This window comes from Panthera tigris, chromosome A2 (genome assembly GCF_018350195.1).
Source record: "Panthera tigris isolate Pti1 chromosome A2, P.tigris_Pti1_mat1.1, whole genome shotgun sequence".
Taxonomy (NCBI): domain Eukaryota; kingdom Metazoa; phylum Chordata; class Mammalia; order Carnivora; family Felidae; genus Panthera; species Panthera tigris.
The window spans coordinates 12,882,135-12,986,204 of NC_056661.1; the positions used below are offsets into that span (position 1 = coordinate 12,882,135).

The 104,070-nt window shown below is 57.8% G+C and overlaps 10 protein-coding genes across 18 annotated transcripts; 5 read left to right on the forward strand and 5 right to left on the reverse strand.

The window, feature by feature from the left end:
• Positions 1-1,373: 1,373 nt before the first annotated feature.
• On the reverse strand, positions 1,374-11,370 carry NR2F6 (nuclear receptor subfamily 2 group F member 6). Its single transcript, XM_042978519.1, has 4 exons — positions 10,824-11,370; positions 7,079-7,173; positions 3,484-4,071; positions 1,374-2,122 (listed from the first exon to the last, which is right to left on the reverse strand). The coding sequence occupies exons 1-4, from the start codon at positions 11,108-11,110 to the stop codon at positions 1,848-1,850; spliced, it is 1,245 nt and encodes a 414-aa protein (XP_042834453.1). The 5' UTR covers positions 11,111-11,370; the 3' UTR covers positions 1,374-1,847.
• A 3,806-nt stretch (positions 11,371-15,176) lies between these two features.
• Positions 15,177-24,851, reverse strand: USHBP1 (USH1 protein network component harmonin binding protein 1). Its single transcript, XM_007088341.3, has 12 exons — positions 24,176-24,851; positions 23,936-24,084; positions 23,282-23,720; positions 19,862-19,987; positions 19,554-19,690; positions 19,247-19,387; positions 18,819-18,992; positions 17,872-18,121; positions 17,104-17,325; positions 16,037-16,143; positions 15,714-15,836; positions 15,177-15,436 (listed from the first exon to the last, which is right to left on the reverse strand). The coding sequence occupies exons 1-12, from the start codon at positions 24,227-24,229 to the stop codon at positions 15,247-15,249; spliced, it is 2,112 nt and encodes a 703-aa protein (XP_007088403.2). The 5' UTR covers positions 24,230-24,851; the 3' UTR covers positions 15,177-15,246.
• A 2,308-nt stretch (positions 24,852-27,159) lies between these two features.
• Positions 27,160-35,028, forward strand: BABAM1 (BRISC and BRCA1 A complex member 1). Its single transcript, XM_015540437.2, has 10 exons — positions 27,160-27,257; positions 27,539-27,582; positions 28,830-29,180; positions 29,911-29,969; positions 30,648-30,768; positions 30,852-30,930; positions 32,126-32,150; positions 33,383-33,512; positions 33,701-33,787; positions 34,527-35,028. The coding sequence occupies exons 3-10, from the start codon at positions 28,881-28,883 to the stop codon at positions 34,728-34,730; spliced, it is 1,005 nt and encodes a 334-aa protein (XP_015395923.1). The 5' UTR covers positions 27,160-27,257; positions 27,539-27,582; positions 28,830-28,880; the 3' UTR covers positions 34,731-35,028.
• A 1,366-nt stretch (positions 35,029-36,394) lies between these two features.
• Positions 36,395-40,415, forward strand: ANKLE1 (ankyrin repeat and LEM domain containing 1). Its single transcript, XM_042978520.1, is given in 9 exon segments — positions 36,395-36,456; positions 36,529-36,681; positions 37,131-37,236; positions 37,336-37,484; positions 37,742-38,481; positions 38,643-38,820; positions 39,563-39,702; positions 39,784-39,957; positions 40,215-40,415. Coding segments are annotated over 9 exon segments (1,890 nt in total). The 3' UTR covers positions 40,403-40,415.
• A 2,567-nt stretch (positions 40,416-42,982) lies between these two features.
• Positions 42,983-49,595, reverse strand: ABHD8 (abhydrolase domain containing 8). Of its 3 annotated transcripts, none has more exons than XM_042978524.1 (6): positions 49,288-49,595; positions 48,510-48,582; positions 47,320-48,067; positions 45,289-45,459; positions 44,930-45,146; positions 42,983-43,674 (listed from the first exon to the last, which is right to left on the reverse strand). In XM_042978524.1, exons 3-6 carry the CDS (start codon positions 48,057-48,059, stop codon positions 43,504-43,506), a joined length of 1,299 nt encoding a protein of 432 aa, XP_042834458.1. In that variant the 5' UTR covers positions 48,060-48,067; positions 48,510-48,582; positions 49,288-49,595; the 3' UTR covers positions 42,983-43,503. The 3 variants fall into 3 exon arrangements, with proteins under 3 accessions (XP_042834458.1, XP_042834457.1, XP_042834456.1); XM_042978523.1 differs by having other exon boundaries at positions 48,510-48,664; XM_042978522.1 differs by lacking the exon at positions 48,510-48,582 and having other exon boundaries at positions 49,288-49,594.
• A 77-nt stretch (positions 49,596-49,672) lies between these two features.
• MRPL34 (mitochondrial ribosomal protein L34) lies at positions 49,673-52,437 on the forward strand. 2 transcript variants are annotated; one of them, XM_042978529.1, is made up of 3 exons: positions 49,673-49,860; positions 50,837-51,463; positions 51,702-52,437. In XM_042978529.1, exons 2-3 carry the CDS (start codon positions 51,417-51,419, stop codon positions 51,913-51,915), a joined length of 261 nt encoding a protein of 86 aa, XP_042834463.1. In that variant the 5' UTR covers positions 49,673-49,860; positions 50,837-51,416; the 3' UTR covers positions 51,916-52,437. The 2 variants fall into 2 exon arrangements, with proteins under 2 accessions (XP_042834463.1, XP_007088410.1); XM_007088348.3 differs by lacking the exon at positions 49,673-49,860 and having other exon boundaries at positions 50,651-51,463.
• Positions 52,438-53,432: 995 nt separating this feature from the next.
• On the forward strand, positions 53,433-61,207 carry DDA1 (DET1 and DDB1 associated 1). 4 transcript variants are annotated; one of them, XM_042978526.1, is made up of 5 exons: positions 53,433-53,589; positions 58,101-58,177; positions 58,430-58,481; positions 59,307-59,368; positions 60,523-61,207. In XM_042978526.1, exons 1-5 carry the CDS (start codon positions 53,448-53,450, stop codon positions 60,631-60,633), a joined length of 444 nt encoding a protein of 147 aa, XP_042834460.1. In that variant the 5' UTR covers positions 53,433-53,447; the 3' UTR covers positions 60,634-61,207. The 4 variants fall into 4 exon arrangements, with proteins under 4 accessions (XP_042834460.1, XP_042834462.1, XP_042834459.1 ...); XM_042978528.1 differs by having other exon boundaries at positions 53,509-53,589; positions 58,097-58,177; XM_042978525.1 differs by lacking the exon at positions 53,433-53,589 and adding an exon at positions 53,843-54,164.
• Positions 61,208-63,216: 2,009 nt separating this feature from the next.
• On the reverse strand, positions 63,217-73,532 carry ANO8 (anoctamin 8). Its single transcript, XM_042978521.1, has 18 exons — positions 73,232-73,532; positions 72,353-72,463; positions 72,106-72,238; positions 71,787-71,925; positions 71,610-71,706; positions 70,849-70,965; positions 70,617-70,744; positions 70,361-70,522; positions 69,876-70,028; positions 69,619-69,745; positions 69,444-69,499; positions 69,272-69,346; positions 67,650-68,459; positions 67,201-67,392; positions 66,932-67,063; positions 66,714-66,824; positions 64,813-65,479; positions 63,217-63,941 (listed from the first exon to the last, which is right to left on the reverse strand). The coding sequence occupies exons 1-18, from the start codon at positions 73,335-73,337 to the stop codon at positions 63,562-63,564; spliced, it is 3,696 nt and encodes a 1,231-aa protein (XP_042834455.1). The 5' UTR covers positions 73,338-73,532; the 3' UTR covers positions 63,217-63,561.
• Positions 73,533-75,322: 1,790 nt separating this feature from the next.
• GTPBP3 (GTP binding protein 3, mitochondrial) lies at positions 75,323-78,824 on the forward strand. Of its 2 annotated transcripts, XM_042978531.1 has the most exons (9): positions 75,323-75,375; positions 75,797-76,050; positions 76,158-76,244; positions 76,343-76,545; positions 76,714-76,786; positions 76,874-77,017; positions 77,212-77,377; positions 77,606-77,884; positions 78,087-78,824. In XM_042978531.1, the coding sequence occupies exons 1-9, from the start codon at positions 75,323-75,325 to the stop codon at positions 78,310-78,312; spliced, it is 1,485 nt and encodes a 494-aa protein (XP_042834465.1). In that variant the 3' UTR covers positions 78,313-78,824. The 2 variants fall into 2 exon arrangements, with proteins under 2 accessions (XP_042834465.1, XP_042834464.1); XM_042978530.1 differs by having other exon boundaries at positions 76,714-77,017.
• Positions 78,825-83,945: 5,121 nt separating this feature from the next.
• LOC102963675 (plasmalemma vesicle associated protein) lies at positions 83,946-95,897 on the reverse strand. 2 transcript variants are annotated; one of them, XM_042978533.1, is made up of 6 exons: positions 95,400-95,897; positions 90,637-90,733; positions 89,809-90,509; positions 88,508-88,565; positions 88,292-88,370; positions 83,946-84,748 (listed from the first exon to the last, which is right to left on the reverse strand). In XM_042978533.1, the coding sequence occupies exons 1-6, from the start codon at positions 95,763-95,765 to the stop codon at positions 84,742-84,744; spliced, it is 1,308 nt and encodes a 435-aa protein (XP_042834467.1). In that variant the 5' UTR covers positions 95,766-95,897; the 3' UTR covers positions 83,946-84,741. The 2 variants fall into 2 exon arrangements, with proteins under 2 accessions (XP_042834467.1, XP_042834466.1); XM_042978532.1 differs by having other exon boundaries at positions 89,809-90,521; positions 95,400-95,895.
• Positions 95,898-104,070: the final 8,173 nt, after the last annotated feature.

The following is a 104,070-nucleotide window of genomic DNA, read 5'->3' on the forward strand; positions in this document are numbered from 1 at the left end:
TTCTGCAGTCAGGCCGAGACAGACATCCAGGTCTCTGGCCCAGGGACTGGAGAGCAGGACGGACAGAATGGTCCTGCTCAGTTCTCAGATGTCCTGTGAATCTAACAGAGCATCGCTGTCCAGCCCAACGGGAGTGACATTCGCTTACCTGCAGGACATCATGGGAGATGCTGACTCGGGGCCGAAACAGCCCACCCTCTGATGGGAGCCCAGTATCCTCTCCATCCCGTACCTACTTTAGTCCCGTCGGAGGGCAGAGCATACCCACGAGACCCTCCTTTATTCCACAGCAGACGGATTCAAGTTCCCAGACCTCCAACAATATGGACGTGAAGGAGACTGGGTGCTAATGGGGAGCATTTTGGAGGAGGTTTAAGGGCTGAGCACAGGCCCAGCCTGTGGGGCAAGACCAGAGTTCTTCCCCGTTTTCACAGGGGCATCTTTGTCTTCCCGACAAGACCTCAGCAGGGCCAAGAGTGCCACCCTCCTGCCTCCGCCATCTAGGCCCTAACTACCCACCCCTCGAGCCACAGTCCCGCCAGTCAATCCCACAGGCACCTTTGCCACCAGGGCCGGGCCACAAACTTCTGAGACCAGGACGGCAAGGTCCATGGTGCCTTGCCTCTCCCCACATCGACCTAAGTCCACGTTTCAGTTTGTCCTTAGCCGTCCCACCTTCCAAATGCCAATCTCTGAAAGTTTTTTAGTTACATGTGAGAAGAAACCAAACTCAGACTGACTCAGGCCCCAAAGAGTAAATCTCGGCTCGTGGAACGGATGCGCCGAAAGGTTTCAGGAATGGCTTGATCCAGGGGCTTCAAAGGCATCCTGGGAAGTTGGTCTTCCTCTTTTGGCTCTGCTTTCAGTTACAGCTTCCAAATCCCGCCATCAAGTCTCAGTGGCCGGTTCTGGGCCCCGTGCCCTCCCTGAACCAACTGCTGTGGCTAGGGGTGGTGGAGGGCACTGTCTAGGCTGAGATCAGGTGGCAGAACCACCCCGAATGTTTCTCCGGAGGACACCAGGGCTCAGACACCATGATTAAAGGCTGACCAAAGGTTAACAGTAAGGTGTTTGGTCCAGGGCCTGTGTGAATCTATGAGGCTTACCTGTGTAGGCCAGGGCCTGAATCTGAACCCGAGTCATCTGCAGTATTTAGTACTCAGCTCCTACGGACACACTAGCTGACCACGGGGGTCCCCTCCCCGCCCCCGGCTTGTTTCCCACAAAACCGTACAAAAAAACAAACAGACAAACAGCAAGTAGGACTGTCGTTAGGCTGTGGGTGTTCCAGGAGGCTGGGAGCAGGTGGCCATGGTAGGCCGCCCCCCATTCTCCCCTCCCCTCGGGAAGATAGATGATGGAGGCCGTGCAGTTAGGAAATAGCTTTATTATTGGCCTTGATTCATTCATCATGTAGTGTCCAACGTGGATTACGTGTCCAGAGGGTCTGCCTGATAGATACTACCCCTGCCCGGCTGCGGCCGCCCAGCTAGTCCGGCCACCAGGCCTTTGTCCATCACACCAGGGAAGCCAACCCCCACCGTCCCAAAAGTTCGTGCTTGGGGCGCTGAGCTACAGGCTGTCCCAGGAGGGGAGCCCTCAGTCCCTCCCCTTCTTATTTTGGCCAGGAGTTCTGAGGAGGCCGGGGCTGGCGCCTGGACAAGCACTCTCTTTTTGGTTTCATGATCATTTAAAAAACAGAGAAGACAAACATTTCACAGTCTTTAAAAAATAGGAGTCTGAGAAGAGAAGCCAGGGTCCTCCGCTGGGGGGCCCCGCCCGAGGCCGAAGCATCCGTATCCCTTGAGGTCTGCAGACCCAGCCACAGCGCACCGGGCCCCGTGAAGTCACTGGCCTGAGCCATAAGGCCAGTTGAAGGTACTTCCTGACAGCAGCATGTCTCGGATCAGCGTCTCGATGGGCGTCTTGCCCACCAGGCGCATGAAAAACAACTGGGAGATGAGGGAGGCGGGGACAGCACGCAGGGCGGGGAGCCGCAGCAGCAGACGCCCAAAACGCTGCGGCTGGGACGGGTACTGGGCCCGCACGTACTCGGTGAGGGCCACCTGCGCCTTCTCCTGCAGGCTTTCCACGTGTGCTGGGTCCGAGAGGCCGCAGGCATCTGGGGAGACATGGGCAAGGTCAGTTGGGCGGGAAGTGGCAGGAAAACGCAAGGCTCCAGGGGGTGACTGGGGGGTACCACTCAGGGCTCGGGGTGTGGAGGGAGGGGGGCACCCAGGAGGTGGGAAACGGAGGCCTGAGGCACAAATAGGATATCTCAGGCAGTGTCAGTCCTCAAGAGACTGAGGTGGCCTCAACTGGGGACAATAACACAGGAGGGTGGGCAGTGATGTATCAAGAAGGGATAGAGAAGCTCAGACAGGCCTTTGGCAGGGTGACAAGTTCTAATCGGGCTCAAGGGGAAGAGAAGCTGGGGAGGGGAGTTGGGAAAGAAGGCAAAGCCCAGAGGGAATATTCGGACAGGGGGGCCTGGGGTGTCAGTGAATGTGACAGCATCTAAATTGGAGCCCTGAGAAGGATGGGGCAGAAAAGGAATATTCTGGGGGAAAGAGGGGCAAAGCCATATTTATCAAATAAAAGCCACCTCTCAGAATGGTCTGGGTCTGGTTCTTGCATTCCTGACCCCATGAAGACACCTAGTGGGATCCGGAACCTTCCAGAGAGCAGAGCCAGCTATGCCACCAGTCTTTGGACTAAGGTAGGACTTTACTAAGCCAGTTAACTAATGACTAGGAAGGTATTGGAACAGCCCCGCCCCAGCCCCGCCCACAGCGGGAGGGACTCCAAAACCAGCCCCTGCCTAATCCCAAAGCAATCCCAGACGACCGGGCTGCCAGGAGGCCGCCTCGGGGGCAGTTTGGGAGCCCTGGGTCGGAAGTCTGGGGGCCCAGGAATCGAGGAGTGGAAAGCTCAGGGGAAGCCAGAACCAGTTGTCAGGGTATCCCTGCCAGGCAGCCCTCCACAGCTGCGCAGTAAGAGGGAAGAACAAGGTCAGGAGTTGGGGCAGAAGACGGTCAGGAGTTGGGGAGGACAAAGATCAGGGACTTAGGGCCAGAACCAGATGTCGGGGACCTGCCTCCCGCATCCCCCCCACCTCTCATTCTGCCCTCAGCACGAAAAGCACCTTGATGAGGGGGTGGAAGGTGGGAGTCTCAGGGAGCCTGGGAATCAGGGAGAGAGGCTGTGGGGACTTGAGTCACGGGTCCAGGCCCAGCTCTGGGTTCTTAGGGAGACCTGGGATCAGGGGGGTGGGGGCATCAGGGGGCCACCCTGCCTGCATCAATCACCTCCTCCACTGTCCCCCATCAAAGCTCAGGCATGTGCAGGGCGCCAGGTCCGGCAGCCCGAGGGTCAGGGAGTGGAGGGCTATGGGGGCCGGGGTCAGGGTCCGGGTCGCCCCCCACCCTCCCGCGGCCTCGGAGACCGCCTGCTCGAGCCGGAGCGCATCGGAGCGCGTCTCACCGGGCGTGAAGAGCGCGATGGCCTTGAGGCAGCCGTACTCGGCCGAGTCGACCTGCAGGCGGCCCAGCTTGTCCACCTGCTCCTGGAAGGCGCGCACCTGGTCCATGAAGGCCACGGCGCGCTCGGCGGCCATGGGCGCGGCGTGCAGACCGGCGGCGGCCAGCAGCGGCGCCGTGTGCAGGGGCAGCGCAGCCTGCGCCGCGTTCAGCACGAAGAGCTCGCTCCAGCTGAGGCGCAGCAGCGCCACCTGGTCGGCCACGGGCAGCTCGGGGAAGAAGGGCGCGTGGCGCGCCCACTCCACGGTGCTGAAGAGCAGCCGCGCCGCCAGCTCGCACACGTTGTCGATGCCCAGCACGGCGCCCGCCGCGCCGCCCCCGGCGCCGAACGCGCCCGCCGCGCCCGCGCCGAAGCGCCCGGCCGCCGCGGGGTAGGGCTCGGCGCGCAGCAGCTGCGCGATCAGCTCCGACACCGGCTGTCCGGGGAAAAGGTCTCCGCCCGCCGCCGCCGCCAGCGCCGAGCCCGGGGGGCTGCCGGAGGAGGCGGCCACGGCGCCGGGCAGGGAGTGCGGGATGCGGCCGCGCTGCACGGCTGCGGGGATTGAATGCAGATGGGAAGGAGGGAAGGGAAGGGGGCAGGAGCAGAGGGAGGAGAGATAGGTGCCCCCAAGCCGCCGCCGCCGCCGCCGCCGCAGGGAACCGGGAGGGGAGGGGGGAGGGGGATCCGGGAGGTGGAATGGCGACAAAGGGTACGGGAAAGGGATTGAGGGACATTGAGAGGCCAGAGAGGGAAGAGGGAGGTGGCAGGAAGAGGGAGGAGAGGGAGGGAAGGAACAAGAGGGAAAGTGGGTATCCAGAGTCATGGGGGGGGGGGGGGGGAGGCGGGGAGGAAAAGAGGGGGAAAGATAAAGTCATCAGAGGGTCACTCAACCCCTCCCCTCAAAGGCTCCCCACACCCAGGCTCTCCCTGGACCTCCAACCCCACCCCATGGGTGCACAGTTTATTGGGAGACCAGGGACCCCCGGTCCCGGGTCCTGCAGGCCCCACCCTGCTCTGCCCTGTGCCCTCAGCCTAAGCCCCGGTCCAGCCACCGCTCCCACCCCCACTTCTTGCAGAGGAGCATGGGGCGGGGGTTGGGATGGGACCATTAGATAAAGACTAATTCATGCCTGGCCCCCTCCCTCTGGACGGTGTGAGCTCCACTCAGCAGCCATGGAGGCTTGATCCATCCATCATGTCCCCATCTGTCAATCATGGGAGTCTGGAACTGATAATGGGGCCAGAGAGGGGTCACCTTCACACTACCCAGGGCTCCTGGCCAGCCTATCCTTAAGCAAGTGATCTCTCCTATGGAGACGGGATCTTTTCTCTAGCTCCCAACCCCACCCCCACCCCCAGGTCATAGCTCCCTAGGGCAGGTCTCCTTGGTCTGCAGTGACCCCAGGAGTGGAGTCCTACCCTACATAGTAGGTGCTCAATAAATATTAAATTACTATCTTGCCCATTAAGAGGGGAGAATCCACTGCTGGCTTCAGTCAGTGTCCCCAAGATTCAGGTAGATGGGAAGAAGGAAACTGAGGCACAAAGAGGAGGCAGGGTGGCCGCATGCTCACCTCACCTGTGCCAGGACGGGTGGGACGGAGGGGCAGACTGAGCTGAGGGCCAGACAGAAACTAGGTAATGATCTTTTAATGAGCTGGCATGCCCTGTCTCCTCTCCATGAACTCCTGGTCAACCAGCCATGGAATGAGTGGGAAATAGAATGTGGGTGGGAGCCAGGGGCTAGTAGAGCGGAGCTGGGAAGTGAGGGCTTAGGCTGGAGGTTCCACGTGATTTCTAAGTCTCAGGATCCACTATCATAAGGGTGTAGCTGGATAAGGCCAGAGAGTGAATCCCAGCTCAACATCCTGGCCCCCAGGGAGTGACCTGTTCCTTCCCTCTTTGCTCGCTCAGTTCTAAACCCTACCTCCAGCATTCATCCATCACCCAGCCTTGTTCCTACCTCAGAGCCTTTGCACTTACTGTTCCTACTTCCTGAGAACCCCTTCCCCAGCCCTTCCTCTTCATTCAGCCCACACTGCATGGGTTGGAGTCTCAACCCAACTCTACTGCTCTGACCCTAGCGAACAGCCTCACTTCTCTGCTCTCTGTGCTCAGTTTCCCCATCTGTGCGATGCAGGTGGTAATACCGGCGATGACACCAATCACTAAATTAATGAGAATCTACCTAACTTGCTTAGAACAGCACTAGGCATATAGTAAGGGCTAAACGGGTAGTAATTCAAGCCAAAAAACGTTTATTAAGTACCCTCTGTGTTCTAGGCCCTGGGAATATGTCAGAAAACAAGACAGACAGAAGTCCCTGCCCTCAAAGAGTAGATATGTATTCTGGTGGGAGAGCAGCAAATAAATTACAGAGCAAGGCAGATGGTGCAAAATAAAGGGGGCCGGTGAAGAGTAATCAGGAGGGCTTCTCTGAGGAGGTGTCCTTTAAGCAAATCTTAAAAGCAGTGAGGAAGCCATGCAGGCATCTAGGGTGCTCCAGGCAGAAGGCACAGCCTGTGCAAAGGCCCTGAGATAGGACTGTGCTTGGGGCATGAGCTGGGATTATGATTACTTCCCACTCCTGAGACTTTGGAGATCTGAGGTGTATCAGCAGTTTAGGTCAAATGAACAAGTGGAGGCAAAATCCAGGTTGTGGGGGTGGTGCAAACCGTCTCCAAATTTAGCAGGACCAAAGAGAGTAATCAGTTTTAAGGGAAAGACTGAGCAGCCATTGCCAGCTTCTTGCACAGAGGCCAGCAGAGAAGAAACCAACTTTAGAGCAGGAGAGATTCAAGATGCAGGGGAGAACTGCCAAACTAGCCCATGAGAGTCCGGGGCCAAGACAGGAAGCCCAGCATGGGATTCTGGTCCAATGAGCCAGATTTAGCTCCCAAGCCCACCAGGCTCCGTGTGGAAGTCTCTGGATTCCAACTGAATTCTAAGAGTGCTTGGTCCAGGTCTGGACCCAGCTGCCCGGCACGTGTCCACTCAAGTCCCCAGGGCAGAAACAAGGGGCTGAGCCTCCCTCTGGCTCCCAGTGCCCGGGGTCAGGCGGAAGGGTAAGCTGCCCTTTGCCTTAATCGGCGAGTTCCTGCCTTGGGCAAACACAAAGCCAGGAGTGGAGGATGGAGGAAAGCAATCAAAACAAAACAAAACAAAACAAAACAAAACAAAACAAACAACACATCCTTATTCGGAATGCGTTGGCCACCTAGGGGGCAAAGGAGCCACCAAGGTGTCAGGACCAAGGAATGTGACTCCGAGGCCAGGAGGCCTGGAGAAGAGGAGCTGGGGAGCAGAACAGTCCTAACATGGGCCTGAATCAGGGTGTCCCTCGCGTCCCCAGTTCCGCCGCGGCCGCCAGGTGACCACGGATAATCGGATTCCTCCAGCCCCGGGGCCAGACTGAGGCCCACGGGATCTTGGGATCGGTGGTAACAAGGTTAACAGGCGCCAGACCCCACCCTCCATGGCTCCCAGGCCCCCGAGAGAGGGAAGAGAGGGGAGGGCTGCTGGTTCACCCTCTGCCTGTCCCACACCAGCGGGTACTCACCCTCCTTCCTCATGCCCACCCGGAAGCACTTCTTCAGGCGACAGTACTGGCACTGGTTCCGGTGATGCTGGTCAATCTGGCAGTCACGGTTAGACCTACAGGCACGCGGGAGGGTCGCCGTGACACCCACATCCTGCTCCCTGAGCCACCCCGTAAGCCACCGTTGAGGGCTACGCCCCAGAAATACCAGTGCCCCCCTACCCCAGGCTGCACAGGTATCCCCAAAGGGGCACAGGGGCTAAGCCTGCAAAGGGGAGAAGGGCAGCTGGGAGCAGGTGGTGACGAATGGAGTCTGTGGCAAAGGAGAATGGCCCACTGGGGAGGGTGTGTTGGCACGGGGTTGTGAAGGCTGCCCAGAAGTTAGTTCCCCAGAACGGAGAGGCGACTCCAGGCAGAGAGTGCCCAAGAGCAAAAGGTTGGAAATGTAAAAATACCAAAGCCCAGTTTCATAGTACCTGCTCATTGCTTGGCCCAAGGGGTGGGGTCTTTGTCCCAAAGGCAATGTCAGAACGGCAAAGGTACGCGGACAGGGAGCCGGGCTTTGTGAGTTAACTAAGAGACTAGGGGCCAGGCCAGGGCCGATCCTGGTATGGGCACAGTAGGGCCCCGGTATTATCACCCTGCACAAGACCACCATCAATGAATAAATGAATGAGTGAACGAACGAACGAACGAATGAACTCCTCTCTTCCCTTGAAGACCCCACACCTCCTCTGGGAAGACCTTCCAACTGCCAGCTGAGCCTGAGAAGCTTCTTCTGGGTGGCCCTCAGGGATAACTGCCGGTTCCAGGGAGGGAAAGGTGGCCCCGCCTTGCCAGACCATGAGCTCCCCATCCAGGGTCAGTCCCAAGCAGGAAGGTTCAGGCCCTTGTCTTTCAAATTGCCCCAGCACTTCCTCGAACCCTTGGCCCCCAGCCCCTGCGTTCCTTCTGTGTCTCTCTATCCCGGACTCAGGGCTCTCCAAGGCCCAGACGTGGGGCAGACACCCCTAGCGTCCCATCTGGGCACCAAGAGGATACCCAGCGACAGTCACAGAGTGAAACAAACGTTCAATCGAGTTGAAAAGCAAACACATCTCAGCTAAAGACACGCAGCCCCAACCATGGGGCGGCAACTTCTCCGCCGAACCTCAGTTGCCTCAGCTGGAAATGGGAGGCCCGATGCCCACTCCACGTGGGATGCACTGTGTCTGGGGGAATCTGGGGGGCCTTTGGGGAGGGCATCAGGACCCAAGCTCACGCTGGGGCGCTTCAATGGCAGGCTCAGGAGAGCTGAGGCCCTGGGGGTCTCCAAGGACCCAGATCCCAAAGCACCAGCTTCTAAGCCAGGGCCTCTGTCTGCTGCCTGGCCTGAGCCCCCAGGAAGAGGCCCTGGTAGGGTGGAGGGAGCTCAGGCAGAACCAGAACAAAGCCCAGCAGGCAGGCAGTGGGAGGGTCCTGGGCAGCCGGGTGGAAACAGCTAGGCCTAGGGCAGGCAGGCAGGGGCCCAGCTCAGGGCCCCTGACCTCAGGGGAGGTCCTGAAGCTTCTGCCTCAACTTCCCCAGCTGTGGGGTTGGGACAGACCTCCTGTCCCTCCTGACGGGGCAACGGTAAGTTCCACCTGTTATCCCCCCTAAAGAGCACAGGCTCTGCCCAACCCCATGACCCTGCTCAGCCTCCTCCCTGGGCTTCTGGCCTTTGGTCCGATTTGATCACTGCCCTCCCTTGCCCACATACCCTCCTTGGTTCCCTGTCACCCTCAGTCCAGCACTTGAGATCCACACAGCTCTAACTTCTCCCATGCCTGGGTGGTTTCCACCTACGATGCTGCTCCCCTAACCTGCCACTGAGTGTGCGTCTGGGCCATGCTCTCTGCAGGAGTGCCCTTCACCTCCTCTACCTGCCAAGCCCCTCCTGCTTCAAGGTTCACCTTCCACGGGCCTCCTCCAGGCAGCCCTCCCTGAACCTCGGGCAGAGCCCCTCGCTCCGGCCTGGGACTTCAGACCCGTCCCCTCCCTCTGGCCCAGCCCAGACTCCACAGGCAGAGAGCGTCTGTGTCTCACTGTGTCTCCTCCAGGCTGGAAGAGAGCTGGGATTGGAGCTGGGGTCGCTTTGGGGGACTGGCATCAAATCACCCAGGCGAGGCCCTGAGGGAACCTTGCTGAATCTATCCGAGGCTCAGAGAGGAGCAGTGACTTCACCCCAAACAACTCCTCCCTCCCCTGTCTTGGTGCTCCCCGCTCCCACCCTCAGAGAGCCCCTGGGACCCTAAAACCACCTAAGCTCCTCCCTTGCCCTCCCCAAAGACCCGGCCAGAGATCAGGCAGTTATTCCAGCAACAAGAATGAGGCCAAAGTCTGGTGGCCCAGTTAGCACTGGAGGAGGGAGTAAGCCAGCTCTCTCTCTCTCTCTCTCTCTCTCTCTCACACACACACACACACACACACACACACACACACACACACACACACAGAGCTACCCCAGACAAGGCCCTGACCGCAGACCTGGGGCCAAACTCCAGCCTCTGGGACCTGGGGCCCCGCCCTTTGGCCTCACCAACAAGCCCTCCATCGGCTGCCCTCTCCCCGGGGACACCCTGACCGGGACTCAGCTCCTACCCTCTTCCCAACCCCAGTTCCCCTTGCTAAGCCCCACATGGGGCAGGGTCTCTCCCCTGCCAGTGCACTTCCCTGCCAGGGCAGTGCCGGGACCTCTGTGGGCCTCAGTTTTGCACATCTGGAAAATGGGACTCTCCATACTGGCTCGGCAGAGCCTATGCATGTTCATGCTGGGAAGCAGAGTAGGAGCCTGTCAATGGAGCAAAAAGGCATTCATGGAAGAGCGATAGGAAGAGGGCCCTGGGCTAGACACCCAACCTCAGCACCAACCAGAGAAACTAGCAAGGCCACACCCTGTCAGCGGGGACTCCAACCCAGGACAGCCCAGGGCTCCTTCTTGGAAACATTCACCCCCACCCTGTCAGAGACGACTGAAGTTTCAGGGATTTTCCAGCAGCCCCAGGTCTGCACCCACTCCTGGTGGGGGAAGGGTTGGAGCAGCCGAGGTGTGGTCAGATCCCGCCGCCCTCCCAGCCCTGCAGCGGCGGTTTCCGGTGACCCAAGGCCCAGGGTGAGCGCAGGGTGGGGGGAGTCCCCCCCGGATGGACAAGCCCATCTCTCCCCACAGCAGGGCTCCTCATGCGAAAGAGGCCGCCCTGTGCCACCCCGGCCTCGCTCCCGCCGCCGCCGCCGCCGCCTCGGTGGCCAGGGCGACTTTGGAAGTGATATTTGACCCCAAGGGCGCGCCGTATCGATCCGCGCGGCCGCAGACAATGGCCCCTGGACGCTGCGAGCTCCACAGTCCAAGTTCCACGTTCGATTCCCGAGGGGTCCCCTGCGCACCGAGATCCCCAAGAGAAGGGATGCCCTGGGGTTAGGGCCCCACCCCTGACAGCACCCCCAACCCCTCCCCGCGCGGAGATCACCCCTCTCCGGAGAAAAGGGAGGGAGGGAGAAGGAGCAATGAACTGAGGCGGAAGCCGCAAGGGACCACCTGACGGGGGGGACCTGCATCGATACAGCGCCGACTGTATACACAATCCCAGGAATGGAATGGAGGTGGGGAGAGGGGGCTGTGCCCCTATCTCAGAGGGGGAGAGGAGGCCCAGGGAAGGTCAGCGCCAGGCCCAAGGTGACCGAGCAGGTCAGAGGCCCGGCTCAAGCCGGGGCCGGGTGCACAGCGGCGGTGCGCTGATAGGGGGCTCACCGGCAGGTGTAGCTGAGGTTGCGGCGGATGCTCCGCTTGAAGAAGCTCTTGCAGCCCTCGCAGGTGAAGACGCCGTAGTGCTTGCCGCTCGACTTGTCCCCGCACACCACGCAGTCCACCTGCAGCCCTGGCCGCTCTTCGTCGCCCGGCTCAGCGTCGCTGGCGGCGCCGGGAGGTGAGGCCGAGTCTTCCTCGGCCGCGCGCGGGTAGCCGCCCGCCTTATCCACGCCGTTCGTGTCGCCGCCGCCGCTGCCGGGGCCGCCCCAGCCGCCGGTCACCATGGCCATAGCCCCAGGGCAGCGGGGCCGGGGCGCCCCCTCCGTGCTCCTCCCTCCGGGCACCCCTCTCGGCCCGGGGGGACCCTACCCGGCACGCATCCGGGCCCGGCGCGCGGGGGGCACCGGCTGCACCCCCCAAAAAAGTTTTGCACCAACTTCCTGCGGCCGGTCCGCGCGCCCAGGCAGAACTGGTCGGGCCGGTTCCAGGCCAACTTTCCCACGCGTGCGCGGGGCCGGGCCTGGGGCCGAGGGGGGGCGCACTAGAGGCGCGAGCCGGGGGCCCCGGGGACTCGCGCCCCGCCGCCCTGGGGCCCCGGCGGGGGCGCGCGGGCCATGGCCCGGCCCAGGCTGCGCAGGGGGCGCCCTCTGGCCTGGCCGCCGCTTGGCTGGGGGCTGCGGCCAACTTAGCGGCCCGCCATCTGAGCGCGGGAGGCCGGGGGGAAAGTTTGGCCGCAAGTTACGCGGCCGCCCGCTGCGCGGGGGAGGGGCGGCAGGCGCGCGCCGGGGCCGGTCGCCGCGCCCCCTGGCCTCCCCGAGTCCCCAGGCGGCCGCTCGGGGCCTGCAAGGCTGCGGTCCGGCGCTTCCCGAGCTGCCGCCCCCTCTGCGGCCGCGCCTGCCCGGCCTGGGCCTGCGCCTGGGCCCGAGCCTCGCTCTCGCCGCCGCCGCCGACCCCGCGCGCCGGCCTCGCGCTGCGGCCGGTTTGACACACAACGTTCCATTCGCGGGGCGGGCGGGGGGCGGGGGCGGGGGCAGGGGCGCGCGCCGCGGGCTGGGGGCGGGCGCTCGTTGCCCCGGCGACGGCCACCCTTATAAGGGCATGGGTGGCCTCGCTCGGCGCCCGGCGCCCGGGCAGGCGGGAGGGGCGAGGGCGGAGCACGGGGCCGCTCGGCCTGACCCTCCCCCCCCTCCTTCTCCCCCTACCCCCGCCCTCGCCCGACTCCAGCCTTAACCCCTGCCGGGCCGCGGCAGGAGCCTGGGCCGCCGCTGCCCTCTGCCCTTCCGCAGCCTCGCCAAGATGTCTCTCCAAAGCCCTCCCCTCCACCTCCGGCCTTGGACGATGCGTCGCTCAACCGCCCTCGAGGAGCCCCTCAGAACCTTACCCCTCCATTCCCCGCAGAAGCAATAATGGGGGGCCAATTGCACCCGGGGGGCACGCCCCTGCGCAGCACACACACACACACACACACACACACACACACACACACACCCTGGGGCATTTCTTTGCACAGTTGCTTGATGGATTGTGTTTGCTTCCTCTTCCAGAAAGTCGCCGCGTCCGACCCCCACCCCACCCTTTCTCAGCTTGAGCTAACACCTGGTGCTGGGAATCTCCAGGGCCAAGGGATGTTGTGGTCTGCGGCCTGCGGGGACGCGAGGTCAGGGGCCCCCTCCAGAATTTTAGGCCTCTGGGGGCAGGGCACCCACCCGCCCAGCTAGGCGGGAGGCAGGAGGCAGCAGGAATGCCCACCATCCCTACTGCGGCCTGCCCCTTTTCCTCTTTAATTTCCTTTTCTGTGCTTCACATAAAGGGCTTGGCCAGGCCACCGGCTGGACTGCAGATGTCTCTTCCAGGCTCCCTGGAGCCTCTCAGTTGCGGCTGGCTTACAGACTCCCCCCACCCATCCCTGGCTTCCTCTCCCCACCCCACCGCCCCCCCCCGACCCGTTGGGCCTACCAACATTTATTAAGCACCCTTTCTTTGTCGTGCCCCCACCCCAACTCCTGCGCAGGCAGCCCTGGGCTGGGGAAGCCTGAGCCTCTAGCTCTGGGCCTGTTAACATTTAACCAGCTGGAAAAGCCCTTCCTACGGTGACCTTTCACCTTGGAGTCCCGCAGGTCCAGTTGTAGGCCTTATCTTCTGCCCTGCCCTGGGCCCTGGGCCCTGGGCCCAGAGCTAGACACCAGGGCACGTGGCTGGGCCTCTGAGGGCTGCGGGGCAGGAGAACTGCCCTCTGCCCTCTCCCCTCCCCTCGCTGGAAAGGGCCATGGGAAAGGGTATCCCCTTCTCCAGATTACATCTGAGGGGACACCTTGGGTGGGGGGTTGGGGAGAGCTTGGACATCATGCAACATTTAAGAGGATACCAAGGTTCTGTAAAAGCCAGGCACCACACACCCAGCCCCGGGCCTCTGGACCTCCCAGGGAGAATCTGGCTGGGTGCGAGCTAGAGGAGGTTTTAGCAAGTACAGGAAGCAAGAAGGACTGGAGTTAGACATGAGCAAGGACTTTCCGTGGGACCGACTGGAGTGGAATTCTCTGCCCTTGTAAGCCCCTGCTGGAGGAGAGGGTCTGGATGGTTGGAGCGGACCATTTGTTTCTGGGCTGCCTGGGAATGTGGAGATGCTGGCTGGTTTTTTGGGGTGAGGGCAGGGGTCCTAGGTCCCCGCTCTGGGCTTTCCAGGATTCCTAGTTGGAGGGGTTACGTCTCGGAAGGGAGAGAAGGTCCCGGGAAGGGACTCAGAAGAGGGGCTGGAGAGGGCAGGGGGCAGGGACCTGGGGTTTGAGGGACAAGAGTCCGGGGGAGGTGAGGCTCAGAAGTGGCCGTCTGGGACCGTTTTGGAGACTAGGGAAATATCCGCTGCAGATCCTAGAACCTCCCGTTGGTCCAACCCCTTGGCGGCCGCCTGGGCCCTCCCTAGTAGCGCCAGGGCCCCTGAACCCCTGGGGCCCTCCTGGGGGTGGGTCGAAGTCCGGCCCCGCCCCCTTGACCCCTGCCCGCGGCCCCGCGGTGACATTTGACCTTGCGGCGGCTGCGGACCGCGGACAAAGAGGCCAGGGCCCATCTGCCGAGGGGGCACCCGTGGGAACGGCCAGACCCGGCTCCCGGCGGCCTGAGAACCAGCCCCAGACCCCTCCAACAGCGCGAACTCATTCCCCACCCTTCAACAGGTGACCTTGCCTCCCTTTGCACCCTCCCCCTACCGCGGGCAAACTGGTGGGACTGGGGGGCTTGAAGTCACTCTTGCATTCTTGGCCACAGACAAAAGGGGATAAGGTCGGCTCCTCTGACCCTCCTCAGGACCTTGCCCTCCTCAGTTTCCCTGCTTTCTTCAAACCTGGGTGTCCTTCAGAGAGACTGCACGGTCCGAAGGTCACCAGCCCCAGTGATCCCTGAGGAGTTGTGCGTCAGGAAGTCCGGGTTGAGTCCAGGCCCCTGACGGGCCTGAAGTCGGTCCCGGGCCCACCTTGCCCTCCCTTGGGAAAGGCAGTCACCATACACACCTGCACAGGTGTGGGCTGGGAATCACCACCACCAGGCTGGGGATGAAAACCTTTCCAATCCGCGGCTTGGGTTTCAGCCTTTACCCAGGAGGGGAATAGCTGGCCAGTAATCTGGCTGGCGGGTCTCACCTCAGCCCCCTCTCCAGGAGGTGTGGCCTATGCAAACGACATGCTGATTAGCTGCCTGCCATTAACCTGACACTAACAGCTCCCATCGCCGGCAGGTGAAAGCTGGCATTTAGCCAGGCCAGGGGCCTTCCAGTCCCTGAAGGGCGAGATGTGCCTCCCTGCCCACCCTTGTGTGCCCTCTCTTAGTTAGTCCTTGTCCCTGAGTGACCACTTACAGGTTTTTTTGCCTTTGCTGTGCCCCCAACCCCAAAGCCCTTTATCTTACTGAGCTCCGTATTCTTTGAATACAAGTTCCAAAGCCCTCTGATTCCTCCTCCACCTTTGGGAGCGATTACTCTCCCAGCAAATTTTCTACACCCTGAACCGATAGGCCCTCAGTCTTCCTTCAGAGATGTGGGCATTTTCCTCTTGGGAGCATCTGCCAGGCCAAACCCAGCATCTCCCCGTGAACCCCTCCCAGGGCTTCTGGAGGCAGCTGAGGGTTGGCATTTCAGTTCTGGCAATGCAGCCTCACTGACCCCTGAATCCTTGAGCCAGCCCTAGGTTTGTCATGACCTCTGGCATGATCCCGCTGACATATCACATTCACATGCCACGGGGTGCCAGGCCAAAGATCTGGAGCCCTTCCCAAATGCCCAGCCACCCCTCCATCAGGTTCCAGACGCCCAAGTGTCCCATCTCACCCAACAGGTCCCGACATTCAAGGTCACACATGATACAGTATCACTCCAGGACAGTTTATGATGTGGCCTGCCCTAATTGTCTGCTACACCCAGACACAGCCAGAATGGGGCCTACAGAAAGGTCTCTCCCAGCCGGGGAGGTGGACGAGACGGTCTGGGCCTCCCCAGCGCCCTTACGGTGGCTTCTAGCATTTCCAGTTCCTCTGCCTGTCGAACCTCCATTAGTGCCACCTGCTGTTCCAGCTTCCTCCGTTGCTCTTCCTGCTTCCGGTGGGCACCTCGGAAGGCCAGGACCAGGGCACTGGAGGGGATGAGTAGGCTGAGCCAGGAAACAGCCCCCCCTCCCACCAAATCAGGAGCTATGTGCTCCCAGCACCAGACGGGAGCTCTCCGAGCCTGAGTTTTCCTGGGGTCCCGTTCAGAAAGGGGCCGGCAAACACTGGGTGTCGGGGGAGGCACGGGATGGATTGGACCTGCCACCTACCTTACAGGGGAAGGCTGCAGGCCAGAGAGAGCCAGGGACACTTCTGAGGTCACGGGGCGGGGAGTGGGGGGGAGTACAGGGAAGGGAGACCCACCTGTGAGCCTTGCATAAATCGTTGTTCAGCTCGGCACTCTGAGCACGTCTGGCTCGCCCCTTCTGAGCCACCTGTTCCAGTTCCTCCCGCAGAGACTGCAGCTGCTCCCGCAGGCTCAGGGCCCTGGTGCAGGGGTGAGGAGAGAGGAGCTCATGGCCACAGCCAATCCAGTCTTCCTTCCCTCCACCTACCCACCTGTATTCCCAGGTGAACACACCTGTACGCAGATGGATGGCCGGCCCTCTGCGGCACACAGTGCCCCCGGGGATTCTCACATAGACCCGCCCAACCCATCCGTCCCAGCCCGGGACCGAGACACACACCGGTGAAGTGACGCTGCTAGTTCCTGGGCTAGAATCTCCGGGCCCTGCGCTTTGCCCACCTGGCCTCCATCAATGCCCCTGCTGCCACCAAGAACAGCCGGAGGGCCCTGTGGGAGGCAGAAGGGAGGAAAGTGGCATTGGCTCAGGTGGAGCGTGTGTTCAGCCCAAGCCGGACGTTGAAGTCACCCAGGCTGTGGCAGCCACAGCCCCTGCCCTCACGAAGCCCCCAGTCTGATGAGAAACCCTAATGAGGACAAAACGACTCCCTAACGGGGAATCTCATCTGGAGGCAGGTGATATCTGAGCACAGACCTGCAAGAGATCATGGGCTTAATTAGACAAAGAGGGAGATGACCAGTGTTCCTGGCGGGGGCACAGCACCTACAAAGGCTTGGAGGTAGCAGGGGTGATCCAAAGGAGGGTTCTATAAGCTGCTGAAGGCTTTAAGCAGAGGACAGACATGATTAGATAGGAAGGGGCAAAAGGGAAGTCCTCAGGGTGGAAGCTAGAGCCAAAAATTTAAGAAGACACGAAGCGCGGGCTGGGGCTGTTGGAGGGGCGATGCCGCCAGAGTATGAATAACCCTGGGGGTGGGAAGCAGGAGGTACAGGTTTGAGTGGAAGACGCTAAACGCCTTGGGGCTGATTGGGCTCCAGACCTTCAGAGAAAACAAAACAAAAACCCAAAGTACAGGTAGGAACTTTGACGTGCATTTTTTTCAATGTTTATTTATTTTTAAGAGAGAGATGGAGCGTGAGCAGACAGGGAAGCAGCAGAGAGAGGGGGAGACACAGAATCGGAAGCGGGCTCCAGGTCCTGAGCTGTCAGCACAGAGCCCGATGTAGGGCTTGAACCCATGCACCGTGAGATCATGACCTGAGCTGAAGTTGGACGCTTAACCGACTGAGCCAGCCAGGCTCCCCTAAACTTTGACATGCGCTCTAACCTTTCAACACATTTCTTGGTGCAGAAATGCAAGCCAAGGCTCAGAGGAGTCTGGGATTGACCAGGGCCACATAGCCAGCAGTATATGGCTATCCCCACCAGGTCCAGGAAGGGCCACTCACCTGAGACGACTCCTCTTCGTCTCCACTGCTCCCGCCTCCACTGCTGTCCCCACCACTACTGTTGGCCCCACCGGTCCGGAGCTGTGCCTGTTCCCACCGCAGCTGCTCTAGCAGGAGCACATGGGCTGGGCCCTGGGCCCGGAGGGCAGCCTCCTTCAGCTCCAGACCCCGCTTCTCCCGCCTCATCAACTGTAGCCGCAGCATCAGTTCTGCCAGAGTCTCCTGAGAGAACAAGAAGTGGGCAGAGAATTTGGGCCTCTGGGATCTGGGGAAACTGAAGGCCCAGGAGGCACCCAGTGAGGACTGGTCAGGCAAGAACTCAAACCCTCACCATGATCTTGTATGGTGGGAACTATCATCTCCTAAAAACGACAGCTATAGAAATCGTCGTTCAGAGAGCACAAATATCTTAGACGAGGTCAAGTGGCATCTCAGGGAGGGTCTGGAGTTTCTCCAACTCTAGAACCTCAGATCTTTCATGCCAGGGTATAAACCTCAGACTATGTCCCCCTGCCACCATCTCCCTTCCATAGGAAGGAAATTTGGGAAAGCTACATTCAGAATCTTCTGAGAAACTGAATTCCAGAAGACAAAGTCCTATTCATCCCTCAAAATCCCAGGCTCCGATTCCCTTCCCTCCAGGAAGTCTGCCCCCAGCCAGGTAGAACTCTCCTTTGCTACTTGGTCCCCCAATCCTCCCTCTAAGCCTCAGCAAAGGGCTTTGTCCCACCAGAAAAGACCGACACGGTGCCCGCTGCCCATGTGTACCCGTGTGGCCGCCAGGTCCCGCTGGATCTGCATCTTCTCCAACCGGGGTAGGACTGGGCCAGGCTGGGTCCCCAGAATGGCCTGCACCATGGCCTCCGCATGGGGCACGGTGGGCATGGGTGCCAAGGTTGGGCCAGGCTCTGGGGGAATCTTCACCAGAGCACGGCGCTCCTGGAGACGCTGGACATAGCCCCAGAGCTGGGTAGCCAGCTCCTGTGGTGTGGGCCGATCCACACTGCTGCCCTCGGGGCTACAGGAAACCGAAGAGGGGTCTAATGTCAACACGTGTGGCCATAGTTGTGCTAACTTCATGCCAACCCTGGTGGGCTTTGCCTTCTTCCGTCTTACGGACCGTGATGGGTTCTATGCCGTCTGTGGTGAGTGCTGTTATACCAACATGACGGACACCATAATATAAACCCCAATGGGCACCATTATTCATCAAGACAATGTAGTGAACACCATCGTGTCAATGATTACTGTTGCTCATGCCATCGTAGTGGAAGCCACCACACCAACTCAAGAGGCCCTATCACTTATGCCAACATGATGGATGCCATCACGCCAACACAATGGGTACCATTGCTCAGCTGGCCGACTCTATTTGGCAACGTCATGCTAAGCCCCACGCGTACCAGCATCAAGCCAACCCCATTAAACACCATCATGCCAGTTCTAATCAGTAGGCACCGTCATCCATCATCAAGCCATCCCTGGTGGGTCCCATACCAATCCCAGCGGCTGTCAACCACCCATGCCAACTTTCTTGAGTAGCCACCAGCCAGCTCTACCCGGGCCTCAGGCCAACCAACCACAGAGAGCCCCTACACCAACTTTGCTGGGCACGGCCAGGCCAAACCCCAACACGAAGCCAGCTGTGGGAGGCCCATTCTCTAATAAGAACCCCACTCACTGGCCCTCCCAGTTCTCAAGGTTCCCAGGGGTACCTTGGCTGTGGATTCCGTGGTGTCCCTCCATCCATGGCAGCCTCCTCGTGTGCCAGCAGCCTCTGAGCCTCCTTCTCAGCCACCTCCAGGTCCCTCATAGGGGCTTCCTCTCTTGCTCCCGAATCTGCCTCCCGGAGAGTGAGCAGGACTCCATACGCCTCCTCACAGTGCTCACTGTGAGACACTGATTCTGAGTGCTCTGGGACACCTGGCTCCATCTTGCGTGGGTGACGTCCCCACTCGCTCCTGGATCCTTCACTTCGTCCCCCAGCCCCCGCCCCTGGGAGCATGTAAACTCCTTCAGCACCCTTGGACTAAGTGGGAAAGTGCTTTCCTGCAAGGGCCCTGACTCCCTCTGGGATGGGGGTTCCTCCTGAGCGTGCCCATTCCCTTCCACACCAGTGATACCATGGGTGGGATGCACTGACCTGTACTGCAAGGCCAGACGCAGTGCTGTGGCTTCAGCCTCCCGCTGGCCCAGCTGCATGCTGAGGCCTTCACACCGGCCCTTGTACCCCTGCAGTACGGCTGTTAGCAGATGGTTGAAACACTTGAGCTTCTCGATGCTCCTGCCTCCGAAGTTAGGGAAGGGGGGACATGAGAGGCCCCGCAGGGCAGCCAGGACCCAACTGACTGCCATCCTCCTCCCCACTCCATTCCAGCTCCAGACTGGGGCTTATAGACCAGCTGGGAAGGAAGCGGTGCCCTTACGAGCTCAGCACGGGTGGCCCTTACCCCTGGAGCCGTTCCATCTGGCTTTCCATGATGCGCACCTCGGGGGCGAGGGGTTGAGTGCGGAGAGGCCCAAACATCTGAGTGCTGGAATCACTCCGGAGGCGCCGGAGCAGGGGGTGAGCCAGGGAGAAGGGGTCCTGCCAGAAAGAGGTTACTTGATTCACCCGGATTGTCATTGAGAGCCCAGAATCACGGATTTAGGCCTTTTGCAAGCCCAGAAGCTACTGGATTGCATGACCAGGATTTCAGTCTCACTGCTCCAAATCCCACAGATCTCAAGATTGTGCTTTTGAGCTTCCCACACTCACCTGAGTCCCCCAGGGCTCTTCATCTACCCCAGAACTGCTGGAGCCACTGCCCGAGCCACCTGCTTGGCCACGGGAGGGAAGTGGAAAGGGCTCCAGCTTCATCAGGGAATCCTGGAGCTCCTGGACCTGGGGGTGGGTGGGAAAGGAGTAGGTTAGGCCTGGAGACTCCAACCTCCCAGCAGCCCCCCCCCCTTTTTTTAAGCTTATTTATTTTGTGAGAGAGAGAGCGAGCACATTCGTGCATGGGAGAGTCAGAAAGAGAGGAAGAGAGACAGAGAATTCTAAGCAGGCACTGCACTGCCAACACAGAGCCCAACGTGGGGTTCAATCTCACCAACCACGAGGTCATGACCTGAGCCAAAGTCAAGAGTTGGGCGCTTAACGGACTGACCCCCTGTGGCCCAGCCCTCCTTAAGAAGTGTTCCTGGGACAGGTGCCTGGGCGGCTCAGTCGGTTAACCATCCAACCTCAGCTCAGGTCACGATCTCACGGCTGGTGAGTTCAACCCCCATGTCGGGCTCTGAGCCATCAGTACAGAGCCTGGAGCCTGCTTCAGATTCTGTGTTTCCTTCTCTCTCTGCCCCTCCTTCGCTTACATGTCCCCGTGCGTGCGCTCTCTTTCAAAAATAAATAAACATTAAAAAAAAAGAAGAGAAAAGAATTAAGGATAGAACTATCACACGATTAGCTATTCCACTTCTGGGTATTTGTGTGAAGAAAATGAAAAAAGTAACTGGAAAAGATATCTGTGCCCCTATGTTCACTGCAGCCCAGGCGATCATTAGCAGATGAATGGCTAAAGAGCTGGTGTATAAACAGTGGAATAGTATTTGGCCTTAAAAAACAAGGAGGGGTGTCTGGCTGACTCAGTCGGTGGAGCCTGTGACTCTTGGTCTCAGGGTGGTGAGTTTGAGCTCCACGTTGGGTAAAGATATTATGTAAAAATAATATATTTTTTTAAAAAATATACATTTTTTAATGTTGATTTTTGAGAGAGAGAGAGAGAGTCGGGAAGGGGCAGGGAGAGAGAGAGAGACACACACACAGAATCCGAAGCAGGCTCCAGGCTCTGAGCTGTCAGCACAGAGCCGGATGCAGGGCTCGAACCCGTGAACTATGAGACCATGACCTGAGCCGAAGTCGGATGCTTAACCCACTGAGCCACCCAGGTGCCCCTCCTTTTTAAAAAAAAATTTTTTTTAATGTTTATTTATTTTTGAGACAGAGAGAAACAGAGCATGAGCATGGCAGGGGCAGAGAGGGAGACACAGAATCCGAGGCAGGCTCCAGGCTCTGAGCTGTCAGCACAAAGCCCGACGTGGGGCTCGAACTCACAGACCGCGAGATCATGACCCGAGCCGAAGTCGGCTACTTAACCGACTGAGCCACCCAGGCGCCCCATCCCCCCTCCCCTTTTTTTAAGAGAGCAAACAAACAGGGAAGAGGGGCAGAGGGAGGGAGAGAGAAAGTCTTAAGCAGGCTCCATGCTGAGCATGATCCCAAGACCCCAGGATCATGACCTGAGCTGAAATCAAGAATGGGACGCTCAACTGACTGAGCTACCCAGGTGGCCCTAAAAATAAAATCTTAAGAAGAAGAAGAAGAAGAAGAAGAAGAAGAAGAAGAAGAAGAAGAAGAAGAAGAAGAAAATCTTGCTATTTGCAACAACATGGATGGACCTTGAGGGCATTATGCTAAGTGAAATAAGTCAGACAGAGAAAGGCAAATACTTTATGACCTCACTTCTATGTGAAATCGCAAACAAAAGAAGACGGAACATCAAACTCACTGATCCAGAGATCAGAGGGGTGGCTGCCAGAGGTGGTGGGGGTGGGGAGAGGAATGTGGAGGGGGGATTTTCTTTCCCAGCCAGGAAGTGGGCCCCACCCCTCAGGCTCGGCTCTGGCAGTCCCACATCTTGCCACCGGGTCCTGCCCGCGTTGAGGACCTGTTTCCCACGATCTCTTTCAGCCACATGGCTTTAGATTGCATCCACATGCTAAAGAGGCCCAGATGTGTTTCTCCTACCCTGACATCTCCCCCGAGCCCCGGACTCAGACACAGAACTGTCTCTTTGATGGCCCCACATGGGTGGCTCATGGGTGCCTGGTGCTGGTTAGGACCCAAACAGCTTCTGGTCCCCCTCCCACCACACCTGCCCCTCCTGCAGCATCCCCATTTCTCCAGCCCCGCGGGCTCCCAAACCAGGACTTGTCCTCAACCCTTCTCTAGCTTTCAGACCCAAACCTGCCAGCAACACCTTCCACACCACCCAGTATCTGCCCACTTCGGGCCGCCTCCACAATTTCCACCATCTGGTGTCTGGACCAGTGCCTCCTGGATCTCCAGGAGTCCGCCCTCGCCCCTCCCACAGGCTGTTCCCCCCGTGGCCGCCAGAGGGCGCCTGTGAACGCACCATCAGGTCCCGCCCCTTTTTGCTCAGAAAAATCCTCCAGGATCCCCGCGGGCTCAGAGAGCAAAAGCTCAACTCCCAGCGTCCCCAAGACCCTGTAAATCTGCCCCCATCACCAGCCTGCCCTCCCCTTGGCCTCTTCACAGTTCCTTTTTTTTTTTTTTTTTTAATTTTTTTAATGTTTTATTTATTTTTGAGACCGAGAGAGACAGAGCATGAGCGGGGGAGGGGCAGAGAGAGAGGGAGACCCAGAATCCCAAGCAGGCTCCGGGCTCTGAGCTGTCAGCACAAGGGCCCCACGCGGGGCTCAAACCCACCTATGGTGAGATCATGACCTGAGCTGAAGTCGGACGCCCAACCCACTGAGCCACCCAGGTGCCCCTCCTCACATTTCCTTGAATCACACTCCTGCCCCAGGGAGGGGGTTCCTGCTCTGCCTGGCATGCTCTTTCCCCAGATCCTTGCATGGCTCCTCCCTTACCTCCTCATTCAAGTGTCACCTGATCAGGGGGTATCTCTGACCACCTGAACTAAGAAGGCAAGGGAGTTTTATTTACTCAGGGCCCAGCAGTCAATGCTCTACAAAAGTTTTTCTTTTTTTCTTTTTTTAAGTTTATTTCGTTTTATTTTAATTCTTAATTTTAAAAAAGCGGGGCTCGAACTCACCGGCACCCCTAAATGGGTATTTATTTTTGAGAGGGAGCATGCGTGCGCACGAGCGGGGGAGGTGCAGAGAGAGAGAGAGAGAGAGAGAGACAGAGGATCCGAAGCAGGTTCTGTGCCGACAGCCCAGAACCTGGTGCGGGGCTCGAACTCATGAACCTGTGAGATCATGACCTGAGCTGAAGTTGGTCACTTAACCGACTGAACCACCCAGAAGACCCTCCATAAAAGTTTTGCTAAGGAGCTAATGATTGAACGTTGCCTATGCCAGGCGCACCCCCCACCCCCCCACCCCCCACCCCCCTTAGACAGAGAGCTCTGGGAGGCAGAGCTCCCCCACTCACCTCCCTCTGCAACATCTCCTTTTCAGCCTGGATGGCCTGCACGGAGGCCTGCACGCGAATCAGCTCCTCTGCTCGGCTGCCCAGGGCCAATCGCAGCCAGGCATTCCTCTCTGCCAGGCGGGCTGCCTCCCTCTGGCAAGCCCCTGCCCCCTCCTCCTCCAGGCAGGGCTTTGGTCCTGCCTCACTTCTGTCCTCTGCCTCCACAGGCCCAGGACAGCTTGGGGGCTGGCAGTGCCAGGCCGCAGCAGCAGCCTCCAGCGAGCTCAGGGCATGCTGGAGAATCTGAAACACATCAGAGGCTCCAGGCCTGGGGGGGACCAGCTCCCCGGGCCGTGGGGCTACATCTGTGGCCTGGTGGCCTTCCTCTGCAGGCCCATGGGGTCCCTTGAGAGATGGGGCCGGTCCTCTGTTAGAGTTCTCTTCAGCCTCTTTGGCGGGCCTGTGGTCAGGTGAGACAAGGAAGATTCTGGAAATGGGGCCATCTGGGGTGGCTAACTCACGGGGGCTGTATTATCCAGGGCCTCGCAAGTTGGGCTGATGAGGACAATGGGAAGCTATGGCATGTGTGTGAGCAAGGGAGGAACACAGGCAGACCTAGGGGTAGGGAAATTGTACCAGAGCTAGAGTGGGGAGCACAGACCAAGTGGGCCTTACCTGCCCCCCAAGCCCTGACCCCTGGCTTCTGCCTCTGGCCCCAGCAGCTCTGGCTTGCAGCTCTCCTGAGATGGCACAGGCCCCGGCTCAGAACTCCCGCCGGCTGCCTCGGCCTCCTCTGAACTCTCTGCCACAGGATCCAGCTCCCCCTGAAAATGACCCACGGGACCAAGCTCTGAAGCCAGGCAGGGCTATGAGTGGCCCCAAAGAACCGGGTGTGGCAGGGAGGGGAACACTTACAGGTGGAGCGTGCCTCCCTCGCCGGCTTCGGGGTCGTGCGGCCCGGGAACTCATTGCTGTCCAGAAGTCAGTCCTCTGGATCTAACTTCTTCCTCTCCCCCTGAAACCACCGCCTGATCTCAGCTCTTGTCCTGGCTGTCCTGGGTAGCCTTAATTTCTTCCTCTGTGAAATGGGCATTGATTTCCTCCCTTTGGAAGGGATCTTGGGTTATCAATGTTGATTTGGTGCATTTGAATGCCTCCCTTGACAGGCAGCTCACTATCTCAAAAAATTGTTCTGACCTCCTCTTCTCCTCTGCCTCCTTTATCTTTCACTCCCTCTGTGCTCCCCAGTCTGGGCCTGGCTTAACAACTTCAAGAGTCACTTCTCCTCCCCAGGGCTCTTTTGAGCCAGAGGCCCCAATCTTGGGATTGGGTCCCCTCAGCCTGCTCAAATTCTAGTCCTCTGTGCCTCTGGAAGCCCCTTGGTCAGCAGGCCAAATCCCTGGACATTCTTGGGGTAGCTCTGACCACTGCCTGCTGAGACCTGGGCTGGCCAAGGCTGGCTCGGGAGGGGCCAGGAAACAGGAAGCCCCCTCCCCTGGTCATGTGACTTGTTATTGTGCTGTTTCCTCCTCAAGGGCATCAGCTTCCTCCAGTCCCATCAGCTGGGGACACTTGTCCGGCTCCTGAGGTGTCAGTTACTCCTCACCTCAGCCTCTGATCTCGAGTCTCCTCCACCTCTGAGCCTCAGTTTTCTTATCTGTAAAATGTGTGTGGGGAGGGGGGGGGCAGTAATTATAGCATTTTTCTACAATGCCGTGGAAATTTTAACAAGCAATTTGCACATGGTCAAGCATCATCCAGGAACTGAATTGTAATATTTCCACTTGTTCCCTACCTCCCTGGCCTTCCCATCTCTGCTTTCTCTGCCAGCTGCCGTTTCTCCTGTGTAAATGTTGGATTCCTCAGAGCCCGGATAGTCCCTACAGCCTGTCCATTTTCCCTGCATCCGTCTCTAAAGGCCCTCCTCATCTCCATCCATAATAAGAGCCCAAGCCTCTCCCCTCCTACCTGGATGCCAGCCCAGCTCCCTCCCTGGACTCTCCAGCCACCCCTCCACTCCCTTCCCTACCCAGGTCCCAGAGACAGAGACCTCATTGTTCACCTCCTCTGCTCACACACCATCCATGACTCCCCATTGCCCTTGGGAAATATTTCAAGCTCTTCTACCTGGCTTTCGAGGCCCTTAACAATTATGCCTGCTGCCTGCACCCTTGTATACTCCATGCTTTAGCCACGATGACCCCCCTCTCCTCTGTAAACAGTTGAACGTTCACAATCCTTATACCCCAGGACCTTTGGTTATGCTGTAATCTCTGCCTGAAACACCCTTCCTTGGGGGCACCCAGGCACATTGAAATCTGTGCTCTTAGCCTCTGCTCCAGCCATATTAACCTGTTTAAAGGCTCTGCCACTCCAAAGTTCTTGCAAGCCTCCGGATCTTTGCGAAGGTGCTTCCTTCTTTCCGGAATGCCTTTCATTCTCTTGTTTTTCTGGCAAGTTCTCCATTCTTGAAGACTCAGCTTACATAGCTCCTCCTGGATGTCAATCCCCGGAGCCTGGCTTATGAGGGCAGGTTTAACTGACCCTTTTACACACACACACACACACACACACACACACACACACACACAAAGAAACTGATACTCGTGTTTTTTTTTTTTTTTTTAAGTTTGTTTATTTTCAGAAAGAGAGTGCAAGCGGGGGAGGAGCAGAGAGAGAGGGAGAGAGAGAGAGAGAGAGAGAGAGAGAGAGAGAATCCCAAGCAGGCTCTGCACTGGCAGTGAGGAGTTCCACGCCGGGCTCAAAGAACTCACAAACCATGAGATCATGATCTGAGCTGAAATCAAGAGTCTGACGCTTAGGAAAAAAAAAAAAAGTCTGACCCCTAACCAACTGACCCACCCAGGTGCTCCTCAAAGCGTGTTTTTCCTTTTAATTTTTTAATGTTTTATTTATTTTTGAGAGAGAGAGTGAAACACACTTGAAAGAGCACAAGTGGGTGAGGGGCCGAGAGAGACAGACAGACAGAATATGAAGCAGGCTCCAAGCTCTGAGCTGTCAGCACAGAGCCCAACACGGGGCTGGAACCCACAAACTGAGATATGACCTGAGCCGAAGTTGGACGCTTAACGGACTAAGCCACCCAGGCACCCCCCCCCTTCAAAGTGGGTTTTAAATTGTTTGGGGGTGGGGTGCCTGGGTGGCTCAGCTGGTTAAGCATCCAACTTGATTTCGGCTCAGGCCATGATCTTACGGTTCATGAGATGGAGCCCCACTTTCAGCTCTGCTCTGACACTGCAGAGACTCCTTGGGATTCTCCCTCTCTCTCTCTCTCTCTCCCTCTCTCTCTCTCTCTCTCTCAAAATAAATGAATAAACATCTTAAAAAGTACAAAGAAAAGCAAATGACAATCTTTTTTAAAAAAATGGTTATGGGGGTAAGAGGAGGAGTGCGCATGAAGAAGAAAGGGTGGTTTGAAATAGTTTGGGCTCAAAGGTCTGCAGAATAAGGAACAGAATTAAGTAACTGGGAAGGGCCTGGCGCCTGGGCCACGCCCACCTCGGTCCGCAAAAACCCGCCCCTCATTGAGGGCTAGGTCAGCTCCACAAATCACCAATCAGCCCCACCTCGTCTTCTAAATCCCGCCCAAGTCACCTGTGTTCAGTTTATCACATTGCGAGTGGCCTTCTCCCTCCTTGTGAGCCGACTCTATTGAAAGCCCCACTTCACTAGGCCTTGTTCCAGCCTATCAGGGTAGAAGCGCTGACCAGTGTACCTGATTCGGCCAGAAACATAAAAGCTCTGGTTATTCTTTCTTTAACCAATCACATTCCAAACCCCACCCCCTAGCACAGCCCCAGCCTATCAGCTTTCAAGGCTCACCAGCCTTCCCCTGTTCGGTCGTCCGCTCGCCTGACGGCTTGCTGGACTACATTTCCCAGGAGGCGTCGCGCCCGCGCCGCACTACTTCCGGGCTGCGAAAGATGGCGGCTTCCTAGTGAGCGCTCGACTGAGTTGGAGGGAGGCTCCGGCTACGGTGAGAAGCGGTTGGGTGCTTGCGGTCCAGTCCCTAGAGGTCCAGCCCCTAGCCTTTCCTGAAGCTTCCGCCTTCAGCTCTGGTTTCTCCTGCAGTTTTCTGGTTTCTCCTCCGTCTGTCTTGCTGAAGCTAAAGCATTGTTTTCCTTGGAGATTGTGGGGGTTGCAAGGCGCACAGAGACCACGGGGACATCAGCCCACACCCATGCCCAGACAGGGAAACTGTTGGTGTCCATCCTCAGGGACCTTTAACACCTAGATTCTTGCCCTTCCTTTGTGCAGACACCCTCTAGACAGCCCACTGTCCCCTGGAGACGAACCCAGAGGTAATTATTATTACTATTTAATTATTTTTCTTTTTTTTTCTTTTTTCTTTTTTTTTTTTTTAAGGGGGCACCTGGGTGGCTCAGTCGGTTAAGCCTCCCACTCTTGATTTCGGCTTAGGTCATGATCTCTTGGTTCATGAGATCAGGCCCTACGACCGGCTCCGTGCTGAATGTGGAGTCCACTTGTGATTCTCTGTCTCCCCGTCTCTTTCCCTCTCTCTCTCAAAATAGATAAATAAACCTTTTTTTAAAAAAGATTTTAGTTTTAAGTAATCGCTCCATCCAGCGTGGGTCCCCAACCCACAACCCCAAGATCAAGAGTGCACGCTCTACCCACTGAGCCAGCCAGGCCCACCCCAGCTAATTATTCTCTTCACCTTAAAATGAAAACTGTCAGTTATTTTACCAGCAAAAAGAGGTTTGGGAGTAGCAGAGAATTGCAATGCAGAATACAGGAGCTATAGTAAAACCTTAGGCAAGCCCAGAACAAAGGAGAGGAGTGCTCTTTTATAGAGGAAAGGGGAATTGGGGGGGGCTGTTAAAACCCCAAAATCCATTAGAGTACACTGGGAATTTGCAGTTTAGTGGCTTTTCACTGGCTAAGTTATGACAGTCTGTCATTGGCTGGGCTGTTGGCCAGGCACGGAGAAAATCTTTCATTTTCTTGCAGGATTAGTAAAATACAGTCTTCCTGTTGGGAATGCGAGGTCTCTCTCTTGCGGTTGGGGTCTACGTTTGTAGTAGTGCGTGAGAGCGCCCCCTTTTGGCTTCTGCACTCCATTTTAAATGAAGTTTCCTGTATTCAGTTTCCCACAGGCATAGCTAGACCCAGGTGGGCAGAGATACAGCTGCCATTCTCTGGGTGAGCAGCACTTCAGGAGGGCTGCTTGGAGGCAAAAGAGACTCCTGGAAGCTCTTGACTTCTACCCTCCTAGCTCTGCAACTCTAACGAATCCCTCTTCCCTAATGGCACTATTGGAAGTCCCAGAGATGCCCCTCACTGACCTGTGTTGGGTCATGTCGCATCTCTGAGCCATTCGTGGTGGCCAGCATTGTTCATTGGCCAAGGAGAGGGGCGGGGTTATCTCTGCAGAAAAAATGGGAGATCGTTACCTGAAGTCAGAGTGGATGCCCGGCACCCATTCCACAGATGAGGAAACTGAGGCCAGAGAGGAGTGAGTTTTACAGTCATTAGGCAGTTCGTGCCGCGTCCTGCCCAGTAACCAAATGTTTTTAAAACCCCTAAGGGGAGGAACCTGGCTTCCCCCAACCCTACTCCATCCAGCCACTCAGGGGCCATGGAGGTGGCAGAGCCGAGCAGCCCCACGGAGGAAGAGGAGGAAGAGGAGGAGGAAGAGGAAGAGGAAGAGTCAGCCGAGCCCAGGCCCCGCACACGCTCCAATCCTGAGGGGGCTGAGGACCGGGCACTGGGGGCCCAGGCCAGCGTGGGCAGCCGCAGCGAGGGTGAGGGTGAGGCAGCCAGTGCTGACGATGGGACTCCCAATCCTCCCGGAGCTGGCCCCAAGCCCTGGCAGGTGCCCCCGACAGCCCCCGAAGTCCAGGTGCGGACGCCAAGGGTCAACTGTCCAGAGAAGGTGGTAAGTGTGGGGCTTGGCCTGTGGCTACGAGGTGTTAGGGAACCTTAGGTTTAACGTTCTTGCCTTTCGAGAGTCACTCTGCAAACAGTCACTCCGTAGGCGTTTTCTAGAGCTGCGACAACAAATTACCACAGGCTGGATGACTTAGCACAACAGAAATCTATCCTCTCACTATTCTGGAGGCCAGGAGTCTGGTATCAAGGTATGGGTAGGGCCATACTCCCTCTGGAGGCTGTAGGGAAAGATCCTTCTTTGCCTCTTCCGGTCCTTGGGGGCTCCACACGTTCCTTGGCTTGTGGCCACATCCCTCCAATCTCTGTCTTTCACACAGCCTTCCTGTCTGTGTTGGAGTCTTCTTTCTCTTATAAGGACACTTATTGAATCAGGATCTTTATCTTATCTCAAGACCTTTGTCTTCGTTCCATCAGCAAACACCCTAATTTCAAAACAAGTCACATTCTTATAGGGCATGTCTTTGTGGGGGATGGGACTCAATTCAACCTGCTATACCAGACATTCGCTGGCTCATTGATGCCCTCATAAACCCGGACTCCTAGGCTAGTTTCCCCCGAACTGCTATCTTCCAAAGTAGATTGCTTGGCTGAGAACTGAGAAGGCGGGTCCATCATACCACCTTTTCAGACAGAGCTGCTTAGAGAGGGCCCGTGCCGTGCGGGCCGGGGTTAATGTCCAGGCACAGTGCCGTCACCTCCCTCCAACCTTCTTGCAGATCATCTGCCTGGACCTGTCAGAGGAAATGTCGCTGTCAAAGCTGGAGTCCTTCAATGGGTGAGAGGAGCATTTGGGGGCTTGAATACGCAGCCGCGGCTTGGGGCTGAGCCCAGAAAACTCAGGGCTTCCTCTCTGAGACCCACACAGCTTGGACTGGCTTGGGGCTCGGCGCCATCAGAGTAGCAATGACACCTGATAACAATAGAGCACAGCCCGTCAGGGCTCTGTTTCAAGCATGTGAGAGCTGTCATGTGCCTCCCACATCACAGCAATGACTCAGAAACTCTGAGAAGTAAAGTGACTTGCTCAAGACCTCACAGCGAAAAGGCAGAGCCAGGATTCAGACCCAGGCCTAGCTGACCCCGAAGCCCGTGGCTTGAGCAACTGAGTCTCTGTGGGGCTGGGTGGCAGGGCCTGGATGGGGTCTAAGGAGTCCTGGGGGATATTGAGGACAAGCCTGCCTTCCCCTCACTGCTCTCCCTAAACATCTGTGGCCGAGTGAAAGTCTGGGGGAGACCTCATGCGGATCCATTGTGAGACCCAGGCTGGCCAGAGGAAGCCATTTGGAGAGGGCAGAAGCTGGAGAGGGGCGCCTGGGCTCTGCCTCCTCCCCGCGGCAATACCTGGGCCTCCAGTGCTTAATCGTGGAGTTAGCAGACGGTTCCCTAGGATTGGCAGGTGAGGATACACCCTCCAGGCCAGGAGGCCTTGCCTTAACTCTCTCTGCCTCCCCAGCTCCAAAACCAATGCCCTCAACGTCTCCCAGAAGATGATTGAGATGTTTGTGCGGACAAAACACAAGATCGACAAGAGTCACGAATTCGCACTGGTGGTGGTGAATGATGACATCGCCTGGGTGAGGCTGGGGCAGGGATCGGGGCGCCTAGGGGCTCCCCGGGGGTGTGGAAGTGCCTCGCTGAGGCTTGTGCTTCCCCGCAGCTGTCCGGCCTGACCTCTGATCCCCGCGAACTCTGCAGTTGCCTCTATGACCTAGAGACGGCTTCCTGCTCCACCTTTGGTATCCTTCCAGGCAGGGTGCCCTGTGGCGGGGGCTGGGCTGTTCTGTTGTCTTGGAACCCGCAGAAGTCCAGCTCAGGTCCAGACCCCAGTTCTGTCACTACAAACTTGGGCAAGTAACCTTGAACCTCAGTGTTTTCATCCCTCTGTAAAACCTTCTTCCCCCTAGGGTTGCCGTTAAGGTAACGTGTGTGTATTTTTGAGAGAGAGAGCACACGCGAGCAGGAGACTAGCAGAGGGAGAGAGGGAGACCCAGGATCCGAAGCAGCCTCCAGGCTCTGAGCTGTCAGCACAGAGCCCGACGCGGGGCTCGAACTCATGAACCGCGCAATCAAGATCTGAGCCGAAGTCAGACGCTCAACCGACGGAGCCACCAGGCTCCCCTGCTGTTAAAGTCATAATACAGGAAAGAAGAAAAAGGAAAAAAAAGCTGATTTAGACTCTAGATGTCAAAACCACACTCGTGGTGTGGAGTATTCTGTGCAGGACCAAGTATACAGTTGGTGCTCAATAAATGGCAATACGTGACTGAAAAGTCACAATCACCGTTATAACTCCCCCAACCTGGGCACATTTTATGTTAATTTGAACACAAAAGGCTCACATGCAGCCCAAAACTTAGATAGAAAATAAGTTAGAAAACAATGCTGTGGGGCGCCTGGGTGGCTCAGTCGGTTAAGCGTCCGACTTCGGCTCAGGCCATGATCTCGCGGTTCGTGAGTTCGAGCCCCGCGTCGGGCTCTGTGCTGACAGCTCAGAGTCTGGAGCCTGCTTCGGATTCTGTGTCTTCCTCTCTCTCTGCCCTTCCCCTGCTCACGCTCTCTGTCTCTCTGTCTTTCAATAATAAATAAATAAATGTTAAAAAAAAAAAACAAAACAATGCTGAGTGTTAGGAGGTAGGGAATGGGGACACCCCACCCATGGCTCTCATTGTGAGGACAGCTGCCCTGGCTGGGAGGGAAAGAGGAACTTTGAGTCACCCAGGGTTTTCAGGGCATCCAGTGCTGGCTTTCTGTTTTGTGATCTATGCTGAGGGAAAACAGGCTCAGACAGGGCAAGTGACTGGGCCAGGGTCACACAGCATGTCTCCTGCACAGTGGTACCCAGCAAGTGTGAAGGTGCTTAGGCTCTCCTGTCACCAGGATGATGCTCTGCCCATGCTCTGCCACCAGCCTTCTCCTTAGCATCCCTGCCAGATCTGGAAGGTCTCTTCAGCCTCATGTAAGTACTGCCTTCCCCTCATCTCGCCTTCCATTTTAGTCTGCGACGGCCCTGAGGTCCCCCATACCGTTGTTTTAATCCAGGGGGCAGCAAAGTGTCCGTAAAGGGCCAGACAGGAAACATTTCCGGCTTTGCAGGCCATGTGGTCTCTGTCACAGTGACTTTGATTCTGCTGGAGTAATCTGAGACCGGTCACAAACCATACCTATCCCAAGTAGCTGTGGCTGTGTACCAAAAAAACTTTACTGATGAACACTGGACTTTGAATTTCATGTCATTTCCACGTGTCGCAAAATGTTCTACTTTTGAATTTTCCCCCCAGCCCTTTAAAAACGTAAAAACCAAGTTTAGCTTATGGGCCCTAGTAGTCCAAACCCCTGTTTTCCCCAGCCCCCTAAAATGGGTATGGACCTTGTTTTGCGTCTTCCATCGTGATTAACCTGGTACAACTGTCTCAGCAAATTTTGCCGGTGAAGCCGTCCTGTAAATACTCAGTGGAAGTCATGCTGGATCAAAGGGGTGTGTATTTTTAACCTGCTAGGCTCTGCCAGAGAACCTTCCCGGGAAACCAGCCCTGTGTACCTCCCCCGGCACCGGGGTTGTTCGCGCTGCTGAAGGTTCTGTCTGATGGTGGCAAGGGGTCACCTGTTGCTTTCGCTGTGCTTTTCTTTGAGCCTTTTTTTTCATTCATTTGTAAGCCAGTCAGTGTTCCTGCAGTGATTTGTCTATTGGTCCCCTTTGCCTGTCTTCCTAAGGAGGTGTCAGCTTTTTTCTTATTAATGATCAGATTTGCTTTTCACATATTAAAGACATCAGCCCTCTGTCTGCCTAATGCCCTCCGCCTAACGTGAGATCCAGCTGTGGCCGATGGGGGACCTTGGTGCTAACTTAGCAGATAAGATTGGGTCCCCGCCTTAGAGTCTTCTGGCTTGGTGGGACAGGTGCACCTGAGGTCAGCGATGCGGGGGGGATGTTCAGGATCGTGAGGGTGGTCAGAGCAGGCTCCAGCTTTGGGGTCAGCGAAGTCTCCCTGATAGAGCAGGAGAGGTCAGGCAGAAGGGTGAGGCTGGGGAGGCAGAAGGAACAGCATGTGGGAAGGCTCAGAGGCAGCAGTGAACTTGGGAAGGGTCATGTGGGGCTTTGCATGCCCATTGAAGGCCTGGGCTCTCTGAGGGTGACAAGAAGGGCGGATCCCCAGTGTTCTGACCTGTGCCCCACCCTCCATTATGCAGCCAGCAGAAGACTGAGCTGCCAGTCACGGAGAACGTGCAGACAATTCCGCCCCCGTACGTGGTCCGCACCATTCTTGTCTATAGCCGTCCGCCCTGCCAGCCCCAGTTCTCCCTGACGGAGCCCATGAAGGTGAGTGAGGCCCGGGAGAAGGAGGGATATATGCAGCCAGCAGAGTGGTGGCTAGACCTGAGGAGGGACTTCCTGGTCACGAGAGCTGGGTGCCTCTAGGCAGGTTCCCAGAGTCCAGGACAGAAGCTGGGGAACTGTCATAGGGGCATGGGGTGACTCGAGCCCTGAAGGCTGCTGTTCTGCTGCAGAAAATGTTCCAGTGCCCGTATTTCTTCTTCGATGTTGTTTACATCCACAATGGCACCGACGAGAAAGAGGAGGAAATGAGCTGGAAGGTGAGAGGCCGTTGTGCGTGTGGGTGGCAGGTGGGTGTAGATGGGGTGTCTCAGAACCCACCTGCCCTGGGCCTAGGGAATCCCACGTCCATTTTGCAGCCCTGGAGCCCTGGCCCTGCTGGGTGTGGTCATTTAGTCATCCCACAACCATTTCTGCCTGGCTGCCGTGAGCTAGCGGGGGCCGTTGCGATGGTGGCCCCTTGAGCACGTAGGGTCCTGCCCACCTCATCCTTAGCTTCTCCTGCTTCTCTCTTTCTGCCTTTGCTCTCACAGGGCCCTGTGCTTGGAGCACCCTTCCCTCCCTGCCTTCCCAGGCCCTGCTGGTCCTTTATATCCCAGCCCTGACCTAGCTGTAGGACCTTGAATAGGCTATTGCCCTCTGAGCCTCAGTTTACCCAACTGTGAACAGGCGGAGTTGAGACTGGCTCCTACTGCTGCCTCGGCACCCAAACCAAAAGTCTCTGTTCGTCAGGGATGATTAGCGTGGGGGCTGGCGGTAGTCTGCATCCACCTGTGCTTCTCCAGACTAGGGGCTCCAGGCCTGAGACCTCCCGGAGTCCCTGACACGGGGTGGGTGGCAGGGAACATTTGCTGACTGCGGGAATGCCTTCTTTCTGGCAAACTCCTCTTCAGCCTTCAGAACCTATCTCTGATGCCCCCTCCTCAGGGAAGCCCTCCAGGGGCAGAGAGGGTCCGTCAGGGGAACCTCTGCGTCAACAGCCCCTCTCTGGCCCCACAGGACATGTTCGCCTTCATGGGCAGCCTGGATACCAAGGGGACCAGCTACAAGTATGAGGTGGCGCTGGCTGGGCCGGCCCTTGAGCTGCACAACTGTATGGCTAAGCTGCTGGCTCACCCACTGCAGCGGCCCTGCCAGAGTCACGCCTCCTACAGCCTGCTGGAGGAGGACGACGAAGCCACTGAGGTTGAAGCCACTGTCTGAACCATCCCCGTGCCTCTCGGCCTTCCTGTGCAGCGAAACCCTTGGCTTGGAGAATGGTTCTCAAACCAGGCTCCATGGCACCCTGATGGGGAGGGTTCCAGGAGGCCCCCGGGGCACCTGGGGGCCCTGGCAAGAAACTCAAGATTCCAGGAAGCATCCCAGGGACCCTGGGCACCCATTCCCGGTGTTTTCCAGCCCACATCCTGTCGCCAGTTTGTGAACTGTAATTTGTGTTCTTCTTTGTGTGTTTTGATCATCAAAGTAAAAATCTGAGAATCCCTAACCCAGCTCCACAACAGTTACCTTGTGTTCTGGGGTCTTTTTTGGTTGCAAGTGACAGAAAACCTACCCACTGAACAGAAGGGAGTGGCCAGGTTCTTGTAGACGAAAAGCGAAGTGCAGCTTCAGGCCAGGCTGCATTCAGTTGTTGAGACAGTAATGCCACTGGGGTGGGCCGAACTGTCTTGCGTGATTGGCGTTCAGTGTGCCCTGCTCTTCTCCCGAACCATGGAAAGGGATGTGATGGCTGTGACTGTTCCCCAAACTACAGCCCAGGTGAAGCAAGGGCTCCCAACACCTCCATGTGACTGGTCTTGCCTGGGTTAGGTAACCTTACAGTTGGGCCAGTCGTGGGCCAGAGTTGTGAGATGCTCCGGTTGGCCATGCCTCTGTTCTGCCACGGGATTACTGCTCTTTCAAGAAATAATACGGGTTTTTTTCCAGAGAAAGGGAGACCAGAGACACACAACAGGTCTACGATTCAATTATCTTCCTGGATAATGAGCGGCTGTGAATGAGAGACGGAGCATGAGTGGGGGAGGGGCAGAAAGCGAGGGAGACACAATCCAGAGCAGGGCTCCAGGCTCTGAGCAGTCAGTGCAGAGCCCAAGGGGCTCGAACTCATTGACCAGGAGATCATGACCGGAGCTGAAGTCCCCCGATTAACGGAGTGAGCCACCCAGGTGCCCCTAGCAGCTAGATTCTTATATTAAAAAGAAAAAAAAACAAAAAAACCAACTTTTCTTCCGTATGAGCATTTATTGGGCACCTATGTACCAGATCCCTGTGGTGAAACCCGTTCAATTTCACACCAGCCTGGAAGGGATTATTCTCCCATTTTGCAGATGGGAAAATGAAGGCCCTCAGCGGCCGGCACTCCAAAGTAACGGAGTCCTGTTTCCCCAGGAGTGAAAACGGGCGACACGGAGATGGAGGTGGGAGCTGTTAATTGAAACCTTACGTGGTATCTGGGTCGTGTCCGTCGGTGGAGCCCGCCTGGGCAAAACGTTCCAGGAGACATAGTGGCATGTGGGCACCTCTGGGCCCGGGACGCAGCTCCACCTCCTCCGTCAGGGTGCGTTCGCATTTCCCCGCTTTTGAGAGGAGATAATGACACCCTCGGTGGCCTCCACCCGCCCGGGTCCTTATCGGCGGCCCCAGACCCTGCCTGAGCGCCACTCGGTGTCGCGGGCCCCCGGAGGCACTAGAAGTCCCGAACCCTGATGTGGACGCGGGTGCGCCTTAGCTCCGCTCCGCTGGGGACACTACGCTCCGGAGGCATCCGGAGACCGGAGGCGAGGGGTGGAGCGGCGCGTGCGCACAAGGGAGCCGCGGGAAGTTCGAAATTGACGGGCAGGGCGGCAGGGCCCGGGGGCATCCCGGGCATGGCCGCGGCGGCCGGCCTGGCGCGGCGGCTGCGGGCAGCGCTGCGGGAGGAGGAGCCGCGGTGAGGGCGAGGGCTGGGCGGGCCGGGGGGTGGGGCGAGGGTCGTGGTCCACTCTGACCTCCCCGTCCGTAGGGCCGTGGAAGAACTGCTGCGCCGCGGCGCGGACCCCAACCTGGTGCTCGCGGATGGCGTGGCAGCCATGCACCTGGCGGCCAGAGCCCGGCACTCGCGCGGTCTGCGCTGCCTGGAGGCCCTACTGCACCGGGGCGGGGATGCTAACGCTCGGTGAGGCGGGGCCCGTACCCGGGGCGGAGTGATCCGCGCAGGGGAGGGATTTCCCGAATCCAAGGGCGAGAACTGGGAGTCCTGGAGAGGGCATCTCACAGCCCGAGGGCGGAGACTCGGGGCCCAAGGGTGGGGCTTGGGGACTTGGGGGCGGGTTCCTAAAGATCCAAGGGCGGGGGCTACGGTGCCAGATTGAGGGTGGGATGGGAGGTTGCGCTCGGGCCAAGTAGGGATCAAAGATTCGGATCTGGCGGTAGGAGCTCTAGGGTCAGAGAGCAGAGGTTTGAGTCTGGCCGAGGGTGCAGGGTCTAGGATCCAAGAGTGGTGTCTCAGGCTGGGGGGTGGGGTGGGGGGCGGTGGAGATAGGGGGCCGAGAGCCCAGTCTCCGGGGTCCGGAGGCGGAGCTCTCATTCCCTCTTCCGCTGACCTCTCCTCCGCTCCTGCCCCAGATCGGTCGAGGCGCTCACGCCGCTGCACGTGGCTGCCGCCTGGGGCTGTCGCCGCGGCCTGGAGCTGCTGCTGGGCCATGGAGCGGACCCGACGCTGCGCGACCAGGTGGGAGCCCAGCGCCCACAGTGGCGGAGCGGACCCGGAGGGAGCGAGGAAGGGAGGGAAAAGGGCCTCGGGTGCCCCCTGCTGATCAAGCCGCCGCAGGACGGACTCGGGCCGCTGGACCTGGCGGAGCAGCAGGGGCACCAGGATTGCGCACACGTCCTTCGGAAACTCCAGACTCGGACGAAGACATTGACCCGGACCCGGGCAGAGAGCCAGGAGCCTGAGCCTGAGCCCGAGCCTGGCGGTGGGTGGCGCCTGCGCGTCCTCGGGGCTTAATCTCTGATCTAGTTTTGCGTGTCTCTCTGATGACCGCTCTCTGGTTCTGTCTCACACGCGGTGCGGCCGGTAAACTGTCTGCCTCCGATTCTTTCCCTCCTCCCTGCGACTCTTTCTGTCTGATCCAACCCCCATCTCTGGCTCTGGCTCTCTTCACCCTTCCTCTCTGACCCTCCCTCTCATCCCCTACTTCAGGCCCAAACCCCTGGAGAAAGGGGCTGGACGCCAGCCCCTCTGGACTTCCCAATGCGACGCTGGGCTTCATAGCACTGGGCAGAAGTGATGGCAGGGACATAGGCCTGGAAGCGGGCCCCAGACTCCCCCGCCACCTGGCCCGCCCTGAGATTGCTGACAAGGATAGCAGCTTGGAGTACCCCCCAGGACAGTGGGACTGCAGCTCAGATGCCTCCTTTGTCACTGCGATCGAAGCTTCTGGAACTGAAGACCCAGCCCCGCACACCTCCTCCTGGGCTAGGTCATCTCCCCAGACCAAGCAGAGACTCATGCCTACTATTCGACCTTCCCAGAGGACGCCAAGGTCCCCAGGTACCCCACAGCTGGTACATCGAGCTGCTGCGGCAGACAGGGAGGCAGAACTAAATACCTGTCTGCAGGCCCTGACTCTGACTTCGCCAGATGCCTCCCCCTCCCCCCTAGCCCTCCCCGATGGGAGCCCTGCGCAGAGCCCCCCTCGGGAGCCACTGCCTGGACTTCCCCATGTTCACTTCCTAAAAGACGAAGAGTTGTCCCTCGACAGTGATGTGGCTGCCTTCTGGCTGACAGAGGATGAGGCGAGCTCCACAGGTGGCAGGGACCCTGTCCCCTCTCGCTGGTGCCCTCCAGTCCCTGCCATGACAGACCTGGAGATACTTCGAGGGCTCCGAGCACTTGGCAAGAACCCTGGCCCCATCACACCCTTCACTCGGACGTACCACCTCCGACAGCTGGAAGAAGCCCGTGCTGCTCCTGGTTAGTCTGTTCTGGGCATCCAGAGTCCAAGGAACTTCCAGGGATCCCTGGAGACCCCTGGCTCTCGGTCCTCCCTCCTTTATTCTTTATGTCTGGGAACAACCCCTTCATTTGTCTGCCTTGACTCAGTTTCCCACACACACACACCCTGCCTGCCCCAGGCTCAGACTTTTCAGGGCACAGCCCAGAGCTGGCCGAAGCCCTGCGGACAGGCTGTATCCCAGATGCCCAGGCAGATGAGGATGTGCTTGCCCAGCAGTTTGAGCGGCCGGACCCCAAGAGAAGGTGGAGGGAGGGGGTCGTGAAGTCCAGCTTCACGTATCTACTGCTGGACCCCAGGTACTTGGGGCAGGGATAGAAAATTCTGGGGTTGGTCTGCTTTGTATCCTTTTCTTTTTAAGTGTATTTATTCTGAGAGAGAGAGAGAGAGAGAGAGAGAGAGCAAGTGCACGTAGAGTAGGGGGAGAGAGAGAGGGAGAGAGAGGATCCCAAGCAGGCTCCACACTGTCAGCACAGAGTCTGACGTGGGACTGGAACCCACGAACCGTGAGATCATGACCTGAGCCAAAATCAAGAGCCAGACGCTCAACCAACTGAGCCACCCAGGCGCCCCTTTGCTTTGTATCTTTAATATTTATTTGTTTATTTTGAGAGAGAGAGAAAGAGAGAGTACATGTGCACGTGCAAGTTGGGGAGGGGCAGAGCGAGAGGGAGAGAGAAAATTCCAAACTGGCTCTGCGCTGTCAGTGCAGAGTCCGATGTAGGGCTCGATCTCACAAACCGTGAGATCACGACCTGAGCCGAAATCAAAGAGCTGGGTGCTTCACCCGCTGAGCCACCCAGGCGCCCCTGCTTTGTATGTTTAAAAGGGGCACTAGCCCTGTCTGGTCATCAGCTCCTTTATCTATAAAAGGTTGGTTAGACCCCGTTCAAGCTGCTGAGTGTCCTCGGAGAGCATCCACTGCTCTCTGCCCTGGAAGGGGCTCACTGGACTCGGATTCGAGTTGCTTTGCGAACTTAGAAACTGTTTCTGGGGCAACTGTCATCACTTCTTCCTCTCTGAGTGACCCCTTTCATCCAGGGAGACTCAGGACCTGCCAGCCCGAGCCTTCTCACTGACCCCAGCTGAACGCCTTCGGACTTTTGTCCATGCCATCTTCTATGTGGGGAAAGGGACACGGGCCCGGCCAGATGTCCACCTCTGGGAGGCCCTCAGCCACCGTCGACAGCCAGGAAAGCAGGTGTGAGGATATAGATCAGGGTCATGGCAGGGGCAGCTGGGTCTTGGGGAGGTTAAGGAAGGAGGGAATTGGAGGACAGTCCCTGACCCCACCCTGGCCCACTAGGCCTGCCCCAAAGTGCGCCAGATCTTGGACATCTGGGCCAGTGGTCGTGGTGTTGTCTCCCTGCATTGCTTCCAACATGTGGTTGCTGTGGAGGCTTATACTCGAGAGGCGTGTCTTGTGGATGCTCTAGGTACGTGCCTGACTTGTGAGGTGGGGGGAGTCATATGAGGGGCACTTGATCTACGGATTCCCTCACCCCTTTCCTCTCAGAGCTGTTCATTCATTCAGCCAATGAGCAATTATTGAGCACCAACTGTGTACCTTCATGTGCACATATTTTGCTCTTTTGGTTTGTCCCTGCTTAAGGGTAATATGCAGTGGGCTCACCGTCACTTCTGCCAGGGGGTTCCAAGGATGCCCCTGTGACCTCACCCCTAATCTCTCCAGGCATCCAGACACTGACCAACCAGAGACAAGGACACTGCTATGGAGTGGTGGCCAGCTGGCCACCCACCCGGCGACGCCGCTTGGGGGTGCATCTGCTGCACCGCGCCCTCCTTGTCTTCTTGGCCGAGGGTGAGCGAGAGCTGCGGCCCCAGGACATCCAGGCCCGTGGCGGAGTACTGGGGACTTGACCGTCCAGCCTAGGTAGAGATCGGGGTGTTTGAATGTTTCAGCTGCCCCATGCTGACATCAGCCCCCCATCTCCAGAAGGCAGCCCGGAGGGTGGGGGCAGGCAGCATGGCATATCCCCCCCTCAAGCTGAGGGAGGACTTTGTTACAGATGGACCTGCTGGAGAGGTAGTGAGCTTCCTGTCATGGGAGGAGGACAAATAGGGAAGCAGAAGTTCTTTGGAATGCTCTAGTGCTTCAGAACATGCTAACGCTTTGGCAGTTTGGTCCCGTCTGTACAGTCCGCTTTTATCTCCCAGACGCAGGGGACTCACGTGTGGGATGGACAGGGGGACTCTGCCGAAGTCAAGAGCCAGATTTCTCTGCTTCCCAGCTATGGGACCCCGGGCCAGGAATTTGTCGCTCTGAGGCTCAGTTTCCTTACTTTGTACAGTGGGGACAGTGAGGAGTGCTACCTCAGAGGGTCATTGTGGAGATGGGAGTAAACGAAGCCATGCAGTGCGATGTGTGGTTCAGAGCCCGGCACTGAGCCAGAGGCAGCCCGTCTGCCCTGGTGGAAAATCTCTTGGGGAAGGGAGGTGCCATGATGCTCTCCAGGGGCCGGCTGTGTGTGGTGATATGTGGGCAGAGCTGGGGAGGTCGACAGGGTGTGGGTGAGCGACCAGCCCTCCCCAGGATAGCTGTGCAACTCGGGCCTCCGGACATTGTTTCTCTGCCACTGTTTCCTCCACCATAAAATGGAATAAATAACCGCCACTTCCTGGCGATGCTATACCACATCAGACTTCACATATGCTTAGAGCTTTAGTAAATGCCAAGCTGTCATCCTGGTGAGGTGTTGGCGGGATCATTTTAGTTTCCAGAAGTAGCTTCTTCAAGCTTTCAGTGTATTTAGATTTGGGAGGATCCGCCGTCTCATTGGGTTGATTCCCCTGCCCATCATCGTGGCTCGGCGAACCAGGTCCTGAAGGGGGCGGGAGGTAACCTGCGCTGAGGTTCCCACCCGCCTCGATTCCTGCGGGCTGAGCCCCTGGCTACTCGTGGGGTGTGGCTGGTGTGGTAATTAGGGGCCAGGCCTCTGGAGTGGGTCGGGCTCTACCATTTTGTGTGTGAGTGGGGGGACTCAACCATTTTAACCGAACCAAAGAAACTTCTCTAAGCTTCTCGTTCCTCACGTGTAAGACCCGGAGGGCTCCCAGACCCGTCTCTTGGTAAAGTGATAGCAATGAAAAGTGTGCCATATGCCCAGGAATTCACCAAGAAGTCACTGGGAAAGAATCCAGAGACCCCACCCCCACCCCCCAAAAAGACCCCAAAGAGATGGGCTTTGTCTAACAGGGTTTCCCAAGGTGGACCCTAGTGTCATTTGAGGCCAAATTATTCTTTGCAGTAGGGGCCGTCCTGTGCATTGTAGGATGTCAGGACAGCATCCCTGGGCTCCACCCACTTCCTCCCATCCCCAGTTGTGGCAATAAAACATGTCTCCAGAATTTGCTAGGGGGGAACACTGTCTCAACCAGAACCCCACGCTAAACTAAAGATGGGCTCACAAACCAGTGGGGAAAGGACCAAAGATGCAGTAACTAAAGGGACAATGCTCTCCCCTCACCGTCCACACAAGCCTCGAGACACATTAGAAAATACAGAAAAGGGGCGCCTGGGTGGCTCAGTCCCTTGAGCAATCACTTTGGCTCAGGTCATGATCTCAGGGTTTGTGGGTTTGAGCCCCACGTGGGGCTCTCAGCTGTCAGCACAGAGCCCACTTCGGATCCTCTCTCTCCCTCCCCCTCCGCTCCTCCCCCCTTCAAGTGTGCGCAGATGTGCCTTGGCTCTTTCTTAAAAATAGACATTAAAAAAGAAGAAGAATATAGAGGAGTGGGCGCTTGGATGGCTCAGTTAAGCATCTGACTCCGGATTTCAGCTCAGATCACGCAGAGCCTGCTTGGGATTCTCTCGCTCTCTCCTTTCTCTGCCCCCCCCCCCCCCCCCCCACCGCTCCTGCTCTCTCTCTCAAAATAAGTAAATAAACTAAAAAGAAAAAAGTAAGAAAATATAGAAGAAATCCTTCTGCCCAAAATGAAAACAGACAGATTCATTGGCTCCAACATAAAAATTCTTCACGACAAAAGTGGCCTCAAACCAAGCTGGAAGATAAAGTGGATGGAGAGTAAAAGGTACCAAGTTGCCCTGTAGCGTGGGATAAAAGGGACTGAACGAACATGGTGTCAGGCACTTGGCACAGAGCTTTGTATACAGGTGGCACTCAATTATGGCTACTGCAACCCACGCAACAGCTACTGATCCTCACCTTAACCGCTGTATGAACCTCAGTTGGACGGCCTCCTGCCTTCCAAGGACGGGGAGCTCACCGCCTGTCTCTGCTCTGGGAATACTGCCCAAGAAGCCCCTGCATTCTGAGGAGGGAGGGAGAACTCGGGAAGTAAGCCTGGACAGCCAACGCCCTTCCTTCTCTGCAGTTCAGCTCTGAGTGGGTGGGACCCTCATCAGCCCAGCCTGCAAGATGGGGAAACTCAGGCTCAGGACGACCCTGCCCTGCGGTCACCCAGCACAGGTCCGGACACTCAGATTGTCGCTTCTTTTTATTGAGTTACAAGTTGAGATGTGCAGGTTCAGTGGCGCCAGCCCCCCCATCCCTCCCCTCTCCCTTGGGCAACAACAGCTCCCAGCGCCAAGAAATGGGGGGTGGGGGGGGGGGTCTCGGGCAATGAGGCGGGGCCCCGAGGGTCCCAGGATCAAGCACGGCTGACACGGAAGACAGAAGGGGGGTGGGGGGGCCTGCCTCGGCCGTGGCGTTGAGGGGCAGGGACTTCTGTACAAGGTCATCCTCCACGGGGGTTCTGGCTGCGGCCCCAAACACCGATGGGTCCGGCAGGATGGAAGCGGAGAGCGGTGTATCCACTTGGCTCCGGAGAATGCCGAGCCCCACCCAGCCAGCCTGGGGGCGTCTCCCTGCCCTGACTCCGCCCCCCGGCGCGAACAGCCCGCCCAGGTGGTCCGCGCGGCGGACGTGGGGCTGCTCCTGGCTTCCTCCTGCTGCTCCGCGGCTTACCAAGCGATGCCCGATGCCCGGCCGGCCCAGCGGCTACTTCTTCTCTTCTGGGGGCGCGGGCAGGGGCTCGGGCAGGGCCTTGGGCGAGGGCTCGGGCTCCCAGAGCAGGAATTCATGGAGGAGTGTGTTGACCGTCTCCGGACACTCCAGCATCACCATGTGGCTGCCTTCATCAATGAGCTTCAGGAAGGCCAGCAGCAGGATCTGCGGGGAGGGGCACAGGCTCAGGGTGGCCAACGTAGAATGGTGCCTCGTGGGGCACCCAAGCCCACCCGCACGCCACGCCTGCAGCGTTAGGAAGTCCCTCCTATGCTCTACCCTTCATCCCTCTACTTCCATCCAAGCTGGACGCAGAGAATTGCCTGCCGCCCCAGTGGAGCTCGACTCAGTATTCATTCAACATTTATTAGGTGCCTACGATACGTCCAGAGCAGGCTTTCTCAACCCCAGCACTACTGACATTTAGGGCCAGATCATTCTCCGTGGTGGGGGCTGTGTCCCATGCCCTGTGGGATGTTGAGCATCGTCCCTGGCCTTGACCCACTAGATGCCAGTTAGCAGTGTCTCACTCCCCTCAGTCCACAGTGTGACAACTTTAAAAAGCCTCCAGACACTGCCTCATGTCCGTAGGGAGCAAATTCACTGCTGGGTGATAATCCCTGAGACAGACAGAAAGGCAAGGTCTCTCATGCCGGGAATCTTAACCTTGGCATTCCTGACACTTGTTAGGGGATCATTCTTTACCGTGAAGCCATTCTGTTCATCAAAGGATGTTGAGCAGCATCCCTGGCACCCACCCACCGGATGGCAAAAGCCCCTCCTCCCCATTCATGGCAACCAGAAAAGTCTGCGGGCATTTCAGGGGCATCCGGGTGGCTCAGTCGGTTGGCCGTCCGACTTTGGCTCAGGCCATGATCTCAGGTGGGTTCGAGCCCCGTGTCGGGCTCTGTGCTGATGGCTGGGAGCCCGGAGCCTGCTTCGGATTCTGTGTCTCCCTCTCTCTCTCTCTGCCCCTCCCCGGCTTGTGCTCTGTCTCTCTCTCAAAAGTAAATAAACATTAAAAAAAAAAAAAAAAAAGGCCGCAGACATTTCTGAGGTCCCCCGGGGGCCAGAATCCTTGCTGGCTCAGAACTGCTGGTCCAGAGCTATTCCAAGTGCTGGGGATCCCACAACACTTTCCTGGTAGTCTCTGACCTAAAGATCCTCCGGCCCACCCTCTCCCAGAATTCTGCATTGCGTCCCTGGTCACTTACACAAACCCCAGCGGTAAAGAGCACCTTTGATGTGCAACGGGGAAAGCACATAACCTAATACCTGTCCAGGGCAGCCCCACGTTCTGGATTCCTCCCTTAATCTTAGCTCTCAGTCTCCTGGGGCTGGAGCACAAGGCAGAGTCCACCTGGGGTGCACACACGGGGGGGATCTGCGGGGCGTGGGGGCCAGGGTGCCAAGGCCCTACCTCAGCCATGCGCTGGTCTTCCTCCACTGGCACAAACTTGTCGTGCATGCCATGGACGAGCAGGACGGGCACAGTCAGCTCAGCATGGTAGACCTCATCGCCTTCGGGCCAGTACTGGCCGCTCATCATGGCTCGCAGAACGAAGGACGACACGTTGAACGCGTTGCCCTCTTTTAGCAGCTGCTTCTCTTTGGCTCCTTGGCGGGCAAAGCCGGCCCTGGTGGTGGGGAGGCATTCCTGGGGCCCTCATGCCAGCTTGGGCCACCAGGGGTGCCCCGCAATGCCAGTCCAGCAGTACAGCGCCCCCTCCCGCCCAACTCAGGGAGATGCCAGGGTCGGCCAGGGCCAGGGTCACTCACTTGAGAAAGCTCCAAGCCAGGCAGGGCGACAGGCAGTGCAGGACGCACGTGGGCATGTTGAAGATGGAACAAAAGCTGGGTTCCAATGCCGTGGGGCCCCCACCATTGATCATGATCACCTTGTGCACCAGGTCTGGGTACTCGTGTGCCAGGAACGTGCAGAAGGAGACACTGTCGGTGGGGAGGGGGGTGGTGGGGAGGGTTGAAGGGTGGGAGTCAGCAGGATACAGTAAGTGAGGGAGTTCATGCCCTCCCTCACTCAGAGGCAGGTCCTCGAGGGCCAACATTCCTCCCCGGGGCCCCATGGGCACTGGATGGGAGGGATGGGTGTGGCATTTGAAATGCCCCCAAATTGGGGCGCCTGGGTGGCTCAGTTGGTTAAGCGGCCGACTTCGGCTCAGGTCATGATCTCGCGGTCCGTGAGTTCGAGCCCCACATCGGGCTCTGTGCTGACAGCTCAGAGCCTGGAGCCTGTTTCAGATTCTGTGTCTCCCTCTCTCGCTGACCCTCCCCTGTTCATGCTCTGTCTCTCTCTGTCTCAAAAATAAATAAAAACGTTAAAAAAAAATTAAAAAAAAGAAATGCCCCCAAATTGCAAGACTATATATGTGTTGAGGGTAATTTTTTTTTCTTCTTTTTTGGAGACAAGATCCAAATCCAGAACTTTCCTCAGATCCTCAAAGCCACCATGACCCCCAAAGGGGTAAGAGTTACTTATTGTCAAGTGTTAAGGAAGCAATCCAATGAAATCCTTTGGTTTCCCAGAGAAGGTCCCTGTTTCCTATGTATCCCTTCCCTTTAAGGATAGTCTGTCTCCAGCTTCTGAACGTGGCACGTCAGCCTGCCTTATGCAGGGGGAGAGGTGCAGCCTGAAGAGAGAGCCCCCAGGGGTCCAGTTCCTGTGGGCTATAGCCATTCTGTTTTGTAAACTAGTAAACTAGTAACTAAGTTCACCATTGGGTACATTTGTAAATTATTTAGCAAATAAAGTTTTACTGGAACACAGCCACACCCATTGGTTTACAATTATGGCTCTCTTTTTGCTATGGCGAAAGTAGAGTTGTAAAGTTCCAACAGAGATGACCATACGTCCTGCAAACCTAAAATGTTTACTCTCTGGCCCATTGAGAAAAAATTTGCCAACCCTTGCTGTAAAGAGGGACAGGATACGATCAAGAGTGAGGTGGGCTTAACTGTGCCAGGGTGGCTCAGTCCAGTAAGTGTCCGACTTCGGCTCAGGTCATGATCTCACGGTTCGTGGGTTTGGGCCCCACGTCAGGCTCTGTGCTGACAGCTTAGATTCTGTGTCTCCCTCTCTCTCTCTGCCCCTCCCCTGCTCACGCTCTCTCTCTTTCTCAAAAATGAATAAACGTTCAAAAAAATTATTAAAAAAAAAAAAGAAAAAGGAGAGAATAGTACCCCTTGGCAGTGATCAGGCACCAAGGTCCAGTCTCCAACGGAGTGAGCACTCACCTAAGTGCCAGATGGTGTTATCTATCACCCCTTTAAGGGAGAGTGAAAATTACAGCAACCTGCGTCCTTGGAAAAAGACTTTACGGGATTCTAATTAGCCCTTCCTTGGAGGCCTTGGGGTCTTCAGAGCAACTGCTTTTTGAACTTGAAGACAGTGGTTCTCAGCCAGGGGTGATTCTGCCGGCCAGGGGGCCCGGGGCAATATTTGAAGACGCTTCAGATTGTCATGAACATCACCAGGCCGTTGCGCCAGTGGCAACCAGCGGGTAGAGGCTAGAGATGCTGCTGCCACACATCCAACAGCCACATGAAAGCCCCTCACGGAGAAGAAAGACCTAACCCAAGATACCAGCGGTGCCGGGGCTGAGAAACGCTGCTTTAAAACAATATGAAACGATAGCAGTGGCGGGAATCCCTATCTTGTTACAGATGTTAACGAGATGTTTTCAAGGAGAGGAAGCAGCGTTTTGGCGAGGGGGTGTCCCGTCCTGGCCGCCCCCGCCCCTCTCCCCCCCCCCCCCATCTCTCACCCCCATCCCCGCCCCAGCGTCGGCTCACCCGTAAGAATGTCCAATGAGCACGTTGCGCTTCTTGGCGTAACGCTTAAAGATGGCGCGCATGTCCTCTGCCAGCGCATAGAAGGTGTAGGCTGCGGCCACCTGGGGCGCGGAGCTGGCCCCGTGACCGGCCAGATCGGGTGCCACCACCTCGTAGCCCAGGCGCACAAAGAAGTCCAGCTGTTCCTTCCAGATGGCCAGGGAGCCGCCCACACCGTGGATGAAAAAGAGCACCACATCGGCCTGGGCACCTTTGCAGCTTGTGATGCGCTTCTCACAGTCAATGTGGATGGTGCGCTTGGGGCGCCGGGTTCGCCGCCGGCGGCCACCACTGCCACTTCCGGCGCTGCCCGAGCCCGAGCGGCCGTCACTGCCTGCCGGGTCCGCCAGCTCCACCTCTAGGGCGGCCGGCGGCTCCCCGGAGCCATTCTGCCCGTGCAGGAGGTCAGCACGGGGTGCCCGGCCCAGGTTCTCCACCAGCAACCGCCCGTTGCGGTACACGGTAATGCGGCGCTGGCAGCGGACCAAGCCAGACCGGTCCCCCTGGGCAGCATCTGGCAGTGGTGGAGGTGGGTTGGGGGCTGGAGCAGGCCCGGCATGCTTCACCCGCAGCACACGGCCAGGCTTGACCTCCACAAAGGTGTAGCCATCACTGGACTCGACGCTCTCCAGCGGCCCCACAGCGTTGGGGGGTGCGCCCAGTAGGCAGCAGAAGATCCCGTCGGTCACCCCGGTCAGCATGGCGTGTCCTGGAAGTGGGGCCACATCCATCTCAGGGGTCATCTACATGAGGAACCCTCCACCCCCACAGCACCCAATCCCTGCACCTGGGGCAGGTGAGCTGCGCTAGGAGGTACCTTCTGGCCCCCAGTGTTTGGAGGGCGACAGCCAGTCAAGCACCAAGATGTTTAGTCTAGTCAGTGCCTGCATGGTGGCTGGCCACCCTCCTGGGCGAACCTAGTCTATCCTGGAGAGAAGGACCTGGCTATGGCTGACCCCAAGAGGTGTCCATAGGGAAGGTGGTATAGTCAGGGGGTGCTTCTTGGAGGAGGAGACATTGTAGCAAATGAGGACACCCCCCCCCCCGAGCTGAGGATTATAGCAGTTATGGCTTCCTAAACCCATTCATTCATTCATTCATTCACTCATCCATCCATCCATCCATTCATGCACACACTCTCACTAACTTACTTTATACTTCTGAAGGCACCTAAAAAGGTGCAGATTCCAGCGAGCCCCCATCCCAGGCCTCTGAACCTGGCTCCTGAAAGGTGAGGCCCTCAGGGAGGGAGTTAGGGACTGATCTCCAAAAGGCCTTGTCCAGCTCCCCGAGACCCAGACTGGGTCTGTTTCACAGAGGGACAAGCTGAAGCCCGGACACTCTGTACGCCCCCCCGACCCCCAGTCAGTGCTCTGGTTTCTGGGGGGTCTGACACACAATCCCCAAAGGTGATGAGGATGGAGAAGGTAAAACCCTCCCTGGGGGCCTCCAGGCCTCCATCCTGCTCCCTGGGCTACCCCCCCCTTCCGTGTCCATGGCAACCACAGGCTGTTACATAACTCAAGGGGGATACCCGTGCAGCGCACCCCCATTGTCTAGGGCCTGGAGATGGGACGAACCCCTCCCCCGCCCCCGTCCCCATCCTGTGAGCCCTGGGGATAAGACACGCCAAAGGCACGGCCTGTGATGGCCCAGACTTGATGATAGAGGGGGAGCAGGTCTCGCCTCTCACTCCACTGAGATCCCAACCCTGGATTGCGGAGGGGGACGCAAATGCGCCACGCCAGGTCCCCTCCCCAGAGGCAGATCCCTGCCTCTCGGTTGCTAGTCAGCCCTGCGGCGGGGTTGAGGCCACTGGGGCTCCGTGGGTTCCTAAGAGCCCGAGCACTGGCTTTGTGCACACCCCCTTCCGAAGTGGAAGCCTCGGGGACCTCGTGTCCCCCTTCCCAGAGCCCACTCCCCGCTCACCTCATCTAGGGCCCCGTAGCCCAGGGCAGGGCGGAGGAGTCCCGGGCGGAGAATCCTGCGTCCGCCTGCGGCGCCGTTTTACATGGTGGCACGGGGTCGACCCAGGCGCGTCTACGCGGGCAGCCTCGGGCCCACGGCGGTCAGCGCGGGGGCATCCCGCGGCCGCTCAGAGAGCCGGCCCTTTAATTCTCTCTCCGGGGGGGGAGGGCCGCATGCCGACGGTCAGGCACCTCGGCCAATCACAGCTATGAACCGACCTGGCCTAGTTAGACTGCCAATCATAGGCCGCAGCTCGGGGATGGAGGCGGGCTCATGAAGTAACGACCCCGCCCCCTTTAGGGGCTTAACAAGGTGGAGGGAGGGATTGGGCCTGGCCCCAAGGCCGAGAAGGGGGCTCAAACTGGGGTCTGCGGAGCTCCCGGGAGGTAGCAGCTGGAGCCCTTTACTGCGAAGAGGATCCCCTCGGCTAGCCTCTGCCTCCAAACTGCCCTGTACCCTCCAAAGGGGACCCCATGGTCCTCTCTCTGTGCTGACCTTTCTGTTCTAGAGGTTCCCAGATCTTTCCAATTTCAGGTGGGGAAACTGAGGCTCATGAAGGGCACAAAGTCACAAGGCAAGATGTCGGACTGTAGGGCAGAAGTGGACTTAAAACCACGGCTTTGTGATATCAAGTCCCGGAAATTATTATTCGTTAAACCTTTAAACAGATGAATTGGAATTTCACAGACGAGCCAGTTTAACCGTTGGTCAATTTAACCGGTGACTCCGTGGTCCCAGCTGGAGTCAGAGATCCCAAGGTTCAAATTCAGTCTCTGCCCTTTGTTGATATGTGACCTTGGGCCAGCCACTTTTCTGAGACTCCTTATTTCTCTATGAAATTAATCCCCTGAATTTGCTATGCAGCTAAAAACACCAGCACGATAAGTGCTCGATACATTATTGACACTATTATTATACTGGTTTAGTAGTGTAATACTACTCACTTAGTAGTGGTTTGCTAAGTGATGGTGCAGGTAGGATGGACTTCAGAGGACAAGGGGTTAACCATTCCTTGCCCACTCCCAGCTCCTGGAATTTGCTGCCAGAGCTGGAATAGGTCCCACCACCCACTCTTGCCCACTCAGGGTGCTCCTGGGAGACTACAGTCGATTCATGCAGTAAACAGTCCCCTTCGCCCCTCTCTGGGCCCTCCAAGTTGGGAGATTCTGGGGAGCCTGCAGCGACTCAGCCCCAAGCCTGGCCCTTGAGGGGTCCCTGGGCTTTTGGGAGAGTCTGGGGAGAGCTATACGGGGGCACGGTTGGGCCAAAGGGAGGGAGGGGGTTGGGGAAGAGGAAAATATCCGAGGATTTTAAAAGATGGGGACGGGGGAGATGAATAGGGGAACATCAGGCATTGGAAAGTGTCGCTGAAATTTATTGTGTGTGTGTATGGAGGGCTTCATATGCTTGCCAGAGGAGCTGGGTATTTTTCGTGGGGCAATGGGGAGCCATAGAAGCTGTGTGAGAAGGGAAAGGGCTCAGATATGAGTATTAGAAAAAAATTTTCTAGGGCCTGAATGGAGCCACCACCAAGGGCAAGCTTGAAACCCATGAGTTTTACACTGAGAAACTGAATCCCCGAGAGGAGCAGGGACCACCCCAAGGACATCCGGCCAACATCAATTCAGGTCTCCTGGGCACCCCGCCAAAGAGCAGAGACTTGGCTGGGCCCTTAGAAATGCTGCCAGCCAGCTGTGTGCCATCTGCCTGCCTCCTGCTGGGGAAGGAGGATCAACCAGCCGTTTCCTGAGGCTGCCCCCAGCTGCGCGCACGGTCACCTCCCGGCACCCTCTGCTGGTCGACGGGAGAAGGAACGACGGCTCCCAGCAACGTCTTGTACGCAGGCGCATGCCGAAGAGGTGACGTTCGTCTGCCACCTGTTGGTCGACATGAAGAAGTACACTCCCTTGCCTGTAAGGACGCGCACACAGATGGGACGCAGGCGCAGAACTGCAACTCCAGGAGGACCCGGTGGCCATTGGGCTCCGCCGTAGGAGAAACTACATTTCCCATAAGTTTTCGCACTGCAGCGGCAGAGCCTATAAGCTTTGGAATAGCCGGCGTGGGGACCGCGCGACGGGCGGCTGGACATGGCTTTCTTGGTCGGATCCCTAGGTCGCCAGTTGGGCCGCCTGAGGTGAGTCCTTACGGGGATCCTTCCCCAAATTTGGAAGTAACGGCGGTGTCCCGCGCTGGTGCCAGCTGTATACGGACAACATGACTTGCCAACGCCTTGCGCCTTTATGGAGCGCCTCTTGCAGCCAGGCTCCGTCCCGGCACGGATAGGGAAGCCGAGGCCCCAGACTGGTTGAGCGTCACGCCGAAGTCACAGAGCTCCCCCTCTGACCTTTCGCACCGTCTCTCTACCCCCGCAGGTGGCTCCAGCCCCGGGCCTGGCTGGGGCTCCCCGACGCCTGGGGACTCCTCGCCGCACAGCAGAACCGGGGAAAGGCGCGCGGGAACGAGTATCAGCCGAGCAACATCAAACGCAAGCACAAACACGGCTGGATCCGGCGCTTGAGCACGCCGGCCGGCGTCCAGGTCATCCTTCGCCGCATGCACAAAGGCCGGAAGTCTCTGAGCCATTGAGGATTGCGACGCCGACCGCGGGACCCCCATTAAAGCCTTTGTCTCTCCTGGGACCTCTCTTGCTGTTGCTTTTGTGGGGAGCCCGGACGACTCAGACATGCGTGCACCTCAAATTGTGGGGTTGGCCCAGGGGGAGAAGTCTGGGGCTGGACTGAGAGTGGGAGTAGGAAGTCAGACCTAGTCCCTTTCTACGATTTTTGAATTAGGAAGAATTTTGAACATACGGCAACAGCCCACTGAGTAGCACAGTGAACCCCGTGTACTCTGTACACAGCTCTGACCACCAGTCACCCACAACCCACCTGCCCCCTCCTGTGTTATTTTGGAGCAAATCTCAGGCATCGGGTTATTTCTTCTGTAAGTATATCAGAATGCATCTCTTCTAGAAAAAGCCTTTTTAAACACTCCAGGCCTGGTGACAGGCCTTTTAAGAACATAACCAAAACAACTTTTCACACCTAAAAAAATGGTTAACGTTGTTCCTTAATATCATTAAGTGTCTAATAAATGTCCGAATTTCCATTTGTCTTCTACCTGTCATAATTTTCCACAGGTCTGGGGAGGCTTGTGGGGAGGGGGTTGGTGTTGGAATTCACTTGCTCCTTGGGGATGCGTTGTATGACCTTGAGCAAAGGCCTTAACCCTCTGAGGCTCATTTGGCTTCTATGAATTGAGGTGCTTGTTTCTCCTTTGCTGTGTTGTTGGAATAATAATACTTCATAGTTTCCACTTAATACTACTGAGTATTTCCTATGTACTGGGTGTCGGGTCCTTGTCCTTGGCAGGCTATCAGTCTGGTGGGCAGGGTAGGAGCACTTGATTTGTACCCAGGCAGCTCGGAGACAGCGGAGTCGGGGCTGAGAGGAGGATTGCGAGGGCTGTGGGACTCTGGAGGAAGTGCCTGGCTTAGGCTTGGGAAGAATGAAATCAGAGAAGGCTTCCTGGGAGAAGTACCAGGATCGGGGAGGGCCCAAAGGGAGAAGGGATTAGACCCCGGTGTCAAGATAAAAGGTGCCTGAGAGATGCCGGAGGGTTCCAAAATTCGGGGCCAGGGAGATGGGATTGCATCCCTGGGGGACTGGGGAGCCACGGGGGCATTTGGACAAGAGAATCTGAGCTGTCAGTTGAAAGATATTAAGCAGCAAGTGCAGAACAGTTTAGATCTGTTAACAGGTTAGGACCCTGGGGAGGAGGCTGGGAGTGTTACGGTGGGTCCCTGTCTTCCGGGGCTGCTGTGGAAACTCCATGAGCCACCACATGAAAAAGTGAAGTAAACGCTAAAAAGTCGAGACTAGCGGAACCTCCCGGAGTTGTGGACTACAAATCCCAAGAGACTTCGGGGGCACGGCCTCCGCCCACTTCCGGATTTTGCGCCTTCGCCTCCAATTCCCGGGCGGGGTTTTGCTTCCTCAACCGAACTTGACCACCAAAGGAGGAGGTGTGGTGGCCAATGGACGCGTGACTTAGTGGGATCTGGCCAATGGAAGCGCGCAGAGGCCGCTATCCTTGGGGCGGGGCTAGAGTGCAAGCCAATGAGGGGGGGCGGCGGCGCCATCAGTGTGGGCTGTGCCGTGGCTGGAAGTTACTGTGCGGCGGCGGCTAAGAAGGCGGCTGTGGTGGCGGCGGCGGTGGCTGAGGCGGTGGCTGAGGCAGCGACGGAGGAAACAGAAGATGGTGAGAGAGGCTGCCGGGCCCGTACTCCCCCCTCCGTTCGACAAAATGGCGCCGCGGGCCCACCCACCTTTAGTAATCCCTGAAGCCCCTCACCTCCCAGCCCGGCCCCCTCAGGCCCCGCCCCGCCTCTCGCTCTGCCCTATAACCTTCAACCTCGGGACCCTGCTGTGAGCTTCCTGCTGACCCCACCCCAGCTCCTTCTCTCCGACCCCTGACCCCATGTAGGCTTCCAGGCCCTGACAACCCATTCATTTCCGGGTCGCTGCTCCCCCGGAAATCGGTGGGGGTGGGGATGGGGTCTCCCGAGACCCCCCATTTCAGGCCTTGTCCTCGGCTTCCCCGGCCTGGGTGTCTCCAGTTCATGAGGATTTGGGAAGCTGGGCTGGGCGTTGGGGAGGGGGAGGGGGCTTGACTTCGTGACATGTGGGGCTTTGTAGCCAAAGGAAGTGCGACATCACAGACTGCCCAGGTCCCCCAGAGCCCTGATCCCACCCCCAGGATTCCGGGCCCGGACCTGCCCCTAGGAGGGAGCAACTTCATCTCTCCGATCCCAGGCCTTTCTGCGTTAAATGGAGGTAGCAATAGTCCAGACTTGATAGAGTTGTGACAATTGAGAGAACTGATTTCGTGAAGGGCTTAGGACAGTGAACGCTCAACAGATGAGCTGGGTGACTTGGGGCTGGTGACATCTTCTCCCAGCTGGCTTCTCATCTTGAGGTGGGAATAATGCCAGCTGGTTGGGCCATGCGCTCATCCTGGATTTGGTTATAGTGGTTCTTTGGGGTCCGTCCCCCAGCCTGCAGAGTGGGATGGTGACTTGGCATCAGAGTTGTGCTGAAGGCCCCACCCCCACCCCCGAGCTGACAGAGGTGATGCAAGCTTTTGCAGGGCAAGTCAGAACCCCGTGGTCCCTGGACCCAGGGCCCGAGCCCACAACCCACGGGATGTGGTGAGGGATAGGCAACAGAAGTAGGAGAGGGGAAAGCGGGTCCTTAGCACGCGGGTCCCCAAGCCTGGGTGTTGTCCCTTGATTCATTGCTGCAATCTCGTCCCCCACGTCCAGTCCATAAGAAGTTCTGATGGCTTTGCCTCTAGGATGCATCGTGAATTCGTCCACAGTTCCCTACCCTGGTCTAGGCCCTGCCACCACTTGTCTGGACGCCCGCCCCAGCCTCTTCCCTGGTAACCTTACCTCCATCCTGCCCCCCCCTCCCCCGCCCCGGCAGCCTGTAATTCACCCAGAACCAGAGCGAGCTTGTCACTTAAAATGTAAATCTCATTATACCACTTTCTAGCATATAAGATACTCTAGGGCTTGCTTGCTTTCTTTCTTTCTTTCTTTCTTTCTTTCTTAATGTTTATTTTTGAGAGAGAGAGGGAAAGTTTGTGCAGAAGTCTGAGCAGGGGAGGGGCGGGCGTGGGTGGGAACAGAGGATCTGAAGCAGGCTCGGCGCTGAAGGCAGAGAGCCCCAAGTGGGGCTCCAACTCAGGAACCCGTGAGATCTTGACCTGAGCCGAAGTCTGATGTTTAACCGACTGAGCCACCCAGGTGCCCCACTCTGGGGGTTTCTTGTAACCCAGATGAGACCCCAGCTGCCCCCTCGCCCCCAAGGCCCCGTCTACCTCTGTGATCTCATCTCTCCTGTTCTCATCTCTTCCCTCAGCTCCAGCCACACTGTCCTTGTTTTCATGTCCCCACACTCTTGAGTCCCTTCCACCCCAGGGCCTTTGCATCTGTTGCTCCTTCTGCCTGGAATGTTCTTTCTCCTGTGAACATCACCCCCTCGGAGGAGCCCTTCCTGACTTCAGGAGGCCCCTTGTCTCTCGTCTCTTGGCACATTATTTCTTTTCCTCTCTCTTTGGGTGGGTTCACTGGTGGACTGCCTGCCTGGGGATGGCACACACATGTTCGGTGAGTGTCTGCTGAGGCAGGTGCACGGCTTCTGGGCCCAGCTTTGGCTAGGATTTGGCCGGCTGGCGTGAGGATTTCTCTCCTGTGCCCGAGGCCTTGTTTTCCTGCTTGGCTGGCAGGAAGTACCGGTCATCCCATCTTCATTCATTTATTCAGCACAGACACACTGGTGCTAACAGCTGGCCTTCAAGGGAGCTCTGCGAGAAACTCTTTCCCGGGCTGGGGGGCCACTTGCCCCAGGTCACCCAGCCAATGAGGGGCCCGACCGGGATTGAGTGCAGGTTGTGGGGTTTCTGCACCTCTCACCACTCTGCCACCTGGCTCCATGTGAGCCCTGCCAGGGGTCCAGGATGGAGACAGCCCTGCCCTGCCCTCTGCCCTCAGGGAGGAGCCAGTCCAGCGAGGGAGATGGACATAGAAACGAGTGACCTCATCGGGGTGTGATTTTGGCTCTAGCAGAGGTTCTCAAGGCGTGGGGAGAGGGAAGGGGCCGAGGGGGTTCGGAGCTGAGCAGAGAGGTTGGTGGGTGTTTCCAGCATGGAGAAGGGAGGGGCACTCTGCGGGGGTGGCCCAGGACCAGCACAGATGGAGGGGCTTTGTGGCAGGAGGACAGCGTGGGCCAAGCCGAGCCAGGGCTTTGGAGGGGCTTGAGCAGGGACAGGAGCCCCTCGTCACCCTTCAGGTCTCAGTGCCTGCATCATTGCCTCTGGGCAGCCCTTCCTGAGCCCCCGAATCAGTCACAGCTTTCCCCAGTGCTGTCCTGGATCTCACAGTCCCCTCCCGACACCCTGTCCTCATGGCCACTCAGCACTCACCAGCTCTTCCAGTCTCGCCTGTGTCCCTGTGTACTCGTGCTTCCCAGGGCCGAGGGCGGGTCTGTTGTGCCTTCCCCCCAGGGCCCCGCTGCCTGGTGCAGGGCCTGCCACATAGTAGGAGCCTGAGGAAAACCTTGCTGGATGGATGAATTTGGCTCCGCCGTCTGGGGTGGAATTGGGGCAGGGGTCCTGGGATGGAGGAGGCAAATTTGAGGGGCTTTGAGCTGGCTCCGGGGCAGTGGGTCACCCAGACGTCACGCCTCCTGAGTGGGTGGGGGAGGCTGACCCACACTCCAGCTTCCCTAGCTGGTCCGTGCCGCCGAGGTCTCGCTAGGGCCCAGGAGAGGGAGGGCTGGGCCCTACAGAGGTGGGAACACCTGCTCTCACCTGCCCTAGAGGGTGGGGGGCATCACCTGGACAGCTGCTTCCCTGACGTTGCTGAGTTCTGGCTCAGGTATGCGGATGGATCTCCCAAGGGAGGGTTAATGTGACCTGCAGGGCCTCTGAGGCCTTGGTTTTCAGGAAGGGAAACTGAGGCACTGGCATGTTGTGTAAACAAGGAGCTTGGCCTCTGAGGTTGGGTGAACCTGGGTAAAATCTGGTTTCTTGTTTTCTTGGTGGGGCTGGGTGAACGCAGACGAGGACCATGTGACCTTTCTGCCTCCATTTCCTCGTCTTTATCATGGGGTGACTCCAGCCCCTGGCGGGCCATGTGAGGAACCCCTGCCCACCTGCCCCACTCCAGGCTTGATGACAGCGCCGCCCTCCTGTTCTGCTAAGAAGTCACCCCAAACTCTTGGCCATCATCCTTCCCCAAGCATCCCTCAGGCTCTCGTGCCTCAGTTTCCTGAGGTGGACCTGGCTCTCACTGGCCTTTATCGCCCCCGTCTTATGGCTGAGAGTCACTTCCTTCCCAGAATCAGGGCCTTTCCCCTCCAGAAAGCTCACCCTTTCTTGCCCAGCTCATGCCAAAGTGTCAGAGAAAAAGGACTTTCGATAGGTCAGGGCTGTGAATGAATTCCGGTGCTGGCTCCCGGCAGCCGCACGGGCCTGGCTCCGTGCCATGGACGGGCCATTCTCCCTTCGCGGAGCAGCCTCCAGGTCGGTGGACCCCAGGAGCAACCCCTGAGCTGACTCTTGTTCACAGACCTGTCTGCTTCGGTCCACACAGCATTTTCTGAAAAGCCCAGCCACCTTGAACAACCTGGTGACGGCGTGCTAAGACTTGGGTTTCTGAGTTTTCTTAGGACTTGGGAGCTCATTTGACCCTGGGTTCCCGTGTCCGTACAGCAGCAGCCTGTGTCCCGGCTGCCCTCTCCCCTTCACCCAGGGCCCTGCTCCCCCACCCCTGTTTATGGTCACTCTGGCCCACAGGGTCTTTTAGGGTAGCCGAGCCCTTTTCCATCCCAGGTCTCTGTCAAGGTGGATATGTGGAAACGAGACCAGGTGTTTAATATTCGGCAAGCACAGAGGGAAGGTCTGGGCCCGGGTTCGACTCCCTGCCCTGCTCCTTGCTCAGCCTCCATTCTCCCCGCTCTCAGCTGGTTACAGGGCTGTTGTGAGGACCCCAGAAGAGAACGCTTACTTATCCCAGGGCTACTTTTTTCTGGTCCCAACAGTGTACACCTCAGGTAGCCAGCTTAAGGGTGCATTCTGGAAAACGTCACGGGAGGACCCGAGGAAGGAAACTGGAAGTCAGCTGGAAGCCCAGTCCCACAGGCACCCCAGGGATGGCCCGACCTGCTGCCCTGTCTCACTTACCATCTTCCCTGTCTTCTAGGCAGATTTTTTGAAAGGACTGCCTGTCTACAACAAAAGCAATTTTAGTCGATTTCACGCTGACTCTGTGTGCAAAGCTTCGGTGAGTACGCGTTCAGGGCTCTGGGAGTGGTTCTGGAGCTGCCGGGGTCGGGGGGGGGGGGGGGGGGGCGGGGGCAGGGCACGACGTGGACACACCGTCGAGGTCCCGCCAGGAACGCAGGCTGGTCTTCGAGCCCAGCCCCGCCCACATCCTTGCACATAGTTGTCTTTGTGGGAGGGTGGGTGCCCAGGTGAGGGGTGGGGGACCCCAGTCAGCCCGCCTGCTCTCCTCACCTCCCCGGCTCTCCTGCAGAACCGTCGTCCCTCAGTCTACCTGCCCACGCGGGAGTACCCATCTGAACAGAGTAAGTGGCCTCTGTCAGCCTGTCTCAGCCTGGCTGTCGAGGGGAAGGGCCCCAGGGCGGTGTGGGTGGTGAGCTCCGGGATGCCTGTCAGCAGCTGGAAGCCTGGCTTTCTCCGGGAGCCTCCTGATCTCCACATGCTGGCGTCCACATGCGGCCCCGAGGGGGCCCTCATTAGCTCTCATCTGCTGCTCGCCGGCCCCCTCCCCTTCACCTCCCATGAGTTTGGGTGTCCCCTGCCAGCACCGCGTCGCAGACCCTGAGCCGCGTACTGTGGGGAGGGGTCCCCGCCCAGCCTGGGGTGGGCAGCTCAGGGAGGGGGGGCGGCCAGGTGGAGGGGCCCGCAGAGAAAGGCACAGAGCGCGCAGAGCAGGACGACCTGAAGGTTATCGTGGTTGTGTTTTATTTTAATTGTGAAAGGAACCTACCTGGACCCTGCTGGGTGGGTTCTGTGCTCACCGGGGCACAGCTGTATAGGTCTGTGTTCCTGGTCTGCCTGGACCCGTGTGCCGGGTTTCCTTCCCCGACCTGGGGGTGGAGCCCCAAGTGCGGCGGAGGTCCTGGGTCTCCCTAGGAAGCAGGGGCCCAGCTGGAGCGGCCGGCTCAGGCCCCCGGTAGTAGCTGTGTGTTGGAGCAAAAACACCAGGCTTCCCGAGCTCTCCCGTGCTGGGGGTGCAGACACGGAGTCCCCACGCAATCACCCAGGCAGAGCCAGGCTGGAGACCAGGGAGGGGCGAGGGCCTGTCCTGGGCGGGGCAGCGCAGGCCGGGGTGGGGGCTGGGCCACCTGCAGCCTCTTCCCGCAACTTTCTCCGCCTTTTCTCCTCAGTCATTGTGACAGAAAAGACAAACATCCTTTTGCGCTACCTACATCAGCAATGGGACAAAAAGGTAAGGTGCCTGGGGTCAGGTGCCGGAACTCATGGCAACGGTGGTGGCCAGCAGAGGGGCTCTGAGTGGGGGATGTTTGGTGGCTGAATAGCAGTTTGCCAGGCAGTCTAGGGGAGGGAAGAGCATTTCAGAGCAGTGAACGGCGTGCCGAGGCCATACGGTTCTGGCGTTCAGGGATGGGTAGGAGCTTGTCAGGAGGTACAGAGGCCTGACTGCCGCTGAGGCCTGGCTCTCCACAGCCTGCCAGCATGGCCCGGGCAGCAAACAGACTTCAGTGTTATTGCCGAAAATCTTTGTTTAATGGTGAAATGTCACATGATTAAAGTTCCAGGCGATATGGGGCGCCTGGGCGGCTCGGGCGGTTAAGTGTCTGACTTTAGCTCGGGTCATGATCTTGTGGTTTGTGAGTTCGAGCCCGCATTGGGCTCTCTGCTGTCAGCAGAGCCCACTTCGGATGCTCTGTCTCCCTCTCTCTGCCTCCCTGCTCGCACTCTCTCTCTCTCTCTCAAAAATAACTAAACATTAAAAAAAAAAAATTCCAGGCAATACAACGGGGTGTAGTTGTAGTGAAAGGTCTTGCCACCCCCATCCCGAGGCTGCCTTTTTACACAGGACATTTTTTTCTTTTTCTTTAATGAAAACTCGCGTGCGTTCTGCAACACAGTCTGGGGGTTTTTGCCTAACACTGAGCATCAGACAGCAGCCTGCTGTGGGTGAGGTTGGAGGAGGACCCCATGATGAAGGGACTGTTCTGAAAATCTCAGCTGCGTGGCCCACCCCGTCCTCCTCCCCAGCCCCGGCAGACCTGGGTTCCCGCCGTGGGGGAAAGGAGATTTTCCCACACAGGCCTGCTTTCCTCTTCTGTGGCAACGCACGCCTTCCCTGGGTGGCTCATGGGTGCTCTCTGCCCTCTGGCTGGGTGGCTTATTCCTCAGTGTGTTCCGTGCAGAGCCGGCCGTGGTGACTCCTCACAGGGCCCGGGAAATGCCTGGCAGTCTGGGGCTGGCGGTCCCGAAGACTGTGGCTCAGCCCGGGGCGGTCCGGCAGGCAGGAGAGGCCCTGGGCTGGGTGCCCAGCTCCAGGCCCGGCAGCAGGTTTTCAGGGGCTCGCCCAGATGAAGACTTACGCGCCCCCCCTTTTGCCCTGCCTCTCAGAACGCCGCCAAGAAGAGAGACCAGGAGCAAGTGGACCTCGAGGGTGAGAGCTCGGCGCCCCCCCGCAAGGTCGCACGGACCGACAGCCCGGACATGCACGAGGACACTTAAGACTCTCGCTCCCCACAGGCGCCTCCTGTCTTGTCTGCTCCTCGCCCGCCCGCCTTGTGTAAGCGCCCCCCACCCTGCCCCCCACCGGCCCGCCCCCCGCCCTACAATCCATACCACTTCCAACCTCATAGGAGCCGATGTATTTATTTTCCTTGAGTTTTTATTTATGCTGTAAAATGTACCAAGCGATGGTTAAAGGGGACGTCAGACCCAGTAGTGCGATGTTGGTAGATGCTTTTTAAAAAACATTGTTATTCACAACCCCTCCCCCCCAGAACCCCCTTTGTGCCCCCACAAGCCCCCAGTTCTCCGGAAAAACCAGAGCGTGTCTGCAAGGGCCTAGAGCCGGGGCCCTGCTGTGGCCCGGCAGCATGCGTGGGAGCCCTTCTCTCTGCTCCTGCTCTCCAGTCCGGGCCTTACAGACTTGGCTTGGACCTGTGTCGTGCCCAGGCTTTGCTCTGAATGTGTGCCAGGGGGGAGAAGTCGGCATTTCCGGATCTTTCTCTTAAGTCATTTTATCATGGACTAGTGCGTGCTCCGTGTCCACCCCAATAAAAGGATCTTTCCTACTCGACCTCGCGTCTTGGCTCCGTATGCCTCAGCCCCAGAGGACGGAGTCACTGAGAGTCGTCTCATCACCACCAAGAGGAGCCAAGAGGGCCCCCCCACATGCTGGGGCCCTGGGAGCCACTGGATTCTCTCACGGGCCTGCTGTGGCCGCCTCGCTCAGAGCCAAGACCTGCCTGGACCCACCCCCCATGCCTCACCTGTCAAGGTGTCCCAGAGGACCAGGACACCCCTGAGAGATGGTCCGTGTTGCCAAGGACATAACTGTGGTCAGCCCCACACCCTGGATGCCTCGAGTCAGGGTGGTGTTCCCACCGGCCACTATGGAGACCGCCCAGGTGGCATGGCCTTGAGCGCCCCTGGTTCAGAGACGAGGCACATGGAGCTCTGAGGAATGCCCAGCCCTGGAGCTGTCGGTCAGCAAGTTACACAGCCACTGGCGGGCTGTCAGCCAGGCTGGGTTTGGGCCCGAGCTTGGAGACGTAGAGGGCATTCAGGCTCCAGGCAGAAGGTTTGAGGCCTCAAACGCTGGGCCTGAGGCCAGGGGGAACGCTGCTTCTCCCCGCCCACCAGCCCCAAGTGGGGGCCGTGGCCTGGGAGCTGAGCGCTACAGCCTTGAGGGCGGTGAGGGGTTGGGCTGTGGAGCTGGAAGGAATGCCAGGCTTTATGGGGTGCCACCAGATTATCACCGTGGAGGTCCCTGCCTGAGCCAGACTGCTCCAGCCTGGGCCGCCCGGCGCCTCCCACGGTGGAAGGTTCTGGGGGTCACCACCGAGCTGTGCCCTGTGGGGCCAAGGGGCTTTTCCTCCCAGCTTTGGGTGGCATTTACGCCTGCGTTGAGTCCCTGTGGTCACAAGGCAGGTGCTCACAAGATGCGAGCTTGCTCTCGGTGGTGCTGTGGTGGACTGAGTCCCCAGAGGCTCTCAGACTCCTTGGAATCCCCAGTCTCAGGGGTTGGTCTGACCTAGGCAGGCACTTGGTGTCACTGATGGTTAGTGAACTGACTTCAGCTTCAAAGCGTATGGGATGGTGAGAGCCGGTGGCACGCCTGCCCTCGTCTCTGTGGCCTCGGTTCCCCTGTGAGGGACTGGGTTAATCTGTCAGTGTCAGCCACGGCTTGGGCGGGGGTCCCGAGGCCGTGGCCCACCTAGGCCTCCCTGTGGTCTCCCTGGTGCGGGTTTCCCTCAGCCAGCCTCTGCCCGGCTCTCCTGCCTCTGGGACCGCCCCTTATTCCTCTGCTCCTTCAGACACCGAACTCTGCCTTCCCTCACCTCTGTGCCTTTGCACAGGCTGCTCTCCTGCCTCCAGTGAACCCCGGTTTCTCTTTCACAGCCCTCCAAAGTGCCCCTGACTCACACTGGCTCCCCCTGGTCTCCTTCAGCCACGGGGCAGGGCCCATCAAGCTCTGAGCCTTTGGATGTGGACATGCTTGAGGGGGAGGGGCCGCGTCCCATCCCTGACTACGCAACGAAGAGTCCCAGCAGCTTGGGTCTGACAGCAATCCCACAGTGGGGCATCCTGGCCACTCCCCAACGGCATCCCCAAAAGTGCCATCCCCTCAACATCGAGACTCGGGTGCCAGGTGCCTTCCGATTTTCATACCCCAAGTTCCTTTCACTGCTCTGGCTCCTCGGATGGCAGCCTGGGAGGCAGTTATCCCAGAAAGTGCGGCCTAGAGGACCGTGTCACCTCTCACCCTGCAGGGCCAAGGCCAACCCAGGACCTGGGCCTGGCACCCAAACTGCTGAGTCCTTTCGACACTTCGAGATGTCTTCCTTTGTCTAGGAAGCTGAAGCCAGGGCCTCAGGCTCTGCAGCTCCTCCCAGGGGCCCCAGGCCTGGACTCGGCCCCCAAATCTGGGCCGTCTCAGAGTTGGCGCAGTCTGGAGTTTTCCATCTGTGGCCTCAAGACCCAGTTCTTAGGAGGAGGCCCCCAAGGGTCACAGGATGGGAGGGGCACCCACCCTAGGCCTGCTAGGTCCCCAAAAAGCCGGCGCCAACTACAAGTCACTGGGCCCCCTGACCCCCTCCCTTCCACTGCTCTGTCCTCGGGCACTGTTGAAATATACTTTTTATTGCATTTCTGCCGTTTTACAAAAATATGACAAAATAAATTAAAAACAAATAAATAATCGCCTATTCTGTGTGTTTTCTGTTGGTTTTGGGGGGTTTCCTTTCCCCCATCCCGGTCGAAAGGAAAACGGCAGATGGGGGGGGGGCCCGGCCCCCGGCCCTGCCCCAGGATGGGGCAGCCAATACTGGGGGCCGTCGAGCCGAAGCGCGTTTTCTGGGTGGCGGCCGCCGCCCCGGTGCACGACTGATATTGCATATGAGAACAGGAAGGCAGGGCGGGCGGGTGGAGCTAATGCCAGCCGCTGGGCCAGCACACGGCCTGGGGGCTGGGGCTGGGGCTGGGCGAGGGCGCCGGGGGCTCCGGGGGCTCGGAGGTGGGCGGCAGCGGCGGGGGCGGGAGGCTGTAGAAGCTGGCGTCCCCCGGCAGGGGCTGCGGGGCGGGCGGGGGCCCGGCGAGGGCGCAGGGCGGGCACTCGGCGGCGGCGGGGGCGGGGGCCTGGCGGGGGGCGGCGCCCTCGCCCCCGCAGCCCCACGGCCCGTCCCACTGCCAGCAGCCTGCGGGCGGCGTCGGGGGCCGGGGCAGCGGCGTTGGCGGCGGCGGCGGCGGCGCGGGGCTCCGGCTGCGGCGGGTGCGGAGGGCAGGGGCGCCCACGGGGGCCAGCGCTGTCCCTGCGGAGGCGAGAGGGGCCGTTCCGGGGGGGTGCCGCCCCCGCCGCCGGACCCCGCTCGGACCCTGCCCGCGCTCCCTCCCGGGCTTCCAGGCACCTCGAGGGCCTTATTGCTTCTGATCAGTGACAAGGGGTGGGCGTCTTCCGGTGCATCCCCTGTCTCTGGGCACTGGGCCCCTCCCCGTCACGGGGGGGGAGGGGACAGTCTGAGGAAGTCCCTCTGATTTCTGACCTGCGTCCCTGGTGTTGCAGCTGCCACCTCTTGGGCTCCCTGGGGGATGAGCTGCTGGAGCCTGGAGCTGGGTTGGGCTGGGGTTGGGGCTAGCAAGGTGGGCTGGGGGGGGGGGGGGGGGGCGGGGCGGGTGGGCACGAGGCTTGCACCTCTGCTCAGCGCGAATCCGGGTGCAGCCTGTGGCCGAGCCCGCCGAGCTCCCTGGGTAGGCAGCCCTGGCCCCCACCTCCAAGGAAGGCCTCCCTGAACAGCAGGGCTGCAGGTTAGGGACTTGCATAGAGGCCTGGGGGGGGGGGGGGGGCCAGTCCCCCCAGGATGAGCTGGGTGTGGGGTCTCATAGGGGCAGGAGAGGCTGGGCCAGGTGGGGAAGAAGCCTCCTGCATCTCTCCTGGCACCAGAGCATGGAGGGCAGGGTGCCCTGGGAGGGCCGCCGGGACAGGGGGCTTTGGCTGTCAAGGGTCCCGGAGATACTGAGCAGGCTTTGACTGAGAGGCTCCACGTACCGCGTACCCAGGTTCCCAACCGGTACAGAGACCGGGCCTCCTCTGTCCCCTTCAGCCCCTCTCCCCAGGCCTGGCCACCCCACCCCTTCCCGCAAAGCCCAGCCCAGAGTCCCCACCCCCGAGTTAAAGCTTGTGACCTGAGCCTTCCTCTTCAGGCCGGGGGGCGTCCGGCTCCTCAGCCGCAGCCTCGTCCACCGGCCCACTCCGCTGGGCTCGGCCTCCTCCGCCGCTGGGGGTCCCATCCAGCCGGGCCTGCCCACCTGCCCCGTTGGACCCGGCGTCAGCCCGGGCCCCACCGAAAGGAAAGAGCTTGCCAGCGTGGAAGGCCTTGGGCGGTGAGTGGCTACGCTCTGGGTCCCGCCGTGTCTCAGGCGACTTGAGGAACTTGAAGCTGAGGAAGGCTGGCAGGCGGGTGTCGCTACCCGTGGGTGACTGGGCAGGGGGTGGCCGGGCGGCAGGGCCAGCCCCCGCGCCGGCCAGTGAGGATGCGGCCCCAGACGACAGGAACTTGCCCTGCAGCGGGATGATCTGTTTCAGCTTCATGACGTTGTTGGGTGCCAGCAAGGACCCCGGGCGCTTGGGCCGCTCTTGCCCGTGGCCGCCTGCCCCACTGCCCTTGGCCTTGGCAGAGGCCTTCTCAGGGGCAGCAGGGTCCAGCCCTGAGCCTTCGGCCCGAGCCTCCTCCCGGCCGCTGGCGTCGCGCTCTCGCCGGGCATGGTGCTCCGCGTGGCGCTGGCGCTCCTCCTCCTCCCGCCGCCGCCGCTGCTGCTGCTGATAGCGGTGCTGGGCCTGGCGTTCGTGTCTCTGTGGGCAGAACAGAGCCATTAAAGGGACTGGGCGGAAAAGGTGTGTGAGCCCCCCCCCCCCCCCAGGCCCATGCTGGTGCACCCTGCAGAAGCGGAGAGAGATCCAAACACTTACTGGGCACCAGCTGCCTTCCTGGACCCACACTGGGGCTTTCTGTGGAAGTGGGGAGAGATCTAAACACTTTTTGGGTACCATTTGCATCCCCGAGCCCACCCAGTGGCTCTCTGAGGTAGTAGGGAGAGATCTAACCCCTTATTAGGCACCAACTGCATTCCCGGATTCATGCCAGTGCTTTCTGAGAATCGAGAAGAGAATTTCTGAGAATGGACAGGAGAACTGACTGGGGGGGGTGGGCTCAGTCGGTCAAGCATCCAACTCTTGGTTTCGGCTCCGGTCATGACCTCGCGGTTCGTGGGTCTGAGCCCCCCATCGGGCGCACTGACAGCACGGAGCCTGTTTGGGATTCCCTGTCTCCCTCTCGTTGCCCCTCCCCCACTTGCTCTCTATCCTCTTCTCTCTCTCTCTGTCTCGAAATAAAGAAACAAACATTAAAAAAAAAAAAAAAAAGAATTGAGAAAGGGGGTAACCACATATTGGTTCCTGACTGTCCCCTGCCTTCTGGAGAACCAGCGATAGAGTCATGAGTGGCACAGGCCAGACTCCACGCTGGCCAGTCCAGGAGCCTGTAGCCCCACGTGGCTTTGTCAACGTCGGTTTCAATAATTCGAATAAAATGGCAAAACAAAATAAAGTGCGATGCGAATTCCGCCTCTCAGCTGTACCGGCCCCATTTCAAGTACTCGTCGGCCGCCCGGAGCCAGGGGCCACCCAGGCAGCGCAGACAGAGGCCATCTCGGTCATTGCGGAGAGCGCCGCCCGGCGCTGGTGAGCTCCTTGGCCCACTCGGCAGCTTTCTGAGGAATGTGGCAGAAGCCGGGCTTCTAGGAAGCATCAGCTGTGTCCCTGGCCCCAAACGGGACACCGCCGGTGAGCTGGCCGATGACTAAATGTTCACAAGTGCCAGCCTGGTGCTGGACGCCACCGGGATTCCGGGAGGGGACGGGCCGGTGCGGAGCGCTAATTATTACACTGGGCTCCGCACATCTTCCCTCCTGCTAAGAACCCGGCCGCCAGCCAGCCGGCCGAGGTGAAGAAGCCCCACCGAGTGAAGGAGTAGACCAAGCCCAGCGCCGCACCAACGTTCCCCGCCCCCCCCCCCCCCAAAGTGTACCTTGAAGGCCTCCCGGCGCTGGTACTCAAGCTTGGCCATCTCCTCGGCCACCCAGCCTGGGATGTCGGGGATGGCCACGTGGATGAGGTACTTGAGGAGCAGAGCGAAGTGCTGAGACAACAGACGAGGACGAGGCTGCAGGCTCCGGACGCCCTGCCCTGCGGCCCCCCCAGCTCCTCCTCCCCCCGCCCGCCCCCCTCCCCGGCCACCAGCCCCACCTCAAGCACCACCACAGACACGATGGCCGCTTCGGGGCTGAGCCAGGGGAAGAGGCGCTGCAGCTGCCCGCACTGGCCGATCAGGTAGCAGTTGACCACGATCGCCAGGACACCCATGGCCTCCATCACCTTCTGCAGGGGAACACGCGGGGTGGGGGTGGGGGGGCTCCGGTGGGGTCCAGCCGCCCTTTCCCGGGGCCTCCTGCCCCTCCCCAGCGCACCCGGACTCCCTCGGGGCCTCGGCTCCGAGTCCTTGGCCGCCCCCACACCTGCCACTGGCCGATGCTCTCAACCCGTTGCCCGAAGGGCCGCTGCAGCCCCGTGCACAGCTTGAGGGCGTCGCTTCGGATCTCAATGAGGTTGTTGACCAGGGCGCACAGAGCGGCCAGGGGGAAGGCAGACGAGAAGAGTACCACATAGCCGAACTGCACGAACATCTCCTGGTAGTCCTGGAACGTGTCCTGCAGGGGGCGGGGCGGTGCCTGGGTGTGGCCTTCCGCCCTCCCTCAGACCAGAATGCCTCCTCCCTTAGACTACCTTTCTCTCTCTCAAGCCTTGCCTTCCTCCGATGATCCTGAATGGACCCAGAGTTCCCCTTCCAGGAAGTTCCTGACCACATCCAGGGCCCCATTTTATTGCACCCCTCCCACCTCCCCCCTCAGACCGCAGGCCCTGCCCCTCGGAGGGCCTCGCCTGGGCCCTCAGACGCTCTCCTCACCTCGTACTTCTTCATACAGCTCTCAAGCTCGGCCTGGGTAAGCTGGGGTGAGTGCTCCTCCTCGGGTGGGTCAATCCAGGATGACCGATTCTGTCGCCGCTGCCTCCGGGCTGAGTCGCCCGAACCTGGCTCCGGGTCTGGGCCCCCGTCTGGCCCCTGGTCACGGCCCTCGCCCCCAGCCCGGCGGAGCAGGACGGCCGGAGGCTCCCGCTCGGGACTGCCGGGAGCCCCTTCGGCCTCATCGTCTTCTTCAGCCAGTGTGAATACTCCCGGCTCCAGCCCCTTCTCCACCATAGTGGGGCTCCCCTCCTCCAGGAGGGCCTCTGGGCCAGGTCGCCGCCGCCCAGCCCCTCGTTCAGCAAAGCTGACCTTCTTCAGCCGGAGCCCACAGTCCAGGAGGCCGCTCTCCTCACCCTCCTCCTCCTCATCTTCCTCCTCCTCCTCCTCCTCCTCATCCTCCTCCTCCTCCTCTTCTTCCTCCTTGCCTCCCCGGGGCCCATCCCCCATCTCCCCACCTTCCCCTGCGGGCCGCCGCTCCACGGTAGCCTCCTCCTCCTCCTCAGGTGCCCCACAGCCCCCACTGAGACACCTGCGGCCCCCGCTGCCGCCTCCGCCACCCTCTTCGGCCTGGGGTTCAAGGCGGCGGGGTGCAGGGCGCTGGAGGCTCAGCAGGCCAAGCAGGGCACGGGCCAGCTCCCAGGCAGCCTGCAGGCCAAGCTCGCCACGGCCCAGCCGCCGGTACAGGTGCGGCTGCAGGACCTCACGCACGTTCTGGAGGAACTGGCGGGTGATCAGCAGAGTGGCCAGCATCTGGGGGCAGGAAGGGGGTGGAGAGAGGCCACGTGGGGGGCGGGCGAGGCCCCGGGCACCGGGACAGGCTGCTGGGACTGGGCACCCGCCTTCTAGGAGCAAGCTTCCAGACACATGCCCTGAACCCAATTGCTAAAGCCACCCCTCTGGATGTCCCGGGACATGGAGACCCCAGCACTCAGCCTCTACCACCACTCATCTGCCACAGACCATAGCCTGGCGGGCCAGTGCTCCTAGCCAACCTCCTGGGGTTGTAATGCATGTCTCATCCTGCCGTGGCTCAAGGTCCCCTGCTTGCAGCACTGCCCAGGAGCTCAGCTGGTGCCCAGGGCCTCAAGAGGCCCCTGCCATCTGCACCCCATCAGCAGAGCCCCAGCCCCTTGGAACATGCACCCTTGGCTCAGCGTGAGGCCCCAAGCATAGCCACACTGCCCACCCCGGCGAGACCCTGTGGGCTCGCCACCTGCCCATACTTTGGCCCGGGCCACGAGCAGGAGGCCCCGGAGGGAGAGGAGGAGCAGGCGGAACCGCAGGGCCGCGAGCGGGACCAGCACCGCCCGAAGCTGCCGCTCGAGGCTCTGGGACAGGGACAGGACGAGCAGGAGCTGTGGAGGGACCGACGGACAGGTGGACGGACAGATGGGGGGTGGGTGACAGGCAGAGAGAGGACACACGGACGGACGGACGGACGGACAGAGAGAGAAGGATGGAGGAGGGGGGGGAGGGGCTGGAAAGCCCGTGGACCCCTTGGCCAAGTCCGGCCCCCCACTGGCCGCCATTGTGGGGGGCACTGCCGTGGGCTGGGGTCTCACCTCTTTCAAGCGCTCCATGTCCTTGAGGTAGAAGCCAATGTAGAAGAGGCTCAGGTATGAGTTGACAAACTGGAACTGTGGGAAGCAGACAGGTAAGCAAATTTGACCCCAGGAGCCCCCCCTGTGCCCCATGTAGGCCACCCCCACTGCCCGCCTGCTGGCCGCCACTCACCAGGACGACTTTGATGATGAGGTGCTTCTCATAGGCGCTCTCCAGCCGGTAATTCTCTGGGGGCCGAGGGGGTGAGTGAGGAGGTGGCCCAGGCCCCCTGAGAGCAGCGGGGAGCCTGAAGGCCAGTGAGGACCTTCCTCCCCAGGGCAGCGGGACCTCCCCTTGCAGGGCGTACCCATGTCGTTGAGCCAGATGGCGAGCTTCTTGTAGCCCTCTGCGCTCACGCTGACCAGCAGGGCCAGCACGACCTTGGGCAGGAAGCGGGCAAGACGAGGCAGCCCTTTCACGCTCAGCACCAGCTCCTGCAGGGGCGGAGGTTTTACAGGTCACCCCGGCGTCTGGGCTCGGCTTGGGGGGTGGACCCGGGCAGGTGGCTGTCTGGTCAGGGCCAAGGCTGGGGCTGGGGTGGGGGTGGGGGAGGCCAGAGGTCACCTGCAGCTGGAAGCAGCCGAGCATGAGCAGGAACACACAGGCCAGGCAGGTGAGGCACAAGGGGAGACTCACGAGCAGCTGGAAAAGCAGCCGCTTCCAGGGTGGGTAGTAGAACTCCTCAGCCCGCGTCACAGGGCTGATGCGCCGGATACCCTGGCAGAGGGTGGGGGTGGGGCTCAGCGTGAGGCCAGAGGTGCACCCTGCCCCCACACACCCTTCCCAGTGCTCTGAACTCCATTTCCATCCACCATGCCTTTACCTCTGTGGTGACGCTCCCCCCACCTCCCCCAGACCCAGAACACCTTTCCCAGGCCCTTAAATGCATTTTCCCACCCCTCCCCTTCCGAGCATGCAGATCCCCTGACTTGGCACACCCTTTCTGATGCCGTAGCCCCATTTCACATCTTGTCTTTGTCCCTGCAGTGGCCCCCCCACCTCCACCTCTCATTCTTGGGAGTCCTTGGACCCAGACACCCACGACTGACCCTGAACTGGGGCCGTGGCTCCTCCACTGCTTCCCCAGGTGAGTCCAGCGTCCCCCATTTGTAGGCCAGCTCCGCCCCCCTCCGTTTCCACTCCTCCAAGAACAGGGTTGACCAGACCACGTTGAAGAGGGCAAAAACCACACACGATACATCCCGGCTTGTCTGGGGATGGCGGAGGGCCGAGCTGTTGGCCAGGTTGGCCCAGGAAGGAGGGTGTCTCAGGTACCCCAGCCCCTGCCCAGCCCACTCCCAGCACCTGATCAGCCTCCGTAAAAGTGTACAGGACAGAGCCAAAGACGGCTGGGTATACCATCGCTGATGTGTAGAAACCCAGCCAGGCAAAGTACATGGCAATCTTTACTCCGAAGTAGTCACAGATGTCATCTGCCAGGGGCACACAGCGGGGGTGGGGTGGGGGGGTGTTCTGGTCAGCCCTGCCTGCTCCGGAGACTCCCGCACACACACACCCCCCCAGCCTGGGGCCACACCTAGAGGCTGGTTTTCACACACAGCTTGCACCCACGACTTCATGAGGCGGTTCAGGATGCGCTGCTCATGGACCGGGAACACCTGCTGGATGATCCCGCGGGCTGCCAGCTCAGGGACTGTTGGGGGACAAGAATGCGTGAGCCCCGCCCTTCTGCCTCTGCCTGACCCGGCCAGCGCCCTTGGCCAAAACCCATGTTACAGCTTTTCCCTGCTTTTAAATCTGCAGGGGCCCTTCCCAGGAGAGAAGTCCTGAGTAGACAGATTATCTAGTTCTCCTTCAGAATTTGGAGGTGCAGAGGCAGGCAGGAGAGGATGCAGGAAACCTGGTAGGATGGGACCAGTGTAGAACCCTGTTTTTAAATAAAGCCATTTGGCCTCAGCTCACTGCTCCGAACGTCTGAGGATCGGTGCAAAGTTGGCGTCAGGAGGTGAACTTGGGGTAGCTGGTCTCTTGGAGAGGAAACCGAGGCCCAGGGCCGCACCACCCAGTGCATGGAGTGCTGTCCATGGTTCTGCCCCTACCTTATGCTAGACCCAGAAAAAGCTTTCTCAGGGATCAACCTCCCAGGGGGTAAGCCCCACCTCTTAGTTAAGGCCACACCCCTTCATCTCATTGATTGATGCCTCCAGGCCCCACCCAACTCTTCACTAGCCTTTGATCAGTTGGCTCTAGGCCCCGCCCTCTTACGTTGATAGGCTGTCCTCTAACAGCCCCACCCAACTCCCCACGTGTGATTGGAGGTTGGTCCCGCCCACTCACTGATTGGCTGGTCCTCCAGGAAGCGCACGTTGTGTAGTGCCTCGCCCTGCTTGGCTCGCAGGTTCTGCAGCCAGAAGCGGATGATGCTCTGGCGTTCCTGCAGGGGACAGGGTTTGAGCACAGGGAGCAGCAGCCCAAGGGCTAGGGGTGCACACTGGGAGCCAGAGCTGGCCGCACCTGGGAGGTGAAGAAGCGCAGCTCACTCTCCACATTCTCGTAGATGAAGTCCTCCTCGCAGGAGAAGCCGCGGGTGCCCCCGCCAAACTCGGCCTTCACTGCTTTGCGCAGACCCAGCTCGTCGGCTCCTCGAAGCAGGCTGCCAGGGAGACAGGGAGGTGGCATCATGGAGAGACCCTGGCTCACCTTCCTGGAGCTAGGGTTGATATACCTGGCAGCCACCTGGGACAAATGCAGGGCGCTAGACCTCACAGTTAGTGCTTGGAAGGGTGGGGAGCTGGGGAGCCGGGTCAGCGAGAGGCTAGGGACAGAGACTCGCCTCTCATACGTGGCGGTGACGAAGAAGGCATAGGCACGCGTGTGGCGGTGGTGGCGGACTTGTACGATGAGCTCGGGGATGCCCACGCGGATGTGGTTCAGCAGCCATAGCAGCGTGTGGTCATCAGTCGTGTCTGCCAAGGGGCACAGGGACTGATGGCTCTTGTCACAAGGGGTCTGAGGCTTCTTACACACTCCTACTCAGGGTGGCCCGGCTCAGGGGAGCCCAGGGCAGTGGGCACAAGTACCTGGAAAGGTCATCAGCACATCGCAGTTCTCCGTGGGCACCGTCTTCATCCACGCCTTGTGGGACACCAGGTAGCGACCAGCCTGCAAGAGCCGCTTCCCAAAAAGCTTGTCTAGGGGGCAGGTGGGGCAGGGCCCAGGTCAGGCCACTCCCAGACCAGGACCCCAGCCTCTGGTTCAGTCCCTCCAGCCCTGGCCCTTGCTCATACACTCTCCAGGGCTCCTCAGCACTCAGCCTGGCATTCAGTGGCCTGCAAGCTCTGGCCTCGGCTTATTTCCTTCCCTCCGTGTCCTTGCACCAGCCAGGCCCTCCTCCAGAAATGCCCTTCCCCCAGGTCCTCCCTTACAAATCTTACTCATTCTTGAGGCCCAGCTCCGCCTCCAAAACCACGATCGATAGGGCGCTCACTAGCAGCCCTGAGCGCTACACCACATCATGTCAGCGCGTCCTCAGAGCTGGGCGCGGTTCTTATCCCCATTTCACAGGTGAGGAAACTGAGGACCGGGGCGTTTAAGTCACGCACCCAAGGTCACAAAGGCGAGCTGGGATTCGAACCCAGGACCGTATGATTTTGTATCCTCTGCGGAGTGGCTCTTTCGAGCGCACCCCTGCCGGGCTGCGATCCGGTAGCTCAAGGGGTGACTGGGCTCGGCCCCAGGCCCGGGCTCTCAGAGGGGTGTGTCCGCGTCTCTGCTCTGGGACCCCCGCCCCCTGCATCTTCCCAGACGCTCTAGCCCCGCCGCAGCCGCAGTGCCCGGAGAACCGGCCCCTCGACTGGACTCCAGGCCTGGGACAGCTGACCCCAATCCCCTCCCGGTCCAACCGCCGTGCGCACCCCAGGCACCTGCAACCCTGTCAGATCCAGCCGCCGCACACATACCCAGAACTCCGGACGCCGGGGCTGCAGGCTCGCCCTCAGGCGGGGGCCTCTTGCCACGCTCGCCCTCCAGGGACGTGCCCCCGGCGTTGGAGGTGGCTTCGGCCATGGCGAGGGCAGGTCAGGTCAGGGGCTGCGGGCGGCCCGAGCGCCGGGGGGCCGCGGGCTCATCGGGCCGGTGCAGCCGCGGAGCGCGCTGGAGGTGGAGACAAAGGCCGCGCCCGCCCGCGCCGGCCGCCGTCCCCGCGTGCCCGAGCGCTGCTTCTCGTCTCCGCCCGCGCGGAACCTCGATTCTCCTTCTCGTCCCCGCGCACGTCGCTCTTGGGTTCTCGACTCCGCCCGTGTTGTTTTCTGGATTTTGTTCTCGCCCGCCCACTTCGCTCTCTGGTGCTCGTCTCCGCCCGCACCAAAGGTGCATTCTCTTCCTTGTCCCTGCCCGCGTCATATTCTGGGTCTCGTCCCCGCCCGCCCCGGGCCTGGATTCTCCGCCTCCGAGCCTTAGTTTCCCCATCTGCAAGTGCGGGGTTTGGAATCTGAGTTGGGCGTGATTTGACTACGGCTGGACGTGGGAGGGGGCGGGCCAGGTCGGGGGAGATTCCAGGTAGCAATAACTTCGCCACAGAAGACGAGTACGTAGTTACAGCAGGTTCTGCCTCTGAGTCTCAGCTTGAGCCGTTCACCTACATGGGGCACTCGTCGCGCCCTCTCCGTCCAGTTAACCCCTGGACCCCCGAGGACGTCACCTCCTCAGAGAGGACCCGATAGGGTTGCCAAGTTTAGCAAACAAAAGTACAGTCTTTCCAGTTAAATGTGAATGAACTTCTGACAAACGAATAAATACATTTTTAGTATGTCCCAAATATTACATGGGCCATAGTTACCCCAAAACTTTATTGGTTGTTTATCTAAAATTTACATTTAACTGGGCGTCCTGTATTTTGTCTGGCATCCAGACCGCTGACCATTCTGTGTAGCCTCTTCTGTTAGACGGAGAGCCCAGGGAGGGCAGGGACTCTTTCTGGTTCTTGGCGCACAGGTGGCGCTTGATGTATACTTGAGACTGATGGAACAACGCGGAGACGGCGAGTGTCCGCATTCGTCCCTCTTTTACAAATGAAAAAGTTGAGCGGGGTCGAGGCAGGGTTTAGCCGGTCCGACAGTTTCTTCCCAAAATTGTGAGAGCGCCGCCCGCCCGCTCCGTCCAAGAACCAGAGAATTGGCCGTGCGAAAGCGCCCGCGGAGACCCCGCCCAGCCAGTGTCTGGAATTCCTCCATCGGCGCTTTATTCCGCGGTCCTGCGCTGTCCTGGGTTAACCTGAAAGTAATCCCTGAGATTCCCCTTTCTGGCTTTCGGGGAGCCAGGGACACACCGGAGACCGGATTCTCAGCTCTGCTGGAGCAGGCCTGGGCCGGAAAAGCCCAGAGGGCAGAGAGAGCTGTGCTGGGGATTCCAGAAAGGCGTCCGGTCGGAGGGGACCTTGGAGCTAGGGTCTGAGGAGGAGTTTGTCAAATGAAGAAGGGTATCCGAGGAGGAGGGAACGGCGGGAGCGAAAGCTGGGGGAGGGGCGAGAAACTTGGAGAGTTCTGAGAACACACGTAGGAATCTTCCCAGAGATTTGGACTAGACTTTACCAGGGCCAGGGCGTGAGTTCCCCGGAACCCATCCCTCTGCGCCCCTGAGATCTCTTGCGTCGCCTAAAGCTTTGGAGTGGCCCGATGGAAAATACGGGACTCGAACCCTCGTCTCGGTGTAATTCCCACGGCCCTGGGCCATGCGTGGTTCTTCCTCCCACCCTTCATTTCCGGTGTCTCGGATTCTCACTGTTCTAGGATCCTAAAAATTCGGTCTAAGGTTGCCGGGGGAATGCCATTTCGCGGCACCCCCGCGTGCAGCCCCTCCCCGCCTCTTGCCCTGTCACCAGCCAATAGAAACGAAGATCTTCAGTGAGTGGGCAGTACGTCTTCTAAGGGGCCCAATGATGATCGGGAATCGTTGAACATTTTACCAGTCACGCCGCGGAGTAGGCGGGGCCTCCTGTCAGGACTAGAAGTCACCCAGGCTGAGAGGGTAGGCGGATCGCCGGTTGTGAATCCATGTGGCGGGGGTTGTGGACCCTGGTAGCCCGGGCCGCACGTGGGCCTCGCAGGTGGGGCGATAAGGGGAAGGGGTGTGACAGCGTGGGGTGCTGCTTGGGCTCAAACCCTCTCCCTGGGATCTGAGGGCCCAGTTCCCTGCGGCGAACCACCTTTCGCATTTTTCCAAGCTCCAATCGGTTCGTTCCCCTGCCGCAGAGCCCACATCTGGGTCGCGCATTGCCCTCAGAGTCACATTTTGATATCAGCCCCCTCAGCTTCACAATATATATCCATCCCCCTGCCGCAGAGCCCACATCTGAGTCAATTATTGCTCTCAGAGACCTCAATCGGGTCTGGCCTCAGACGCTCCAATCTGCCCATCCTCCAGCCGCAGACCCTCCACCTGGGGCATCTCCCGACCGTCGAGCCCTCTATCCACCTGCCAGTCTGCCACAAGAGCCTCCCAGATGCACTGATTCTCCTCCTCTCCAGTCCCAGACCGTGCACGCGCCAGGGCAGCGGCGTCCCGGTCCCCGGTTCCGGGGCCACTATCTTCGCGCTGAGTTCCGGCCACGGCCGCTGCGGCATCGCGGTGATCCGAACCAGCGGCCCCGCCAGCGGCCACGCCCTCCGGAGCCTCACGGCGCCCCGGGACTTGCCCCCGGCTCGCAGCGCCTGCCTGCGCCTGCTCAGCCACCCCCGTTCCGGGGAGCCGTTGGATCGCGCGCTGGTGCTCTGGTTCCCAGGTGAGGGGCTCCAGATCCCGAACCTGCTGTAGCTCTCGTGACCCAGTTTCCCCCCTCCAGGCGTTTGCCTAGCCGTACTCTCCTCGACTCCCATCTCGCCGCACTAGGTCCCCAAAGTTTCACGGGTGAGGACTGCGCCGAGTTCCACGTGCACGGAGGCCCGGCGGTGGTGAGTGGCGTCCTGCAGGCCCTGGGTGAGTTTGCAGCCTTGGGTTCGAGGTCCGGCTCTGCCAGCGAAGCTCAGGACCCAGGGTGGGGGCCGGGAAGCTCAGGACCCAGGACCTTCCCGCAGGTAGCGTGCCAGGGCTGCGGCCAGCGGAGGCCGGTGAGTTCACCAGACGGGCATTCGCCCACGGGAAGCTGAGCCTGACCGAGGTGGAGGGGCTGGCGGATCTAATTCATGCGGAAACCGAGGCGCAGCGGCGGCAGGCGCTGAGACAGCTGGACGGAGAACTGGGCCACCTCTGCCACGGCTGGGCCGGGACCCTCACTAAGGCAAGCCCCCTATTCGTCCATTTCCGGCCCGACCTGCCCAACCTGTGCGTGAGAGCTTCCTCATTGCAGGAGTCTCCGATCCGGTCCCTTAGGTCAGGCTGGACCTGGGCACACTGGAGGGTGGGTTCCTGGGTGGCCACACCGCTGCCCCCTCTCCCCCCACCCCAGGCTCTGGCTCATGTGGAGGCCTATATCGACTTTGGTGAGGATGACAACCTGGAGGAGGGCGTCCTGGAGCAAGGTGGGTCCTGCAAGGGATGGGGACATCTGGTGTCTCAGCCCCCGGAGGCCCCCTCACTCCCTCCCCTCTGCTCTCTTCCATCCACAGCTAACAGCGAAGTGCGGGAGCTGCAGCTGGCACTGGGCGCACATCTTCGAGATGCCAGGCGCGGGCAGAGGCTTCGCTCAGGGGCGCACGTAGTGGTCGCAGGACCCCCCAACGCTGGCAAGAGCAGCCTGGTGAACCTACTCAGTGCGTGGCGGGCGGGGGCGGGGCCTAGTGTTGGGGGCGGGGCCGGGAGCTGGGGAACTGAGCTGTTCAGGTGTGGGGGGAGGAGCCGGGAGGCTGAAAAGTCCGCCTCGCCAGGAGGTGGAGCCCGAGGGAGGGGCTCCATCGCCTCCGTCCCGCCTCCTTGGTGATTACCCCTGCTCTCCACGCCGTCCCAGGCCGGAAGCCTGTGTCCATAGTGTCTCCGGAACCGGGGACCACCCGCGACGTGCTGGAGACCCCCGTGGACCTGGCCGGGTTCCCGGCGCTGCTGAGCGACACGGCGGGGTTGCGGGAGGGCGCTGGGCCCGTGGAGCAGGAGGGCGTGCGGCGCGCCCGGGAGAGGTAGGCGGGTAGGGTGGTGGGATGGGGAAGCAGGCACTCCCGATTCTCCTGGCTGCCTTTATTTTATATCCCTCCCGAATCCGGAAAGGCTGCTCAGCTCAGTGGGGACTCCGACGTGGGGAGGACAGCGATTTAAATTCAGCCTCTGCCCGTGCCCCACCCTCCCCCCGTGCCCTTAATTACTCAACTCTGGGGTCACTGCTCAGTTGGTTCTCGCTGTTCCCCCAGGCTTGAGCAGGCTGACCTCATTCTGGCCGTGCTGGATGCTTCTGACCTGGCCTCTCCGTCCAGCCGCAACTTCCTGGACACCGTTGTCGCCCCCGCCGGAGCTGGGAGCCCCAATGGGAACAGCCAGCGCCTCCTGCTGGTGCTCAACAAATCGGACTTACTGCCTCCAGGCGGCCCCGACCCCAGTCCCAACCTGCGCCCGCACCTGCTGCTGTCCTGCTTGACCGGAGAGGGGCTGGATGGCCTCCTGGAGGCGCTGAGGAAGGAGCTGGCCGAAGTGTGAGCGCCCACGCCCTCCCCCTTTCCCACACCCTCCTTCAACCCAAGTTCAAGTCGCGGCTGAGCCACTGGCTTTGGACGTGTGTACCTGCCCACCCCACCACCGCCAGACCCATTTTCTGTATCTACAAAATGCAAACGATCCTCCCCCTGCCAATGGTAGTTGTGAAAGTTGAGAGATCACATCCTTTGTCCCCTCCAGGTGTGGGGACCCGTCCACAGGCCCACCGCTCCTGACGCGTGCAAGGCACCAGCATCACCTACAGGGCTGCCTGGACGCTCTTGGCCACTACACGCAGACTAAGGACCTGGCCCTGGCTGCTGAGGCTCTGCGACTCGCCCGGGGGCACCTGGCCCGCATCACCGGCGGAGGGGGCACTGAGGAAATCCTGGATATCATCTTCCGGGACTTCTGCGTGGGCAAGTGAGGGGAGCCCTGGAGCTCTCAGCCAGGCAGAGTGGATGCCCAGAAGCCTTGAGGCATGTGGGAAGAGCTTAGGCCAAGTGAGAATCTCCATCCCTGGGGGAAGAACCTGACTCCAGAACAATGAAGCAAAGCCGCTGCCTTCAGAGGTGGTGAGCTCGCTGTGGCTGGCCGTGACCAAGCTACGGCCAGCCAGATTCCCTTGCAGGGACATGCCAGGGGTTCAAGCCGCTCTGGAGTGGAACCGCTCTGGGTGCCTGATTGTGGAGGAGCGGGGGTGGAAGGTTGGGATGGAGGTGGGAGGGCCTCAGAGTTCTTTGCTTTGTGGTTTTTAATTTATTTTGCAAATACCAAAGGAATATAAAAAATTCAGGTGATCCAGAAATGCTTAAACACAGAAGACTCCGTCTCCCCACATCCCTTGGGGTCACAGCTTAACTTGTGTCCTCCCAAAATTTCTCTGCTCTTTTGCATACTTGTGGATACACCCATAAAATATACGTTTTGTATTTTGTACAGAGAGTATGTGTTTATTGTTTTGGAAGTTGTCATTTCCTTATTTAGTATTAACCTTAAAGCTTAGACTCTTATATTTTAAAGACGCTTTTAAAAAGATATATATTTTGGAGAGAGAGAGAGCGAGTGCACATGGATGAGCAGGGGAAGGGCAGAGAGAAAAAGGGAGACAGAGAATCCCAAGCAGGCTCCACGCTGTCCGCGCAGAGCCCAACACAGGGCTCGAACTTATGAACCAACCAGGAGATCATGACCTGAGCCAAAACCAAGAGCCGGACACTCGACCGACCGAGCCAGCCAGGCGCCCCTTAGCCTCTTATGTTTTAAATGTATGTATGTATGTATGTATGTTTGTTTAGAGAGAGAGAGAGAGAGTACAAGTGGAGGAGGCACAGAGAGAGAGGGAAAAAGAATCCCAAGCAGGCTTCACTCTCAGCGCAGAACCTGATGTGGGCTTCATCTCACAACCGTGAGATCATGAGCTGAGCCACAATCAAGAGTCAATGCTTAACAGACTGAGCCACCCGGGTGCCCTGCCTCTTACATTTTAAGAGACTTGCAAGGTCCCGGGTCCCTGTTCCTTCCAAAAGCTTCATTCCCTCAGTGACTTATGAAGCCCCTGCTATGTGCTAGAATCGTGCACATCGTTTCACTGGGTTTTCCTAACAGCGCAAGGCGGTGAGTGTTTTGTTATAGTTTTACGGACGAGGAAACTGAGTCTCAGAGAAGAGTAGCTAGTTGCTGGAGGTCCCCAGCTTTGGGATTTGCACCCAGCTGGTGGACTCCCGATCTGAGTGCCCTGCGGGCCTTCTGTGCAACAGGCTGAGTGCAGGACGCTGGGAACACAGAGGGGAACAATTGTTGCAGGCGTTGCCCCTACTCTCGTTAGAGCCATCGTTCCTTAACAGTGACGGCTGATGGCCGCTGTGTGAACTTGTGATCACGAGTCCTGCCAGGTCAGGGACTTGAAGGCAGGCTGCCGTACAGAGGTGATGTTTGTACTGACAGCTGAATGGTGAGATGGAAGCCAGATGGAGGAGATTGGTGAAAGGGGGCACAGCATGTGCAAAGGTCCTGAGGTAGGAGCGCCATGGTGCGTTCAAGCCGCAGTCAGGTGGCCGGTATGGCGGAAGCAGTGTGTGAGGGGAAGGACGAGGGAGATGGGCAGAGGAGGAGAGGGAGGATCTGACTGATAATGAGGCCTTGGAGTCTTTTTTTTTTTTTTTTTTTTATTTATTAATTTTTGGGAGAGTGCAAGCAGAGGAGGGGCAGAAAGTGGGGGGGGTGGGGGGAGCAGAGGATCCGAAGCAGACTCTGCACTGACAGGCTGACAGCAGCGAGCCTGACGCGGGGCTCGAACTCACGAACCACGAGACCATGACCTGAGCCGAAGTCAGATGCTCAACCAACTAAGCCACCCACGTGCCCCTTGAATCAAGTTTTTTCATTTTAATTCCAGTACAGTTAACACACGGCGTTATATTAGTTATAATAATATATAATATATATATTATATATATAATATATTTTATATATATTTTATATATAATATATTTTATATATATTTTATATATATTTTATATATATAATATATTTTATATATTTTATATATATATAATATATATATAATATATTTTATATATAATATATATATAATATATATATTATATATTTTTTATATATATAATATATATATTATATATATAATATATTAGGTGTGCAACATAGTGATCTGACAATTCTATACATCACTCAGTGCTCACCATGGTCAGTGTACTCTTGAATCCTCATCCCCTCGTTTACCCTTCCCCTCCCCTCCCTTCCCCTCCCCTCCCCTCCCCTCCCTTCCCCTCCCCTCCCCTCCCCTCCCCTCCCCTCCCCTCCCCCACTTCCCCTCTGGTAGCCATCAGTTTGTTCTCTCCAGTTAAGAGTCTGTCTCTTACTTTGTCTCTCTGTCTCTCGTTTTTCCTCTGCTCGTTTGTTTTGTTTCTTAGATTCCACACGCGAGTGAGATCATGTGGTATTTGTCTTCCTCTGAGTTGTTTCACTTAGCATTGTAATCTCTAGCTCCACCCGTGTTGTCACAAATGTTTTTTGTGGCCGAATGATATTCCATCACCTACGTATAAATACCTTATCCATTCATCTACGGATGGGATGTGGGATGGGCACTTGGGCTGCTTCCATGATTTGGCTGCTGTAGATAATGCTGCTATAAACACAGGGGCGCAGGTGTCCCTTTGTTGTTGTTGTTTTTTAATTTATTTTTAATGTTTATTTATTTTTGAGACAGAGCCAGAGCATGAGTGGGGGAGGGTCAGAGAGAGAGGGAGACACAGAATCTGCACAGGCTCCGGGCTCTGGGCTCTGGGCTGTCAGCACAGAGCCAGACGCGGGGCTCGAACTCACAGACCGTGAGATCTTGACCTGAGCCGAAGTCGGAAGCTCAACCGACTGAGCCACCCAGGTGCCCCGCATGTGTCCCTTTGAATTGGCGTTGAGGCCTTTGATTCGGAGATGCCCAGCGGCCTGATATGTTGGCGATGGACCAGCAGGGGGCGCCTTGCTCCAACAAAAGGCCGTCCTGGCAACTCCTATCAAAGCTCCTGCCCTCTAAGGACTCTGGGATCCAGGCTTCCACACCCCTGTGGCAGCAGGTAAATGGTTAACTTCCCCTGCCACTGGCAGAAACTGAATCTTAAATAGGGTCAGGATCTTTTCCAGAATCAGAGAAAGGGTCCTGCTTCCAGTGATTGAAGATACAAGCTCTCAGGTTTCAGGGGGCATGTGAGCAGAGCCTGGGAGGTATCCAGGGCCAACACAGGGTATGAAGAGAATTCTCCCGCCACCCAACCGACGGGGGGCCCCTGACCCCGTGTCTTCACGGACTTCACTGCAATATGTCACTACTGATTTGTTTGCTTGTTTGGCCATCTGGGGCTGCCCCAGCATGGAAGGCTCCCGGAGGGAAAGGGTCACTCCGTGAGGTTCAGGTGTCCGTGAATGTCGCTATTATGCCTGTTTTTCGGAAATACGAACTGATGCCCGGAGACGAGAAGCAATACCGTAGGTCTGGTGGGGGTGGGGGTCCCGATGTCCTCCACATGGGGGGGGCTGGAGGGCTCCCAGGAGGCACGAGCCGGGTCTGGGTGGGGAGAGAGACGCTCTTGGGGCAGGATGCCTGGGCCCCACCCACCTCCCCCGGGCCCTGGCACACAGCTGGACTGAGGTCCTTGGCTACAGTCCTTTTTTTTCCAAGAAGGGTGAGGCGGTTTGTGGGAAGCAGCCATGGGGGTTATTTATAGAGGTCACAGGAAATCCCTAAAGAGTCAGAACCTCTCCCGGTGGCTGGGCCACAGAGTCAGGGAGGGCGTCTGCCAAATGCTCCCTGATAGGTACTCAGTCCCTGTCCTGCCCCTGGGGGAGCCACCAACTCGGGGGAGTCAGAGCTACATGTTCTGGGTCTATAAAAAGGGAGGGACGGAGCTGGGGATTCCCCCAGGGGGAGCAAGGGCTATATCTGGGGCAATCAGGAGGGCTGCCTGGAGGAGGGATCTCTGGGGGCGGGCCTTGGAGAGAGCAGAATTTGCCAAGAAAAAGGCATTGTAATCTGACAGCACAAGTTAAGAGATACTCTTTAGCCAGAGAATTAAAGCTCCAGGGCAGCTGGAGGCAAGAGCCGCATTGGAGGTGGGAGTGAGGGTGAGGGGAGGGAGATAAGAGCCGATGAGGAGCTGGACTTTGTTCCCAGGGTAATGGGGAACCATGGAGGGTGTGTGAGCCAGAGAGGGACATGGTCAGATCCCACGATGGAAAGGTCTCTCTGGACCAGCAGGGCTGGGAGTGGGGGCCAGCTGGAGGGATGACATCCTGGGATGCTCCGGATGGGAGAGACCAACCAAAAGTCAGACCTGTGCCCACGCGTCCAGAAAGTTTAGAATGATTATTTCTCAGATGAGAAGAGGGAGGCTGAGACCAATGGAGTCAAGATTTGAATCCAGGGATGTCTGGCCCCGGAACCCAAACTCAGACATCCTGTGGTTGCTGGGACTGGCGGGTGTCAGCGTCCTGTCCAGGTCTCTAGCTACCCAGGCAGTAGGCTTAGGGTCAGGGACGTCCTCGCTTCCTTGGGGCCTCCAGACTGGCCCGTCTGGGCGGCCTGGCCTGGCTGACCCCCCTGCCCTGGCTTGGCGGGGCCCCAGCCGAGTGTTTCCTGCAGTAGGTCGTCTCTCACCCGAGTTTCCGTATCCAGGAAATGTCGCTCCTTTGTCCCTCCTGACTAGCCTGCTTTAAGCTTTGCATCGCCAGCCCTGGTTCCTTGTGACTCATCCCCTCCCTGTGTAGGGTCCCAGGGGGTGGGCTGAGAGGGAATCAAGGCTGAGGCAGTGGGGAAGGTTGGGGGGCGGGGGGGATGAGCCGACGAGTTGAGATTCTCGACCACAACTTTTAGGCCATTTTTCTACTGATGGCCATTTGCCTGGTTTCCTGGAGGTTTTACTCCTCAGGGATAAAGTCCCAGGAATGGGACCGCTGAATCAAAGGGTTTGCACACCTTTACTTTTATTAAATGTCACCAAACTAATTTCCAGAAGGGCCACCGTGAGATTTGCCTTTCTGCCAGTCCCATAGGAAAATGCCCTTTCCCTACATCTTCACCAGCAGGTTGTATTATGGCTTTTTAGCTTTTTTTCCCTCCAGTCTCCTGGGAACAACGTGATTTCCCTGTGTTCCACTAACGTACTGTTCCCTGCTTCCCCCCACGGACTAAATTGGCAGTAGCTTGGGGGGCATCTTTGCAAATCTTAGGAAGAGGAAAGCTACAGATGGGTCATCTGGTTTTTAAGGAACGCTTTTTAAACATCTGCTATTTTAAAGAAACAACTCACAAAGCTGTCACGGTGTGGGCCGGCGTGGCCGTTTCGGGAAACCCTCATTGACTATGACTTTTGCCATTTCTCTTCACGCACGGTGATGCCTATACCTTGAGGGAATCTGGTGTCACCCCAGGCTTGCTCTAGTTTGTGGGCTCTTCTGGCCTTGGGACGGCGGGGAGGGGTTTCTCCAGCTCTCAGTCTTTCCTCCCTTGTCGCCAAGCAGAAATCGCCACTCTGGAGTCTTTGAAAGGATTCAATAATATTTATTTCGTGCCACTAACATATTTATATGGGCCACAGGCAGGGCTGGGTATGGGGGGGCGGGGGAGAGAGGGACTGAGGGAGGGACAGCTGCCCCCATGGGCTACGATGGGGCCAGTGGGCGACATCTGCCTTGGGACCCGGTGCTGCCTGGCAGGGGAGCCTGGGGACTCTCGGGGGTGGGAGGGGGGGTGGGGGGGGTGGAGACTCATGTTTTCCTGTTCTCCCTTCCCTAGGCCTGGCACCCTGGGGGTAAGGAGGAGTCAGGAGACAAGAAAATTGGGAGGGCAGTGCGGTGGGGACACAGGCGCATGCAGACAAGCCGGACGCTGTGGGCGCCTCGGCCCGTGTGCGTTGGAGGGGTGTGGCATTGTGCGAGGGCGGGGCAGGAAGCACGCGAGCGCGTTTGTGTGTGTGTGTGTGTGTCTGTGTGTGTGTGTGTGTGTGTGATGTCCTCCCGGTGTCTGTGCCGTGCTTTTGCGTGATGCCGTCGGCTCCTGACATCACTGTTACATCTGTGTGCCGTGGGTCCGGGACATCCTGCAGCATCCAGGGGCGGGGCGGAGGGGGGGGGTCGCGTGGTGCGGGTGTGGGCCTGTGAGGGAGTAGCGGAAGCTGCGGTGGGGCGTGGGGAAGGGCGAGCGCGGGGTGCAGGCCAAGGGCGCCCACTTTGGTCTGTGTGCGGCCCGGGCTCCCGGCCTGTGCCGGGGGTGGCTCACGGCGTCTTGTCCGCAGACTGGCCAGTCGGGGCCACGCCTCGGTCCTCAGGGCCTGGAGCCTCCTCAGCCACTAAGGCAGGAAGGAGAGGGTGATACAATAGTCAGACAGCCGGAAGGACAAACCTCGCCTGGGCCGGCCTCCTCCCACCCCAGGCCCGCTCTTGCTCCTAAGGATTCTTCAGCTCTTTTGGGGTTCGGCCTTCCCGAGACAGTGCTGGGAGAAGCCACCTTCTGGGCTCCCGGCCTCTGCTGCGGCCTGACTTTCACCTTTGTTCCGTAAGGCCCTGGGGATCCCCCTGTCCACACCCCACACCCCTCAGACAGGGTCTCAATCTCCCTCCTTTGTCTCCGTTGAAGTGGCCCGAGGTTTCTCCAACGAGCCTGCCCCGACTCACACACTCTCCCTGGCTCCCCAGTGCCCTCAAGAGGACAAAGCCAGATCCTTTCTACCTGGCATTCCAGGCTCCACCCACTCTGCCCGCAGCAGTCCCCCTCGTCAGAAACTTCAAGAGCTGTCACTGCACCCCTCCCCAACGGCCTCTGCAGGAGCCATCCTGCCGTCTGGGATGCCCTTCCCCTCCTTGGCCTCAGTGAGGCTCTCGTGAGGGGTCAGGGGTTGGCTCGGAGGCTGTTTCCTGGTCGGGGAGGAGGGGGCCTCAGCCAAGTCCTGCTTCCGCTGGCCCCCTCCCTTCCTTCCCTGGCTCTTCCCTGGGGCCCCAGCAGCCTCACGTTCCTTGGCTGGCGCTGGATCCCCGTCCCTGGCTCCGGCTTGACCAGGATGCGCCCGGCTCCCGACCAGCCCTGACATTCCTTCTTTACCCGCCCCTGCCCACCAGCCTGCAAGGGAGGGTGGTCCCTGGCCATCTGTCAGAGACTGAGGCTCCTCACTCCCCCGTCATCGCTTGTCTGGATGCCTTTGCCCTGGTCCTCGGCTGCCGCCTTCACCTCTCAACAGTGACCGGGGGGGGGGGGGTCCCTGTGAACACCTGAGTCCGGTCATGTCCTTCTCTGCTCGCTGCTGTGCCAGGGCTCCCGAAGTTCTCACCGCCCCCACAAGGCCCTGCCTGATCTGGGCGCCCCGCCCCTCCTCACCTCCTACTCACCCCCTGGATCACTGTGCTCGAGCCTCACCACGCACGGTCAGTCCTGTCTCAGGGCCTTTGCACAGGCTGTGCTCTCTGCCTGGTTCACCCTTTCAGGGATGCCCTACTCTCCATGGCTCCTCCCTCACCTTTCTAGTTTTTTGCCCAAAGGTCACCCTCACGCGGGGCAGAGAAGCCTGCCTGGCCTCCTGTGGAAAATTCTTTAATTTTTTTTTTAAAGTTTATTTATTTATTTTGAGAGAGAGAGAGAGAGGGAGAGAGCACGAGTAGGGGCGGGGCAGAGAGGGAGAGGGAGACAGAGAATCCCAAGCAGGCTCCCCACTGTCAGCACAGAGCCTGATGCAGGGCTCGAACCCACGAACCGTGAGATCGTGACCTGAGCCAAAATCAAGAGTCAGATACTTAACTGAGCCACCCAGGCGCCCCCTCCTGCGGAAAATTCTCACCTCCTCACACCATCTCATCCCTTTTCTGCCTCGCCCATGGCCAAGGGGCCCCACAACGACATCTCACGCATCAGGTTTGCGATCTGTCTCCCCCGCTAGACTGTGAGCCCCACAAGGGGTTGTGTTCTCATCACCCAGCCGCTGCTCAAGGTATCCGGGTTGAATAAATGAAACAAATCACAACGGTGATGGCAATGGACTTGAGTGACACTCGCCCCGTGCCCGGCTCAGGGCCAGGGCTGGACTCCCATCTTCAGCCTCCCGCTTTAGCTTTATCCAGCCCCTTAGCCCCTGCCCCAATATTTACTTGTTTTCACATCCACTGTGTGTGCGCGCGTGGGAATAAATTGACACCCAAAGGACACAGTCTCATCAGGTAAAAAGAAAACTAGTTCACTTGGCCATCAAGAGAATGGGACTTAAAAATGTCTAACGATGGGGCCGCCTGGGTGGCTCAGTTGGTTAAGCGTCCGACCCGCTCAGGTCATGATCTCACGGTCCGTGAGTTCGAGCCCCGTGTCGGGCTCTGTGCTGACAGCTCGGAGCCTGGATCCCGCTTCGGATTCTGTGTCTCCCTCTCTCTCTGCCCCTCCCCCGCCCACACTCTGTCTCTCTTTCTCAAAAATAAATATACATTAAAATTCAGATGTGCCTGGCCTCACTGAAACTCCCAATCCAGAGCTGATGGCCTCTTTCTCGGGGGAAGGCAAATCAAGGCTGGAGCCCAGAACAAGAGGCCCTTCCTGAGCCCGGGGAAAGAAAGAAACAGGAGGGGCCTGGCTTAACTACTCATTGTTTTCTCTGCAGGGGGATGTCTTTTGGGGTAAACAGTGTCAAGAGCTTCCCCTTTTGCAGTTAGGACAGGCTTGGGCCGGGAGCCTGGCTCTGGCCCTGACTCACTGACGCATAACCCCGGGGCTGGTCACTTCCCTGGGGCCTCAGTTCCCTCCTCTGAGAAGTGGGGATAATAATAGAACCACCTTCCTTGCCATGATGGCTTTAGGCCAAGATGGAGAGAGGAAAACTGCTTGGAACAGGGTCTTCCCTCCAGCTCTTGCTTTCCTCTCCGCAGGCTGCCTGAGGCTAAGGGATCCCTCCCAGGCCGAGAGCCTTCTGGAGCAAAGGGACAAGTTCTGCGAGAAGATGAGCTCCCCGTCGGAGGGGGTAGGTAAGAAAAGGCACACTGGACATGGAGCTGGATGCGGAGAAGCCCTGGGATTTGACCACAGACCCGGAAGTCTACTCGTCGCCAAGGCCTGACGCAGGCTTGGGGTCGGCGGGATCTGACTTAGAACCCCCAGGGGTGTCCCGGAGCCCCGGGTCCTAAACTGGGAACGGCAATGCCAGTCGCTGACTCCTTGGTCCGCGATGTGGTCCTGAACGGAAGCGTGGCCACCACCTGGGAGCGACCACAGGATGTTCTTGGGGCGGGGGTCTGAGTCACCTTCCCTGTGATGCGCAGGCTGTGGTCTGGGAGGTGGTGAGGGCGGTACGGGCATCGGGCCCTGACCTGAGCGTGTGCGGGGTATCTTGAAGCGCCCCTGCTGCAACCCCCGGCCCCTTGTTTTAGGCACTTGTGGACAGCACTTTACAGGTGGCAGAGAGTCTCCGTGCCCTTGACTTCAGAGACTTCCGTTTTTGCAGAAGAGAGAGAGAGAGGCTCAGAGAGGTGGGGTGAGAGGCCCAGGGTCTCTCTCCTGACCTCGCTCTCCTCCTTCCTCCCTTCCTCGGCTCCAGCCTCCCTCCCCACCCTCATCTGGCCTCTGAGCCTTGACCCTGGCTCTTCAAGATGTCACCGGGAGCACTGTGGCTTCTGCCCGTCCCCAAACCAGCTCGCCCCCATCCCCCAGCTCAAAGGCCCTCCCTTGCCTGCCTGGAGTCCAACAGCCTGGGTTCGTGTCCCAGGCCCGCCACTCCCTGGCTGTGTTACCTGGTAGACAGAAGGCGCTCAATTAAGGAAGCAGCAAGCGTGAGTGTGAGATGAGCCTCCCTCCACCCCTAGTCCTGTTCCCATCCTCCTCTGAAGCCCTGAGACTGAACCATCCCAGTCTGCCAGTGCCTCACCTGGATGGGGCTGCAGCCCCTATGGGAAGCCTCTGGGATTCCAGGATCCTTCTCTTGAATTCCTCGAGGCCAGCTGGGTCTGCCGTGAGAGGAAGGGGTCAGGTCCACCCAACTGGCCCAACCCTGGGCTAAGGATGGGCCGGCAGGGCTGAGATGGGATAAAGAGTGGAAAGGATCGCCCCCGACCCCTTCCCGGCTCTGCCTTCTGTCACTTACCGATGGGCTGGGGGTTGGGGGCAAGGCCCACAGGTCTTGGTCCAGGTATCGGCTGCGACTGTGGGAAGAGAGACAGAGGGAGGTCGGCAGAAGCTGGGACCCCCTGAACCACAGGGCCAGGGAGGCTCCTGTTCCTTCATGCCCCGTAGTACCTGCAGCTGAGTTCCTTCCAGAGCAGGGACACCGATACCAGATACCCTCACATCAATGGATGTCCGATCACCTGCACCCACCTGCGCTCCAGTGACTGGGGACTCCAGGGACTGGCTTCCCTCAGAAGCCCCCCAGAGACCCCACTGTGGCCTGCCTCAGTCTCCATTACTGCCTCAGTGCCAACCCAATGGATCCCAATCCATGACCCCAACTGAGCCAATCCCCCCAAACCCGAAATCCAAAGCCAGCTCTAAACTCAATCACCTAAAATCCAATCCCAACATGAAAACAGAACCTTCCTTAGACGCAAAGCCTCATCTAAACCCAATCCTAATGACAAACTTGATCCAACCGGAACTTTACAACCAACCCTGACCCCAACCCATCCCTTAGACCTGGTTGCTGTGAAAAATCTGCCCCCTAAGCCATGGCCCCAGCCCAGCCCTGGGCTCCACCATGGCTTCCCAATGCCCCACGCACCCCGACTCAACTTGAGACCCCGGACTCTCCCTGGAACCCCAAGCAACCCTACCAGCCACCCACTGACATCCTGTATTCACCCCTCACCCAATGTGAGACCCACCGGCCGCCCTGCATGCGACCCCTGACTTAACTTCTAACCTTTCTTCACAATCCGCATCTGGCACGACCCCAATTCTACCAATTCCAAGACCAACGAAGGCTTCGATGGAACCCTAACGTTAACCCAGACCGACTCTAAACACAGAGGTCGCTGAGAACTCATCTTGACCCAAACACAAGCTCTGTCTCCACAGCGAGCCTTCCCCCAGACCTGCCTTAACCTTCAGTCTAACTCCCAACCTAAGCCATCACCCCCGCAACCTTCACCCCCAGACACCTCCCGACCTTGACACCGACACCCCCCCCCCCCCCGTGAATTCCCGGTTCTCCCCCCGCACCCATTTCGAGGCCCACCCGTCCTCCAAAACTCAACCCCGATCCTTAATCCTTTCTCAGGGTCATTGCAGACTCCAAACTCCACCCCGGTCTTATGTCATTGAATCTCTCAAGTGAGTCCCAACTAACCGGACCCAGGCTGGGAGGCTCGCCTCGAGCCCAAGTTCAACATCGCCTCCACCAGGGCCCGCAGGCCTGACCCCAGTACAACCTGAATCCCTCCAGCCCACCTTGGCCTTGATGCAGGCGTCCAAGGCGGAGCGGCTGACGGCCAGCTGCATCTTGAGCTGCTCTGCCTCCCGCTTCTTCTCCTCCAGCTCCTTTGCCAGGCTGTCTCGCTCCTTCCGCAGAGCCGCCTTCTCCTCCAGGGCTAGCTGGGTCTGCCGGGCGCATTCGGCCTGGAGCTTGGCCTCTCGGGCCTGGGCCTCCTTCTCCGCCTTCTCCCTGGCCGCCTGAGCGGCCTGCAGGCTCCGCTCGACCTCCAGCTTCTGGCGCTGGACGTCCGAGCTCTCGCGGGCCACGCGCTCGATGCCGGCCCGCAGGCTCCGGGCCAGCTCGTCCACCTTGGTGCTCATGAGGGCGGGCATGTGGTCGCAGGTCCTCCGGATGGAGGTCAGCTCGGAGCCGAGAGGGTGGTACAGGTTGTAGCCCATGGTGTCCAGGGTGCGCGGGATGATGGAGTCCCGCCAGAGGTTCCGCAGCTCCGTCTCAAACTTGTCCTTGTCCAGCGGGAGGCAGAGGGTCTGCACCTTCTGCAGGCGATCCTCGGCCAGCTGTCGCTCCTGCCGCTGCTGCTCCCGGGCCTTGCCACACTCGGCCAGCTGGTCCTCCACCAGCCGCTTGCTCAGCGCCAGGCCCTCCTTGTCTTTGGCGCACACCTGCTTCTCCTTCGCCAGTTCCACCTCCAGCATCTTGGCCTTCTGGTTCAGCGCTAGGAGCAAGGCTACAGGTGCAGGAGAAGACACCTCGGGAAGGTCGGGGGAGGGGGCGGGGGGGGGGGTCCGAGAGGCCGGGCAAGGAGTCTATCACCCTGGCTCCCCGCCGCCCAGACGACTCACCATCGGAGCTCTTGTTAGCTTCCTTCAGTTGTTCTTGACATTCCTTCTCACTCAGGATGATGGCTGCCATATACCGCTCGTTGTTCATGGAGATCACCTGACCAGACGCGACACGGGGCAGAGCTCACCGTCCGGCCCCCGCGGGTCCCCCTGCTCCCGGGCTGCCCAGACCCTCCGGGCTGGGGCCCCAGATCCCACACCCGGGTGGCCTGGGTTGACCCAGTTCACAAGGGCGTGACTCCTTTATGGGGGATGCTGGTCGCATCTTTCTTTTTTTTTTTTTTTTTCCAACGTTTTTTTTTTTTTTTATTTATTTTTGGGACAGAGAGAGACAGAGCATGAACGGGGGAGGGGCAGAGAGAGAGGGAGACACAGAATCGGAAACAGGCTCCAGGCTCCGAGCCATCAGCCCAGAGCCTGACGCGGGGCTCGAACTCACGGACCGCGAGATCGTGACCTGGCTGAAGTCGGACGCTTAACCGACTGCGCCACCCAGGCGCCCCTTTCTTTCTTTTCTTTCTTTTTTTTTTTTTTGGTCGCATCTTTCAAAGTCGGTAACTGGGGCGCCTGGGGGGCTCAGTCGGTTGAGTGTCCGACTCTTGGTTTCAGCTCAGGACATGATCTCGCGGTTCATGAGTCCGAGCCTCGTGTGGGGCTCCAGGCTGACAGTGTGGAGAGTGTTTGGGATTTTCTCTCTCTGCCCCTCCCCTGCTCCTGTTCTTTCTCTCTCTCAAAAATTAAATTAAAAAAAAAAAAGTTGTCACGGTTAATACTATTGGGCCATAAAAAGGAATGAAGCACTCACACCTGCTGCAACTTGGATGAACCTTGAAAACATTAATTCACATGTACGGCCAACTAATTATGTTTTATCTTTCTATATTTTACTTTATTGAGGGGGAGAGGGTGCAGGTGAGCGAGGGGTAGAGAGAGAGAAAATCCCATGAGGGGCAGAGAGAGAGGGGGAGAGAGAGGAAGAGAAGAAGACAGAGACGGGGAGAGAGAGAGAGAGAGAGAGAGAGAGAGAGAAGCAGGGTTCACTCGAAGTGGAACTTGAACTCATGAACCGTGAGATCATGACGCGAGCCTGCCTGGGATTCTCTCCCTCTTCCTCTCTCTCTGCCCGTCCCTCGCTTGCACGCTTTCTTTCTCTTTCTCTTCCTCTCTCTCTCAGAATAAACAAATAAACTTTAAAAAATAATAGAAAAAAGAAAACAAAAAAAGAAAATTAATACAGGTGTCAAAATCATTCATGGGGGAAAAAAGAGTCTTTTCAACAAATGGAGCCAGCACAGCTAGATCTCCCCATGTTAAGGAATGAATTTGGACCCCTACCTCACACCATATACAAAAATTAACTCAAAATGGCTCAATGACCCAAACATAAGACCTAAAGCTACAAAACTCTTTAGAAGAAGATGTACGTGTTAACTCCGCATGACCTTGGATTTGCCAATGGTTTCTTAGGTGGGACACCCAAAGTGCAAACAAAGAGAAAACAGGTAAATAGAACTCATCAAAATGCAAAACTTTTGTTTTTAGGAAAAGACCATCACATCGCTAAGTTGTATACCCGAGACCGACGTGACATTGTATGTCAATTATGCTCCAATTTAAAAAAGAGAAAGGGAAAAAAACAACCCTTCGACGGGAGGAAATATTTGCAAAGCGTGTATCTGATGAGAGGACCGGGTATCCCGAATGTATAAAAGTAAACTCTTGTGGATCAGTAATAAAAAGATAATTGACAAATGGGCAAAGCAACTGAAACATTTCTCCAAAGAAGATACACACGTGGTCGACAAGCGCATGAAAATATATTCACCATTATCACTCCTCAGGGAAAGGCAAATGAAAACCACGATGAGAGACCCCCTTACAGCCATGAGGATGGTTATAAATGAAACGGAAAACAAGAACGGGCAGTGACAAGCGTTGGTGAGGGTGTGGAGAAAGGAGAATTCTCAGACGGTACCGGTTGGAATATGTAAAAAAATGGGGCAGCGGCCTTGGAAAACAGCCCGGCAGTTCCTCAAAATGTTAAGCAGGGAATTGTCACGTGACCCAGCAATTCCACTCTTAGGTGTAGACCCAAGAGACACTGAAGCAAACATCCACACAAAAACCTCCACGTGCACGTTCACAGCAGCGCCTATCACGACCACCAAAAGGCAGAAACAACCCAAGTGTCCATCAACAGGTGAATGAACAAAACGTGGTCCATCCACAGAATGGAATGTTACTCAGCCACAAAAAGGAACGAGGCACTGACACGCGCTCGGGTGAACCTTCAAAACATCGTGCCGGATGATAGGAGCCAGACACAAAAGGCCACATGTTGTCTGATCCCATTTATACAAAATGTCCAGAACAAGCAAATTCACAGAGACAGAAAGCAGATGAGTGGTTAACAGGGGCTGGGGGAGGAGGGGTGGGGGAGTGACTTATGGGGATGGGGTATCTTTTTGGGGTGATGAAAACGTTCCAAAATCAGTTGGGATGATTGCCCAGCTCTGTGAAGGTACTAAGAATTATTGAACTGTACACTTTAAAAAGATTTTTTAATGGTTAGTTATTTTTGAGAGATAGAGAAAGAGACAGAGCGAGAGCGGGGGAGGGGCAGAAAGGGAGGGAGACACAGACTCCGAAGCAGGCTCCAGGCTCCGAGCTGTCAGCGCAGAGCCCGACGTGGGGCTTGAACTCGCAAACCCCGAGATCATGACCTGAGCTGAAGTCGGGTGCTTAACCGACTGAGCCACCCAGATACCCCCGAACTGTACATTTTTAATGTGCGACTTGTAGAGCATAGGAATTATATCTCGATAAAGCTGTTTTTAAAGGAGGTTTTTACAACTTAACAAGGTGTGCTTTCCAAACTTGGGACCAGAATCCTCCGCAGAAATATAACAGGTAAAAATATAAAGAATGCAAGAAGTTTACCTTCCTGCCACCTCTTGTCCTATTCCTTTGGAAGCTGGCCCTATGCTAAAGGGGATCAGAGAACAGAAACCTTAGTCACAGAAGAGGAAGATTTGCACGTTTCAGCAAAGTGAGTTGGATCCAAACACGAAACGAGAAAGAGGTTTTTCTCCAGTTGGAGGAAGCGATAAAAGGGGGTCCCGGGGTGCTGCTTCCAGACCCCATGTGCCAGGTGAGGGTCCCGTTGCCTTGACACGGACAGGACAGAGCAGACCCTACAAATATCATGGAGTTAGGGGTGCCTGGGTGGCTCAGTTGGTTTAGCGTCTGACTCTTGATTTCTACAGATCTTCCTCTTTTGCAGTTAAGATTTCTGAAAACAGAAGTCACTGGAGGTCCCAGAGCGATTTCTGCCTTGACCCCGATCCCATTAGCATAGGGCCAGCCTCCAAAGGAGCAAGGACAGGGAGGGGCGGAAAGCTCAGGCTGTGGGATCGAGCCTGTGTGGGCTGAATGTGGGACCTGCTTAAGATTGTCTCTCTCTCTCCCTCTCCCCCTACTCACATTCTCTCTAGATAAGATAAGATGAGGTGGGATAACATAAGATGGGAAAAGAAAGAAAGAAAGAAAGAAAGAAAGAAAGAAAGAAAGAAAGAAAAAAGAAAAGAAAGAAGGAGGGGAGATGAACACGTTTTTTAAAAATATATCAGTGAGTTAAATTCTCTTTTCTCTTCCGGGATCTCGGGGCCAGAAATGCAGTTGCACTGGAAGAGAATTTAAGAAAAATCCTGTTTCTCAGCACGGCCAGGACCCAGAAACACCAACATCACATACCTGGGGCTGCCACGGTTGGGGGTGGGGGCAGAGATACTCCCCGGCATCAGGGCGCCCCTCCGGGGCGAGGGGCAGGCGACCTGAAACTAGGGAAACCCTAGGGTCCTTGGAGAAAACCCTAAACTGTTCCAGTCCAGAGGCATTTGTCAACACGAAGGGGATTAAAGAAAAACAACAACTGTGTTTTTCAAATTTAATCGTTGTAAAGATCCACATTCTTAGGCTTCTGATTTTCTATGACGGGGGAGTTCACATTCCGGGATGCGTGTGTCTAAAACCTTACGATCCCGACGGCTCCCAGACCGGATGGCGGTGCGCGTCTTGGATGAAACGAGTGGGCCAATTCCCTGACTAGACGCCCACACGTGCCCCCCGGGGGACATTTCCCGGCATAAGGCAGAGCTGTTCGTACTTCTTAGTAGGAACCGAATGCTCTGAGTTTTTATCTAACTGGTTCTTATTTGTAGCTGGAACATTCCGAGCGCCTCGCGCGTATTAAGTCGTGGGCCCAGGGTTGCTGCCGCCAATTCAGCGAGGATGCCCAGTTAAACTTAAATTCCAGGGGCCGCCTGGGCGGCTCAGTCGGTTAAGGGTCCCACTTCGGCTCAGGTCACGATCTCGCGGTCCGTGAGTCCGAGCCCCGGGTCGGGCTCTGTGCCGACAGCTCGGAGCCCGGAGCCTGCCTCCGATTCTGTGTCTCCCTCTCTCTCTCTGCCCCTCCCCCGCTCATGCTCCGTCTCACTCTGTCTCTCAAAAATAAATAAACCTTAAAAAAAATTTTTTTTAACCTTAAATTCCAGAGGGAGAGCGAGCCCACTGTCTTAGTATAAGTGTGTCCCGAACCTCGTGTGGGATATACTCGTACTAACAAGCCCCCCGGGCTCCTCACGTGCAACACAGCGCCTGTGACGGTCTCTGGCGCGTGGGTGAGGACCCCGCAGCTCGGATGAGCGGCCGGGAACCTGCCCAGGGTCCCCGGGGTGCGTGTCCGGCCCGGCGGGCGGCCTTACCCGGTCAGCCTGGCACTGGCGGAAGCTGGCGTTGATCCGGTCCAGATCGCGGCGGGCGCTCCCCAGCAGCTGCATGACGGTGTCCCTGGTGCGGGAGGTGAGGTTGAGCTCCTTGGACAGGTTGGCCTGGGAGGCCGTGAGCCCCACGAGCTGGCTGTACAGGCCCTCGGCCCGGCGCTCGGTGGCCTGCAGGTTGGATTCCGTGCTCACGTGCACGTTGCCGTAGACCATGAAGAGGACGAGGCCCAGGATGATGAGGAACTGAATGAGCGACACGAAGAGGAAAAAGTAGCGCAGGTAGTACCAGCAGCCCCTCGGGCCGCCCCCCTCCCGGGAGTACGCGCCGTGCTCCGCCGCCAGCCCCATCGTGTGCAAGCTCCCGCTGCCCGCCCGGCGTGGCCTGCTCCCTCCGGGTGGCGGCCGCTGCCCCCTCTGCACCCTGCCACGGGGGGTGGCGGGAGTGTTTATATTACTCCTCTTAATACTTCCTCTGCCTGGCTCCTTCCTGGCCGGGAGGAAGTGGGGGCTGCGGGTTATCACGACACTCCCACCCTGGCTGTGAAGGGAGGGGCCGCGCCCCCCCTCCCCCCCCCCCCCCCCCCGCTGGACTTCTGACGCTCCCGCCGGGCGGGGGCGCCAGCCGGGTGAGGGGGGGGGGGGGGCTTCCTCGGCCGCTCTGAGCCTCGAGCCTTGGTCTCTCTCTCTCCACCTTGCCCTTGCCCCGGGCCCAGCGCCGTTCTCAGCGCTTGCCGCCCAGGATCTCAAGTCGTGGCCTCTGTCTCGTGCGGAGGAGGAAACTGAGGCACGGGGAGGTGAAGGGACCGTCTGGGGGTCTCACGCCGTTGGTGCACAGAGTCGGACTTACCTCCCCCACCCCGTGGGCTGGCTGCAGAGGTGTGTCTAAATCGGGAGCTGAGTCGGCTGGGGTGCTTGGCCCCCCGGGGCCAGGCGCACAGTAGGTACTCGTCACAGTAGTGCTTCCCCGGGCCGGGGAGGGGCTGACCCATGGATGGCAATGGCCCAGGCTCCCCAAGCTGTCAGCCCACCCGACGCCCCGGCTCCCATAGGTGCTTCATAAGCGCTGGGAGCAGCAGCATAAGCCGCAGTGAACTTGGAGCTGGGAGGGAAGGCTCGGCCCAAGCGAGCTCGAGTGAGGGGCTTCTCCGGCCCCTTCTCAGTCTCTGCCTCTGTGAGACGGGGTATGGGTGGCGTCCCCCGGTCACCGGGCCGGAGAGGGGGCGCGGCCATAAGACAGGGTTTGCCATTGTTATTATTACTATCCTTTCGTGCTGGGAGCGTTATTTCGGGGCTCTGGGAGACGGTGAAGGGGCAGCGCCAGATAGGTGGGCATTGAACTTCACTGTGGGTCATCTCCAGGTGGGAATTCGGGGACCAAGAGCAAAGGATTCTGGGTGCGTCCTCCCATCCATTCCCCCAGAACCAAGAGCTCCATGCTGGATGAGGCGTTAGCCTCAGGCTTGGCCCTGAGGGACCCTGAGTCTTAGGGAGACGGTGTGGGACACGGCCCCCTGGCTCCATGGGGTCAAGGCTGGTAGGAGGGAGGGATGGAGGGGGGCGGGCAAGGGGCAGGCAGGTGGCAAGAAGGCTGGACCACAACACAATCGCTGTATACTGCCCGCGTGCATGAGGCGTGGTGGCGGGGAGAGGGCGTGGGGGGGGGGGAAGGACCCATCCCCCCATCCCCCCATCGGCCAGGGCAACGGAGTTGGGGGTAGTTGACAGCGGGGAGGGGGTCCTCCAGGGTGGTGTTCGTCACAGAGGCAGAAGTTGGGTTGGGACAGAGGAAGTTCCCAGGGGGAGGCAGGAAACCCCTGTCTGACCTTTGGCCTTTGCAGCTACCCGGTGATTCCTGATTCCGGACCCTTCCCAGCGGCGAGTGGGGGGAGGAGGGTTGGGGGCTGCAAGTGGTGCCCAACCAGCTATTTCTCTGGGTTGGCCGGGCCCACCCGAGTCCCCTGGAACAGGGTGGGAGGCCGCGTAGGCAGAGTGGACCCGCGGCTTCCATTTAGGGCTCTGGGGTTCGGGTCTGGCTGTGGCCCCTACTGCTGCGTGACCTCAGACAAGTGACTTTCCTTCCTTCAGCCTCAGTTTCCTCTTGTCTAAAGCGGAGGCGACGCAGCCAGGTGTGGAAACACCTGTCACGGTGCCTGGCACATGTTCAACCTTAATAAGTGGTGGTACTTTTTTTTAAGGCCACAGAGGCTGGGTCTTGTGTCACCTCTGATGCCGGGCGGAGAAACTGATATGCGGGGGAGGGGCGCTGCCTCCAAGTACAGGTGCTCGGGGCCTGTGAGAGCACTGGGGGACAAAGGGCAGGACAGGGGTCCAGCCCGGGGAATGTGGGTCCAGCGGGAGATGCTCAGACACCGGGGGGGGGGGGGGGGGGGGGGAAGGGGAGGGGCCGTGGCGGGGCCAACATCAGCAGGTGTGACAGTCTCCGTAGGTACTTGAGATCCTGGCTGCTCTTCATGATATATTGAGCCTGACATCTATTGTCAAGGAAAAAGAAGGCAAACCATAAATTCCCAGAAAATTAAAAAGCCACCGTAGAGGGGCGCCTGGGTGGCCCCGTCGGTTAAGCGTCCGACTCTTGATTTCGGCTCAGGTCGTGATCTCCCGGTTCATGCGTTCGGACTCCAAATCGGGCTCCACGCTGACAATGAGGAGCCCGCTTGGGATTCTCTGCCTCCCTCTGTGTCTGCCCCTCCCTCCCTCTCTTTCTCAAAAATAAATACATAAAGAAACATTAAAACAATTTTTAAGAAAAAGCCACCCTAGACCCAGTGGTACAGTTTTGAGTGTCACGGTATAAGAAACAGAGTTTTATTTTTATTTTTTTTAATGTTTTATTCATTTATTTTGAGACAGTGAGAGAGACAGAGAGAGAGAACAGAGGAGGAGGGGCAGAGAGAGAAGGAGAGAGAGAATGTCAAGAGTGCTGGGCACGGGGCTTGATCTCACAAGCTGTGAGATGACGACCCGGGCCCAAATCAAGAGTTGGACACTTAACTTTTTTTTTTTTTTAATTAAAAAAAAAATTTTTTTTTAACGTTTTATTTATTTTTGAGACAGAGAGAGACAGAGCATGAACGGGGGAGGGTCAGAGAGGGAGACACAGAATCTGAAGCAGGCTCCAGGCTCTGAGCCATCAGCCCAGAGCCCGACGCGGGGCTCGAACTCACGGACTGCGAGATCGTGACCTGAGCCGAAGTTGGACGCTCAACCGGCTGAGCCACCCAGGCGCCCCATACACTTAACTTTTTTTAATGTTTCATTTATATTTGAGAGAGAGACAGAGCACAAGCAGGGGAGGGGCAGAGAGAGAGGGAGGCACAGAATCGGAAGCAGGCTCCAGGCTCCGAGCTGTCCGCACAGAGCCCGACGCGGGGCCTGAACTCACAGACCGCGAGATCACAACCTGAGCTGAAGTTGGACGCTTAACCGACTGAGCCACCCAGGTGCCCTGACCTGGAACAGAGTTTTAAATAGACATACTAACGTCGTTTGTATCAAGCTCAAAAACAACGTTCTGTCTCTTTTTGGTAATTTGAGCTCACATCTTTGATTTTGCAATATTTCTTTTTCAAATAATTTGTTCTATTACCTAGATTTTTTTTTTTTTTAACGGAGAAAGTACAGATGAAACTTCCTCTTGTTGCTCAACATAATATCTTCCAGATTAGTTGATTCCTTTTGCCTGATGCTTAGGTTTTCACCACATACGTTACCACGGTAATTATCAATGGGCATTTAGACTGTTTCTAAATTATTTGCTTCGGTGAACAAAGTAAGATTTAATATCAGATCCCCCCCCAAATGAAACTGCTGGGACCCAGAGCAGTCACATCTTCTATTTTGACAGCTTGTCACCAGTTTGTCCTCCAAAGGTTGTTTCCATTGACATGTCTGCCAGCAGTGGCTAAAATCTCCAAAAACAGTCTTTCTGGACACATTTTGCACGTGTCCCTGGCCAGAAAATCCCAGAGGGAGGAAGCGAGTGACAGATCCTTCGATTCACAAGGGGTCAAATGCATCGGTCCTGATGTGAGCGTTCGGTTTTTTCCCGAAAACAATTTGTCATGTTCACAGGAAATTTTGCCCATGAACCCTTCTGAATTCCCCTGGGAGGGTCATCACGAAATCAGGCTTTGATTTTCAATGTGTTGTTGTTGTTGTTGTTGTTGTCTAAATTAAAAACCATCCATTTGGTTTTATTTGTGGGTTTGGGCAGAGAAGGGAAGTCAACTTTGTGTCACTATGTGAAACTGACACTGACGTTCTCAAGAAGATGCAAGATTTCTAAAAACTCTCACAGAACTTCAGGAAGGTCCTTAAGAAAGTAATATTTCTTGGAGTGCCGGGGTGGCTCAGTCAGTTAAGCGTCCGACTTCGGCTCAGGTCATGATCTTGCGGTCTGTGAGTTTGAGCCCCATGTTGGGCTCTGTGCTGACAGCTCGGAGCCCGGAGCTTGCTTCAGATTCTGTGTCTCCCTCTCTCTCTACACCCCCACCCCCTCGTGCTCTCTCTCTCTCTCTCTCTCTCTCTTAAAAATAAATAAACACCTGGGGCGCCTGGATGGCTCAGTCAGTTAAGCGTCTGACTTTAGCTCAGGTCATGATCTCATGGTTTGTGAGTTCAAGTCCCACATCAGGCTGTGTGCTGACAGCTCAGAGCCCGGAGCCTGCTTCGGATTCTCTGTCTCCCTCTCTGTCTGTTCCTCCCCTGCTCATGCTCTCTTTCTCTCTCTCTCTCAAAAATAAATAAATATTAAAAAAAATAAAATAAAAAATAAAACCTTAAAACAAAATAGAACAAAACAACCTTTAAAAAATAAACATTTAGGGGCGCCTGGGTGGCGCAGTCGGTTAAGCGTCCGACTTCAGCCAGGTCACAATCTCGCGGTCCGTGAGTTCAAGCCCCGAGTCAGGCTCTGGGCTGATGGCTCGGAGCCTGGAGCCTGTTTCCGATTCTGTGTCTCCCTCTCTCTCTGCCCCTCCCCCATTCATGCTCTGTCTCTCTCTGTCCCAAAAATAAATAAAAAACGTTGAAAAAAAAATTAAAAAAAAAAAATTAAAAAAAAAAGAAAGTAATATTTCTAGTGAAGAACGATTTCGGTGAAATCCAAAAAACCCTCCACTTTTACTATCGGTGTGTGTTTGGTTAAATTCAAATGAAAATTAAGTTTTGTGCTTTTGGAGGTGACCAAGGAGGAGCCCCGTCCCCTCTGGGCCTCCCTGTTACTGGCTGATAAAAGGCACCCCACTTTCTTACCTGGGTCTGGGGGGTTCACCGAGTCAGGCTGCTGCTGTCCCAGCCGGCTTCTCCTGCAGCCGCTCCGAGGTTTCCCATTTCTGTCCCCTCCTACTGTCACTGCAGCCACAGGAGGGGGGCTCCAGGGATGGGAAGCCAGGGCAGGGACCTAGGAGGGGGTGATGGTGATAGGGGCGGGGACAGATAAAGAGAGACAGAGACTCAGAGGGGCGCCTGGGTGGCTCAGTTGGTTAAACGTCCGACTCCAGCTTAGGTCAGGATCTCAAGGTTTGTGAGTTCGAGCCCCACATCGGGCTCTCTGCTGTCAGTGCAAAGCCCACTTCGGATCCTCTGTCCCCCTCTGCCTCTCCCCTGCTGTCTCTCTCCCTCTCTCAAAAATAAATAAACATTTAAAAAAGAGAGAGAAAGAGACAGAGAGAGAGAGAGAGATTGGAGACAGAGAGACAGAGACTTGGAGGGATAATTAGAGAGTGGGAAGCAGAACAGAGCAAAGGCAGGTCAAAGACTGGCCCCGTGAGGTGGGAACAGATGGGGGTCCAGGAGGCAGGTCCCACCAAGGAGCGCTATTTACTTCCCTGGGCAGCTGAGGGATCCTCAGCGCAAGGAGGGGCGGGGGGCTGGCTTGTTCTCCCCAGGTCATCCTCAAACCTCACCTATACCCTGGAGGTTCAAAGCCCTCGCTCAGTCTGTGTCCTCTCTTTCTTCCCAATTCTTTCTGACACCAGATCTAACTGCCATTCCTGCTCACACACCTGCCTTGGCTCCCTATTTCCCTCCCTCCCCGAAACTGATTTTCAGGGGTCTGGTGGTATGGCCAAGATGAAGAGCACAGAGTAAGTGGGTAATAATGATGTTTTATGCCCCATTTACACCCCTGAGCCCAGCCCTTTTACCCTTGGATCCCACAGCGACCCAGTGAAGGGGTCTTAAGTCAGACAAAGCAAGATCAGTCTCCTGGTCTCCAGCTCTGCTGGACTCCAGAAGAAGCCACTTCCTGCACACTTCCGGATTGACGCCAGAGTTGGGGGTGGGGTGAGGGCAGCTTTCAGAACCACCCTTAACCTCTCCAGCTGAAGCCTTCAAGGGCAGCAATCGGGTGAGCAAGTTGGGGCGACCCCTGGTGGCTGTCAGCAGAACTAAGCGATTAGACCTTCCTCCCCTCAGCTGCACCTCCTCCTTGGGAGTTGACCCTCCAATTCCCCCTCCACGTGGGCCCCTCCCAGGTAAAGCCCCAGATCCGGTACCTCTAACCCCCAGGGTGGTAGTGGGGGTAATGAGCAGGGCTGGATGAGGTGGGGGAAAGAGTTCCGAGGGCTTCTACCGCCCTCAATTACCAGCCTCTTAGGAATTTTTTAAAACAAATTTTAATCATTTTAAATGTCATACAGGTGCATGGTTTTCAAAATGCAAACTTTACAGGGGGCGCCTGGGTGGCTCAGTCGGTTAGGCGTCCGACTTCGGCTCAGGTCATGATCATCTCACGGTTCGTGGGTTCGAGCCCCGCATCGGGCTCTGTGCTGAGCCTGGAGCCTGTTTCAGATTCTGTGTCTCCCTCTCTCTCTGCCCCCACCCCCCGTCTCCCTCTGTCTCAAAAATAAAAATAAACATTAAAAAAATTTTTTAAATGCAAACTTTACAAAAGGGCATACAGAGAAACAAGAGACTGTCCCCCCCACCCCCCTCAGCCCTCCACCCCAGCCCAGCCCCCTAGCCCCCTCGCTCATAACTCTCAGCAGGTACTACCTGCCCCAAAGTCGGTGACCAGTGTTTCCTTCAGAGTTATTTGGGTAAAATTCTCTTCGTCCCTGCATTTTGAAAAATGCACGCCAATTATCACTCTCCTGCTTTTTACATTAATGTATCTCGGAGGAGATTTGCTTTGTCACCTTAAAGAGTGCATAGTATTCCACTCTATGGATGGATGGACACTCATTTATAACAGTCACCAGCCGGAAGACATTGAGGTTGTTTCCAATTTTTAACAATGACCAAGAATGTGACAACAAATGTCCTCGTCCCCCCCGCCCCCTTAGTCTCTTTTTAAAAAGTAAACCTTTTCTTTTGGAATAATTTTAGATTTACAGAACAGTTGCAGAGATAGTACAGAGCCCCTGAACAGCCGTCACTGAACTTCTTCCATGGCCAAGTTCTTTGACACCATGGCATCCAAATTTTATTTGTCCAAACTAAGAAATTAACTCTAGTGCATTAAAATGATTATACTCAAGACTTTATTTGACCTTCTCACTAAGTGTTTTTCTGTGCCAGGATCCAACCCAGGGTTCTGCATTGTATTTTGTCCATCGATCTTATTTATTTATTTATTTATTTATTTATTTATTTATTTATTTATAAGTAGGCTCTGCACCCAACCTGGGGCTTGATCTCATGACCTGTAGATCAGGAGTGTGGTCTACAGACCGAGCCAGCCAGGTGCCCCTGGTCCATAATTTTGTACCCATGTAAATAGGGTTGTAGAAAAATTTCTAGAAGGGGAATTGATGGGTCAAAGGATGTATACACTTTTACTTTTGAAAGGTTCTAGAAGATTGCCCTTCCAAGTGGTTGTACCACCGGGCTCTCTCCCTAGCACCACGTGGGATTACTTGCTTCTCCACAGCAGTGCCAGCACATGGTACTTTGCGATTTGCTCGTTTTCATTTTTGCCAGACTAATGGGTAGAAAGTGGTACCACCTTGTCATTTCAATTTGCAATTCTTTTCTAGGAAAGAGGTTGGTCACTTTTTTTTTTTTTTTTGCATATTTCTATGAAATGACTGTCTGTATTCTTTGCCCATTTTTCTACTGAGCTGTTTTTTGAAAAATTAATTGATAAGAGCTCTTTACACAAGAAGGAAATTAGTTTATTCCTGGAGATAAATAACTATATGAAATAGATCTAAGAAAGTTTCAGTTAGTTCTCTTGGGTTTTCTCTATATAAAACCACACTGCCAGCAGGTAAAATTATGTTAAATTGCTTCCAAGGCTTTCCTGCCCGAAATGCCAACCTGAAACTAATCTTACAGAAACGTCACAGAAGCCCAAATTAGGACACCAGAAAATGACTGCCTCGGGCCTTTAAAAAACGCCGACGTCATAAAAGGCAAAGACATACTGAGAAATGTTCCAGATTAAAAGAGCTAGAAGACCTGACAAATACAACGTGTGAGCCAGGATATTCTTTTGTTATAAAGGACATTATGAGAACAGTTGGCAAAGTCTGATTAAAGTCTGTAGATTAGATAATAGTGTTTTATCAATGTCCATTTCCTGATGTTCATCATTGTACTGTGATTATGTGGGAGAATGTCCTTGTTTTTAGGAAATGCATACTCAACTGTTATGGGTAATGAGACATCATTTCTGTGTGTTTTTCAG

What these genes read in the sequence shown, in the direction of transcription:
- NR2F6 (XM_042978519.1), bottom strand. Translation starts at nt 11,110, where the DNA reads ATGGCCATGGTGACCGGCGGCTGGGGCGGCCCCGGCAGCGGCGGCGGC. An exon ending in AACCTCAGCTACACCTGCCG is followed by an intron (nt 7,174 to 10,823) that starts GTGAGCCCCCTA and finishes GCGTGCCTGTAG; the next exon opens with GTCTAACCGTGACTGCCAGA. An exon ending in GGTGGGCATGAGGAAGGAGG is followed by an intron (nt 4,072 to 7,078) that starts GTGAGTACCCGC and finishes CAATCCCCGCAG; the next exon opens with CCGTGCAGCGCGGCCGCATC.
- USHBP1 (XM_007088341.3), bottom strand. Translation starts at nt 24,229, where the DNA reads ATGAGTTCCCGGGCCGCACGACCCCGAAGCCGGCGAGGGAGGCACGCT. An exon ending in GGTCAGGGCTTGGGGGGCAG is followed by an intron (nt 23,721 to 23,935) that starts GTAAGGCCCACT and finishes ACCTGACCACAG; the next exon opens with GCCCGCCAAAGAGGCTGAAG. An exon ending in ACGAAGAGGAGTCGTCTCAG is followed by an intron (nt 16,144 to 17,103) that starts GTGAGTGGCCCT and finishes TGCCTCCCACAG; the next exon opens with GGCCCTCCGGCTGTTCTTGG.
- BABAM1 (XM_015540437.2), top strand. Translation starts at nt 28,881, where the DNA reads ATGGAGGTGGCAGAGCCGAGCAGCCCCACGGAGGAAGAGGAGGAAGAG. An exon ending in GGCTTCCTGCTCCACCTTTG is followed by an intron (nt 30,931 to 32,125) that starts GTATCCTTCCAG and finishes CATCCCTGCCAG; the next exon opens with ATCTGGAAGGTCTCTTCAGC. An exon ending in CCCTGACGGAGCCCATGAAG is followed by an intron (nt 33,513 to 33,700) that starts GTGAGTGAGGCC and finishes GTTCTGCTGCAG; the next exon opens with AAAATGTTCCAGTGCCCGTA.
- ABHD8 (XM_042978524.1), bottom strand. Translation starts at nt 48,059, where the DNA reads ATGCTGACCGGGGTGACCGACGGGATCTTCTGCTGCCTACTGGGCGCA. An exon ending in CTCATTGGACATTCTTACGG is followed by an intron (nt 45,460 to 47,319) that starts GTGAGCCGACGC and finishes CCCCACCGACAG; the next exon opens with TGTCTCCTTCTGCACGTTCC. An exon ending in CTGGCTTGGAGCTTTCTCAA is followed by an intron (nt 45,147 to 45,288) that starts GTGAGTGACCCT and finishes CCCCACCACCAG; the next exon opens with GGCCGGCTTTGCCCGCCAAG.
- MRPL34 (XM_042978529.1), top strand. Translation starts at nt 51,417, where the DNA reads ATGGCTTTCTTGGTCGGATCCCTAGGTCGCCAGTTGGGCCGCCTGAG. An exon ending in CGCCAGTTGGGCCGCCTGAG is followed by an intron (nt 51,464 to 51,701) that starts GTGAGTCCTTAC and finishes CTACCCCCGCAG; the next exon opens with GTGGCTCCAGCCCCGGGCCT.
- DDA1 (XM_042978525.1), top strand. Translation starts at nt 54,011, where the DNA reads ATGTGGGGCTTTGTAGCCAAAGGAAGTGCGACATCACAGACTGCCCAG. An exon ending in ACTCTGTGTGCAAAGCTTCG is followed by an intron (nt 58,178 to 58,429) that starts GTGAGTACGCGT and finishes GCTCTCCTGCAG; the next exon opens with AACCGTCGTCCCTCAGTCTA. An exon ending in GGAGTACCCATCTGAACAGA is followed by an intron (nt 58,482 to 59,306) that starts GTAAGTGGCCTC and finishes TTTTCTCCTCAG; the next exon opens with TCATTGTGACAGAAAAGACA.
- ANO8 (XM_042978521.1), bottom strand. Translation starts at nt 73,337, where the DNA reads ATGGCCGAAGCCACCTCCAACGCCGGGGGCACGTCCCTGGAGGGCGAG. An exon ending in TCATCATCAAAGTCGTCCTG is followed by an intron (nt 69,347 to 69,443) that starts GTGAGTGGCGGC and finishes TGCTTCCCACAG; the next exon opens with TTCCAGTTTGTCAACTCATA. An exon ending in AGAGCATCGGCCAGTGGCAG is followed by an intron (nt 67,064 to 67,200) that starts GTGTGGGGGCGG and finishes GTTCCCCTGCAG; the next exon opens with AAGGTGATGGAGGCCATGGG.
- GTPBP3 (XM_042978530.1), top strand. Translation starts at nt 75,323, where the DNA reads ATGTGGCGGGGGTTGTGGACCCTGGTAGCCCGGGCCGCACGTGGGCCT. An exon ending in GCCGCACGTGGGCCTCGCAG is followed by an intron (nt 75,376 to 75,796) that starts GTGGGGCGATAA and finishes CCTCCTCTCCAG; the next exon opens with TCCCAGACCGTGCACGCGCC. An exon ending in TGGCGTCCTGCAGGCCCTGG is followed by an intron (nt 76,245 to 76,342) that starts GTGAGTTTGCAG and finishes ACCTTCCCGCAG; the next exon opens with GTAGCGTGCCAGGGCTGCGG.
- LOC102963675 (XM_042978532.1), bottom strand. Translation starts at nt 95,765, where the DNA reads ATGGGGCTGGCGGCGGAGCACGGCGCGTACTCCCGGGAGGGGGGCGGC. An exon ending in GCCAGTGCCAGGCTGACCGG is followed by an intron (nt 90,734 to 95,399) that starts GTAAGGCCGCCC and finishes GCGTCTGGTCAG; the next exon opens with GTGATCTCCATGAACAACGA. An exon ending in CCCCAACCCCCAGCCCATCG is followed by an intron (nt 88,371 to 88,507) that starts GTAAGTGACAGA and finishes CTCTCACGGCAG; the next exon opens with ACCCAGCTGGCCTCGAGGAA.